Source organism: Cupressus sempervirens, chromosome 9 (assembly GCF_028749045.1).
Source record: "Cupressus sempervirens isolate cs-2001-9-10 chromosome 9, ASM2874904v1, whole genome shotgun sequence".
Lineage (NCBI taxonomy): Eukaryota > Viridiplantae > Streptophyta > Pinopsida > Cupressales > Cupressaceae > Cupressus > Cupressus sempervirens.
This window is the reverse complement of record NC_143126.1, coordinates 485207010-485351188: the sequence shown is the minus strand read 5'-3', so window position 1 is coordinate 485351188 and position 144179 is coordinate 485207010. Positions and strand designations below refer to the sequence as shown.

Genomic DNA, 144179 nt, shown 5'->3' with positions numbered 1-144179 from the left:
CTGGTTGCTCTATGCAGGCCGAGATTGCTGATTTTGCCTATTACGTTGAGCATTGCGATTGATCCTAGAGTTGGATCCACCGCCACCACTCTGTGCCTGAGGGTAAAATCCCTTATGCTGCTGAGGCTGCTGCTGAGAATACTGATTCCTCCTAGGGAAGGGAGGCTTCTTGATTCCACCAGAATTGTGGTTGCCCTTAGATCCTAATATAGTAGGCGCTCCCACAAATCCTCCTTGCCCAAAGTTGACACTCTGCTCTACCAGGATAGCTTGATGTACCGCATCCTTGAGGGTCTTAGGCTCAAATACCTTAACACCCCTAATAAAATGGTTGTTCAAGCCTCGAATGAAATGTTGTGCCAACTGTGCTGGGTTGTCACTGAATCTCGAAAAAGGCATGAGCTCATAGAACTTGCGCTCATACTCTACAACGGTCATAGTGAATTGTCTCAGGTTATGGAACTCATCTGCTCTATGTTGCTTCCATTCCTCTGGTAGGAATCGCTCATGAAAACTCTCCAAGAAAATCTCCCAAGTGACACTACCCATGTCAATGCCCAACTTCTTCTCCTCAATAGTCCACCAGGTGGCTCCAAATAACTCTAGATTGGTAATGGCAAACCTCGCTTTGACATTACTGTCAAAGTCCTGCATAGCAAAAATCCTGTCAAGGGCAATAAGCCACTGCTCAGCTACATACCCAGAACCTTGCCCATTAAAGGGCTTGATCTTGGACCTCTGAAGATCCTTCATCTGAGAAGATACTATGAATCTATGTCGATCCCTCTGAGGACTCCTAGATCTGCGTCTATGCTCATGTCCAACCTGGTGTGCTCTATCCTGCTCAAGAATAGGAGGTAAGCAATCAATAAGGGTTCGCATCATTTGCCTCAGATCAACCTCCTCAGAGTCAGCATGTCCCTCTTCGTGGTTCTCTTCCTGATGCTCACTGACATGCTCTTCCCTATTCTCTTCCTGAATGGGGCTCTCATGGATAGACTCATGAACACTAACATCTCTGCCTCATCCACGGCCTCTGCCACGGCCAAGGCTATGGCCCCTAACGGAAGATCTCGTCCCAGATACCATCCTACAATAATATCCAAGACACAAGATACTAAAATAACCATGAAACATACTACTGAAATACATAGATAAAAGACACATGTTTTGCAAACAAGATATTTTCAGTTTAAGTATAATTTCAGTTTTGAAGTTTTGAGTGTTGAAGTATGAATAAAATAGGTAGCTAATAGTTTATATACTGTTTCAATTCAACTAGCTTCAAGTTTTAGTTTAAGGTTTGCATTTTTATTCAACTAGTTAACACTAGTGGCGTTCCAATATACCCAGAGCTCCCAATGTAGAAACTTGGGCTCTGATACCAGATGTAACGCCCCACCAAGGGATCTAAAAGAATTAACCTAAAGTTTCACTAAGTTTGCAAAACATTTTTTTTTTTTTAAAGTAAGAAAGTATAACATACACATCAAACACATAGTAGCGGAAGCAATAACATGTAATCATCGACAAACATACATTGCAAGTTACATTTCTTAAAGATCCCAAGACGTTGAGTCACGTTTAAATTTAATTAATTCTAAGTCTAACAAATACCACATAAATATGAAAGAATAATCTGAAGTCTCATGTCCATATTATACATTTGTTCCGAATGCCTCTTGGCAAATTAATTCGGAATGCTCAATCATCCACTGTACATGTCACAAGGTATGAAAGGCTTAAAAGAATATACATATGTAAAGATCAAGATACAACATCCTCAAATCCATGATACAAAGTACAGTAAAAATATATGAAATTATTCACCATACATGATACATCCATACATCCATAATGATAAAACATCTATCATAAAATCTAACCATCCATCATACTAATCCAAGAACATAGTGTAGGTAAATGCCAATCACGAAATCTCCAACCAGGGTGACCACGAAACGGATCTCAATGGTAAGAGTAAAAGCACTACCACCCGACCGCGTGGAACCTAAATGGTCCACTCCCACCGCGCTGAGGAGATAGTCTCAAGTCCCAAATAGGATAACAAAAAAAACCTATAATCAAAATACTCTCTAAGTCCAGGAAATCCTATAAGTATGCTAACTCAAGGGTTCCTAAAAAGATCGACATCTAAATCCCAGAGGTACCACAAGACACGTAGGAAACCTAATATGCAAGCGGGAAAGTGTCATCGCAATAGTCATGTAGAAGTTACCCGAGCAATCCCTTAGGAATCCTGGGTCCCTACTGATCCTGCGGCCACTAGTATCCTCTCGTACTGACGAGGCATACTATGGAATGCAAGGTCATAACCAAGCGTCCTCTCTACCCCATCCTAGTCTGTACTAGCACTCATGGCATGGGAGAGAACATACAATTATCTTGTTAGGTTCATTTTCTCTCATTTAGTGTAAAATGTTTTCACTTATTAAAAATGACTTACAATGGGTTTCTCAAGGCAGCCTCTTAGGGCTCCGACCCCCATTGCAAGCCACTTCCCGACTCTACACATAGATAACCTACCCTAGCTCATGAACTCGTAAATCAAAGAATCATAATAAAACCACCTCAGTCCTATACGAGCAACTGAAAAACATCATAAAAAGATAATCCACAAAATTACATCAGTTCTTCATGAGCAACAGATAACATCAAATAGTAATCATGTAATCGCGATAGTTCTCTATCAGCAACTGAAGGCATCAATGATAAGTCACAAAATCCAATGGTTCTCTGATGAGCAACCAGAAAGTAATACAAGTATAACTGATCGAGACTCAGAAATGGTTATCAAATATAACTGATCGAGACTCAAAAATGGTTAAGTTAGGTATTCTCAAATACATACACCTTAGCTTCACACAAGGAAACTGGAAAGCAATAACAAACAGTAACCACAATCATGTCATAGAGCACTTCATCACATTACCATGGTCAGGTTAAGAAAGATCGAGACCAATTCATCATGACATCACATTCACAACCCCGAGCCTCTGGTAACAACCTGAACTGGTCAACGCTAAACCAATCCCAAAACATTCAAAGTATAAAGACAACATCAAAGTCTCAGAGATTGGATCTGAAAGTATATTATTTGAGTTAAGGTAAGGTTTATGTTTTTGTTTAATGTCGAATTCAAGTAACAAAGTTTTCACAACCACCCTTTTACAAATAACCCATTTCTATAATAACTTTCATTAAATCAATATCCAAATTTATAATTTAGTCAAATAAAATTCATTATTAATTAACTTAATTAAACTAATTTTAATTAAATTAATCAATATTCATTTGATCTAATTACTAATTTTAATCTAACTAATAATTATTAATTTATTAATATTTAAGCAAAATTATTAATAAATTAAAATTTACAACTATATCTATGCATTTAATATTTATTTATTAAATATTAAAAAAAAAAGTTTAATCTATTATAAAACTGAATATATTATAATTTTATTATTTAAAAATTTTAAATAAATAAAATTTGTTTTTAATAATTTTTTTTAAAAAATTATAAAAAAAAAATTAAAAAAAACGAAAAACCAAGTTTTATCTTTTATTTTCTTATCACACACGTTTATAGCCCGTCGGCTTTGGCCACAGGCCTGCGGTCGCAGGGCCTGCGGCGGCAAGTACTCTGTACCTGCGATGCAGGTACTGTCGGCCTCCGACAGTGGGGGGCGGGTACGGGGTGATTCCCTCCCCCCCCACTATAATATAAATATATTTTTATATATATATATATATTTTTTTTAGTTTTATTTTATTTAATTTTAATATAAATAAAAATAAATCAAGTTTTATTTTTAAAAATTAATTTTGTTTAATTTTCAATAAAATAATTTCTCCCAAAGGATATATATAATATATATATTTATTTATTTATTTATTTTTATCTAAAACTTTTTAATTTCAAAAAAAATCAAAACCCCTACTAAATTAAATGTTAATTTCTAAATCGAGAAAACAAGGGTTCTAAAAATTCATCCAGTCTCCATGGATACAGAAATTGTTGAAGAGCAATTAATAAAATTAACAATATTGAACAGTTAAAACTTTCATCACAGCGAATTTAGATCTACAAACCCTAGACACGAAGAAGACAGGAAGGGATAATTGCATATTTAATGGATAGTCAAAACACAAGACCCTACCTGATCCTGATGCTATTATGAAATCTCCAGGAACTGTATTCAAATTTGCTCCTCTCAATAACCTTTCCCTCGAAGACTTTCTTCGTATCAGCCTTCTGAAATTTGCTTCCAAAATTTGTCCCCCAAAAATTCCCGTCCAAATTCCTCTATCCCCAAAAATGAACCCCCAAAGTTGTGATAAGCAATTTCTCCTCAAGTCGGGGCACTAATTGTGCGTTTACCCGAGAAGACTCTTTGCACAACTCAGTTAACTCCAAATTAACTTTTATTATTTTTTCTAATTCTTTTGCATTCAACTTTCATGCACATTAAGTTGAATGATTAAATAACTTTATTTAAAATTTCACTTGACTTCTATTCTTAATTAATTTATTACTTTAAATCTTATGTGCACTTTTAAGAAATTAAAATAACATTATTAATTTTTATAATTTAATCTTTTAATTTAATTCTTATATTTAACTCATGTTTAGATCATGCGATCTAGAATTCTTAATAAATTAATATCTTTCAACTTTTTAATTTATTTTAGAACTTAATTGATAACATATTTAATTAATTTAAATAACAATAATATTTAGCATTTATTTAAAAATGAACTCCAAATATATTATTATTAAATTAAATAAATATTATCCTGTTCTAAATATATCTTGAACTTTAATTTCCAACTTTAATTCTTTTATTTAATTAATTAATTAATTAATTAAATATAAAGATATCATAATAATTCCTTATTAAATTAAATCATTAATTAGTCTTTTTAATTAGACTTAATTAATAGAAAATACACCAAGGACTCATAAAGCAATATACGAAAACCCATCATAGAAAAATACATACCAAATCAAACAAAAGGGTTATAATCACGAAATTACATCATTTGATGCATTCGGAGGGCACTTAACTCAGATACTTGTCCTAATTATCAATTAGGACAATTGGCTAAAGGGTTTAGGATTTGGACTTGAGAGTTTATCTCCCCTCTCTTACCATTGAGACAGTGCGATAGGGTAGGCTCATCCTGACAATTCAGGGAAGTCGATACCCGGTACCTGCAACCTGCATAAAATCCACGCATGTACAAACACAATATTCTAAGCTAAACAGGCAATGGCAGGAAGTGGTGCATCGTGTAGATACCGACTAGCAGGTGACTACGACTCCCTTCCTTAACCATATCAGAAACACCATACATAAATAAAACAACAAGCACACCATACACATGCAGTATGGGGTAAGTATCCATAAGAGGCACATGAAATAATAAGCCATCTAACTAATCATCATCGATAACTAAAACCATTGAATAATCATCATACATGCACGAAATATAGAGTACCAAGTAATCTCATCATATAATAAACTGAGTGTAAACATCCTCTGATAATCTCTAAAACAATAATACTACTCATCAAACATAAATTGGCCTAAAAGAGTTTGGCAATCATATCATAAATGTAGCTCGAAAAATGTAAACTAGGGGCAGGCACTACATGTAGCTTATGTCCATTTAGGATTTCAATTTCATGTTATTTGCTTTAAGTTTTGTTATTTGCTTTGCTAACCCCTTGTTAGAATAGGAACTCATTTTAGTTGCACTATTAGATTGCATTCGTTGAAAAACCAGAAAATACAAAAATATTGTTCTTTTGTGTGTTATTTTGAGACAACAAACTGGTTTACTTCATTCTAAGATCATAGTAGAACCAAGAAAGGCCTCCTCATGAACAATCACATTTATCTTCAACTGAGCAGATTTTGGTACATCGCAAGACAAATACTGAACCTTGGAGTTGATCTCAAAAGGATTAGCTTTTCAAGAGAGGAATTGCACAATGGATTCTTGCCATTGACCTCGTGTAAAATGACCACCCAACACGCACCACCATTTTCTATTCCAGAATAGCTATTCCTATTCCCCTATTCCTATTCCCATAGCCAAACAGGTCCTTTGGCATATTATTGAGCCTTTAGATCCACAAAAGTGTTGAAATATATATCTAATAGAAGAATAGTTTTAGATCATCAATTTTAAAACTTCATCACCCAATAAACTTTTAATTTTGAATGGCACCATTTGACAATTTTCATTTGCATAAAAAACTTCTAAAATAATAAGCATTTTAAGGAAGACATCCCTTGTCATTGTCATAAGATGAAGGCCTGACCCTATTTCTAGTTGTTCTTTATACAATGATTCTAAAGGGTATAATACTCTTACCAACAAATTTAGTTTCCAAGAACATATTTTCGTTTTGATTATGTGGATCAGACTTCAGCATCAAAATCCTCTTGATGTCTTTTTTCCAATGTACATAGGAATGTACAACCTCTATAATATGCTTTGTCTTATCACCTCTATCTATCATTGTCAGAGTTTACATAACTGCAAAGGTTTTATCAGCTTCACAAGCTATAGACTCCAAAAGACCACTAACAATTTGATTCCTTCTATCTATCAATAATCTAAATGATGGATAGGCATGATATCCAAGGATAATCATAAGCATACCTTTTTTGAACATACCTTCTCCTACTGAAACTGTATGCAAATAGATGACAATTGAAACATACACCTCCTTTTTTTTATACTACTTGTGATAGTTTTCGAGCTCCATGAGTCTCATACATTGAAAGGATATGATGTTATGTTAGATTGTTCAGATTGGGAAGACCTAGTTAACATTTACCTTCATTACAAATAATATGTGATATTCATGTGAGCCTAGATGTTAGATGATGATGTTGAATACTTTCCATCTACTAGTAGCTCAAGTAGTGATAAAAAGGCCTTTGTAATGTCCCCACTATTAGGGTTAGTTTGGGACAAGTAATACCTATAAAATAATGGTTAGAATCACAACAGTAATATACTAACTATATTATTATACCCTCTTATTTGACCCCAATCTTAAGGACATTTCCAAATTGGCTTCCTACCCCATAGCTACCTCATCATCTTCCCGGGAGTGCACCCCTTAAGATTCTTCTTGGACAAGCATCCTTGATCCAAGGCCAATCACATATGCATATGTTGACAACATCAAATTATTCTAGCACATTGATTCTTAGCCATGATGGACAATGAAGATCTTCATATCTTACATGCTCCATGCTTCGATTCCACATTGAATCTCGGCCAATGTGTTGTGTAAATGACTACAATGTATGTATTTTTCCAACCTATCTACATTTCTCCCATCTTGGGGGTGGCCTTCAGAAGTCCTATGGCTTAGAGGTGAGATTTTCATAGGTAATATGCATTTTCATTGCAGGTTATTTGTGAAGTTCTAAAGCTGGAGTAAAGATTGTTTCTATTATTTCTATTTTGTGCAAGGAAGTCCAACCATTATTTTGTGAAATGTAAATGGGAGAGTCTCCCATTAAGTGTACCCACATTTAGTGTTTTAATGATAAGGATTGAAAGTATCTAATTGCAAATTAATGTGAAAGAAATGTAGAAATGGATTTTTTATTCATTTTTATTGAAATGTATAGTTCTAGGTTTACGGTTGAAATGTTATCAATAAAGGCATTAGATAGTTATTTGTGTATGCTTGGAATTTATTGTAAACACAATTCTAGCTTGTTGTTTATAGTAATGGGAAGAAAAGAAAGTAAGAGATTTCTATTTATAAATAGAAAATATAAAGTACAATTTTGAAACAATTAACTTAAATTACAAAATAGATATTTCTCCTTTGCAAAATGGAAAAAGTGTAAAGTACAAATTTATAATTACATTTAATATTTATATGCTATCAAAATCTCTTATTATGAATTCAAGTAAATGATTATGTAGTAAAAAAAAAGATATATAGTTAATTAAATTGCATTTTTATCACACATTGTCCTCATTCTAAAACTGTGTCAAACATAAATGAAATGCATAAGTGCAATATTCAAATTTAAAACAAATAGAGTTAATAAATTTTTGTACGAAAGAAGTGAAATTTGATTTCAATTATTATTAATAAGAGATAAGCTAAGAAAAGAAATGAGATTATGGATTACATTTAAGTTCTTAAACCTACAATATTGAAATATTAAAAAAGAAAAAAAAATGTTTGGATGTTTTGGCTCTATTAATCCATGGGCATTACATCAAACATATTGTAGTCCTATTTTTACCTTTCTTTTTCTATATGTTTTTATATGTTGTATTGTACATGCACCATTTTTCATGAATGTGTTGTTGTGTAGTCTTTTTGGAATGATGCAACATGGAGTACCAATTCTTTTTGGTTCTCATGATGCTGACCAAAAAAGACTCTTCTTCATAACTCTTACATGTCTTTCTTCCTATATGTTATAGTTCTACTGCCTTTGGGGAATGATGAAATTTCACATTTGACATAATATTTCATATATTAACATATAAGCATATTGACTCCAAAGTTGGTAGATCCATTTTGTGTTTTTCTTCATCACTACATTTTCCTTAATGCATCCATGTTCAAAGGAATTTTATAGTTGAAATATCTCTAGTGGATGTATGTATACTTTTGTTAAGTTCATTACTCTCATCAAGGCATTCACAATCACTTTAATGTGGGGGTATGTGCTTTGATCACACACACACACAATGTTTATGATAATTTTTACTCTTTGGATCTCTTATTAGGTTATTAACAATTCTTAAGGCTTGATTCCTAGATTTGTTTATCCATTTTTAGATTATTAACAATCCTTGAGGTCTAATCCTTGTATTTTCATTTTCTAATCCGCCAAAGATACACACATCCTTATCTCTAGATCATTTCTTGTCAAATTCCTCTTTTGAAGATATAAATATTTGAGGGTGAATCCTTGATGGGTTGATAAGAATGCCACACAAACCTAGTAGACTATTAATTTTATCTTCTTTACAACATTCCTTTTGTGTAATTCACAATGAGACACAAATATTACTGGGTGAGTTAATCCCACACCTTTTTTTCTTTTTTTTTGTTCAACAATTTTTATTTTTCTTTGGACTCAACAAGGACTCAAGTGTGTTAGGGGCTTGATTGTTTCTTTTTCTCCCTAATATTTATGAGATCATCTTATGTATTTGATCTACTTTACTATGAGTATTATTTTGTCTCATACTCTTGCTAAAGTGTGGGCTAAATGTACCATCACAAAAAGTGTAAACTTTCTTTGGCAAACCTTTTATCCCTTCCTTTAATGATCTCCTAGGTCTATGAATGCACTTACACTTGAAATATTTCCTTTCCTTGAGTTTATTCCCCTTTACAATCATGTTTTAAATATCCTTGAGAGCTTAGCATGAAATAAAAATTTAAAAGAGATTAAAAAAATTATAATCCAAGAGAGTTGGATGATGAATAAATGTTACCAAGAAAAATGAAAAAGGTTGGAGATTCAACCAAAGAGGCAACAAGGAGACACAAGATTTTGAAAGGGGAAAATAAAAGAAAAGAAACCTTGTGAATTATTAGGGATGTGTGTGTGTGTGTGTGAGAGAGAGAGAGAGAGAGTCCCATTTACATCAAAATCAAAATGTTTTAGAAGAATGAAAGAGGAGCATCTCTTACATAGAGATAAGAGAGTAGTTACAAAGGTAACATAGAAATCTATGAATGCCACCATTCATAATAAGTGTTTGGAAAGAGTCAACATCCTCTTAAGGAGGATAAGCTAATTTACTTATTAAATAAATTACAAAAATTATATGTCCTCACACTTGTACAAGAGGAAAAAATAGTTGTACATATCCTTAGAATATCCCTTTATTTATTACACAATACTATTCATATCTTTGACTCTATTATGATTATTATATATTGAGAAGGTGCCCTTGATGATACTAATTATGATATACATGCTAGTGATTATGATAATTTATATGAGACAAATGATTTTGATCATGATTTACCATATATGTTTTCTCAATAATTATTAATCACTCCTCGTACCAAACATACTAACCTAGCTTTACAAGATGTGTTTTGTTTTGAAATGGCTATTATTCCTTCTATAGTGATTGATATCACTCTTGTGTGTTTTTCACATTTTCTAAATGTTATAAATTAATGGGGGGGTGATACAATTGATCATATCCTCTTGCATGTCTATCTTAATGTGATTTCCTATTATAATGTGCTTCCCCAATGATGTTCTTTTTTTAGTTTGTATTGCTTTATATGATCCTTGTTGGTCTATTGGTGCAAGAAGATAAAGGAATAAAGCATATTGTATTCCTTCTAATTGTATCTCTATTTTTCTATATGTTATTTTATGTTGTATTTTATAGACACCAATTTTTATGAATGCATTGTTGTGTAGTCTTCTTGGGATGATATAACATAGTAGTACTGATTCTTTTTGGTCCTTATGATGTTGACCAAAAAAGACACTTCTTCATAACTCTTACATGTCTTTTTTCCTATATTTTATAGTTATGCTACCTTTGGGGAATGATGCATTTTACCTTTGACATAATATTTCATATACTATCATATAAGCATACTGACCCCAAAGTTGGTAAATCCCTTTTTTATTTTTTTTCATTAGTTCATTTCCATTAATGCATCCTTGTTCAAAGGAATTTCATAGTGGAAATGTCTCTAGTGGATATGTGAATAATTGTGTTAAGTTCATTACTGTCATTGAGGCATTCACAATTACTTTAATGTGGGGGTTTTGACTTTGATCACACTTGAAACACACACACACACACACACACACACACACAATGTTTATGATAATTTTCACTCTTTGGATCTCTTATTGATTATTAATAGTCCTTAAGGCTTTATTCCCACATTTTTTGATCCCTGTTTGTATTATTCACAATCCTTGAGCCGCAATCCTTGTACTTTCATTTTTGAATCCCCTAAAGACACAAACATCCTGATTTCTAGATTGTCTCTTGTTAAATTCCTCTTTTGGAGATACAAATCCTTAAGGATGAATCCTTGATGGGTTGATAAGAATGCCACACAAGCCTACTAGACTATTAATTTTAGCTCCTTTGCAACATGCCTTTTGTGTAATTCACAGTGAGACACAAATATTATTGGGTGAGCTAATCCCATGCCTTTTTTGTTTTTTTGTTTTTGTTAAATAATTTCTCTTTTTTTTTGGGCTCAACAAGGACTTAAGTGCGTTAGGGGTGTTGGATTTATTTCTTGTAAAGAACATATCAGGTCAATTTAAACTTGATACCAAGAAAAAAAGACCAGGGACAATCCTAAGGATGAGCTAAATCCTCTGTTCAGTAGAGCTAAATCTTAGTTCTAGACCAATTAATAGAGTCATCATGACTCACTTCACTTTAGGCTCTACTAAGAGAAGGCGAGCAAACCTAAGGAATATATATGATTAATCTTGATACTTCTTTTCTGCAAGACTACCCCCCATAGCAGAAATGGTCAATATCTTCTATGATTTGTTGATAAACTTCCTAATTGCAATAGTTGATTACAACCAAAGAAAGAAATAGAAAATAAGCCATGAACCACACTTTATCTCTTCAATACATAAAAAGGGAAATTGATGTCCATTTTAAGTTTTGATCTCTCAACATAACTCGGGTATGCAACAACAAAGAACTTGTATCCTTTAAGCTGACCAGTCCCTTATCCATTAGACATCAACTAAACCTTAACATGTAGATGGATACCTAAAGTATACTCATATATTTAGGCATATGATCTATATATTTGACTTGCAAATGGACATCAATCTTCATAACAACTCTCATACTTATGATGAAATCCTTCTGGTGTAACTTGTAACCCTATCAGTATAAACAAGCATTTACATGGATCTTTGTTCCAATAGCAAATTCATCCTAACACACAACCTTAATGGATTGCAACTGAGTCCAATCTCTTCGTTCTCAAACACAAAACATTATAGATAATAGAAGAAGGAGATGAGAATCAAAATGAAACTAAGAAAGGTGAAACTCTTGTATTAATTTCCTTGAAAACAATACATCATTTGCATATCAAAACTTAGAAAATACACAAAGAATGACTGTGTAATATAACAAATGCCTCAAAAGGAATACAATATGCTATTCATAACTGAAGAACACTGAGAAAATGGTATCACAACTATGAGAAAAATTTCAAAAAATTGGAACCAGACTAGTCTCACAATCCTCCTAAAATCTCCAAAAAATTGGAACACCTACAATAAGCAAAAAAGGAAGATATATAGGAGAGAAGATATTTCAGAATCTGGAAGGTGAATTTGACATGCATCCCTTTTGAAATAATCTTCAATCTAAAGTTTGATGAAACTGAACTTCCCTCAACAACCTACAACTAGAAACCATAAATGATGCCAAAATATCTGATACATTCCCTTTTGAATAATCAATAAAATATCTCATGGAGAACATATCAAGAATTTATCACAAAATGTACTGGGCTAGAAAAATCTGATCGCAACATGTCACTTCTACTTTGCCGGGCAATTCAACTTGTGTTGTTGCCAAGAACATAATTGCTTCAACCACCTTTGAAAAACATTCAATTCATCCTTCAAATTGCTGGAGAAGTCAAATTAGATAAAATTATGTCTATATCTGATTTCAATTTCATCTACAACATTAAAATTGTAATTTTCACTGAGAAGCCCCCAAAATCAAAAAACCTCGTGTAGCTACTACCGGCTGATACATGCTCAAAATCTGACTTTAAAAATGGAAAATTCACTCTTTTCTAGTTCTGACGATATATTACATTGCCTATTTTGGACAAAAATTGCCCCCCTAAGACCATTTCAAAAATTTGCCTCCCAGACTAAACAAAGCAATAAAAATTGAAAAAAAATTAAAAAATCATATAGTATAAACTATATAAACTTTCAAAATAATTCAAATCTTTATTTTGGAAATTTGAACAATCAAATCATTTAGGATTTTGATTTTTAAATCATTTTCACCCTCCAATTAAACAATGCCAAGTGTTGACTTATGATTCAACAATCATTATTTGAAAAACACTAATTAATATTTATAGCCTACAATATTAATCATAATATTGTAGCTTTGCATCTTCAAATCTTTGATCATACAATGAGAAATTTAATCAAATCCTCAGTTTATAACATCCCTTTCTCCTTCACGATCCTACAGTTTGAAATCAATTAATCTTTTAATCTACTCCTCATGTTACCATATTAGGATTCCATTCATAATATCTCAAGGCTCCAACATTTATCCTATGATGCTACAAAGGCATCGTAACATTGCACCACTCCATGCACGAGCCTTTCGACCACATGACTGGGAAAATTTCACGGCATCAGAGCCCTTCAAAATTTATGCCCTGATCCTATGACTATCTTAGGATCGGGGTCAAAATTCATCCCTTTCTCCTTCACGATCCTACAGCTTGAAATCAATTAATCTTTTAATCTACTCCTCATGTTACCATATTAGGATTCCATTCATAATATCTCAAGGCTCCAACATTTATCCTACGATGCTACAAAGGCATCATAACATCACATCACTCCATGCATGAGCTTTTCGACCACATGACTGGGAAAATTTCACGGCATCGAAGCCCTTCAAAATTTATGCCCTAATCCTATGACTATCTTAGAATCGGGGTCAAAATTTATGCCCTGATCCTATGACTTAGGATCGGGGTCAAAATTTTGTTGACCACAAAGCAGCCCACCGGTAGGCCCCTCCACATAAGCTCCATGCCTGTCCAATGGCACAAATTTTCTCATTTACTAATGTACTATGCATAGGAGTTAATAAACTTTATTCTTTACCACCACACACCCAGTGTGGGAAAAAGACAATAGACTCATCTTATTTCTCCCCTACTATGAACATGGAGATTGTTTGAAAGGATTTCCTGGACTTCCTACATTACCCCCCACTATGTGAGGCTATTGTGCCTGTGAAATGCACTGTTGTTTCTCTTTACTCAATGTTAGAACTCTCTTGCTGTGGAATTTTCCTCTATGCTTGTGTACACCCTAGCATGCGTGGACTCCTTAACTGCCAATGTGGATGGCCCTACCTCCTCACGTGGATGGCGTCCTGTAGGTCGTGCTCAATATTAGAGATCACCGTGGATTTGAGTGGCTTCATTTTAACATGGATTTCCTTGCAAGATCATGGGCGAACCCTATTTAATGCATGAGCTTCCATCCAAAATGTGAGGTTCCCTACACATGTCATCCCTTCCCTGGCTTTAACGTGGATTTCCCATACATGTTATGGCTTCATTTCTACTTACGGCTAGAGCTTCTCTCCATGGAAAGTCGCCTCATTGAAACTCTCAGCCGCCTCTCCCTTTGCATGGTATTTTTAGAAACTTTAGCTACCTGCATGGAACTTCCTCTCACATGCACTAATTATTTTCCCAATTTAAAATATTGTTTATGATCATCACTCAATAGTAAATATATAAATTTATCCTTATCACCAAGGGGTGTTGTCGACAATGGGAAGTCATTGCGACAAGGTTTGGCATTATCTCTTGACCTTTGAGGTATAATCATGAAAGTTCAATACAAGACTTCGAGAGATTTTTTTTTTTTTGAACTCCATGATGTGCTCAATGTACAAAAAGCACATTCGTCCACTTAATTACATTAAAGCTTTTATAGTCATTGTTAATTTGATGAAATCAGTCGGGCCCCCAAGTGGGTCCGGTTAAAAAAAAATTATTTTCAAACAACTGGCCTGTAGAATAATCCATTAAACATCTCAAACTAATTGGAACCTAATTTGATCACAATTTGACCATTAAAAACCCATTTCATCACTGTTCTTTGAATTGTGATTCGCTAACAGGAAGGTCTAATAACCAGCTTTAAAAACTGACATAAACATCTGGTCAAGCTTTGAAACTTTGGATATCCCATCTCTCTAACACATTCAATAGGCTTGCCACTCATCACATGACGACATCAGGGTCAAAAGATATCGACCTCCAGACATGCCTACTTAAAATTACCTACAATTAAACATGTCAGAAAGCTGGAAATTGCATATGGTTTTGGCTTTGAAAATTGGGTAAATGGGCACATGAGGATCTAGAATCTAGGGCATTGGTACTTTATTATGAAGAGAATATAATCTTGTGATTTGGGCTCATGAAAAATCATGGGACACATTTGGCAAAGATCTGAAGTTGGCTACTTGGATGTGCAAGATAGTGATCATCAGCAGAAAAGCATTTTTTGCAAATGGAATGACCCAAGTAAAGTGTGTAGACGGATTCATCAAGACTTGAAAAATGAAACACTTGTAGTATTTTTGGAGTAGAATGTAGGATAACAAACCATCTAGTCCCACCAATCATGGAATCAAAGATATGATATCCCGAACAGGGCTCCCAATCAATTTGCATTTCTAATTACTAGTGAAACTTTAAAATTTGCAAATGGAATCGCATTTGAAAACTAATCAAACGGATCCTTCATAAGCTCAAATCTAGAACGTATAAAGTCTCTAACCTCTACAATATGATGCAAGAGGCTTTCTTATTTGGGTCAACTAGTCAAAACTTATAGTCTATCAAACAGGGCTACCCAGAAATATGAACAATATGCAGATTTGCAATAGAGGCAACTGACCAACTTTGAGGAGTTTGAAACCTAGTCAAATAGACTCAAAATGACTTGAAACTTAGAACATAGGTTATTTGGTATACATATTAAAAATATTCAAAGTGGTGAGCCATGAGACATAACTAGGTGAAAGATATTCAAAGGAAAATTGGGCCTTTTGTTGATGTTTGACACTTGGGCAAAAAATGCAAAACTAAAGACTGCTCAAAATGGAACTTCACCAAATGGTCTAGAATGTTAGTTTATCAACATGAAACACATGCATAGGCTGAATGAAGGGTTTTAGAAACATAAAACACCATATAGTCCTTAATTCTACAGCCGGGTATATAAGCATGAACATCATTCATAAGGGCTCAAAACTTGGTATAGGTACTCAAAATGGAAATGCAATTTTGAGCACCAATAATGGGCTTGATTGTTTCCTTGTCTCTTTAGTCTTGATGAGATCATATTATGCATTTGATCTACTTTACCATGAGTATGAGGTCATATCATACTGCTAGTAAAGTGGGGGCTAAATGTACCATCATAAAAACTATAAATTTTCTTTGGTAGACCTTTAATCCCTTTCTTTAATAATCTCCTAGGGCCATGAATGCACTTACACTCAAAACTTTCCTTTCCTTGAGTTTTATCCTCTTTGCAGTCATTCTTTTCCTATCCTTGAGATCTTAGTGTGAAAGAAAAATAGAAAGAGCAAGAAAGAAAAATACAATACAAGAGAGTTAGATGATGAAGAAATGTTACAAAGAGGAATGAAAAAGCTTGGAGATTCAGCCAAAGATCCAAAAAGGAAACATGATATTTTGAAAGGAGAAATATAAGAAAAGGCCCTTGTGAATTAATACAAATAAGGCAAGATCCCAAGTAGAGAGAAGAGAGAGGGAGGGAGGGGGGGGGTTTGGGTGCAGGAGCTTTAGCCAAGCCACTAGTGAAATAGAGGGGGTTATGGAGTCCTAGAGTTGGACTTATCCATTCGGAGGTCAAAATGGGTCCTCGTTACTACTTGGTTGTCCAAAGTTGCCAGACGATGTACCAAATCTTGTCATCATTGCTAAGAATGGAAATTGTTCATTTAGAGGGCTAGATTAGTCAACTAAGGGCTGGAATGATGTTTTCATGTCATAAGTGACATATCCAAGCACTTGGTAGAGTTCCATGGGGTTTTGACTAAGCTTGGTTTAACTAGGACAAAAGTTGTCAAGTTGCATGATAATTTTGCAAAATTGCAAAAGTTGTCATGACAAATTTTATTGCAAAAAGTACAATTTTAGTCAGAAGGATGGATAACCACCTCAAATTAGTTAGATCAGGTGTTGTGGATCTATATAAGGTTTCCCTTGACTTGTAACAAGGGTTGGATGGCATTGTGAAGGAATTTTGGTTAATGAGTAAGCATTTTTTTGTGTTGTTTTATCACAGTATGAGACTTTTTGCTTCTTGTGGGTACTTCATGGATTGAATCCCATATTGTACCTTGTTCATAAGTTGGTAGATTTTTTTTCTAGTTCTATGAGTGATTATATAAGTTTTTGATTCCATTTCATTCCCTTTTTGTAAATATTTCTGTTTGTGCACTTTTGTTGGTCTGAACTAGATAGTTTGGGAAAATGGAGTCTTAACTCACCTTTCCATAGTAGAAATCGTACAGTCTCTTGGAATGTATGAGAAGAATCCTTTTACTATATTCATGCAATTGCATGGGCCCTGGAAAAAAATTGGCCTCTTTACAATGATGCCCTAGGAAAGCCAAGTGAGCATGGTTAGGGATCACAGTGACAAAAACAACATTTAATGGGGTTGAATGCATTGGTAGCTTCACCCCAAGTGGATGGAGAGAAGGGCATAAAAGTGGAGAAACCTTGTTCCAAAGGAGAACTCTTGGTGAAATGCTTGGACATGGATTTGATCAAACCCTTGTGAATCCTATCAACAAATTTGAAAACCCTTAATTTTAGGCTTAAAATCAGCATCCCTCTATATAGATAGGTTGGGAAAGTGAGACTACATGAATCTCAAAGGTCTTCCAAAAGGGTATCCGATGTGAAGTTATTTTTCCAACTAATTAAGCCTTTTTTTGAGTAAAGTGCAAAAAGATGAGTTTGGAGGCCTAATTCCTTGTAGCCCTATTACGCTTAATCTAAGGCAATTTCTTGGGATCAACAAGGTTTACTTTGAATTATTGGTTGAAGAGTCTTGGCATGGATCCAATACCTTAGAGACAAACATCTCTCTCCATTATTAAGTAGATTTGATCATCTTTGATCATTTGGCATAGGTGAACCAAGAAGGTAACCATGAGTCAAGTTAGTGGTTGAGTTGATTGCATCATTGGTGTGGGCAAATTGAAGAGAATAAGGAGGGGATTAGGATCCTTCAGAGGTAGAGTTGGTAAAGAAACCCTAATAGGATAGAGAAGAGGCCTAGTCAAGACCTTAGAAAAAGATAGGGGGAAGAGCAAGATTTTCCTTTACATTAGAGAGAGAGAGAGAGAGAGAGAGAGAGAGAGAGAGAGAGATAGAGAGAGAGAGAGAGAGTATCCCATTTACATTAAAATCAGTATATTTTGTAAGAATGAAAAAGGAGCATCTCTTAGATAGAGATGAGAGAGGAGTTAAAAATATAACTTAGAAATATATGAATGCCACCATTTATAATAAGTGTGTGAAAAGTAATGACGCCCTCTTAGGGAGGATAAGCTAGTTACTTTATTAAATAAATTACAATATATAATACATTCTCACACTTGTACTAGAGCACAATAAAGTTGTACATTTCCTTAGAATATCTCGTTATTTATTACACAATACTATTAATATCTTGGACTCTATTACAATTATTATAGATTAAGAAGATACCCTTGATGACACCAACAATTATATGCATGCTTGTGATTCTAACTATTTATACAAGACTAATGATCATGATCTTGATTTACCATATAAACTTTCTTGATAATTATCAATCACTTCTAGCACCAAACATACTGACCTAGCTTTACAACATGGGTTTTATTTTGAAATGGCTATTGTTCCTTCTATCATGCTTGATATTACTCGTCTTTGTTAGAATTTTTGAAAACAAATATAAATTTAGAATCTATTGAATGATTTAGATTAAATAACAAATTGATATAATAATAATATGGACCAATTTTTGATGTAAATCCTCAAAGGCATAATAGAATCAATATTTCCTTATGTGTTGTATGATATATTTGATATATATTTGAGATATGAAATACAAAGAGCTAGCCTATTTATATAGGCATGAGTTGGGAGGAAACTTGGACAAGATTGAGATGAGTGTCTCAATTTGAAGGAAGTAGAGTACTAATGGAATCAACCTGCACCTACTATCCACCTACAATCTAGAAGGGTGGTGTCCAAATTGGAATCAACCACATGTGACATTTTAGGAGTAGCTGGAGTTAAAGGGATGACTCAACAATTTGCTCCTAATAACAATATCTAGAATATATAATTCCTCCTAATTTATGAGTTTACCTAAGTAAACTTAATAGAAGAGTGAAATGGAAAAGAACCATTTACTCTAACACTTCCCCTTAAGTGTAACTTAGGGAGCACTTTAATGCAATATATAGCTAATGGGTCCTAGCAACAAAGCCATGTTAGGTACCCATGTATAATTAAAAACATGCAATCTCTCAGAAAAAAGGAGAAAGAGGGAAAACCACATGGGAAAAACCCTCCCCACAAAAGAGAGAACTGAAAAAATCAAGATGTGTGAATGGAAGGTATAATCAATACCCCCCCATTATGACACACATCATGCATATACTATGAACAAGCATGATGAGAAGAAATACATAACATCCCTTCTTCAATGTAGAATGTTGACTAGTGGTAGATGCTCTAGGTTTGATGTAGAAGCTCTACCATGATTGAATAACAACATTCTTCCCTTTAGAAAGAAAGAAAACCAAAGGTGCATCAATGAACCCTCCCCGATTTGAAGAAAGAAACCTCAAAAAGTATGGAATCAGTGGAATGTGCTCAAGTGTCTCCATGTCTAGGCTGAAAGAAGATGTCATGAAAAATCAAGATGAAGCCAAATAGAAGAAGGTGACAAAGAAGGAGCCAATGGTAACTAGCCCATATGAGAATGTGTACTTAGGTGCTCTGTTGAAAAAGAAAAGTCAAGATCAACTAAGAATGATATTGGAGCATGTTAAAAATACTCAAGAGTCTTCTTTGAAGATAAAGTGATCTTCTCCAATTGTTGTACTGATTCATGTAAAGATAAAGTGATCTCCTCCAATTGTTTTGTTAAAGTTGTAGCTTCAATCAGATAGATTCAATCTAATATATTATTGTTATTGGTAAATCATCATTTCTTATATATACTTATCCATGTTAAATAATATATATAATTGAATAGAATACATACATACATACATATATATATATATATATAGTTATAGTTATAGTTATAGTTATACATATAATATAATAATATATTAAATATTGTTAGAATTGTTTAGAATAATTGAGAGGGGGGGAATATGTTACTCAAATTCCATAACTACCATTTGACAAATTAAACTTAAAATATTTGTTGTTCCACTTATCCTATTATTGCTCAGTTTCTACTGTACTGATAAAATTATTGTCCCAAACATATCATACTTTGTTGAATATAAATGTTATCAAATATAAAACATATAAAGCATTGAACACAAATATGATGTAGGATTTTACATGGAAACACAATTTGGGAAAAACCACCAGCAACATGTCACCACTTTTTCACTCTTTCGAAGTGAGCTCTGTTAGGAGCCAACCCTGTTAAAGATTCACGATACACTCTGTTAAATGTGACCTAGTTAGAGGATTTAATCACCCTATTAGGAGTGGCCTTGTCAGAGGATTTTGATCATTCCATTTAGAATATCACCTTGTTAAAGGATTTACATAGACTGTTAAGTCCTTCAAATGATTTTTAGGTCAACCTCTATTAACAAGATTTCAATACAAACTATTTACAATGATTATAAAGAAAATAATAGGGTTTTGATCTATATGATTACAACTCACTTTTCAAGTTTATATTGCCACTCAATTCATGTGCTAATTTACTAATAAGCTCACTATTGTCATCTCTATTCTTGATTCGCTTGGCAAGCCTTCAAGAAATCAATCTTCTCCTTTTGACAAAACTTGAGCCATCTGTGCAGATTTATTTATCAATATCAACAACATCTATGCAAGCAATCTCCTTATGCTTCACTCATCACTCTTAGACACTAGTACATCTCTAATCCACCTTTCTCGGTGTGCCTCTGTGCATCTTTCAAGTTTGGCTTTTTACCTCTTTAAGTAGGTAATTTTTTCTTTGTCATTTTCCATGATCATTATAGATCTTATGGTTTACGATCAGGTTCATCAAGTTCATTGTATCTAATCATCTTCCTTTTCTTCTAGAATCTTTGCATCCATAGAATTATATTATAGGTATCATACCTAATCCTTAACTTGAATTTAATGATCCAACTCAAAAATCTTATGTTTAGCACTATTTACATCTCCGAAGGAATCAACTGAGTCGACTAGAATTCACAATTTCCTCAAATTCATTCATAACATTGTTACTCAAGAATCACTAAGTTTTGACACTTGATGAGCACTTAATCACTCAGTCACTATAATTTTTTTAGCTTGACATCTACTATCTTTCTCTGTCAACATTGATGCTCAGTCAACGCTAGATTTTCTCAACACTTAATTTGGCTTAGTTGACACTAGCATCACTCAACATTCCTTAACTTTTTACTTTATTGCTTGACTTAGCTTTACTTTCTTGATATAAACATTCACTTTGTCTTATCAAAGTCTAACTAATCAAATTTCCATTATAACTTCCTTTCCATAACTCAATATTTTCTCTAGGTGCTATTGTCATGAGAAATTTCTCAAATCCTCTTCATCAATTAAATAGATATAATGTTTAGATTAGGTAGCAATATCTCTTATCAATAGATTTGACATCAATGACAAAAAAACACTTGTTCCAATTGCAATTTTCCAATCATCTTCCTCTTTGGCATCGATGGTATTATCTCAATATCTCATCCTCCATGTATTCAACTTTGTTACCATACAATCCAAAAGATTTCACTATCATGAGTGATCAATATCCTAAGTTTCATTATGATTCTCTTTACTAATTTTCTCCCTCTAAGGTAATGGATCTCTCTCTCTCTCTCTCTCTCTCTCTCTCTCTCTCTCTCTCTCTCTCTCTCTCTCTCTCTCTCTCTCTCTCTATCTCTCTATCTATCTATCTATCTATCTATCTATCTATATATCTTTGTGTACATCTCTCCTTCTTTGACAACATGTTGTGATATGAATCCTAATCAGACTCAGAGGTTTATTTGGCATGATTTTCCTCCAAATTATTTCTACAAAGATTTTGGGGAAGTGCCCCCAAGACGGGGTCAAGGTGCAGTGCCCCAAGTGCACTCCCTATCATAGTACAGGGTGGGGTTGAGGGACAATGCCTCAGCAGGGGTTTTTGGGGCAGTGCCCCCAAAGCCAAAAATTCTCTTATATTGTAAAAGGCATCAACTACTATTTTTCTATTATTCTAGCCCTAATTTTGTAAGTGAAAAAAGCTTGTATAAAAAGGCTTAGGATTAGGGATTTCATTATGAATGGTCATATTGTAGCTTCTTGTGGTGGTATTGAGCTGTAAGGGGTTACAGATTGTAATCAGGTTGTAATCACTAGATAATAATAATATTGGACTTGTTGTTGGTGGACGTAGCTCAGGGATTGGGTGAACCATGTTAAATCTTGGTGTCTTGTGTTCTCTTTTATGTGATCTACTATTTTTTGGTATTGGTTATATTTGCATGTGACTGTTATTTATGTCTGAGGTTAATCCTAACAAGTGGTATTAGAGCCAGATGATCATCATTTTTCTTCTTCTTCTTCTTTTAGCCAAACCATTATCATTTTTTTCTATAGTGATCCTCTACAAGAAGGTCTCATGGTTGAGTGGGAGTGATGGTAGATGAGGGTAAGCTAAAGCTTGACAAGTTTAATGGGCAAAACTTTCAGTTATGAAAAATATTAATGGAGGACTATCTTTATCTGAAGGATTTATGGAAGTCATTGGAATAAAAAAACAAGAATCAAGGATCTATGACAAATGATGACTTGGATCTTTTGGACAGAAAGGCATCTGGAAGCATTCGATTATGCCTAGCACCATTGGTGGCATTTAATATTACAAAAGTGAAGACAACAGAAGAGTTGATGCAAACCCTAGCGAAACTATATGAAAAGCCCACTGCTTCAAAAAAGGAATTTCTCATGAAGCGTTTATTTAATATAAAAATGATAGAAGGTGGATTTGTTGTGAATCATTTAAATAAGTTTAATACTATTACTAGTAAACTTTATCTTCTGTGGGTATCAATTTTGATGAAAAAATTAGGGCTCTCTTGATTTTGTGTTCTTTTCCCGAAAGCTACTATGGCTTGGTAATGGTTGTGAGTAATTATGTTTCTAGATCTAGTACCCTAAAATATGATGATGTGATTGGTGTTATTTTGAGTGAGGAAACTCACAAGAAAACCTTTGTGGATCTACATCAAGAAGTGCTTTGAATGCACAAAGTAGAGGCAAAATGACTGAGAGAGGAAATAATTCCAAAAATTGTGGCAAATCAAGAGGAAAGTCAAAGGGGAAGAGGTCTCAATATAGAGGACTAAGAGATTGTTGGTATCGTGGGAAAGTAGGGCATAAGAAGAAAGATTGCTGGAATTGAAAGAATAATAAAGGAGATAAACTAGAAGGGAGCATGGAGGTAGATGTGGTAAGTAAAAAATTCGAAGAGGATGCCTTGCTTCTATCTTTAGAAATTGTTGATGATTCATGGGTTTTAGATTATGGTGCTTCATTTCATGCTACACCTCATAGAGGTTATTTCATTGATTATGTCCAAGGGGATTTTGGGCTTGTTTATTTGGGGGATAATGAACCCTATCAGATTGTTGGAAAGGGAAAATTTAAAATTAAGTTGTAGAATGGGAATCATTGGCTACTACATGAGGTAAGACATGTTCCAAGGTTGAGTAGGAATTTAATTTCAATAGGGCAACTCGGTGATGAGGGTTGTGTAGTTATTTTAATGATAAAAATTGGAAGGTTTCAAAAGGTTCCCTTGTAGTAGCAAAAGGAGTGAAAGTAGGCACCTTATATCTTTGTATAGGTCATATTGTTCCTTCTACTTTGATTGTTTCAAAGAAAAATGAATATTTAAGAATAGTAGCTACATTTGAGCAGGGAGAACAAATAGCTAATGTAGATTTTGAAACAATGATGTGACACAACAAACTTGGGCACATGAGTGAGAAAGGTATGAAATTACTTCATTCAAAGAATGTTTTATTAGGTTTGAAATTTGTTAATATTGATTTCTATAAAAGTTATGTATATGGAAAATAAAATAGAGTGATTTTTGTGAAGACTGGGAAGGAAAATAAAAGTGAAAAATTAGAGCTTGTGCATATAGATTTATGGGGAGTAGCTTAGGTATCTTCCCTTGGTGGCTATCATTATTATGTTACAATTATTGATGATGCAACTAGAAAAGTATGGGTTTATTTCCTTAGATAGAAATCTGATGTATTTCAAACTTTTAAGAAATGGAAATGCTTAGTTGAAAATATGACCGAAAAGAAATTAAAATGTCTTAGATTTGATAATGGTGGTGAGTATTGCAGTCATGAATTTGAAGACTATTGCTCCACTAATGGTATTCATAGACAGAAAACTATTCCAAGGACTCCACAAGAAAATGGAGTGGTTGAATGCATGAACAAAACTATAATGGAGCATGCAAGAAGCATGAGGTTGCATACAGTGTTGCTCTTAAACATGTGGCAAAGACTATTAATACTATTATATGTTTGATTAATAGAGGTCCCTCTACTCCTTTGGGTTTCGGTAATCCAGAGGAAGCATGGACTGGTAAGAAGGTGAGTTATTCTTTTCTCAGAACCTTTGGTTGTGAAGAATTTGCTCATATAGATTCTAAAAAAAGAATCCAACTAGAAGCTAAGTCAAAGAAATGTGTATTTTTTGGATATGGCACTAAAAATTTTGGTTATAGGCTTTGGGATTTTGAAAATCATAAAATTGTAAGAAGCAGGGATGTCATATTCAATGAGAAAGTGTTGTATAGAGATCTATTGTAACAACTTCAGAAGAAAGAAAATGATTATGTAGTGTTGGATGATACTCCAAAAGCTGATGTTCTAGTAATTCCTCATGATGTGCAACAATCGCAACAAAAAATACCACACACCCCAATGAATGTTAAACTATCAACAAGGATGAGTAGACCTCCAGAAATATTTTTTCCTTCCTTGTATTCTATTTTACTTATTGATGCTGGTGAACCTGAATGTTATGATGAAGCTATGCAGGTAGATATAAAAATTTAGTGGGAGTCTATAATGGAAAAAGAAATGGACTCTTAGCTTAAAAATAAGACATGGGATTTATGTAAGTTTCCTGTAGGTAAAAGGCTTTATAGAATAAGTGGGTTTATAGGTTGAAAGAAGAGGATGGAGGTAAGAAAAGATTTAAAACCAGGTTTAGTTGTAAAAGGATTTGTGTAGAAAAAAGGCATCAATTTTGATGAGATATTCTCTCATGTTGTTCAAATGATTTCTATTTGCATTGTTTTAAGTATTATGGCTACTGAAGATTTGCATTTGGAGTATCTTGATGTTAAAATATCCTTCCTTCATGGTGATTTGGATGAAGAGATATATATGGCTCAACCATAGGGATTTAAGGTCAAGTGTGTAGATTGAAGAAAAAAATTATATGGCTTGAAGCAAACATCTCGACAATGGTATCTAAAATTTGACATGTTTATGCATGAGCATGCATATAGGAGGTGTCTCTCAAGTCATTGTGTTTACTTTAAGAGGTTGGATGATAACAACTACATTATTTTATGTTTATATGTTGATGATATGCTTGTAGCTAGGTCTAACATGGATCACATTAAGGGGCTGAAACACCAGTTAGCACATGCATTTTCTATGAAGGATTTGAGGGTAGCAAAACAAATCCTTGGCATGAAGATTTGTAGAGATAGGAAGAACAAGAAATTGACATTATCTCAGGCTGATTATATTGAGAAGGTGTTGCAACATTTCTCTATGGAGAATGCTAAAGCTACCAACACACCTTTACCTAGTCATTTGAAGTTTTTTAGTGTAGATAATTATTATTTACACTTTACTTAAGTTTACTTAGGATAAATGCATTATTGTATTATTTATTAGGTTAGACACCTAGGAGTTTGTGTACTCATATGAGTTGTCATGATGACAACACAGGAGTAAGCAACTATAATTTAGCACATGGTGTCTACATTACTAGAGTTTGCATAATCAACTGAGTTGTCATGTTGACACAGTTGTTCACAATCTTGATTAAGCACATGGTGTCTACAACATAATTTTATGTGACACATCTTTGTAGGCTTATTCTCTTATCATCGCACTAACTCCTGTGCTTAATGGAGGATAACCCATTCCTGGTGGACATGTGCTTAGTTGTGAGGCTTATCATATGGCTAAATCTTAGACATTCTAGATGCATCTTAGAGGCCTTTATATACAGGTACCTCTAGTGTACTATACAATGAATTGAATATCATATTATTATTCTAATCATACTCTGTTGGTATATTTTGTGCTAGTTATTGTGCTTCTTGGTCTTGGGTGATTTTGCCCTAAGGAAAATTCTTACATGGTATCAAAGACATAGGAGCATCATTTCATAGCCACTGGATACTAATCTTGCTTCACCTCTTTGAGGGCACCTCAATTTAGGTTTAAAGTATCTGCAGCTATTGGGAGCGTCTAGAACCAAAGTAGACCTCACCGTTGCATCCAGAGCATCGATTTGATGAAAATTGACTATAAATTTGCCTATATTGTGCCATAGTTAAATTCGAGGCAAAAAAAATTTTGCAAACCGGCACCCAAAAGCCCAATTTCCAAGTACGGTATGATCATTTTTAGATCTTCTTAATTTATTTTCAAATTTGTTAATTTTATTTTTTTTGCAATTTTTGAAGCATTTTTTAGAATTTTTTTAGGCTAGTAGTCTTGTAGAGAAATTTTTTTTGTAGGAACCAGGTGGTGAAATCCTAGCACCCATAGCCATGGAATCTTCTCAATGAATCTAGAATATTCTATTTGGCAAACAAAATATTCATTATTTAGCTACAACCCAATATATTCTGGCAACCATTTTACAGTGGTCACTAACCCCGAACTAAAAATTGGCCATCAAACATTTGACAAGAAATTTCACACTGTTACAAATAAGTGGGTTGTGGTGTTTTTAACCACAAGCAATTTTATACACATCACGTGTGGGACTAAAGTCCCACACCAGATTTTAATCTCGTCAACGACTTAAGCTCTTATCACTCGGGCATTATTCAAAATTGCCAATGCCAAATTGAAACCCTCCAGTGCATTTTTTTAAAAAAAACTCTGGCCACCACTAGAAAAATCCCACCAATAGTTTACGACAACCGCTAGCCCAGTCTTCCAACACCTGTGATAGCAAAGTCCAGCAACATGGCATGATACCCCTCCATGCCAGAGATGACATTCACATGCAACCCGCAACCTGGTGCTTTTTGCAAATAGCTCAGGCCCAATCACCTGCCAAGTTAGCATTTTGTACATTGCCACACAGATCATTCATACATTTCCATGCAGCCTAACCATACTATTCGTCCAGCTAACATTAGCAGTGATGTCACTACCACATCACCTAGGGGGGGCAATTTTTGCTGATGTCATCAAAACACTATCTTAAATTTGACCGTCATTCATAGGCCAAATTAAACTATTATAATGATCATTTGGACATCAAATTTAACCTTGCAATTTGCTGATCAGACCCTTCTCTAGATTTAGTTTTGATTTGACAATCTAATTTTGAGAGGCCATATCTTAGTCATCCGGGCTCCAAATCAGGTGCAATTTTTTTTTTTTTTGGCTAGAATTTCATGAACCTTTTAGTGGTGCTATTATTTTTTAGTTTTGATGAATGGATTTGTCAAAAATTGTAGTTTTTGGTGACTATACTTATTTAATCCTGCATTTTACAACTTCAATTACTCTGTATGGGTTCATCTAGACTCCAAAATAAGTTCTTTTTTTTTAAGTGAATAATTTTTCATCTACTTTCTAGATCTACAATCAAATTATAGGCTTTTGTGGATAAAAATACCACTTTCAAAACTAGGTCCTTTCTTTGCATTATATTGCTTCAAAATTGCTTTTCATTGCTTAGTTCAAGATTTGGACTCCAAAAGGAGGTTGTAAATAGAAAAATCAAAAGACCACTAAGGCCAAAATTGGCAAGTGGCTATTGTAATCACAATAAATATAAAGTTCCAAAATCTTTCATTTGGGGGGGTTTTTTGATTGAGTGAATAGGGGGGGGTGTCTCTTGGTGTTGTGTTCCTCTTTTCTTATTGTTATCTTTCATTTCTTGCATCATGGGAAATCTTAACATTCTAAAATTAACACCACATAACTATGCCACATGGTCCATTAAAATATGGTGTAAATTGATGCATGATGAAGTTTCTCAACATGTAGATGGTTCCCTTCCTAAACCAATAGGTAATCAAGTATCCAAAAGTGATATTGATGTTTGGGTAAAGGCAGATAGGATAGTCCTAAGTGATATTAGGATGGGGATTGAAGACAAGATCCTCTATCAGATCCAGAAGTATGATACATCTACGGAAGCTTGGGATGCCCTCAAAAACCTATATGGAAAAGTAACTAAGAAGGATGTTTAAAAAATTAAAGATCAGCTTGTCTCCCTAGATCCTAAGACCTTTGATTTAATATAGGATTTTATTATTGAGGTGAATGAATTAAGAACAAAGCTTGATGATTATGGTGGTCCTATTAAAGATGACTGGTTGATCTATCTCATTCATAATAAGCTGCCATATGAGTACTCCACATTTGTTTCTTCTTTCAACACTACATTAGGGGCTACCTATAAGAAAATCACTTTTGATGATTATGCTCAACTATTAGAGGATGAACAAACTAAGTTGCAAATAATTGGGATTCTCAAGTCTTCAAATTTGAAGGCATTGGTGTCTAATAATGAGGGTTCTCAAAATTCAACTGGTCAAAGTTTAAACAAAGGAAAGGGCAAGAAGAAGAACTGGAAGAACAACAAACAATAGGATACAGAAAAATCAACACCAACATCAAATCAACAACAAGGCAGGTCTTCCTCGAATACCAACAAAAAGGGAGACACTAATCAGGAGAAGAAAAAGTGTGCCTATAATAAGAAGTTGGGTCATGATGAACATCAGTGTTATCATAAATAGATTGATGAGTTGAAGAAAATTATGAAGAAACACAATGTTCCATTGTCTAATGCTTATTAGGAGAAAGGATCTTCATCTTCAAATTCTAAGGGCAAAGGGTTTGCTTTACTTACAAACACTATTAGTTAGGGAGAATGGATCATTGATTCAAGTGCCACAGATCATAAGGGTGCATCAAAGCAAGATTTTTCTTCCATGACACATTTAGAGGTACCACACATCTTTGTAGGTGATGATACTAAGGTGGAAGTTAAAGGTAAAGGTAGAGCTGAGATAAACAATGGAACATTCAAGGATGTTTTATATGTTCCTAATCTTACCTCCAACCTTATTTCAATCTACCAAATGGCTCACTATGGAGGTGGAAATAACATAAAATTTCTTTGAGATTTAGTGGTAGTGAAAAGCATTAAGGATGACTCTATTACATTCACATGGCTTGTTATTACATTCAAATGCAGAAAGCAAACTATGACATAAGAGATTTGGACATCTCAACTATAGATATCTTTAGCAACTTAGCAGTAAGAAAATGGTCAATGGTCTACCTCAAGTATAGTTTTTAGAAGATATTTGTTCAAGTTGCTCAGTTGGAAAAAATCCTAAAAAAATGTTCGAAAAGGTGAAGTCTTGGAGAGCACAATGTGTTCTTGAATTGGTTCATAGTGATGTGGCGGGACTATTTCCAGTGCCATCATTTGGTAAGTATCACTATGCACTCACCTTCATAGATGACTACTCTTGCTTTACTTGGGTCTTTTTCATAGCTCACAAGAGTGAAGTATTTGAAAAATTTCTTAGCTTCAAGGCTCAAGTGGAAAAACAATCAGGGTAAGCCATCAAAGTTCTTTGAACAGATAATGGGGGGGAGTATGTGAACACAAGACTAATAGACTTTTTCACTCAAGAGGGAATTGATCTTTAGCATTCAATACCATACATGCCACTTAGAATGGTGTTGTTGAAAGGAAAAATATAACTCTCAAAGAGAAGACCACTTGCATGCTACTAAACAAGTCTCTTGTCTTTTGGGTTGAAGCAATGAATTGTGCTAACTATATATAGAGTAGGAGTCCTCACAAAGCTTTAGATGGTGTAACTCTTTTTGAAGCATGGACTGGCAGGAAACCTATAGTTAAGCACTTCAAAGTCTTTGGTTGTCCTACATGGGCCAAAATACCTCCATAGAAACGCAAGGCATTGGAAGCTCAAAGCAAACCTTGCATCTTTGTTGGATATGCCAACTCACATAAATCCTACAAGTTAATGGATCCAAAGACATATGAAATATTCTATGAGAGGAGTGTACATTTTGAAGAAAGTTGTCCAAGCTTTACTTCTTCAACTCCTTCTTCTTCCTCCTCCATTAAAGAGAGTGATAGTGATAACAATGACTTGGAAAATGTTCGTCACCAACCAACATAGAGGCATCAGCTAGTTGAGATTGAGGATACTTCTACTACATCCTCTTCCAATATACCTAGATGGGCTAAGGAGACATTGGATGCAGTAGGACCATTGGCAGGGAATCCTTTAGATTCTAGAAGGACAAGATCACAACACAACTCACTCCCACATGCTTATATTGTAGTTGCTTTAGATTCACAATCATTTAAAGAAGCATCAAGTATTCCAAAATGGGATATAGCAATGGAGGAAGAATATAACTCTCTTATGAGAAATGATACATGGGACTTAGTCTCTCTTCCTAACGAAAGAAAATTGGTTTGATGTAAGTGGATCTATCGAACCAAATTTGCAGTAGATGGAAGTGTTGATAAACATAAGGGTCAACTTTTTGCAAAAGGTCTCTCTCAAGTACTTGGCATTGATTACACTAAGACCTTTGTACCGGTGGCAAAGATGAATTCCATTTGTTTGACACTAACTATAGTAGCAGCTCAGAAATGGGTTGTTCATCAGATGGTTGTGAAAAGTGCATTTGTAAATGGGGATCTACATGAGGAGATATATATGGAGTAGCCACAGGGATTCACACAGGATGCTACCTTGGTTTACAAATTAAAGAAGTCTATCTATGGACTTAAACAAGCTCCAAGAGCTTGGTATGCCAAGATGGATTCTTTCCTTCTCTCCAAAGGGTTCAGTAGATGTCATTCTGATCTGAATGTCTATATTCTTCAAAGGGATGATTCACAATTTCTTCTTGTGCTTTATGTTGATGACTTGATCATTATAGGGAGCACAACATCCATTATTGAAAGTGTCAAGACTACTTTGCAGGACAGGTTTTCAATGACAAACTTGGGTCTACTACATTATTTCCTTGGTATTGAGATACATCAGTCTTCATCAAGGATTACATAATCACAACCCAAGTATGCTCTTGATCTTCTTACTCGATTTTGTATGAGTGACTACAAAGCTGCACCTACTCCCTTTCTTTTAGGTATTAAGTTAGAAATAATGTGGTCAACTCCACTTGTTGATGCGACTTTGTATAGATAGTTGGTTGGAAGCCTTATCTACTTGACACATACATGCCCTAACATCTCATTTGTATTTGGCATGGTTTCTTGCTTCATGCAAGAGCCACATGAACTTCATTGGAAAGAAGCTAAATAAATATTGCACTATATCTAGGGTACACATACACAAGGGGTACACTATACAGCTAGTACATAACTTTAGTTAGTGGGTTATACATACTCCAACTATGCAAGGGACGTTGATTCTCGCAAGTCTACTTTAGGATAAATGTTTCATCTTGGTTCTCACCCCATTTGTTGGCACAGTAAAAAGCAAAACACCATTGCTCTTTCATTGACTGAGGCTGAGTATCGAGGAGCTATGACTACAGCGACATAAGCAATTTGGTTGTAGTATATTTTGAAGGAGTTTGGTTTTCATCTACCTAGACCCACAGTCATCCATTGTGATAACTAGAGTGCTATTGAGATCTCAAAACATCCAATGCAACTTTAGTACACCAAACATATTGAGGTTCATATGCACTACATCAAAGAGTTGATTCATGAGTAGGTCATCGCATTGCAATATTGTCTTGCTAAGCAGTAGGTAGCCAACATCTTCACCAAGCCCTTAACAGAGGTCAAGTATCTTCATTTGTGAGATCTCTTGGGGGTGAGGGGTTTTTCACTAGGGGGGTCACATGATCCTTCTCTTCTATATTGTACATATCTCTCTTTTTGGAGGAGATTTTTTCCCATGAGGTTTTCCCTCTTTCTTCTTTTGTAGAGAGATTTCATTGCATTTCAGCATTCCATTTGTACTTGGGTGCCTAACATGGCCTAGTCCTTGGGACCCATTATGAATTTCATCATAGCTTTTGTGAGCTTAAGTGCATTCCCCTAAGTTGCACTTAAGGGGGGGTGTTAGTGTAAATTATTATTATTTATACTTTACTTAAGTTTACTTAGGATAAATGCATTATTTTATTATTTATTAGGTTAGACACCTAGAAGTTTGCATACTCATACGAGTTGTCATGATGAAAGCATAGGAGTAAGCAACTCTAATTTAGCACATGGTGTCTACAACACTGGAGTTTCCATAATCAACTAAGTTGTCATATTGACAATATACTTGTTTACACTCTTAATTAAGCACATGGTGTCTACAACATAATTTTACATGACACACCTTTGTAGGTTTATCCTCTCATCATTGCACTAACTCTTGTGCTTAATGGAGATAACCCATTTTTGGTGGACATGTGCTTAGTTGTGAGGCTTACAATATGGCTAACTCCTAGACATTCTATATGCATCTTAGAGGCCTTTATATACATGCACCTCTAGTGTGCTATACAATGAATTAAATATCATATTGTTATTTTGATCATACTCTATTAGTCTATTTTGTGCTTATTATGCTTATTGTGCTTCTTGGTCTTGGATGATTTTTCTCTAAGGAAAATTCTTACAAAGTTGACCAAGGAGATGTGTCCCAAGACACAAGAAGAGGAGGACAAGATGTCTAAGGTACCTTATGCTTCAGTTATAGGAAGCTTGATGTATGCTATGGTATGTACTAGGCCAGATATTGCACATGTAGTGGGAGTTGTTAGTGGGTATATGAATCATCTAGGGCTTGAGCATTGGAATGCAGTTAAATGGATTTTCAGATATTTGAGAGGAACATCCAATAAGTGTTTACACTTTGGGAGCTTTACTACTAATTTATAGGGCTATGTTGACTTAGGTTTGGTAGGGGATATTGATACTAGGCAGAGTACTACAAGTTATGTATTTATTGTTGGTGGGGCAGCCGTAAGCTGGGTTTCTAGGTTACATAAGGTTAATGCTTTATCCACTACAGAGGTAGTGTATGTTGCTGCTACAGAGGTAGCTAAGGAGATGATATGGCTTCAATTCTTCTTGGAAGAATTGAGACACCTTCAAAAGGATAATTATTTTTTTACAAATAGTCAAAGTGTCATTCATCTTGCAAAGAATTTAGCTCTGCATTCAAAGACAAAACACATATAGTTGTGGTACAATTTCATTCGGTCAATTTTGGATGATGGACAATTAAAGTTGGAGAAGATACATACAAATGATAATCTAGCAGATATGTTTACAAAGGTTGTGATAAGGGAGAAGCTAAATTCCTCTTCGACTTTTGTTAGTCTTCTTGATTGAATAGAATAAAAGAAAAATAAAGTCTAGGGTGGTTTGATATATTCTAGTGGGAGCTATAGGTTTAGTAGTGCTATGATCAATCTCCAAGTGGGAGGTTATTTTTGTGGAGTCTAATTAGTCTCCAAGTGGGAGATTGTTGTGATATGGAGCCTAATCAGACTCAAAGGTTTATTTAGTGTGATTTCCCTCTAGATTATTTCTATGGGGGTTTGGGGGCAGCACCTCTAAGATGGGGTCAAGAGGTAGTGCCCCAACAAGGTCCTGGTGCAGTGCCCCAGGTGCACTCCCTATCACAATATAGGGTGGGGTCAAGGGGAAATGCCCCTGTGGGGGTTTTTTCTACAAAGCCAAAAATGCTCTTATATTGTAAAAGGCGTTGACTACTATTTTTCTATTATTCTAGCCCTAATTTTGTAAGCAACAAAAGCTTGTATAAAAAGGCTTAGGGTTAGGGATTTCGTTATGAATGGTCATATTGTAGCTTCTTGTAGTTGTATTGAGTTGTAAGGGATTATGAATTGTAATCAGGCTGCAATCACTGGATAATAATAATATTAGACTTGTTGTTGGTGGATGTAGCCCAGGAATTGGGTTAAACACGTTAAATCTTGGTGTCTTGTGTTCTCTTTTATGTGATCTACTATTTTCTAGTATTGGTTATATTTCATGTAACTGTTATTTCTATCTAAGGTTAATCCTAACACAACAATACCAAAGACATGTAGCTTTCTGAGCTTTAAACACTTCATACATATGCTTTATTGATGTAAGTTGGAGTGCTTACTAGTCCTTTCCTTCTCTAAGGACTCACCTAGGCTCTCTTCCAACCTATTAGGGCTCCCCTTTTTCACTCTAACCTCAAGAAGATATCTATCCTACCCTCCACACTTCACCATCCAACTACACCATTGATTTTATAACTTGCACTCATCCTAAGGACATTCCCACCTATTCCTCAAGCTCAAAAATATACCACAAATGGACATTTTTTCTTCAACATGGAGTGAGGAATGCAACTTTATGGTTTTTAGTCCCCCCCAACCTCTTGGACTCAAAATCCATAGATCTTCTTATCGATTCCCTCAAACTTGACAAAACTGTCCTATTTAGACCTAGTAGAATAAGTCCTCCAAAGTAGGTTTTTGAGTTAGAATTCCAAATTTATCTTAACAAGGTAACAAACTAACCTCACACCCTTTTAGAAAATATTCAAGATTTTGTGGGTATCAGTTCCTCAACCTATCTGTACACCCCTTTACTATTTTCATGCTTAAATCCAAGGGTTTCAAGAATTTCCAATCAGCATTCACTAGGGTATGGTGAAATTCATAACAAAACTAGTCTTGGAACCTTCTCCTATGGCACATGACTTCCTCACACATCTCTCCTCCTTAAGAAACTCTCAGATTGAAGTATCTAGCACATTCAACCCACCAAATTCCACTTGCTAGCACTATGATTGCCTAGCCATGCAATGAAAGCTTGCCCAGGGCATCACTTGAAAAAGAGAAAAATAATTTTTCCAGGCCTCTCCTTTTCTACATAAACTGTAAATAGACTCCACTTCCATATTCCTCAAAGCCATAATGATTCCACAATGAGGATTCATGGAGGAGTCATTTTACACAAAAACTACCAAAATAAAACAACAAAGAGATTGTAACGCTCCGCAAGGGAACCCAAAAAGAAATTAACCTAAAGCTTCACTAAGTTTTCCAAAAAAAAAAAATTGAAAGATAATAACTTAACAACAGAAATAATATAGTGGAATCAATAACATACAAGAGATAAAATATAGCGGAAGCATTTACTCACATGCGTACAACCGTCATAAACATATTACATCTCCTAAGGGTCTCATGATGTTGAATCACATTTAAGTTTAATTAAAATTAAATCCAATACATAACAAATCCACATCAAAGAATAATTACAAGTACAACTCCAATTCAATAATATACATTTATATAAGATGCTACCTAGCAATAATAAAAAATGCTTAATCATTTGTTGGACAAGTCATAGGGTATGATAAGCTAAAAGAATATACAACATATATAAAATACATCATCTCATAAGATCTTTGACAAATCAAGTACAATATAATAGGATATAACCATCCAATAGAAATGAAAGATTAGAAAGAAAGGATCAACAACATAGATAATCCAACAATGACATCCAATGGTCAGATCTCAATGGTATAACAAAATGCACTACTACCCAACCTCCTAAAACCCAAAAAGGTCCACTCCCACCGCACTGAGGAGATAGTCTCAACTCCCAAATAGGATGACAATCCCAAAAGTCAAAATCAACATCTAGGTCAAGGAAAACTTGAAAGCAAACTATCTCAAAGGGTACCAAGACACAAGTATCAACTAATCCTAGAGGCAATAAAGACATGTAGGAAATATACTATGCAAGTGGGCAAGTGTCATTGCATGAGCCAACTCTAAGGTTACCCTGACAACCACTATGAACTCTAGACCCTCTAGTGTCTCTATGCGGCATCGGTATCCTTTCGTACAAACAAGGCATACTAACAAGTCAGCTCTAAGGTTACCCTGGTAGTCTCTTAATACTCTGGACCCCCTAGGTAGTGACTTTCTATGGTACCAATATCTTATTAATTCATTTTAAATCCATTTAATGAAATATTATGACTTATTAAAATAACCTACAATGGGTTACCTGCCAACCTCTTTAGGGCCTTGGCCTCCACTACAAGCCACTTCCCAACATGACATACATATAACCTACCCTAAGCTCAGCAAAAGCAAAAGATCTCAATGACCATTAACCATGCACCAATTCTTAAACAAGCAACTAGAAAGTAATGAAATATTACTGATCATAAGCACATATTTCACCAATACAATCATCCTAATAGGACTGATCCAAAGTCAAGTAAACATAAACCAAATCCATGTCATAACATGACATCACCAAGAATAAATCACATAATCACTGATGAGTCTAAAAAATGCCTTTATTTTGTTATGTTTAAGATACTTTGTGATACTCCATTTATCCTTGTTTTAACTCTTATAAGCCTATGTTTGATAAACCTTTGATGATTTATGCGGTAGAAAAACTATGTCATCTTTTGCCTAAATTATATCTAATATGCAGTATTTCATATAAATATCCAAATGTGCATTCTTATGCTTGAATTTAGTTTGATGGATGTTTATTTGCAAATATGTTTTATATCATAACTAACCTAATCATAAGGATTAAAGGATGAGCGGAGGAATCCAGAAGTTGGTTGCCGACAGCATTCAAGGAGAAATGAGCATCAAGGAACAACCACGAAAAGGAAGTTATAACCACTCCAGGAAACATGGCAGCGAATAAGGAGGAGCTTTTACGATCCATTGCCTTCTCTGCATTTACGTTGTAACAAGCGGATGCTGAGATTTCATTGCTCCCTCCTCAATTCTATTATCCTTCCTTTCTGCTTTCATTTGTTCTCCTATATTCTCTCCTGCAGACTTAACTTAGGACAGTTACTTTTCTATTATGTAATAAAGATTAGATTCCCTATATATGTCGGGATCAACTCCTGTGTGTGAAGTTTTTGGTTTTTGATAAGTTTTATCGAGTAAGAAAGAACACTGATTCACAGTTTGTTGTAGTTGTGTTTTACAATTCTGAATCATGTAATGACTGATTAATGAAATGAATTAGTTCTCTTTAGCTTCTATCCTACGTTGGTAGATTAGAGAAGCCAACCAAGGGGGCCCACTTGGAAGGTGGATTAGATTAGGATAGAATAGATTCATTTTACTAGCATTAGCAGTATTTTAAGTAAGACGTAGCTAGTTAATTCCTTCCTGTAGCATCACACTTCATAAACGTTCTTGTAGCATCTGCGAGAACAGACTAGTGGATGAGTCAAGATGGAATCTTTGTTATCTTGTCATTGTGTTTTCAACATTCATAGATTCAGCATTTTCCTTTCCACAACAGTAGTGTAGTTTCCTTCCTTTGCATTTTTACTTTCCTGCAGCACAAGCATAATGACTCATCAAGGTACCTAGTGCACATATTGTGCCAACCATTTCAAGTATACATCCTTGGGTTGACAATCTAAATGCACCTCATGGTAGGGGAAAAGTAGTCCTTAGCTTGAATAGATTATTCCTAAGCCAGGCCTAGCACATGACTATGGAACACTTATTGTGAGGCGGTTCATTTTTGGCGTCGTTGCCAAGGTGGTGTCAAGCTAGGAGCATTTTTGAGTCATAATTTTTAGATTAAGTTCTTTTTACCAGTGTGAAAATTTTAGTTGCATGCATCGAAGAGGAAGATGACGAGATGAATATGGCAAATTTCTTCCACAAGGATCTATTAATTTGAATGAAGAAATTGAAGAAGAAGTTGAGTTGTCCTTTGAAGATGCAAGTCCTATTTTCCCCACAGTATCATCATCAAGAGCTGAATCCCTACATATATCTGGTCTCCAACCTTTCATTGAAATAGTGACCAGTCTTCTTGATAACACTACCTTGAATCCACCAGTTGTTAATCATCCAGTGCCTAACATTCCTTTTCAGCAGCAACCTCATAATCCAGTCCCACCAGTCATGGCACAACCCACTTTTTCATTTCCACTTCCAAGTCTCATAACCAATGCCAATCTCAAGAATATACCTCCCACTGCTCTTCCAAAGTTGTATGGCCTTGCAACTGAAGACCCTGATACCTTCTTGTTTGAGTTTGACATCCTTTGTCATAGTTTCAACTACAACACTGATGCCCATAAGCTTAAATTATTTCTAGCCACATAGAAAGAATCAGCTTTACGATGGTTCATGGGCTTAGGAGCCAATGCAGCTGCGAATTGGGATGAAATGCAAGCCTTGTTTTTGGAAAAATATAAAGAATATTGCAAAGCATCTGGCACAAGAGGAGATTATATCTTTAGGATATCACAGAAGGAGAAAGAGACATTAGAAGACTATGTTTCTTGATTTTTATATACACTACAAAAGAATCCTCAGCACACATTGTCTGAAGATTCCCAAAAACTAGTATTTCTAAGAGGAGTGAATGAAGACTGTTTGGAAGCATTGGACCTGATGGCCGGTGGAGATGTATATCAAGCTCAATGGGATGACCTCAAAAAGATATATCAGAACTACTCAAGGTCAACTATGAAGAAAGGTCGAGGACCCTGTTCTATGGTTACAAAAGGAATTAGTCAAGGCATTTCAAAACTTGAAATATCCAATTTGTTGTTAGATTTCAAACAAGACATCATTAATGATGTCACTAAATAGTTGGATACAATGATTGCAAAGAAGAAGCAAGAAGAGGCTGAGTTACAACTAGCTGAGTATTGTCCTCATTGTCGAAAGCAAAAGAAGGATTGCCACTGTAAATTGGTTGCAAGCATGGAGAACCAGCATCTTCCAACTGAATATGTAAAGATAGATGGGGATGATGAGCAAGTATTCTTTGTTGCTCAATGTCAACCATGGGCTCAACGTCAAGGTATGCCTCAAGACCCCTTGCAAAATTCAAATTCATATGGTAATCAATGGCAAAATTGCAATACCCAAGGTCCTCCACAAAACCAACCCAATTGGAATAATGCTAGGCAAAATTACCCACAACAGTCTCAATGGTCTCAAAATTTCCAACAACCTTGGCCTAACTAGCAAAATAACCAATGGCCCCAGAACCAGCAGAACCAATGGCAACCACCCCAAGGGAATTGGCAATCTCCAAACCAATGGAAGGGATCTCGACAATGGCCTAACCAAAATACTGGTGCTCCACAATTACCCCCTCTAGCTCAACAACCTGCTTTAATGCCACCACCTGCAAATAGTGGACCTCAAAAGCAAACACAGCTACCTGCACAGCCTCAGCCAAATCCAAATAGCCAACCACAGCAGCCCATGTATAGTGTTGATATCTAGCAGTACCCTGCTTATGCCCTAGTTGTCACAAATATACATTTGAGATCTGGAACGACCTTACCAGCACCAAAGCCACCTCTTATAACTGAAGTATCAGACTCTCCTGCAGCATCAGAACCTTTGGTTGATGAACCTATTGACCCAACTAATGTTACCATACCAATACTAGTTCAACCAGCAGTAGAGCCTCCTTTTCCAGACCAACTAATACAAAAGAAACCTGAACAAAGCAAGGAACAACCCTTTAACATTGTTAATCAGTTGAAGAATATGCATGTCCAAATACCTTTGTTTCAAGCTATTAAGGACATTCCTGCTTATGGAAAAGCTATAAGGGAAGCTTGTCTAAAGAAACCTGGAAGGAAGAAGAAGGATCCTACCACAGTTCATGTTGTTGGACACTTAGCTGATATTATGTTAGGAAGAGTGATTTCACCAAAATATTCTGACCCAGGGAGTCCAGTAGTAAGTGTCTGCATAAATGGTCAATTTGCTAAAAATGCCTTAATAGATTTGGGAGCTGCTATAAATGTGATGACCAAAGAAACCATGAAGAAGTTACAAATAGAAGGATTAAGGCCCACACCAACTATTATGTAGCTTGCAGATAGTTCCACTGTCATTTCTGATGGAATGATAGAAAATATTATTGTGACCTTAGATTCCCTAGAATATCCTGTGGACTTCATGATTTTGTCCCCTAAAGTAAACCTATCTGGCTATCCCGTCATTCTAGGAATACCATGGTTGGCCACAGCTGATGCAAACATAAATTGTAGATCAGGGAATATGACCATATCAAATGGCCAAGCAACCAAGCAATTTGATCTATATCCTCCTGCACAACCATTACCAGATTTGAGTACATCTTTTTGGCTAGATTTAGGAGATGAAGAAGAAGAGATAAATTCCATAGTACAACTTATGATGTTACATAGGCAATCTTTTCTAAAGTTGCAAGAAGAAGATTTAGTAATCCAGAGCATCCTTACCAACACTTGTGTGGTAGGAAAAGATGTGTCTGAAAGCTCTGTATTAGAATTGATTACATATGAGGAGTGTGATACAAGTTTTACTTTACTTAAGGAACCTGAAAATCTTTGTTCACTACTTCCCTATGAATTAGAAGGAAGCTCAATCTCTGAAATTGCTATGGTAGAATACACTATTCCTGTTGAACTGAGTATAGGCCATAAACTACATGTTAACCCCAAAATGACATCTGTACAGATGGAACAATTAAAAGAATTGCTTCAGAAGCATGAGAAGACTTTTGCTTGGGATTATGGTGATATGAAAGGATTAAGCCCTACACTGTGTACCCATAGGATATACATTAATGAAGATTGTCTACCACTTCGTCAACCTCAGAGGAGGATAAATCCAAGCCTCAGAGAAATAGTCAAAATAGAATTGCAAAAACTGCTTGATGCTGGCTTTATCTATCCTATATCTGATAGTAAATGGTTATCACCACTGGTTATAGTACCTAAGAAAGGAGGAAAATGGAGAATTTGTGTAGATTATAGGGAGTTGAATAAGGCTACTAAAAAGGATCATTTTCCTTTACCCTTCATAGATCAAATTTTGGATACACTAGCTGGAAAGAAGTACTTCTCCTTTTTAGATGGATACAGTGGCTATAATCAAATCAGTATTGCTCCTGAAGACCAAGACAAAACTACATTTACCTATCCATAGGGTACTTTTACATGCTCTATTTTACCATTTGGTCTTTGTAACGCTCCTGCAACGTTTCAACGGGCTGTAATTAGTATTTTTGCTGATATATCACATGATTGTATGGAAATCTATATGGACGACTTTACAACATTTGGAGTTACTTTTGAAGAAGCAATGATAAATCTTGAAAAAGTTTTGGTAAGATGTCAAGAACATAATTTGGCACTAAATAGTGAAAAGTGTTTCATGCTCATGCAAGAGGGTGTGGTACTCAGTCATTTCATATCTACTGCGGGTATACAAGTAGACCCAACAAAAATTGAGGTAATTCAAACATTACCCATACCCACTAAATTAAAAGATATAAGATCTTTTCTGGGACATGCTAGATATTACAGGCGTTTTATAAAAGACTTCAGTAAAATAGCCAGTCCCTTGTACAAATTGCTCACCAAAGAAGCTGAATTCAATTGGACACCTGAGCGTGATAAAGCTTTCCTGCAGCTTAAGCAACTTTTGACTATAGCCCCAATTTTACAAGGCCCTGATTGGAACCTACCTTTTCACATATATACAGATGCTTATGATTATGCCATAGGTGCAATTTTAGCATAGAAACACTCAAATCTTGAAAATGCCATTTATTATATCAGTAAGAGTCTTCATGGCCCAGAACTAAATTACACAGTGACTGAAAAAGAATTGTTAGCAGTAGTCTATGCTCTAAATAAATTTTTGCATTACATCATAGGTTATCCTATCTATGTTCATACTGATCATGCAGCAATCAAATATCTCATGAAAAAACCTACTATAACTGGTAGGTTAGCAAGATGGTTACTATTGCTACAAGAATTTGACATAACCAGAGTGGATAAGCCTGGAAAAACAAATCTCGTAGCTAATTATTTGTCAAGAATCAATCATCATGATACTGATACTACTCTGGTAGATGATGCATTTCTAGATGAACATTTGTTTCATATTGCTATTAAAGTTCCATGATATGCAGATATTGCTAACTACATTGTAGCTAATAAGACACCAACGCATTTTTCTTATAAGGAGAGAAAGCTGCTCATATAGAAAAGCTTCCATTTCTCATGGATAGATAATTTTCTGTTCTAAACTGGACCTAATCAAGTTATGCGCAGATGTGTAAGAGAAGATGAGACATATGTGTTGTTTAGTGTGGAGCCTGATCAATCCCCAAGTGGGAAATTGTTAGATTGTGGTGACTGATCAGGAAAGTACTGTACATACTTCATAAATAGTGGGGTTCAGGGCATCGCCCCGAAAAAAAAAAATTTTGGAAGTAGCCGACATGGTAGCCGACATATTATGGCCGACATATGGCCGACATGTTATAACCCTAAAGCGGTTTAATACTTGTATAAAAAGGGCTTAGGGTTGGGTATTTTTTATGTGTGGTGATACGAAATTGGTTCTTGCGGTTGTATTGAGCTGTAAGGGATTACGGTTTGTAATCAGGTTGTAATCACTGGATTGTAATAAGATTGGACTTGCTGTTTGGTGGACGTAGCCCAGGGATTGGGTGAACCACGTTAAATCTTGGTGCCTTGTGTTCATTTCTGTGTGTTCTATTATTTTTGTTATTGGTTATATTTGCATGTAGTTTTTTATTTCTGTCTGTGGTTTATCCTAACAAGTGGTATCAGAGCCTAGTCGTTTCTCAGTTATCCTCTGCAGGAAAGTCTCACGGTTAAGTGGGAGTCTCACGGTTGAGTGGGAGCAATGGCAGATGATGGTAAGCTGAGGGTTGATAGGTTTAATGGGCAGAACTTCCAGTTATGGAAGATGCAAATGGAAGACTATTTATATCAGAAGGATTTATGGAAGCCGTTGGAAGGAAAAGCCAAGAATCAGGGAACTATGTCAGAGGCTGAATGGGATCTTTTGGACAGAAAGGCACTCGGAAGCATTCGGTTATGCTTGGCACCATCGGTGGCATTTAATATTACAAAAGCAAAGACGACAGAAGATTTGATGAAAACCCTAGCGACACTATATGAAAAGCCCTCCGCTTCAAATAAGGTATTTCTCATGAAGCGTTTATTTAATATGAAAATGGCAGAAGGTGGATCTGTTGCAGATCATTTAAATTAGTTTAATACTATTACTAGTCAATTATCTTCTGTGGGTATCAATTTTGATGAAGAAATTAGGGCTCTCTTGATTTTGTGTTCTTTGCCTAAAAGCTGGAATGGCTTGGTAATGGCGGTGAGTAATTCTGTTCCTGGATCAAGTACCCTAAAATATGATGATGTGATCAGTGTTATTTTAAGTGAGGAAACTCGTAGAAAATCCTCAGGTGGATCTACATCAGGAAGTGCTTTAAATGCACAAAGAAGGGGCAGAACGACTGAAAGAGGAAGTAACTCTGGAAATCGTGGGAAATCAAGAGGAAAGTCAAAGGGGAGGAGGTCTCAATCGAGAGGACCAAATGATTGCTGGTACTGTGGGAAACTAGGGCACAAAAAGAAAGATTGCTGGACTCGAAAGAAAAATGAAGGAGATAAATCAGATGGAGACAAAGAGGCAAATGTGGTAAGTAATAAATCCAAAGAGGATGCTTTACTTCTGTCTTTAGAGAGTGTTGATGATTCATGGGTTTTAGATTCTGGTGCTTCTTTTCATGCTACACCTCATAGAGGTTATTTCATTGATTATGTCCAAGGGGATTTTGGGCTTGTTTATTTGGGGGATAATGAACCCTGTCAGATTGTTGGAAAGGGAAAAATTAAGATTAAGTTGCAGAATGGGAATCATTGGCTACTACATGAGGTAAAACATGTTCCAAAGCTGAGTAAGAATTTAATTTCAGCAGGGCAACTCGGTGATGAGGGTTGTGTAATTACTTTTAATGATAAAAATTGGAAGGTTTCAAAAGGTTCCCTTGTAGTAGCAAAAGGTGTGAAAGTAGGCACCTTATATCTTTGTACAGGTCATATTGTTCCTTCTACTTTGATTGTTTCAGAGAAAAATGAATATTCAGGAACAATTACTGCAGTTGAGCAGGGAGAACAAATAACTGCTATAGATTCTGATACAGCGCTGTGGCACAATAGACTTGGGCACATGAGTGAGAAAGGTATGAAAGTACTTCATTCAAGGAAAGTTTTACCAGGTCTAAAATGTGTGAATATGGATTTCTGTGAAAGTTGTGTGTATGGAAAACAAAAGAGAGTGAGTTTTGTAAAGACAGGGAAGGAAAACAAAAAGGAGAAATTAGAGCTTGTGCATACAGATGTATGGGGACCGGCTCAGGTATCTTCCCTTGGTGGCTCTCATTATTATGTTACATTTATTGATGACGCAACTAGAAAAGTATGGGTTTTTTTCCTTAGACAGAAATCTGATGTATTTCAAACTTTTAAGAAATGGAAATGCTTGGTTGAAAATGAGACTGGTAAGAAATTAAAATGTCTCAGATCTGATAATGGTGGTGAGTATTGCAGTCATGAATTTGAAGATTATTGCTCCACTAATGGTATTCATAGACAAAAAACTATTCCAAGGACTCCACAGGAAAATGGAGTGGCTAAACGCATGAATAGGACTATAATGGAGCGCGCAAGGAGCATGAGGTTGCATGCTGGGTTGCCCTTACACATGTGGGCGGAGGCTGTCAATACTGCAGTATATTTGATTAATAGAGGTCCCTCTACTCCTTTGGGTTGTGGTATTCCAGAAGAAGCATGGACTGGTAAGAAGGTGAGTTATTCTTTTCTCAAGACCTTCGGTTGTGAAGCTTTTGCTCATATAGACTCTGAAAATAGAACCAAGCTAGAAGCGAAATCAAAGAAATGTTTCTTTGTTGGATATGGCATTAATGAATTTGGCTATAGGCTTTGGGATTTTGAAAATCATAAAATTATAAGAAGTCAGGATGTCATATTCAATGAAAAAGTGTTGTACAAAGATCTGTTGCAGCAACATGAGAAGAAAGAAGATGATTATGTAGTGCTGGATGATACTCCAAAAGTTGATATTCCAACCATTCCTCATGATGTGCAACAACTGCAACAACAAATACCACACACACCAGTGAATGTTAGACGGTCAACAAGGCCAATTAGACCTCCACAAAGGTTTTCTCCCTCTTTGTATTTTATTTTACTTACTGATGCTAGTGAACTTGAAAGTTATGATGAAGCTGTGCAGGTGGATACTAAGATTCAGTGGGAGTCTGCAAATGAAAGATGAAATGGACTCTTTGCTGAAAAATAAGACATGGGATTTGTGCAAGTTGCCTGCAGGTAAAAAGGCTTTACAGAATAAATGGGTGTACAGGTTGAAAGAAGAGGAAGGAGGTAAGAAAAGATTTAAGGCCAGGTTAGTTGTAAAAGGATTTGCACAGAAAAAGGGAATTGATTTTGATGAGATATTTTCTCCTGTTGTTAAAATGACTTCTATTCGTACTGTTTTAAGTCTTGTGGCTACTGAAGATTTGCATTTAGAGCATATGGATGTTAAAACAGCCTTTCTTCATGGTGATTTGGATGAAGAAATATATATGGCTCAGCCACAGGGTTTTGAGGTCAAAGGTAAGGAGAACTTGGTGTGCAAATTGAAGAAAAGTTTATATGGCCTGAAGCAAGCACCTCGGCAATGGTATCTAAAATTTGACAGTTTTATGCATGAGCATGGATATAACAGGTGTCATTCAGATTACTGTGTTTATTTTAAGAGGTTGGATGATGATAGCTACATTATTTTATGTCTATATGTTGATGATATGCTTATAGCTGGGTCTAACATGCATCATATTAAGGGGCTAAAATGCCAGTTAGCACATGCATTTGCTATGAAGGATTTGGGGGCAGCAAAACAAATCCTTGGTATGAAGATTTGCAGAGATAGGAAGAATAGAACATTGACGCTATCTCAAGCTGCTTATGTTGAGAAGGTGTTGCAACGTTTCTCTATGGAGAATGCTAAAGCTGTCAGCACACCTTTACCTGGTCATTTGAAATTGACTAAGGAGATGTGTCCCAAGACACAAGAAGAGGAGGATAAGATGTCCAAGGTACCCTATGCTTCAGCTGTAGGAAGTTTGATGTATGCTATGGTATGCACTAGGCCAGATATTGCACATGCAGTGGGAGTCGTTAGCAGGTATATGAGTCATCCAGGTTTTGAGCATTGGAATGCTGTCAAGTGGATTCTCAAATATTTGAGAGGAACATCCAATAAGTGTTTACACTTTGGGGGCTCTACTACTGAATTACAGGGCTATGTTGACTCAGATTTGGCTGGGGATATTGATACTAGGCAGAGTACTACAGGTTATGTCTTTACTGTTGGTGGGGCAGCCGTGAGCTGGGTTTCTAGGCTACAGAAGATTAATGCTCTCTCCACTACAGAGGCAGAGTATGTTGCTGCTACAGAGGCAGCCAAAGAGATGATATGGCTTCAGTTCTTCTTGGAAGAATTGGGACATCCTCAGAAGGATAATTATTTGTTCACAGATAGTCAGAGTGCCATTCATCTTGCTAAGAATTCAGCTCTGCATTCTAAGACCAAACACATACAGTTGCGGTACCATTTCATTCGGTCAGTTTTGGAGGATGGACAGTTAAAGCTGGAGAAGATACATACCAATGAAAATCCAGCAGATATGTTGACAAAGGTTGTCACAAGGGAGAAATTGAACTCCTCTTCAGCTTCAGTTGGTCTTTTAGACTAAATGTGAATAAAAGAACAGCAGAGTCCAGGGTGGTTTGATCCAGTGGGAGCCCCATGCGGTAGTTGTATTGCTACAGGATCAGTCTCCAAGTGGGAGATTGTTGTTTAGTGTGGAGCCTGATCAATCCCCAAGTGGGAGATTGTTAGATTGTGGTGACTGATCAGGAAAGTACTGTACATACTTCATAAATAGTGGGGTTCGGGGCATCGCCTCGAAAAAAAAAAAAATTTGGAAGTAGCCGACATGGTAGCCGACATATTATGGCCGACATATGGCCGACATGTTATAACCCTAAAGCGGTTTAATACTTGTATAAAAAGGGCTTAGGGTTGGGTATTTTTTATGTGTGGTGATACGAAATTGGTTCTTGCGGCGGTATTGAGCTGTAAGGGATTACGGTTTGTAATCAGGTTGTAATCACTGGATTGTAATAAGATCGGACTTGCTGTTTGGTGGATGTAGCCCAGGGATTGGGTGAACCACGTTAAATCTTGGTGCCTTGTGTTCATTTCTGTGTGTTCTATTATTTTTGTTATTGGTTATATTTGCATGTAGTTTTTTATTTCTGTTCGTGGTTTATCCTAACAATATGACATTTTGCATGCATGTCATAATGAGCCCTGCGGAGGACATTTTGCAGCCAAAAGAACAGCTTTCAAAATCTTAGCCACTGGTTACTATTTGCCTACCCTTCATAAAGATGCAATCAATTATACAAGGAAGTGTGACCAATGCCAAAGAATGGGTCGCCCAACCAAAACAGATGAAATGACTTTGAATCCTCAAGTGGTGTTAACACCATTTGACAAATGGGGAATGGACTTCATCGGTCCTATTGATCTTCTATCTAATCGGGAGTCTTATATTCTATTTTGTACTAACTATCTAACCAAATGGGTTGAGGTTAAGGCTATGAAGCATGCCCATGATGAAAAAGTTGCCAAATTCCTGTATGAAGAGATTTTTACATGCTATGGAGTTCCTAAAGAATTGGTTACTGATCAAGGCACACAGTTTACTTCCAACTTGATTTCAGAGTTGATGAAATAGTATAACATCAGGCATCGCAGATCTACTCATTATCATCCACAAGCCAATGGACAAGCAGAAGTTACCAACTGTGAGCTGGAAAATATTCTAACTAAAATAGTCCATTTGCATCATCGGGATTGGACCAGTCGGTTACAAGAAGTTGTTTGGGCTTATAGAACAACTTGGAAAACCACTATCGGATTCACACCATTTGAGCTTTTGTATGGGAAAGTAGCAATGCTTCCAATTGAATTTGAACACAAGACTTTAAGAACAGCCTTGACCTTAGATATTGATCTTCCTGCAGCACAAAGAGAATGCCTCTTGCATCTTAATTCTTTGGATGAAATGTGCAAGACCGCTTTAGAACACACTGAACTGGTGCAAAAACAGAGAAAACATTGGCATGATTCTCATATCCTCAACAAACAGTTCAAAGCTGGTGACTGGGCATTATTGTATGATTCTTGCTTTAAGGATATGCCAACAAAGCTGCAGACGCGATGGTTAGGACCATATCAAATCATCCATGTCTTTGACAATGGAATAGTTCAACTAACCACAATTGATGATGTGCCTTTCAAAATGCTGATCAACGGTCATTGACTTAAGCTTTACAAACAGCCTCAAATAAAAGCCAAATTCATGCAACAGTTCGAACAATCAGATCCAACAACAATTGAAGTATCTCTTTCCATAGCAGAAGGTGAAAACCTTCCACCTACTCTTCTTCAACATTAATTCTAATTTGCATGTCCATAATAATAACTTTATGATTCGCATAAAATCCATTTTCTTTTCATGATATTTCTTTCCATTCATATCTTAATCTTCCATCCACCCAACCCACTCCATTTCTTAATCTTCCATCCACTCACTTTCTACATAATTAAGTTTTTGTGTTTTCAATCAAATCTGCACATGCTGATGGATGCTGCCATTTACATTATTTTTGTCACCTTTTTTTTTGGAGCATGTGACAATCCACTTGGTAGGTATAAACGTTTTCAAACTATTATTCATTTATAAGTTTGTAGATTTTATTAATTATATATAATACTGCATAGTCTCTATAATTACAGCGTATTCCAGTCCCTCACTCATACTAGTCTGACAAGTGAGGACACTTGTCATAAAATTAGCAGGGGGCAGGGGAGTGTCGTACTATCCAATGACATGCATGATTAACTGTGATGATTTTCTAAAATCTTGGCATTACCCCTTATTAATGAGAACTTTTTGCCATAAGTATGCCATGTCAAGTGTTGTACTCCCACTTTCTGAATGAATTTTGTTTTTTTTTCCTTGTTCGTGCCAAATTTTTCATGCTAAGCCATGGTGTGACCTATTTTTAAAATTTTGGCATTTGAACCATGTTTTTGGATGATTTCCACACAAATTCATGACTTACTTTTACCTAAAGTTTAATTATGGCACATAACAATTGGTTATGGCAATTAATGTTCCCAAAAAGAAGTGGTGAAGCGTCTAAGAAATAACGCAAAGTCTTGAAGTTTGCATTCAGAAAGGGAGTAGAGAAACAGAGTAGCAGAAGAAGTATTAAGAAATGGGAGGAGGTTTACAGAGAAGAGAGCCGGTTGAACACATTTTGTTGCTCTCTGACATAGAAGCAGTAAGAAGATTCAATGCATGTGGGTGGTTAGGTTATTGTTTGAATTTAATAGCATATGATGAAGAAGCAGCTGTAGAATTCACCAGGACATTTGATGAAGGTGAAGCTTCTGTGTGGGGTTTGACAATAATTGCAATAGAAGAACGAATTGCAAAAGTAACAGGGTTACCCTCTGTTGGAGAGCATTATCAGAGCTTGCATGATGCTAGGTCAACAAGGGCCCAGTTCACTACCCCACATGACCCTCAATTGGATGTTACAAAGCAAGGGTGTAAGAGATTGTCTTTGCCACCTCCATACCCTGAGCTAGCATGCATGTCATCAGGTATTTTACTTGTGAAGGCAGATTTTCTCACTTACATGCACACCATTTTAAGTTGCTTAGTTGTATAAGGCACAATATTGTCATGAATCTTCCAAATTTTCTATATAATATGCTTTGTATTAGTGCAGAAGAGACTCAAAAAGGGAAAGATAATTCTGTCACTCACCATGCCTTGATTAAGTTGTTAATAGAAAGGTCTCTTAGGCATGTATCCCCTTTGACATGGGATGACTTTGTGAAATTTAAAACCCTACAACCCCAAGTTGACCCTAGTGAACAACAGGGTGAGGAAAACGTAGTTCCCAGTAGTAAACCTGCAGAACAAAATATTGAGGGAGCTGAAACAAAAAACGCACAAGCGATTGAACTAAAATTTGCTTCCATTCAAGAGAATGTGCCTCCACCTGAGTAGGACATCCCTAAACCCACTACTAGTAAAGCTAAAAGGAAACGAAAGTCACCAGAAGAAACCGTTGCTCAACAAAAACCTAGTCCTACAATTAAGAAATAGAAGAAAACAAAGAAGGTTCCTGCAACAACTAATCCTGTAGCAGTGACACCGAAACAGAAAAGTAGGCAAAAGATAGTAGTACAAGAAGAGACTCCTTTACGGAGAAGCCCTAGAATGAGATGGCAGATTTTTAAAGATCCTATATTATCTAAAGCACCTGCTCCAAAGTCTCCTATGTAGATAATTTCTGACCATTCTCCCCTTCACACTGAGATGACAGAAGCTTCTGGTAATCCTCCTGCAACATGCGAGAAAAAAATTAACGAAACCTTAATGGATTTACTAGGTGTTTCAAGCCATGAGAATGAAGTAGTTCCTGAATGTCATGATTCAAATACTACCTTAGTCCCATATAAGTCAACATGGATCAATAGTTTGGCGAAACATCTATGGCGGGAATAGAAAAAGAAAAAGGATTATGAAGAGGATAACAGTGCCGTCACCTTGCAAAAACTCCTTTTCCAATTATATGGATAGCATTTATTTGCTGAAGCACTATGGAAAGAGGAGAAGAAAAGAATGAGCAAGATTATAACATCACAAAATGAGGAGATTAAAGAATTGAAAGAATAGCTAGAAAGACAGAAACAAGGCATGGAACATGCACTTAAATTAGTTGATCAAGCTCTTGCTTGCAGACCACCTCCTCGAGTATATGCTTTTTGTTTGGAAGAATAATATCTTTTGCTTCAGTTGATGTTAACCCTTAGAAATGTAAATGCAGAATTCAAAATCGCACAAGAGTTTTATGGGCTGTATCAAACCTTACCACCATGGCAGCAAAATCTATTGTGTGAGTTGTATATTCATAATTTTGTCATTCCTGCAAAAACTAAGTGGAATCCTTTGCTCTATATAGGAGATGTGCATTTGAAAGCTTTAATGTCATGGATTTCTAATGAGGTGAATTATGACAAACAACTGGTTAATTACAGAGATGAGGAGAGAACAAAACCTTTACCCTTGAGGGCAGAAAGTAAACAACTAGAAGAAATGCTTCGAGACTGGTTTACATTAACCTATGGGAAGAGTAATCCAGAATTTACAAAGAAGGTATTTGTTGCTAGAGCCAAAGTGTATGCCAAATATGAAAACTTGCCCTACTTTGCATTCTAGAGAGCTATGATCGGAGTAAGAAGTAGATGGGCACGGTTACCTAATTCTCTCAAGAAATCAGAGCTGCATAGTCCTATTAATTTGGAAGCAACACTATATAGAGTTCCAAAATATTTAGAACTAGGAAAGAAACTAAGGCCAGAGCTATGGTGTCCTTTGACCATGCAACCTGCAATGCTTTTATGGCCCCTATATGATATTGATGCTGACAAATCTGATAAGTTGCAGGAAGACCATAGGCAAGAAGTATGGGAAAGGAATAGAGGATTCTATTACACCTTCAAGAGTAGCAAAAAGGGAAAGACAGAAGGTGGGGAGCTCAGATCTTTGACAAAGAAGTGTAATGCTTGAGGACAAGCATTAGTTTAGCAGGGGACAGATGATGAATCTAAAAAATGCCTTTATTTTGTTATGTTTAAGATACTTTGTGATACTTCGTTTATCCTTGTTTTAACTCTTATAAGCCTATGTTTGATAAACCTTTGATGATTTATGGGGTAGAAAAACTATGTCATCTTTTGCCTAAATTATATCTAATATGCAGTATTTCATATAAATATCCAAATGTGCGTTCTCATGCTTGAATTTAGTTTGATGGATGTTTATTTGCAAATATATTTTATATCATAACTAACCTGATCATAAGGATTAAAGGATGAGTGGAGGAATCCAGAAGTTGGTTGCCGACAACATTCAAGGAGAAACGAGCATCAAGGAACAACCATGAAAAGGAAGTTATAACCACTCCAGGAAACATGGCAGTGAATAAGGAGGAGCTTTTACGAGCCATTGCCTTCTCTGCATTTACGTTGTAACAAGCGGATGTTGAGACTTCATTGCTCCCTCCTCAATTCTGTTATCCTTCATTTCTGCTTTCAGTTGTTCTCCTATATTCTCTCCTGCAGACTTAACTTAGGATAGTTACTTTTCTATTATGTAATAAAGAGTAGATTCCCTATATATGTTGGGATCAACTCCTGTGTGTGAAGTTTTTGGTTTTTGATAAGTTTTATCGAGTAAGAGAGAACACTGATTCACAGTTTGTTGTAGTTGTGTTTTACAATTCTGAATCATGTAATGACTGATTAATGAAATGAATTAGTTCTCTTTAGCTTCTATCCTGCGTTGGTAGATTAGAGAAGCCAACCAAGGGGGCCCACTTGGAAGGTGGATTAGATTAGGATAGAATAGATTCATTTTACTAGCATTAGCAGTATTTTAAGTAAGACGTAGCTAGTTAATTCCTTCCTGTAGCATCACACTTCATAAACATTCCTGTAGCATCTGCGAGAACAGACTAGCGGATGAGTCAAGATGGAATCTTTGTTATCTTGTCATTGTGTTTTCAACATTCATAGATTCAGTATTTTCCTTTCCACAACAGTAGTGTAGTTTCCTTTGCATTTTTACTTTTCTGTAGCACAAGCATAATGACTCATCAAGGTATCTAGTGCACATACTGTGCCAACCATTTCAAGTATACGTCCTTGGGTTGACAATCTAAATGCACCTCATGGTAGGGGAAAAGTAGTCCTTAGCTTGAATAGATTATTCCTAAGCCAGGCCTAGCGCATGACTATGGAACACTTATTGTGAGGCGGTTCAATCACCTTAGTCCTATACAAGCAACTGGGAAGCAATCCAAAGATAATTGATCAAAGACTCAAAAGGTTATATCAAAAAAGACATATCATCCACCTCAGTTCTACACAAGAACTAGAAAGTACTAACAACCATTTGAACAACTTCATCATAGAACACACATGACACGTCACCATGGTCGGTATAAAAGATCATAACCAAAGCATCATCATGACATCATAGAACAATCCTCCCAACCATCTAGTAAACATCCTAACTGGTCAAAGTACTAAGTCAACCCGCACCCAACATCAGTAAATCATACATCACATAAAGTACATACAAAAGTAACTTTCATAATTCATTAGGTTTTGGAAACTACACAAGTTTAATTTTTACTTATAGGTTTTCAAGTTTTTATTCTCATTTCCAAGTGTCATAAATTCTAAGTTAAACTTGAAACCCAACATGAGATACATCGTACATTTCATCAAAATTTTAATAACTATTTTCCTAGATCATTTGGTTTTCAAAACACAAAAGTTTGATATACAATCAAGGTTTCATTTTTCATTTTCATTTTCAAAGTATTATAAATTTGTTAAAGTTCTCAAATCTGCACGAGTCTCAACACTCAACAAAACATAACAAGTTGTTTAAACATAGTTTTCATAGTTCAAATAATTTTCAAAAGAAAACACAAGATTCGATATACAATGAGGTTTTTAGTTTCCATTTCCAAGTAACACAATTTGATAAGTTTTTTATTACATTAAAAGGTTTTAGTTTTCATTTTCATGTTTAAGACACGAGAATTTGATATACAAGAAGAGTTTTGGTTTTCATTTTCATTTCTTAGGTATCACAAATTCACTATAGTTTTTGAGTTCACTAGAATCCCAGAAGATTCAACAATTCATATAAAGTTGTTTAAACATATTTTTCATAGTTAAATTCATTATCAAAACACAAATTAATACACAACTAGTTAACATTTTTTGTCTTTTCAAAGTATTATATTTTGACAAGGTTTTCAAAACACAAGAATGTTTGATGTACAAACAAGGTTCTAGTTTTCATTACCAAAGTATCAAAATTACAATGGTTCTTGAATGATCAAAACGATGTAATAACACTCCCCTCATAATAGAAATCATTTCCATAATTACATCATCAAGTAATATCTAAGTTTACTTTAAGATAATCATTTTTCCCCAAATTTACAAACAATAATTATTTAATTAAATCCACATTAGATTTAAAATAAATAATTTCAAAAAATAATCTTATAGGTTTAACACATAAAACCATTCTCAAAACTCATCATTTAAAACTAAGATATAACTTAAGTTCATCTTATCCCGATTAAATAACTAATATTAACCATTAAAATAATAATTAACTATTAATAAATAATTTATATTTATTAATAATTATCGTTACTATAATAATGAAATAATATTATTTAATTAATACCATAATACCTCTTAATTTAAATTAATTAAATTTGAATTAGTTTAATACTAATTAAAATCAACTATAATAAAAAATTTATTAAATTACAAGGCAAAAGCCTACAACGCAACGGTAACTTGCGAGCCTCTCATGTGGGAGGTCTTGGGTTCGAATCTACCTTCGCTTAACATATAATAATAATTAATTCAAACAAATAATAATGAATCTAGGCTTTGGCCATTTATTGATCCAAAAAAAATAAATTATTAAATTATAAAATATAATAGATTTAGTTTATTAAAAAAAAGACTAAAAATTATTTTTAAAGCCCAAAGGGCTCTCACGATATGCCTAAGGTTGTTGTGGCAACACTCAACACTGCTATGGCAGCGTGAGCTACTGTCAAGCAATGCTCACAGCTACCATGGCAGTGTGAGTTGCTGCCAAGCAACAAGCCAAGTGTGAGGTAGGGGGGAGGTCATTGCCCCTTACCTTATGTTATATTTTATTTTTATTTTAAATATAAAACAATAAAAATAAACAGCACCCACCCCCAACCCCCCCATCCATTTAACTTTGTACAATCTAGATTTTCATGGTAATGATCAGCAACACATTTTATGATTATTTTATTTTAATGTATGTATATAAAATTATCATGGTAATTTACTGTGGTGATTATATATATATAATTGATTTATACAATAGATCTGTTAGAACAAATATGAATAACAAATCAATTTGGTATTTCAAATTTTGATTTATTTTCCAAAACCCCCATCCCAATTAAAATCAAATCCAAAATGAATCACCCAATTTAAATCAAACGAGGGTTTCTAATTTCCAACTCAAATACAAATTTCTCTCAATTGAAGAGTAGTAGATCGCATACAAGGGTTACAACCCAAATAATATTCTGAAAATAGAATATGCAACATACACAGAGAAGACATAAGTTCAAAGAATAAAAACTACTATACAAATAAACCATGAGATTCTACCTAGATCGGATGCTAAAACAACAATCGCACGGAGCACGCAAATAATCTCTTTTTTCTGAAACCCTTCTTCTTAGAAAGTTGCTCCTCAAAAACCAGGTTCTTGCAAAATGAGCTCTAGATCTCCAATAAAGAGTTCTCCTTGAAATTTAGGGCTTTGATTGTGCAATCACACGAGAAGACTCGTTGATCTTTATCTTTTATTATATTTTAATTTTATGCACAACCTTCATGCAATTTTAATTAAAATAAACTTTATTAAATTTATGTTTTCTCTTTCTTACTAAATCATTTGACGTTTCTAAATGATATATTTATTAATTCAATTGATAACATTATTTAGAGTTTATTATTAAAATAAAACTCTTAAATAATTATCATTAAGTTAAATAAATATAATTACGCCAAAATTAGAACTTTAATAAAATCTTAAAATTTAATTCCTTTATTTAATTAATTTCTCAATCAGTGAAATATAATTAAATATTGAATTTTCTTTATAAAATTTTCATTAAATTAAATCACTAAAAACTCTTTTAATTTGATTTAATTAAAATACAAAATCATCACAAACCCACAAGACCAAATATGAAAACCCATCATAAAGTACATAATACTAAATCAAACTCCAGGGTCAAAATCATGAATTCATGTCAGTTGATGAATTCGGACACATAGACAACTCAGATACTTGTCCTATTTTCTAGGACAATTGGCTTAGGGTTTCGGATTTGGACTCAAGAGTCATCTCCCCACTTATACCATTGAAATATTACAATAGGGTACACTCATATTGGCAATTTAGGGAAGTTGATACCTAATTTGCATAAAATCTGAGAATGTACATACACATATATTCTAAACTAAATAGGCAATGGCAGTGAGTGGTACATCTTGTAGATCTCGACTAGCAAGTGACTATGACTCCCTCCCTCAACCACATCAGGAACGTCAACCATAAAGTAAAACAAACAAGTACACCATACACATGCAAGTATAGGGCAAGTAACCATAGAACTACATATAAATAATCCATCTAACTAATCATCATGAGATAACTAAAATCACTAACTAAACATACATATATCATCATTCAAAGGATAAACACAAACACATGGAATAACTGAACAACTCATCACATAAATTAATAGACTATGAAATAAAACCTAATCAAATCTAGTAACCAAGTATCGCTAATCATAAAACATACCTAACAGAATTTGACAATACAATCAGAAAAGTCAACTAGGGGTAGGCATTACAGAGACTAATTACAAATGATTTTCAAACTACAACCAACCTACTTCCTATCAAATTGCATTTTGAATCAAAAATCACTATATGGGAATTAAATACAAGGATCAAATGGAAATAAAAGTGACTCAATCCATTTAGACACTCTTGTAATGACAAACCTCAAACTGTCAAAAATTGGAACAACAACTCATGCCTTTCACTTTTCAAAACTCACTTCTTACAACTTCCAACCCTTGGAATGGTTTTCCCTCATGGTCTTATAGGTTCCTTAAGAGGTTTCAGACAATTATCTTAACTATCAACCTCTTTCTTGCGCTATGCAACTTTCTTGTCAAAAGGTTTCAAGCAATTTTTGAAAGTTGCTAACAACTTTTGCATTTCTTAGCAACTTTGACTTCCATCATTTTGGGAACTTCCAAATTGGTCCACTATGATCCATTTATGATTTCTAGGCATGATTTATCCCTTAGAGCATCAATTTACATGATCTTGACCATTTTGACCTATTTGACAACTTTTGCAATAATTTAGATCTTTTAGACATCTTTCTCACCTTTTTTCCAAATGACAATGTATAACCTCAAAACTATGAAAAATAATGTAAAAACATCATATAGGAAAAAAATAAGTACAAAACCATACCTTCCTCAGGCTTCTAGGGTAAAAAACCCATAACCCCTCACAACGTAAACACAAAGTAAACCAAAATAACTAAAATGGATTGAGCTTAGTCAAATCCACCGAAGAGAAAACACACATGACCTTCTAAGGTCCAAACACAACCAACTAACTTGGATAAGGTTAGTACAAGCTAAAAACCCAAAATGTAGAGCTAGGATTAGGAGTTAGCCTAGGTGCTCCTGCACCATTTATGTAGATATTTGCATGTCTGATTGATTTTTGTCACCTGTCTATGACTGATTTGTTATGTTGTACGTGACTGTCTACCTTAGGCATTTTCCAAAGTAGATTTATTTTGCATCAATGTGTAAGATAACTTGATTAGCACATTTGATGTAATGCACCTTTTCCTTAAGTTTCTTTGTTTAGGGGAATCACCCCTAATTTACCTCTAAGATATTCATGAGAATCTTTAGGTAAGGCTTTAGTAAGCATGTTAGCAATTTGTTCTTTGGTGTGCACATATTCTAACTTCACTTCTTTGTCTTGAACTAGTTCCCTCAAGTAGTGATACTTGATATCAATGTGCTTTGTCTTAGTGTGCATCACCAGATTCTTTGAAATTTTAATAACACTTGTGTTATCACAATAGATAACTACTAGATCTATAATTTTTTCTTTTATTCCTTTTAGTAATTGTTTTATCCACATAACGTTTGAACAGTTCACTGCAACTGCCACATACTCGACTTCAACTATTGATTGGGAGATTCAATTCTATTTCTTGCTTGTCCATGACACCAATCTCTTTCCTAGAAAGAATGCACCTCCACTAATTCTTTTTTTTTCATCAATATTTCCTACCCAAACATAGTCAATGAATACCTTTAGTTTAAATCTATCACTTCTCTTGTAATATAATCCATAGTCTTTTGTAACTTTTAGATATCTCATTATCCTTTTCACTCCCATCATGTGAATGTCCTTAGGATTTTTGAAAAATCTAGCCACTATCCCAACTGCTAATGCAATATCAGGTCTCCTATGAACAACATATTACAATTTTCCAATCATGGATATGTATATTGTGTGGTTCACATCAACAAATTCATCATTCATAGATAGCTTATGTCATGTATACATAGGTGTGCTCATTGGTCTTGAATCTTTCATTCCAAAAGACTTTAGTATCTCGTTGATGTGTTTGGATTGAGCAATGAAAATACCAAAATTCATTTGACATACTTGCAATATAGCAAAGAATTTGATTTCACCAAACATAGACATTTCAAATTCCTTCTTCATTTCATCAACAAATGATTTGCACAATGCTTCTCTTCCTCCAAATATAATGTCATCAACAAATATTTCAGATAGTAGTACTTCATTTTTCTTCCCATTCTTCAAATGTGGATTATTGTTATCATTTGTCCTTTTAAAACTAATATTCACCAAACAATTATGTAGTCTTTCATACCATGCTCTTGGGGCTTGTTTAAATCCATAAAGGGATTTGTTCAATTTACATACCATATTCTTCTTGTCTAGATCTACAAATCCTCCAGGTTGTTCAATGCACACATCTTCCTCAAGTGTACCATTCAAAAATGCATATTTGACATCCATTTGATATACCTTGAAATTCTTGTAGGTTGAATATACAAGCAAAGTTATGACTCCTTCAAGTCTTTGCATAGGAGCAAAAGTTTCTCTGTAATCAACTCCTTCTTCTTGAGAATATACTTTGCATACTAGTCTTGTTTCTTGTTTTGTTTATTATGAGCTCACCATTTTCATTGAGTTAGTTTCTAAAAACCCACTTTGTTCCAATGACATTTTTGTCTTTAGGCTTTGGTACTAGAGTCCAAGTATTGTTGTTCTCAATTTGTTCATTTTCCTTGTTTATTGCCTAAATCCAATCTTCATTGTCTAAAGCATCTTTTACTAATTTGGGCTCAAATTCACAAAGTAAGCATGTATCATCTTTGAGTCTTTTCCTTGTCATAGCACTTGATTCAACATAACCAATAATTTGTTCAGGTTTGTGATTTCTTCTTATAAACTTTGCTAGCACAGGTGGTTTCCTTCTTTTTTCTTCTACAAATTCATCTTCGAAAGTAATCTCAAGCTCATTTTCTCTTTCTTGTTTAGGTTTTGGTCTAGTTTATGCATGCTCAACATTCTTCATCTGATGATTAGCATTGCCTATCTGTGACTTGGCATCTTCAATTTGTTACTCGACACCCACTATCTGTTGCTTGGAAATTTGTTGTTGCACTACATCATTTCCTATCTACTGGGAAACTACAGCTTGATTTTCTTGTTCATTTGGAGTGCTAGGAGCACCATCATCCATATAGATGAATGTACTATAATCTTCAAGTTCTTCATTACATGTAATGTCACTTCTTTATGCAAACTCATCAACTTTCACATTTGCACTTTCCACAACTTTTTTAGTGTTAGAGCTCAAAAACTTGTAAGCTTTACTTTTGGTGGAATATCCTAGGAATATACCTTCATCACTCTATGCATCCAGTTTTCCATTCCTATTATCTTTAAGTATATAGAATTTACTTCCAAATATTTTGAAATATTTCACATTAGGAGCATATCCATACCATAGTTCAAAAGGTGTAGCATTTGTACCTTTCTTGACTTGTACTCTATTCAAGGTATAGACATCAGTACTAACAACTTCTCTCTATTACTTCTTTGATACACTTTTTTCCATCATCAATGTTCTTGTACAATCCATTATTGATATGTTTCTCCTTTCAGCTATCCCATTTCGAGGAGGAGTCCTTAGTGCTGACATTTGTCTTTTAATTCCTCTCTCACTGCACAATGTATTGAACTTATTTAAAATAAACTCACCACCTCTATCAAATCTCAAGCACATCATATTTTTCCATATTTCTTTTTCAACTCTAGCTAAATACCACTTGAATAATTGAAAAGCATAAGATTTATCTTTAAGGAACATTACAGTCATCATCCTAGAGTAGTCATCAAAAAATAGAATGAAATACTTATCTCCACAATAGCTTTGAACGTCAATAGGTCCACGTAGATCTGTAACCAATTATAAAATATCATTAGAAGTATATTTTTTCTCTTAAAACTAGACTGGGTCATTTTTCCCAATTGAAATTGTTTACACATAGCATTGTTAGGATTCTTCAATTTAGGCAATCCTCTTACTTTCCTTATTTTACTGATATTCACCAAATTGTCAAAATTTACATGACATAACCTCTTGTTTCATTTAAACATCCTCGTGTGCCATTTAAACATCTTCTTGCTGTGCAAACAAAAATGTGTCATTAGATAAATCTAGATATAATAAGTCACCTCTTGTCTGATCACCACTTCCAATTATCTTACCATTAACATCAGATATCTTGGCCTTCCTATTAAGGAATTCAACTTTGTAACCTAATTTGTTCAGCTATGAAACATTCAACAAATTATAGTTAAGTCCGTCAACCCAGTAAACATTGTCACATTTTATCTTGTCAGTCAGTTGAAGTACCTTTACTTTTAACAATGCATGGGATATCATTACCAAATTTAACACATCCACCTTTGTATAGACTAATATCCTCAAAATTTATATTTATCACTAGTCATATGATTGGAGCATCCACTATTAATTATCCATCTATCACTTTTTGTACATATGAGTCGATTAATGTAGTTTTCTCGTCTTCATCAGAATCTTCTTTCATAGCAACACAAACAGCTTCATTATCATTACTTTCAAATTCATTGTCAATTTCTTTTCCAAGAATATAACAAGTTTCTAACCTTTGTGATCTTTGTTTCTCTTGTAGTCTCTATCATATCTTCTTCATTTGTAATTTATTTCCTTGCTTTCATCCTTATCCTCTCTGTCATGACACCTAACAACAATATGACCAACTTTGTTACATGAGAAACAAATAATAGCTAGTTTACCTTTGTATTTACCTCTTCCTCTTCCAAAGAATTTTGCAATAAGAGCTTCAAGTTCATCAATATCATCATCAAAATTGTTGCTGTCACTCTTCACATGTTTTCCTTTCCTTTTGCTAAGAACCAATTGCGACTTAAAGACAAACTTCAATAGTAGCAAGTGTGTAGTTACCAAAGTTAGACATTTCAAAAGTATTTAGTCTACCAATTACACCTTTCAAGGAGAAAGTGTTACCTATTGTGCATCTTAATTCTTGAATTGCAAACATTTTAATGGCATATATAGGAATTAGAGTCCTCAATACCTTGCTTATTATTGTTTCATCTTTGATTTCTCTATTTGCACCACAAATAGCATTAAAAAATTCTTCAATTCTTGTGCAATATTGCACTATATTCTCACCTTCCATCATTCTCGTGTCATCAAAATTACCTCTTTGGTGCTTTGATTTCGCTCTCAAGACATTGTCATCACCTCCATCTATGGTTTTCAATTTGTCCCACATTTTCTTTGCACTATCACATTCTTTTAAATCATAAAACTCAATATAGCTTAGGGTTGAGGAAATCTCCAAAATTGCTTGATTGTGTTCTTGCTTTTGCTTCAATTTTTTAGCTATCAGAGGAGTAGTTTACATACTCATTATCCACAAAGTTGATAGCAACATCACTAATACTAGATATATGTAGCCACATCAAGGTTTTACATGTAAAAAAGTTCTCCTTGTTTAGCTTTGGTACCTCTCTTTTGTGAGGTACCTTCAAACTTTTCTCTGTAAACACTTAGCTCTAATACCAATTATTAGAAATGTTTATAATAAATCAAAGGGGGTGGAGGTTGAATCAATTACTCAAGGTCCATAGGTACCATTTGAACAATTAAACATAAAACATGCACTGCTTTACTTGTCCTATTGTTGCTCAGTATCTACTATACTAATAAAATTATTGTCCATAATATAACATACTTTGTTGAGTATAAACTTTATCAAATGAAAAAAATATAAAGCATTCAACACAAGTTTGACGCTAGGATTTTTTTACGTGGAAACCCAATTTGGGAAAAACACCCAGCAACATGTCACCACTTTTCCACTCTTTCAAAGTGAGCTCTGTTAGGAGCCAATCTTGTCAAAGATTTACAATACACATTGTTAAATGTGACCTTGTTAGAGGACTTTGATCATTCTATTGAGAATGTCACCTCGTTAAAGGATTTACATAGATTGTTAAGTCCTTCAAATGACTAATAGGTCAACCTCTATTAAAAGGATTTCAATACAAACTATTTACAATGATTAGAAATAAAATGGTAGGGTTTTGATCTATATGATTACAATTCACTTTGTAGGTTCAAATCACTATTTTGTTCATGTGTTGATTCATTGATAAGATTCCCCATTGTCATCTATGTTCTTGATTCGCTTGGAAACTCTTCAATCAATCAACCTTCTCCTTTCAACAAAACTTAAGTCATTTTCTCATATTCACTTATCAATATTCGTAGCATCTGCGCAAACAATATCCTTGCTTTGCTTTCACTCTTACATGCTTGTGTTCACCCTTGTGTGTCTTTGATCTACTTTTCTCTGTGTGCCTTCTTTTTAAGTTAATCTCTATACCTCTTTAAATAGGTAATTCTTGCTTTTCCATTTTCCATGGCCACCATAGATCTTAGGGTTTAAGATTTGATTCACCAGGTTTATTGTATTTGTTCATCTTTTTTCTTATCTAGAATATTCTCATCCATCAAATTAGATCATAGGTATTATACCTAATCCTCACCTTGAATTTAATGATCCAACTCATCAATCTTATCTTCAATACAGTTTACATCTCCCAAGAAATCAGCTGAGTCAACTAGAAATCATGATTTCCTCATATTCATTCTCAACATTATTACTCAACAATCACTAAGTTTTGACATTTGGTCATCACTTAATCACTCAATCATTGTAAAACTTATGGCTCGACATTAACTATCTTTCTCAGTTGATACTAATGCTCGGTCAAGACTAGATTTTCTCAACACTTAATGTGGCTCAGTTGACACTAGCATCACTCAAAATTCCTTAACCTTTTACTCTATTGCTCAACTTAGCTTTACTTTCTTGATAGAAATAATCACTTTGTTGTATCAAAGTCTAACTAATCAAATGTCCATTGTAACTTACTTTTCATAACTCAACCTTTCCTCTAGGTGCTATTGGTATGAGCAATTTCTCAAATCCTCTTCATCAATCAAATAGATATGACATTTAGATCAGATAGCAATATGTCTTATCAGTAGATTTGACATCAATGACAAAACAACAATTGTTCCAATTATAAGTTTCCAACAAGATTTTTGGCCTACCTTGATAGACAATGTTATTCAATAACTCTCATTGAGTAATATTTTATTGCTCCTTCGACATTTGCACAAGCCAAAACTGCTAAATGTTTTCAACATTTCACATGACCGCATGTGTATTTGAGGGGATGAAATATTTGGTGCAATGGTGCAAAAGCCAAAACTATTGTATGCTTTCAAAAAAAATCATGATAATAGGTCAATCTAAAGGAGGGAATTTTTGGGATGATGGTTCTCATGCCAAAAATGTTGTGTGTCTATGTGCTTGTATTAATTTTATGTGTTGAATACACATGACTTGAGAGTAGAATTTTTATTGTTGAACTGCATTATTGACTTTTACATATGACACCAATTATTTTCCTTCCTATGTTGCCACTTGCAGAGGGTATGGGCATGATTTTCTTGACTAAAGAGGCATTTATTGGATCAATTCCTATCATTTTGTGGATTGGATGTGCATGGAAATAAGATTTGATCTTAATTATTCTCCTTGGGATATCTCTTCTTTCTATAAGTGCCTTTATTTCTAGTTGTTCTTTTTTACTTCTATTAATGTAGAAGAATCATGGGGTAGTTGGAAATCCTTTATGTTGGAGTGGTTTTAACCTTGGAGTTGGAGGACTCGGTTGAAAGGAGGTGATGCTCGATCACTACTAGGTAGTTCTTGGTTGTAATTTCATCAAAGGAGATTGGTGACTAAAGGAGCTCAATGATGCCTATGGTGCTTGGTTGATATTCTACTTAGTGGAACTAGTGCTTGGTGCTTGTGGGAGCTTAGTGGACGTGGTTGCTAGGTATGCTCGATGATACTTGTCATTCTCAATGGTTGTTGGTGATGCTCAATGGTTTGTCTCACAAATTGGATGTTCCTGGAAGATTTGATGAACCAACTTGGTGCATTTAATATATGTTGTGTGTGAATGTGAAGTGGATCAATCGTGGGATGTATAAGAACCAAATCTTGGTTCTTTCTCCTATGTACATTTAATGATTGTTGTAATATGAATTTAAACATATTGTTTATTTTGGGTTCTAGATGATTTTATTTGCAACAGGCCGACTTATGGTCGTGCAAGTATAAAAGAGGGGTTTGAATAGTGTTTTAGGTAGTGGAAATGAAGGAGTTGGTAGTTAGAGAGGAGTAGCTAAGAGGAGAAAAGTTTAGCAGATCTAGTAGATGTATGTGGGCTTGGGAAACAAGAAGATTGCTTGGTGGCTTGCAAGCACAAGTCTAGATATTTCTTGGGGTTTCTATTATATTATTGTCTTGTTACAGATCTGGGCTAGCTAGGAGTTATATAGATTTTGTGAGATCTTGTAGAATTGTTATAGTAATTTCTTTTTGTATTTGGTTGTAATTGGGAAGGCCTTATAGATAGTCACATTGCATGTAAATGGTTGTTTATGAATAAAAGAGTTAGTATTTTCTATCAATTCTTGTATCATGTGTTGTATTTTTAATGTATGGGTATTTTTTGGGGGCTTGGTCACCTCCTTTGGGGGTTCACTTGGCCTTGCATTGCGTCAAGTGTTATTATAGCGAAGGTTTGATCTGGTGGATGGTTTGTTGCTTTGGGTTTTTCAAAGATCTTGGAAGATTCCTCCAAGAAGATTGGATCCTAGGGCGATTGTAGATCTATGTGATGTTGTCAAGATTACATTTTTAGAGAAGGTTATATCATATTTCAAATCTGAGATGGAGTTGATGAAGAATGATATGGTTGTTGAGGTCACAAGAGTTATATATGGTGTACTTAGGAATGTGGATACAAAAGATGGTTATAAGGAAGTTGTTAGAGACTTTGAGCTTGCTAGATCTAGTGGTGAAGATAGAACTGATTAAATGAAGATATTTATGGAAGACATAACTAGTCAGCTAGATAGATTTGAAGCTCAATTAGAACTAAATAATACAATGGAGGTTTCTAATTTATTAGGTACTTTGAACCTTGAAGACCTAATTGATTGGATTGGTGATTTGGAAGACTACTTTGAATTAAAGGATATCAGTGATCCACTCAAAGTGAGGTTGGCATAAACTTATTTGAAAGGATATGCTTCTTTATGGTGTAAAGAATTGTACAGAGATAGAGAAGAAGAAGGTGAAAAAAAAAAATCACTAGGTGGAGACTGATGGCAACTAAGTTGAAGGCAAAGTTCATTCCTGTTGATTATGAACTTGAGTTATTTAAGAGATTGTAGAATTTGAAGCAGAAGGATATGACTATGAAGGATTATACTAAGGAGTTCTACAAGTTAACTATTTGCTCTAGACATAAGGAACTTTCTAAAGAAAAGGTGGTTAGATATATTAATGGTTTGAGATTCAATATTCAGAATGAGATTGGTATGTTGAAGATTGATTCAATTGAGGATGCTTATTAGTATGCTCTGAAGGAAGAAGAAAAGTTGAAGAGAATACACCAAGGTGATTCTCAAGGGAAGGACATGCAAGAACACTTGATAAAGGATAAAATTATTGTTGATGATGAACCAAAATTTGTTTAACATAGGAGAAAAACATGTAGAGGTGGATTTAAAGGAACTTGATACAGATGTAGTGAAGAAGGACATAGGTCACTTGAATGTCCCAATATTGATAGGAAGGCTAGTGATATAAGAGATGTTGTGGTGAATGAAAATGAGGACTTGGTGAATGAGCCCAAGGTGGAAGATAACTTGTTGGCTTGATGAGTATTATTTGGTCAAAAGGTGTTGGAACCTTGTTAGAGAAGGAATTTTTTTAGGACTCAATGTAAGTATATAGGTAAATGTTGGAATGTAATTATGGATAGTGGTAGTACTGGTAACCTAGTTGGTAAGAATATGGTTAAAGAACTTGGTTTGAAGAGAGTGAGGCATCCTTATCCTTATAGGACCAGTTAATTGTAAGATAAACATGATTTCGAAGTGAGGGAACAATGTTGTGTCAATTTTCAGATTGGGTAGTATAAGGATCAATTACTATGTGATGTTGTGGACATGAGTAGTTGTCACATATTACTTGGTAGACCTTGGCAATATGATTACAGGGAAGTACATGATTGTGTCGAGAATTTATTTTTAGTTGAAAAGGATTGTAAGAGCTTTTCATTGATTCCTTTGTAGAATGTAGAACTTGGTAGGAGGAACCTACGTTTTGGTAGGTAAGAGGAGTTGAAGAAATCTCAAGAAGTTAGAGATCAGTGTGGAAAAAAAACCTTTGGTGCACTGAGGAAGGATACAAAAAGGTAGAGTAATAAGTTATTTGTTACAAGAAAGGATCTATAAAAGTTTAACAAAGGAAAGAGTGTACAAGTTGAAGACTTGGAAGACATGTATGTGAAGAACCAGTTCAAGATTTATGTGTTGAATCTTGAAAGATGTTCTTCCAGCTATTAAGAACATCTTTTTGCGCTTGGGGTGTTTGATGCAAGAGAATTTTGGGATAGTTGGAAATCTTGTATGTTGAAGTGGCTTTGACCTTAGAGTTGGAGGACTCGGTTGAAAGGAGGTGATGTTTAGTTACTAATTGGTAGTTCTTGGTTGTAATTTTACCCAAGAAGGTTGATAATTGAAGGAGCTTAGTGGTGCTTGTGGTGCTCGGTTGATATTCTACTTGGTGGAACTAGTGCTCATTGATGCTTCGAGGAACTTGGTGGACATGCTTACTATGTATCCTCAGTGGTTGTTGTTGTAACTCGATGGTTAGGCTCATTGACTGGATGTTCTTAAGAGATTTGATCAACTGACTTGGTGCATTTAATATGTGTTGCATGTTATTGTGACATGGATCGATCATGGGATGTGTGAGGACCTATTTGGGGTCTTGGTTCTTTCTCCTATGTGAATTTAGTGATTGTTGTAAGCTGAATTTAGGCATATTATTTGTTTTAGGTTATAGATGATTCTATTTGTAATAGGATGACTTGTGGCCATGCAAGTATAAAAGAGGCATTTGAGTAGTGTTTTAGGAAGTAGAAGTGAAGGAGTTGGTGGTCAACTAGAGAAGAGTAATTGAGAGGAGTGAAGTTTAGGAGAGCTAGTAGTTGTGTGTGAGCTTGGGAAACAAGAAGATTGCTTGGTGGCTTGCAAGCACAAGTTTAGATTTTGCTTGGGGTTTCACCCAAATTACTGTGTTGTTATAGATATGGGCTAGCTAGGAGTTATTTGGATATTGTGAGATCTTGCAAAACTATTGTTGTAATTTCTTTTTTGTATTTGGTCATAATCGAGAAGGCCTTATAGCTTGACATATTGCATGTTAACCATTATTTATGAATAAAAGAGTTGGTTTTTCTACCAGTTCTTGTATCTTGTATTGTGTCTATGTTGCATGGGCATTTGTTGGGGGTTTGGTCACCTCCTCTGGGAGCTTACTCAACCTTGCACTACATTATTTATGATCAAGTGTAAATTTAGAATTGAATATTATCTAATATTTTTTTTCTGCAATTGTATAACTTAACTCTATTATGGTTGGAGTTCAAACTTAACTAATGTGATTTGATTTATGCTTGATCTCTTTAAAAGGAAACTTTATACATATTCTGTGAGCTCTTCTTTGGTTCTTTGCAGTAGCATTTATGCTTTGTATATGTAATTTCCTTATACCTTTTAGTAATAAAATTCTCTATTTTTAACCTATTCTCACCATTTTGTATCTTGCGCATATTATTTGTCTTATGCCAAAAGTTTCTTTATAAAGTTAGTATGTTGTATCTATCTTGCTTATGATACTATATAAGTGAATTAATCTTCATTGTAACATCTCATTAGTTATGATATGCATATGAGATTTTGGAAACCAAGAATAGAGTTGAGAGTTGTGTATGTTTTGAGGGTTTTATTGATGTAGAGTGTAGTCCTAGGAAAAGAAAGCAATTGTTTTTCAATCTAGTGCATCACCTCCTATCCCTTTCAAAATTTCAATTTCATGCACTCCTCCCTTTTCTTTGTAAGTTGTAGTTTAGGTGCATCCTAATTGTAAGGAAGCCAAGCTTCTTCATAGATTCAACCTCAAAGCACAAGTCCCACACTTGGAGGTTGTTTCCATGTTACACAAGGTTTCTTGAGGGTCATACCTCAAGCATGGGTGGAAAGATTTGTGTCAACATTTCATATAGGACGATGAATTGCAATGTATTGTATTTGATTTATTATTACATGCTCTTCAACATGTGCGGTGAATATGGTGTATTGGATGTACTTCATTGTATTGGTTGCACTTTTGTATTCATTATGAGATTATGTATTTGTTATTCCTTTATGGCTATGGACATTGTCCTTATGTTTAAATCTAATTAATAATACTTATATAAATGTGATTCAACATTAAGGAATCCTTGAGAAATGCAATCTGCTATTGTATTGCTTAGTGTGTATTTGATGTGTATGTGTTATACTGCTTCTACATGATGTTATGATGATGTTGAATAAACTTTTAAATAAATAAAAAATGTTATGTAAACTTAGTGTTATGTTTAGGTTATTTTATCTTGTGTTTCATAGCAAGCTATTACATTAGGCTTACATTATTAATATGGTCAAAATTCTATTACAATAATTTAATGCTTTGAAATATAGTTTAGATTTCAACTTCAAATCAATGTTTGAATAAGACTTGCATTATCGATAAAATTTATAATTTATCATGATAGTTTAATGCATTGAACATGTTATAAACTTTAAATAATAATAAATCATTTTAAAAGTTATAAAAATAAAATATTATAAATTTAATGATTGTTGTGATATTGCTATAGGATTCAAGTATGCAATTTTCAATTCAAACCCTTTGACTCATGTTTTATGAATAGATTGAACATGAAATTTAGCTTGTATTGCATCTAGGTGATGTCCATAAAGGTGAAGCATTGAATCTAGGTTATTTTCTCTTGTGTTCCCTAGCAAGGTATTACATTATACTTACATTATTGATATGATCATAATTCTATCACAAGAATTTAGTGCTTTGAAATGTGGTTTAGATTTAAACTTCAAATCAATGTTTGAATAAGACTTGCATTATTGATGAAGTTTAGATTTTATCATGATAGTTTAATGCATTGAACATGTTCTAAACTTTAAATAATAATAATCTAATAAAAATAAATACATTCTATTTTAAAATTTATTTAAATTAAATATTATAAATTTTAAGATTTTTATGATATTGCTATAGGATTCAAGTATGTAGTTTCCAATTCAAACTCATTTACTCATGTTTTATGAATAGAATGAACAAGAAAATAAAGGTTCATTGCATCTAGGTGATGCCCATAAAGGTGAAGCAACAATTTTTTTCAAGATGATGTCCATAAAGGCGAAGTATCATAATTTTGCGGAGATCCCTCATCTTAATACATGATCCCATTCAATTGCTAGGCTTATTTTGCCTAGCAACCATTGCATAGTTTTTATACAAAAATTGGAGAGAAATTTTATTGATTAAAAAAATATAAATATAAATATAAACAAAAAGAGAGAGATAAATTTATGATGACACATGAATTTTTTTAATTAAGCAACCACTACTTATTTTAAACCCACCTTTTTTTCTTTATAACTTATTTTCATTGCCTAAATAATAGTCCTATAAAATAAGAAAAGATCCAATAGTATTCCTTTTACACTTCAACTAGTTAAATTTAAGCAAAAATAGAATTAAAAAGACACATGAAAACATGTAACCATAAAATTTCTTCTAAAACTAATCCCTTTAACATACTACTTTTAAGAAAACTTTCACAATTGTCACACCTTATAAAATTAACATACAACAAGTGCCACTATCTACCTTGTCAAATTTCAACTAATCTTATATAAATGAATCTATAATAAATATTACTTAAATATTATATAATCTCAATCTATAATAAATATTACTTAAATATTATATAATCTCCACCTAAATAAGTATTACTTAAATATCATATAATTGTTATCTAAATGAATTAAAATTAATAAAATTTATAACTAATCTCCATCTAAATTAATTTGAATTATTTTGTGAAAATAGTAGAAATTAATCTATATTCTAACCTTTTCCCACCTAATGTATTTACAATTAGTATAATAGAATATTATATAATCTCCATCCAAAGTGAATGTAGAACTATATACTAGATTTTCTAATATGTATTTTTATATATCATAAAAAAATCTCTATACTATTAATAATAATAATAATATAATGCATGTATCTTAAAAATTTGATTTAAAAAAATTTACAAAAATTAATATTTTTTAATCTTTAAATTCAAAATGTACTTTAATAAATTATAGAACTAATATATTAATTATAAATAAATAGATAAAATTTGGACATAATTGTTTGTTTATCATTCCTACATTGACGGATAACTAATTAAAATACAATCTAACAATAAACATAAATAAAATAATAATAATAACAAAAATGGACGCATAAAGCAAGATTCTAAGCCATGCCGAACCAAGAGAAATTGCCAAAAGTAGAGACATCTGAAAAGTTGGGTTCGATTCCGTATCCGGATAGCCCGAAGAAAACTCTTGTCAGAACCGAATATATCCGCAGAAAAAGATATATATAATAATAATAAAAAGACTTCCAAAATTCCAAAAATTCATTAACAACAAAAACAGCCATATAATCCTTCGGACGATACGACGATTCACGCGATCCACAATCAGTGGGTCCCACGGAAATTAAAATAATATTCATACACTAAATCCGTGGGTACAAAAAGTTTCGCTTTTATCAGAACGTCATTTGGGAAACAGCCGTCCGATCAGATTCTTACCAGCAGATTTCTCAATTAATGTTGCCATGTCACACCTCGAAAGCGAAGTACACGGAGAGCCTCTGACGAATTGGCAGACGCTGTTTTGCCATGTCATCCGTTCAAACGGAAAGTTTGTTTAATATGTTATTGTTTTTGCAGTAAATTCCCCTGTTCAAGTTGAAGATAGAGGGAAACTTTCGCATTTGTGTGGCTGCGATTCGAATCCTTGACTTGTTGTTGACAGAAACACGAGAATAGCATTAAAAAACCCTACTCTCTGTTGATATGGATGAACCAATTGATTGCTGTAGAAGAAGATTCCATGCTGGGATGACTATGTCCAGTGAATCTTGTGAATTTTTCCGTTTGTTGTGAAGTTTTCAAGGGTTTTTTAATTCGTTTTGTTTATCATTTGTTTCTTGAGGTGGTGTGATTCGGGTCGAGATCTGGCATGGCTTTGCCGAACCTGGCGTCTTTGGCGAGGCGGGCCATTGAACGCGGTCTGGCCGAGGAGATTAAGAAATGCAGCCAGATGAAGCAGACGGGGGTCAGTTTGAAGTACATGATGGAGTTCGCTTCGCATCCGAGTGACAATTATTTGCTATTTTCCGCGCAGTTTTTGCTCAAGGAATTGCCGGTCAGGCTTGCGCACCGTGTCATGGAGTTGGAGAATTTGCCGCACGGGCTTTCCTCTCAGGACGAAGTTTTAAAGGTATTTCTGAGTGTTTGTTGAAATTATAATACTCGTGTATTTTTTCACCTCTAGTGTCGAACAGTGGTGCTGGATCAAGCTTCCACTGCTCATTTTATTTAGGAAGAGAATTCTGAATCAAGCTGTTTTTTAATCTGTGCTTGCTCTTGTGGCATGCTTTGGCTGTTTCGAAGGTAGAGAGAGTAGCTGTTGTGTTGCTATTTATATATTTCCGTTTCTCTTGTGTAACAGCTAACTTTGTTATTATCAGTTACAGAAAATCTTAATTTAGGATTTCACTTAGGATTTATGCTTCGTTGAAGCTATTTTGGAACGGAACAGCAAGTTGCTGATCTTTTTTAGACTAACAGCGCTGTTATTAACAGTTTTAATGTAAAAGTTTTATGCATTCACTCTGAATTTGTGCTTCTTATTGTCATTCTTGTAGGATATAACCTGTTAATCTTTTATTCGAATCCGCTGTTTTTCTCGTAAATTTCTAAATTAGATGTTTACAGTTTGAAAAAGCTTAATTCATTATTTCACTGTGCTTCTTTGTTGTGTTCCTGTATCATAGAGAGAATTGCTGTTTTTTAACCTTATAAATGCTGCTGCCCCTTCTGATGTCTCACAAAAGCTTAATTTATATTCTCGCTTTGAATTTTGCTGCCTTGTGTTTGAATTTATCCTCTATTGTTGCAGGGAATGGTAATTTTGCCATTATTGGCAGTCTCGCAAAAGCTAAATTCACGATTTCACTTCAATTCATGCTTTATGTTGTTCTGGATAGATTGACTTGTTTCTTTACCATTTAATATCTCTTTCTTTTTTCTCATGCAAAGTACCTAATTTGTATTTGTTAATTACAGTTGTACAACCGCTTAATTCATGATTTCACAAAGGATCTTTGTCTCTGTTTGTTATTTTGGTATGTATTTGATGTTTGAAGGGTATAATCTAAGTTACCGATTCACTCCCCCAACCCGGATGTGGAAGCGGATGCATCCAGAGGCGGAGGCGGGGCCCGATGCTCTCAGGAAGTACCCAGAAAGCTCAAAGCCGATCCGGGTCAATTATGCCTTGGCAGCAGTAAGACTTGTCAGGTGAAAACATTGCTGAAACAACCGTGAGTTCGCATCCAATACGTCTGTTATTTTCCTCGAGCATACAATTCCCACAGCCTTTATTTCTAGCAGGAAGGAAATCTTAAGTATTGCTACCATTCTTACTCCTGCTTAGACCTTGTGCTCTATTTTGTTATCCCTACTAAAATGTTTTGTGGGAGTTTATTAAGAGGGCACAGATGCATTGATCGAATAATCAGTGGAAAGAGAATCACACACACAAGATACGATCAGCTCACCAACCCAGAATTTATTTAATGGCTTGGATTAGAAAAATGTTGAATAGAATCGTGTACACAAATAATGTATCCCAGAGCAGCTGCCATAAAGCTGCCATAAGCAGTTAGGAAAAGATAGGATTACATAAACTATATGTTGTTACTTATGCTGCGAGTGTATTGTCAAGAAAAAGTCTAAGTTGCAAGTTCAGATTCTGGTTTGGATGCGGGTTTGACCTTCGGGTATGAAATTCAATCAAATTTTTTTTGGGCTGGGTTCTGGTTCGTTTTTTTTTTAATTCGTCCCTTAAAGAATTTTTTTTAAAACTTTTTAATTTGTTTCTATATACAGGTAAAAATATGTTGCAGCAAATAAGTTCATACACAACTATGCTAATATAGAGCAATTTAGCAAAATACACCACCACATATATTAACGATTTTGTTCAAATGGCATGACAATATGTCAAAATGCACCACCATATGAATGTTTCAGTTCAAAAAATTTAAAACAGCAATGTCAAAATCAGTAATTAGTAATCAGTTTGAGACTCATATGTGATCAAATATCAATGTATCATATAAAATCATCAAAGAATTTATTATCAGTAGGCAATTGCTGACTAGAAGCACAATTAGTGCCACTAGTATCAAAAGTCTCAACCATAGTCTCAGTTGTAGCCTCAACATCAGCTCCATCGTCACTATGTATCTCAAGATCACTGCCTTCAGTTGCACGTGTATCAAAGTAGACTTCCAACTCCACAGTCTCATGGGACATCCCATTGTTTTCCTTCCCACTTTTTTGTAGGTATTCTCTTTGTGAGTTATGAGCCTCAAGTTTGAATGCACAAAAATCAAGTTATATGCATTCTTGAAGTTTAGTCAGTTGTGTTTTATTGAGTGGATGAAGGAGAATGTGCTCCAATTCCTTTTAGATGATGATGAACTAGCAAACTATCAAGATTTGCAAATTTACCAACAAGAAATTAGAAATTAGAATCTTAAGATGTAATAACCCCAACAAGTTATAACTTCTTCAAACACCAAAATCTTCTCTAGTTCAGTTGTTCGACATTTTGTCAAACACTTTGCAAGCAAGTTCTGATACCAATGTAATATCCTCTTACAAGGAACTAATATGCGAGTGCAATTCTTTTGGTATTTTCAATGCAAATACATGTAAACTAGATATGAAATGCAAAACAATTGACATACAATAATGACTACAGTAATGCTAAAATTTGATTTTGAATTATCACAGCAAAATCATATGCTTATGAAGTACAATGATAACTACTAATAGTTACAAGAGGAACCTGATAATAGTGATGCCCAAGAATGAAAATGAATCAAACATAGATACTGCAGCGTGACATTGTGCATGCGTACTGTAGTAGCCAAAATCTATTCTCCAATTTAAGCACAAATAGAACTCCTAAATTGAAGCTCTCCTGAATACGAAATTCAATGGATATTTCACCATTTCAAATGGTTGCAACACTAAAGAGTTGACATTCTCTAATAGCTGACTGAAATCAGAAACCTTAGTTTCTTCTCCCAACTTAATATCAAATGCAATTTACTATAATCGGATGATAAACAATGAAGCTCTCAGCTCTACTTATACTTTTCCTTAACCCTTCTAGAAGGAAATAAAATATTTAATAATTGCATTCTCTAGAAGTTTCTCCCTTTCCAATAATTAATGTGCTTTTAGGAAATTAAATTACTAGAAGCTTCCCCCTTCCAATAATTAGTGCACTTGCTAGAAGCTTCTCTCTTGCAATACAATAATCAATTGTGCTTCTTGAAAATTAAATTACTAGAAGTTTCCCCCTTCAATTAAATGAACTCTCAATAAAATATAGTCACCTTTTTATTTTAATTTATTTAATGATTTTATAAGAAATTAATTTAATCAATTTCTCCTTATTTTTTCCACTTAGCCTTTGGAGTATGTCAAGGCTAAGAACTCCATTGAGATGCTAAAAAGATGGGGACATTACAGTCCGCTCTCCCTGAAATTGCTTGTCCTCAAGCAACTTCAAGTCCGGATGTTGCAAAATCTCCTCATTCTCCCATGTCACATTCTTTACTGGCAGGTCCTTCCATTTTACCAAATACTCCCTTATAGTGCACCGCCTCAAGTTCCTTTCCTCGAAATTAATGATAGCCTCTGGCACCAATATCAATTTTCCCTCATCATCCAAGGGTGAGAGCACTGTAGAAGGGAAAATATGATGTCGTAGCGCCTTCTTGAGGTGTGACACATGAAAAACGTTGTGCACTTTGCTCTCTGCTGGCAAATCTAACTCATAAGCCACCTCTCCCACTTTCCTAATTCTTGAATGGACCATATCGTGGCTTAAGTTTCTTGGCACCACTTTTCTTGAGAGTGGATTGGTGGTAAGGCTGCAACATAAGATACACCATATCTCCAACCTCAAAAGTCCGCTCTGTCCTCTTTTGGTCGGCATACTGCTTCTGCTGATTCTGTGTCTTGGTTATATTATCCTTGAGAGTCTTGACAATGTCTTGACTCTCTTGTAACAAATCACCTGCGTTGGGCACTCTACTGTCACTCAAAAGAAAATCCATAAAATTGGGTGTCTCATACCCATATAGGGCCATAAAGGGTGACATCTGAATAGACATGTGATAAGTGGTATTGTAGCAATACTCAGAGATAAATCCACTTTATCCATGCCTTTTGTTGTCCTGCGATATAATTTCTGAGATATCTCTCTACCCATTTATTCACTATCTTTGTTTGACCATTTGTCTGTAGTAGCTAATACTCGAAGTGAGCTCTGTCGCACACAACCTGAATAGCTCCTACCAAAAATGACTCATAAACCTGTTGTCTCTGTCACTCACAATGCTCCGAGGTAAGCCATATAGTCTGAATATCTCCTTGAAGAACAACTCTGCCACCTGTGTAGCAGTGATCAGAAAGAAGTGTGCAAACTTTGTAAGGTGATCCACAACCACATATATGCAGTCTTTGCCTTGCGCTCTAGGCAGTCCTATGATGAAGTCCATAGATAAACACTCCCACTTCCTATTAGGAATCAGAAGTGGCTGAAGTAAACCGCCTGAATAGGAGTGTTCCTACTTATTCTGTTGGCAGGTGGGACACTCCCTAATATACTAAAGTAAGTCTAGTTTGAGCCCTTTCCATGTGAAGTGGTCTCTAATCTGCCAATATGTCTTGTAGAAACTAGGATGTCCTGCCATAGGTGAAACATGAAAAGATTTGAGAACCATCCTCCTCACTATTGAGCTTGGAACAAAAAATATTCGTCCTTTGTAAATGACGAGCTCATTCACAAGGGTGTATCTACTGTCCTGAATAGTTCAATCTATGAATCCGGTGGTCCACACATCCTTTGCATACTCTGCAAGGATCAAGTGTCTCCGATCCTCCAATATATCAGTCAATTAGCTCAAATGGGGCCTACATGATAAAGCATCAGCAACTACATTCTGTGTCCCTTTAAAATATGTAATATCAAAGTCATAGGACTGTAACTTGCTCACCCACTTCTGTTGCCTATCATTGAGATCTCACTGCCCCAAAAAGTGTTTTAGGCTATTATGATCGGTTTTGATACAAAATTTGCTACCTACCAAATATTGCCTGAATTTAGCCAAAGCATGCATAATGGCTAACATCTCCTTATCATATATGCTGAAGCTCCACTCTGGCCCTCTTAATTTTATGCTCTCATAAGCAATAGGGTGCTTCTCTTGCATAAGCACCGCTCCAATGCCCTCTCTGAAAGCATCATAGTGTAGCTCAAAAGGTTTGTTGAAATCTGGTAACGCCAACACTGAACAAGAAGTCATCAACTCCTTAAATTTCTCAAAACACTCCTGTGCCTCAGGAGTCCACAAGAAAGCTCCCTTTCTCATCAAATCTGTCAAGGGTGCTACATGCCTAGAATATCCATCCACAAACCTCCTATAGAAACCACATAATCCAAGGAAGCCCCTCAACTGTGTAATGTTCACCGGTGAAGGCCACTTCACAATGGTACAAATCTTTTTAGGATCCATGCGTACACCTTCTGCACTGATGATGTGACCCAAATACAACAACTTTGTTATACCCTAATCACATTTTGACTCCTTTACATACAAGGACTCTCTGCCCAATATATCCAACAATATGTCAAGGTGAACCAAGTGCTCCTCCCAAGATCTACTGTACACCAAGATATCATTGAAGAAGACAAGTACAAATTTCCTCAACTGAGGATGGAAAACCCTATTCATTGTTGACTGAAAAGTAGCAGGTGCGTTAGTTACCCCAAATGGCATAACTACAAACTTAAAATGGCCACAATGACATCTAAAGGTTGTCTTCCCAATGTCTTGCTCTCTAACTTTGATTTGGTGATAATCTGATCTCAAATCTATTTTTGAGAAGAAGCAAGCTCCATGAAGCTCATCTATCAACTCATCGATCCTGGGAATGGGGTACCTGTTTTTAATTGTCTTCCTATTAAACACCCTTTAATCAATGCACATCCTTAATGTCTCATCCTTCTTCACCAACACCAGTGAAGAAGCGAAAGGAGACTTACTTGGTTTAATATGGCCCATAGTAAGTAACTCCTTTATGGTTTTTTCAATTTTATCCTTCAACCTCTTCGGATGCTTGTAAGGTGTAATCATGATGGGCTTAGCCCCCTCCTCTAACTCAATGATGTGCTCAATACCCTTGTTTGGTGGTCTACCTGGTGGAATGTCACTGAACACCTTAGAATGTTTAACTTTGAGCTTTTGAATATTAGGAGGATATTCAATCTTCTATTGTCCCTCCTCTGATGGCATTAACATGCACTCTGTTGCCCACTCTATCCGATCATGTCAAATCAATCTATCCATCCTTTGGAAAGAGACCATTTTGAAATCACTGTCTCTGATTGCTTTAAGAATCTGTGTCTTCCCATTTACTTTAAACCTCATCTCCATCTCCTTGAGATTAAGAGTGAACTCACCAATATCGTGCAACCAACTCATTCCAACGACTATATCTGTATCTCCCATAGGCACAACATAGAAATCTGCCTTAAAAGCATATTATTAACTTCCAATGGGAGTCCAGTGATCTTACGGTCACAATTGAGGACATAGCCATCAGCTACCCTCACTCTAATTCCCCCAAACTCTTTTGTTTGTGTGCCACGCCTTTGCACCAACCTAGCGTCAATGAAATTATGAATAGCACCGGTATCAACCAAAGTTATAACTTTCTGTCCAGCAAGTACTCCTCTCATTCGAAATGATCCTTCTTGCTTAATACTAGTGAGACGAGCTTCCCTAAGTTTCCCATCTCCTTCCCCATCCTTGAACTCCATTTCAGCCTTATCTTCCATTTTTTCACCATCTATTTCCTCTATAGTAGATTGTTGGTCTGAATTATCTGATTCTGATTCCTCATAGTATGCCCACATAACTCTGTTAGCTTTGCTCGTTGGTCTAAGAGGATAGTCATAATTTGCATCATAGGGTTCCTTATAGTAGAAACATAATTTTTTCTTCCTCAAATCATTTAATATTTCCCTATCAAAAAGTGTTGGAGTTTTATCTTTAGAATCATTTTTAAAATTAGTTTTCTCAAGTTTTTTATAAAATGGTTTGTTATTCTTACTAGAAGATGCTCCTTTGGACTGAAATTTGTTTGTTGAGATTGCATGTTTCATACTTCTTGCCTTTTTCATAGCTTCCTGTAAAGAAATGGGATTAAATGCCTTTATCCAACCTCTCAGTGGTTCAGATAGGCCTTCAATGAAAAGAACTGTCAATCTACACTCTAAAATGTTTGGCACCATGATTGCCAACCTTTGAAATTCACCAATGAAATACTCCAAGTTGCCTATTTTTTTCAGCTATGCTAATTCTCGGAAGTAAACTTCTGGATCTTTCTTGTCAAATCTTTCAACCAACCTATCCACAAAGTCCTAGTACTAGTCACCTGATTATGTTGGAGTGTTACCATACCATGGTACCACCAATCATGTGCTACTCCCTCCAAATGCAAAGTGGCGTATTTGATAGCTTCAATCTCTATCATTGGCCTTAGTGCCAAAAATGTGTCAAGCTTATGGATCCAAGTGTGAGCTGTCATCTTTCCACTCCCATCAAATGTATGCATAGTAAGCTTGCCTGTAGCCCTCTTCAGCTCACTATTTTGACCCCCAGACTTCCTATCCTGTCTAAGTGACCTGTAAGTTCTCTTCTTTAATTTACAAAGCGTTCAAAGGTCATCCTCTCCTAAACTTGCGGTGCCAATAATTCCCATTCATCATTTGCAGCCATAAGGATATCTGCAAATGTCTCATCCTCAACTTCCTCTGCTAGTTCTTGTACTGGTTCTTTTCTAACAAAGGTAGGACGTGTGGGCCTGTCTGCTATTTTGGAAAGAGTTCTATGAGCTCTAGGTGATCACGTTGCACTCCTATTATCCTCTTGATCTGATTTCATCTATCCTGTGGATTCATGCGCTCAACCATAGTGGTGAGTGTCTGCAAAGCCTGAGCCATCCGCTCTTGTCCTATAACCATTGCTCTGTAAAATTCCCTTATTTCCTAATCCTCATTCCTATTGTCTCTTGGTGGGCTACACTCTTGCCTGTCACCCATGGTGACTAGCTGCTTGTAAAAATCTTGTTCCCTGTCAAATAAAGCTTGCCTACGAGTGGAAAATTTGTGAGAGCCAACCCTAGGTGGCTGCATGTGATTGTTAAACCCTCATGATGGCAGAACTTAGCTCTGATACCATTGTAGTAACCCCAATAGGTTATAACTTCTTCAAACACCAAAATATTCTCTAGTTCAGTTGTTCGACATTTTGTCAAACACTTTGCAAGCAAGTTCTGATACCAATGTAATATCCTCTTACAAGGAGCTAATATGCAAGTGCAATTCTTTTGGTATTTTCAATGCAAATACATGGAAACTAGATATGAAATGCAATACAATTGACATACAATAATGATTACAATAATGCCAAAATTTGATTATGAATTATCACAACAAAATCATATGCTTATGAAGTACAATGATAACTACTAATAGTTACAAGAGGAACCTAATAATAGTGATGCTCAAGAATGAAAATGAATCAAACATAGATACTGCAGCGGGGCATCGTACATGCGTACTGTAGTAGCCAAAATCTATTCTCCAATTTAAGCACAAATAGAACTCCTGAATTGAAGCTCTCCTGAATACCAAATTCAATGGATATTTCACCACCTCAAATGGTTGCAACACTGAAGAGTTGACGTTCTCCAATGGCTGACTGAAATTGGAAACTTTAGTTTCTTCTCCCAACTTAATATCAAATGCAATTCACAATAATTGGATACAATAATTGGATGATAAACAATGAAGCTCTCACCTCTGTTTATACTTTTCCTTCACCTTTCTAGAAGGAAATAAAATATTTAATAATTGCATTTTGTAGAAGTTTCTCCCTTTCCAATAATTAATGTGCTTTTAGGAAATTAAATTACTAGAAGTTCCCCCTTCCAATAATTAATGCACTCGCTAGAAGCTTCTCTCTTGCAATACAATAATTAATTGTGCTTCTAGAAAATTAAATTACTAGAAGTTCCCCCTTCCAATAATTAATGCACTCTCAATTAATTAAATTAATTAAATATAAAGTCACCTTTTTATTTTAATTTATTTAATGACATTATAAGAAATTAATTTAATCAATTTCTCCTTATTTCTCCACTTAGCCTTCAGAGAATGTCAAGGCTAAGAACTCCACTGAGATAATAAAAAGATGGGGACACTACATAAGATTAAAGAACTTGACTATGATAAAATTTTGATGGCAATGGGCTGCAAGTGTTGGTATCTATGTTCAGGGAAGAGTGTCAAGACCACAATCATTGGTGCTCGTGAATCTCATAAATTCAGAACTCATTGCAGGTTGTAGGTGGTTGGAAAGAGCCTTCGAAGGGCTGCCTTGTACGTTTGAGCAACTTTAGGATCTCTGTATGGGGCAACTCTAGCGGTACTCCCTTTGAGGACTGATTGGCTATAGAACCTGGGGCTCAATGCAAAGGTAAGTAGATGCAAATGGGTAGTCTTTTTGTTCCATCTCTCTACCATTATTACCTGTAACTCTTTGAAGAACATTTCATTAGGATCTTGCTCTTTCTCATTTATTATATTTCTAATGTCCTCAATCATGGAGTCAATGCCATCCTATATCTCACCTAAGCAAGGCCTATCCATGTCAGTGTATCAAATCATGGTCAATATAAGCCTGGTGACCTTCAGAAGGTACTCAACATCATCCCACCAAGATTCATATAGTACCAATCCCCTTATGGCAGCTGCCTTGGCACTATTAGATTGCCTCCAAACGCTCTAATTAGCACTGGTACCATTCTAGACAATGCATCTTTAACTGTGACAAGGCATCTCAAAACAATAGTGTTGGAGGCAAAGCGGGTCTCAACAAACTATTTTAAAATCAAAACAATAATAGATTAAAAATTTAAAAATATAAAAAGTTTACTAAAGTGACTAGATTTCTAAAACGTGTTTAAATTTTAAACAATTCAACTTACCTTCAAGAGCTTTAATTTTGAGAATTGTGTGAAAATGACAAGTATCATATGGTGGTTCGTGATAAACGTTTGGATCTCTTGTGCCTCTTCATGCATTTTTTTATTCACTCAACCTTAGTGCCAATTTTTTGCAGCATTAGGTTGAGTGTGCATGACATAAGATGTCCAAACAATGCGTTCATATTGCTTCCCAACCAATAAGCCAACAACTCTACAATTCTTTGCATTGTCGGTTATTACTTGAGGGTCAACTTGTTTGATAGCTTGGATGAGAATGTTTGAGGATAAAAGGACCATTATTTACCTCTCCTTCACAATCCACAACTTTCAAAAACATTGTACCTCTTGTAGACATTGCAATAACATTCACCAAAGGATGGTTCCTTGCATCTTTCCATCAATTTGATACTATTGTCACACTTGTTTTGACCAATGAATCCTTGATGGGCAACATGGCATTCTCTACACAAGCAACCTCATCATCTAATGAAGTGGTACATATCTTCTCAAAACCAAGACCCTTGAATCTGTTTAGGGCCTTATTAACTTCACTCACCATGTATTGCCAATACAGTGACTGAAAAACACTAAATGACAATCCATTTGCATAGACGCATCTAGCTATGGCTTGATCAGCCATGTTTTTAGCTTCATTTTTGAATGATGATTCCAAGGGTCCTACTGCTCTCTTACTTACAGTTTGCTATTGAGGAGAATGCAAGAGTGGATGGCCCTCTACATGTGGTTCACTAGAAATGGTAGTTGAAGACATAGATGATGTTTTTCCTTTCTTTGAAGGCCTACCACTTTCCAGCAGATGTGAAGAATTTGCCCTCCCAGCAACTTCCTGTGCTTGCTTTTATTCTTGAAAGTATTTGTTTACAATGTGATTTGGAATTAAGGTTTTAGGTAACACTTTGTTTACTCTTGACTTCCCAATACAAAATTTGATGCCTTTTTGGGGAATAAAGCACAAATTGCTTTCACTCTACTATAAGAGCTACTAAATTCCTCTTTGTAGTGGCTACAAATCCACACATAACCTCCTCCACCTAGCATTGGTCAAATCATTTGCAATATTTTCAAAATGGGGAATATCAGTTGATTTTGAAGTTAAGGTTATTGGCAATAGAAGCACTTGCAACCACAGTAGAATCTATAGAGAAAAAAACAATAAATAAGTTACAATAGTGAGAAGAGATGATTCAAGAAAATAAATGTAGGTCCTTAAAAAATCAATGAAATGATTATTATAAATTAAACAAATTTTAAAACAATTAAAAACTAACAAAAATACATTAAAAAGCTTCATGTACTGGTTCAAAGATGGCTGTGAGTTTCACGTTGGCAAAATCTCAAGGGGAATACTAAGGTTTGAAGGCTCAGCCTCACTCATGCTACACAAACACGAGACTCTCGTGCTACACAAACTCTCATGCAAACACTCATGTTGCTCAACAAACACTCACGCTGTGAACAAACTCCTCCACAAAGGTTGCAAATAAACCTTCAAATGCTGGAAAGTTCAAAACAAACACTGCAAACACACTCACGTTTGAACCCCAGAAACATTAAAACATTAAAATGCTGCAAAAAAACACTTTATTATAATGTAAAAGCCCAAAATGGTGGTCGTTTATGTTGAAACACTTTATAAAATGTTGAGAAGTCAACATTATTTGGCGTTTTTCCAAATTTGCTAGAAATTTGCCTTTGTTTCGTCCAAGATTATTTTTCATCTACAACATTCACACCAAAGTCTTCCAAAGTCGACCAAGGTTTGAAATGCATAATCCAAGGGTGGTTTGGTAGTAAACACACGAATTCGAAGCACATTCAAACCGAGTATGAATTTGGCAGAATCGAATGTCAAATTTGGGCTTCCAAGGGTGAATAACGAGAACTTGGAAAAAAATCTATAATGATATTTTTCTTATCTTAAGGGTCCTTCTTGGAACAATTTATCTCTCAGCTTTGAGCCATTTGCTATTGATTAAGAGGATTGTCTTTTCAAGTGATTTAAATTTTGTGGCTTGCCAATGTTTTACTTGGTAATTCAGCTTTAGTTTAGTAGAGATGCATCCTTGGTGTAAAACAATAGAATCCTTATTTTTATTTTTGCAAAATAATTAAATGATTTCTGCTTGAATATTTGTTTTGTTTGTGTTAGTGTAAGGATTTCATTTTTATAGTTAATTATGACTAGCTTGTTTTCTTTTGGTGCTGAAAAATAACACCATAGTTTTGAGGATTGCAAACTAAATGAAATTTTGTGTTTGATTTTATGATTTTATGTTGTAACTTATATCTTATTTCAATTTTATTTTGTGGTAGTACATTTTTGATTCAAAGTTATTAATCCATGCTTTGGATTGTAGGAAAGTTTTATTGTTATTGTATTTGTTTAGCAAGGCAAGAGCAGCAAAAGGGAGCAACAACATAATTTAGGGCTAGGCTATACTAATACTCCATTCATGAAGCTTGTTGGTTATGGCAAGAACAATAGAAAGGGGACAACAGTATAATGTAGTTCAAGACTTGTTGAAAGTTAAAGGTTAAAGAGTGGCAATGTCTCCTCCATTGAACATGTGGCAACATTGATCTCTTTAAGAAAGTCCAAGGGCTTTTGCCATATTTATGAGACGAGACTTTGGTAACCTTGGAAAACTTGACAGTCCAATTCAAGCCATACCAAAGGTTAAAAATAGCACTAGGCTCCTAGGTGATGTTGAGAAAATAAGACAAAGAAAGTGGCTGGCCCACAATTACCTTGGGCATAGACAAGGAATTAGCATAAATGAAAGGTCAATTTCAAATCCCATTTTGGCTTGCCAACCTGGAGGTCCCTCTTTTGTCTTTTGCTTGCGTTGCTTTGTGTTTGCACTCTTCCTTGTTTTTGTTTGGTTGTTTTTTCTTTTCTTTTTGGTGCTATTAGGCTTGCAAGGTTTTCCATATTAGCATGATGATGTTATCAATCGTAAATGTTCTTGTTGTGCCTTGCATCCATGGCCCATTTGGGCTTGCCAACTTGGTGGCCCCAATTTCATGGTTTCTCGCCTTGCTTTGTGCTTGTACCCTCTTGTTTGTATTTGTTCAGGAGAATATAAAAAGTCTTAAATGTGATCTGATTCCTATATCTTATTAATACAAAGAATCTAAAATGATTATTGTGAGAGATTAGTAATCTGCCAGAACAGATTTAATAATATACTTGGGATTTTAATAGAATGCAAATGATTCAGATTATCATTCAAATATCTAACCATAGCTATTATTCTTTAACAAGGTGCTTGAAATAAATATATGCATGATATGGTAGGAAAACAAATGCATGAAAAGTGTTATAATTTATACAGATCAACAGTAAAAACTAAAAATTTAAAGGAAAACAAGTGCATGAAAAAGTGTTCTAATATAGCAACATTATTTCAAGTCAATCATAATTGTCTATATTCTAGATAAACAAATTCAGTAGTTTGAACAGTAGAGGCCCAACCAAAACACTTTTATCAACCTAGATTGACTTCTACTAAATTGTTGACAGTGGATCAGGTGCAAAAAAATAATACAAATCACAAAGAAGCAATATGATTTGTATCCGAGTTACAGAAATACCAAATAAAATTGTCATAAATCTGATACTGAGAATCAAGAGAAAGTGTGAAGTATTCAGTGGAAAATATATTTTTATCAGCAATTATACAGTCTCAGTAAGAACAAAAACACATTACAACTGGTAACCTAAGTTGCTGATTCAGGTTCAGGGACGGATTTGGGTTCGGGGTTCAGGTTCGTGGATTTGGGCAAATTTATTTTTTCCCATTTGGGTTCGTGGGTGGGTTTGTGAGTGCATATATTACAACTATGGTAGTTTCTTTTTTTTACACACACACACACATATATATACTAAGTCATTTCATAGTATGAATATATCAATGTTACTTGATTATTATTATTTTTTGATTGGTAAACGGGCAAAGCCTTTGATTATATTAATTTAATAATAGTACATTAGAGTATCTCCATTCAAATGGGCACTGGTAGGAAAGAATAGAGAAGAAAACCTCCAGTTGCTTGAGACCGTGGTCCTCTATTATTACATTATTAAAAGGGGCATACCTCAATTACCAACTTTCAATTTTGTTTTTTAAATAGAAAATAAATGACTAGAATCGTTCTCTGAATTTTGTAAGCTCCAATGATCTCTATACCGATCATTTATACGATTTTGTATCCGAGATGAGAGTGACGAATTCGACCAGATCTTTATATACTTTGTAAATACCTCTTCTTTAGCTATTCTGCATCAAATGGTTACACCTTGCTAACCTGCTGATCAATGATGCAACTCAAAATGAACATTATGGAAAAGATTACTGAAATCAATCATAAATTTGTGGATGATCTCTCTCAAGCTTTAACATAATATTCATTTGTAAACTTGAACCTAACAATCATTAGATTAGATTAAAATCTTTGTCAATTATTCTGAATCCTTCTTAAAATGGTTTTTATTTAGAAGCCTTATACTTATCTAAGACTTATTGAAACTTTGGCTTTGACCTGTTGATCAATAGTTCCCAAACAGAAAATAGGCATCCTGCCCTTACATGTCAATGTAATGCCATCTCTATTAACATATTATAAATTTGTTCATTTTAGAATTGAATCTATACTTTCCTATACTTAACAAAGTATGCTTAAATTAGGTTTTGTTTCCCAACTTAACCCTTCTCAAGTGGTTTAAATCATCAAAAACTGCTCAATGTTGATCCCAAGATTAGTATAAATCATAATAGTCTCTCACATTCTGGAATTAATTCCTCTATCGTATCTAAACAATTAACCCAAAGAAGACAGGACCCGATTTTATTCAGCGAATTCATAATGTATATAATTTGTCCTTAATAGTTTCAACCATGATAAATCATTCACCATTTGTAGGAGGCAAAAAAAAAAAAAAGTTAAGCCCAACAAACTGATAGAGATAATAACATTTATATGTATTTATATAGTCAAGAATTTACAAACAGAGCTCTCTAGATAAGGAAGAGTCTGAGCTTCTATACACTGCTACCAAGCTTGTAGACCAATTTCTGAAATTGATACCAAAATTCTGATATTTATTCATACATTCATAAAATGACCTATATGCAAAGGCTAAAATTATCCTAAAATCAGATAATTATGCACTATAATTCTATTCCAAAATTAGATAAACATAGGTTATATTCATATTAATTGCCCAAGGCAAACAATACCTAACATCATTAGAGAACCGAAATAAGGGTAAGGCAGGATTTAGCACATAACTAAAACCCACAAAGCTAAAAAGGAGGAGATAAAATGCCTAAATTAGTGCTAACCAAATTACATATAAGTCGTAGGCAGGACAGGAGTAACAAAAAGGGAAAACTTTCAAATATCATCAAAATTTGACATCCAAACAGAACCAACATGTAGGAGACATCCATATAACAACATTCTCCTATTTCCAGTACACCATGATGATTTCCGCGATGTACTTGGGGTTCTCGGTTTGGAAATTTGGCGGGAATTCAAAGGCGCTTTTCTCCCTACTAGACTTTTCCATATTTGGGATACAAATATCCGATGCTTCTAGATTATCAAACTCCACACCAGGATGAAAATAGGACTTAAAGATACAGAGATAGTTCCTGAGCCAAGCCTTGCTACGGTCTTCTAAGATCCCTCTCCACCTGAGAAGAAAATGGATACTGGCTTCCATTTTCGACCATCCTTGAAAAAATATAGCATTCTCTCAGATAACCGGAGAGGGGCGTCTAGGGACAATGGCCTATTCAAAACTTCTAGGTAGATGTGCCATGTAAATTTTTGGGAGAGGGATCCTAAGTTTCTCATCTATACTCAGAATAGCTTCTTCTAGACCTACACACCAAATTGGATTGAAAACATTGAAGCAAAGTTTGATCATTGCCCACTTCTCTATTTTGGCTCTGCCAGACAACCTATAAAGGAACCTACAATGTCACTATTGGTTCTCTAAGAGAAATCATAGTTGAAAATACCTTCCCCTAAGACACGAGCACAATAATCCTAGTCATCCATAGGGTTTAAAAGTCGATTCCATCTTTTTGGTTTCACATTACCTCTGAATGCCATGGTCCGCACCTTTGAGGCGTGGAATAAATTGATATTGGTTTCCATACTAAGATTGTCACTACATCAAGCTGAAAGAGAAGGGGATATAAATTTGAATATAAATGGCATACTAGCGATCATCAAGCGAAGGATCTAGAAGAACCTCAAATATTTGACGTAATCTATTGATGCCACCTAGATGGAACCAAATCATAATGATATATGATGATGCCTAGTGTCACGAAATGATGGAAAAATAGGGAAGTAATAAAGAGGATACAAATGTTTGAGATGAAAATTATCAAAACGCAGCCTAGAGAACGATTAGATCTAGTGATAAATAATTTAATAGTATTGAAAAATCTGCTCCCATATTGATTTGCTGAATTCCACTCATATTTGAAAGAATTGTTATCTTAACTTTTGTTATTTTAAATTAAAAACACCTTTTATATTCTTATTTTAAAATTATATTTTTAAGTCTATCAACGTTTTGAAAAGTCCTTACCAATTTTTCTTCATCTTCCCCTATGTTTGCTATGTGGAGTCAATGTTTTCAAGTTTATACAGGGCGATATATATATATTCTAAGATATGAATGTATGCATATATATTTAAAAGTTATGGAGATAGTATATTTGTTTGTATCCTTATTATTTGAATTGTCCATCAGGGCTAATTTAGCTAATTAGGACTTAAAGTTACATTATCTAGTTTTGTTTAAAACTGCTATTTATTTTCCAATTAGTTTACTTAAAATTAAATATTAAGAAATTTTAATTATTTAAAAAATTCCTATTTTAATTTTTTTTTGGTGAAACATTATATTTATATTAATAATAATAATTGGTTCAAAAAAGCTCCTGAAGAAAAGCTCCTATTTTAATTATTAATTATTATAGATTAAAATATTTTCGCCATCAACACCCTTATTTGCTAGCTAATTTGCCTTTTTGTTACCTTCCTGAAAGATATGAAGAATCTGAATATCTACAAATTGGTCCTGAATATTTAGTACTTCTTCCAATTTTGTGTTTAAGACCCAATTAGGCATCTTCCTTTTCCTAATGGCATTTAGGATAATCTATGAATCTCCTTCAATAATAAGTTTTGATAAACCTAGATTTAGGCAAATTTGGAGACCTTCTTGCAAGGCTTCTAGTTCAGCAAGGTTGTTAGTGGTTGGTCCTATGGATTTAGCCCTTTTGGCAATCCACTTGCTAGAATCATTATTAATGATACATTTGAATTCCAGCAGTCCCAATATATGTTTGCATCAATCTCAGGGGGGCAGTCCAACCCAATATATGTTTGAGTCACTCCCAATAGTATTGTGTATATGGGCATCTATATAAAATATGATCAGTATTTTTACTGTCTTGCTTACATAGCACACATCTTGATGGTCCCTCAATACCCATCTTACTAAGTCTTTCAGCTATTAAAATCCTATTCTGAGATGTCATCCACATAAAGAAACCTGCCTTTGGCAAACAGGACGAATCCCAACAAAGTTTAAGTGGGGTATTCACTTCTTTCTATCTTTGGGAATGAGTGATAACTCTATATCCATTTTTAGCACTATACTTGTCATCTTTTAATGCTGCCCAAATGAGTTTGTCATTTCTCTCTAACTGTTTTATTTTTCTTTCTTGAATTATTTTTTCGTATGCTTTTTTTATTGTTGGTTCCACATCTATATTCTCCACAGATTTCCATTCCCATCTTGTAATTCTACTAATAACTTTTTTAGTTTTATAATTACTGACCTTACACCCCTAGAGTTTAACTAATTGCTCTTTGATGCTAGTTGGGATCCCCATGCTATGTACTGAGGGCTAACCATCCCAAGAATCCTCCCAGAAGAGAGCTTCATCACCATTTCCAACATCCCATGTGAGATATTTACTATTAAGGGTTTTGCTTTTCACTATGAAGTTCCAACTTTCGGATCCTTTAGGGAGGGTCCTCATTCTAAAGACGGAATAGGAATCATCTACATTAAGGTATGTGTTATACATAATTTTAGCCCATTTATGTTCCCTTTCTACAAAAAGACACCAAGTAAGTTTAGCCCCTAATGCTTCATTTTGCCAACTTAAGTTTTTGATACCTAAGCCTTCTAATTCCTTTGACTTACATACATTATCCCATTTTATTAAAGCCAATTTTTTCTTATCCTCAAAGTCATTCCAAAGAAAGCTTATAAATTTTGCCTCAAGCTTCTTATTGATGTGTTTAGATAAAGGAAGGCAGGAAATAAGGTATGTTGGAAGAGCGGACAACACTGCTTTGATTTTGGTAACTTTACTTGCTTTTGTAAGCCATTTATCTTTCCAACCTCCTATCCTAGCATCCATTCTATCAAGAATACTATGCCAACCCTTGTTAGTTTTGCTGCCTTTTTCTAACTTTATTCTTAAGTATTTACACGGGAATGTACCTCTTTTATATCCCATAATATTACAGATCTGTTTTTCAATTTCAGGTTTGGTGTTAATGAAAAAGATTTTAGATTTTACAACATTCACTCTTTGACCAGAAGCTTCCATATACTGTTGAATGATAAACTTGATAGGAAAAGATAGGGGATCTCTTTGTCTTATACCTCTTGATGAATCAAAGAAGCCTTCGGGAGACCTATTAATAAGAACTGAAATTTTAGTTGTTGAAATGCATTGATATATAAAATTAATCCATTGGTGAGAGAAATCGAATGCTTCTAAGGTTTTGCATAAAAACCTCCAGTCAACCATATTGTATGCTTTCTAAATGTCCAATTTCATGAACATGCTTGCCATTTTATTCTTATTGGTTGAGTGTAATGTTTCTTGTATAATGACTATCCCATCTAGAATCTATCTCCTTGGAACAAACCGATTTGTTCTTCTGATATAAGTTTAGGAAGAAGCGGTTTCATTCGATTAGCTAAAATTTTGGATATGATTTTATATATGGTGTTACAAAGAGCTATAGGTCTGAAATCCCCTGGGATTTCAGGATTATCTTTTTTGGGGATTAAAGTAAGAAATGTATAATTAATTTCTGATAGTAAGGACCCTCCATTTCTTGATGTTCAAATGGCTTTCCAAAGATCAATTTTGATAATATCCCAACATTTTTGGTAGAAGAAAGTTTGGAATCCGTCTGGACCTAGAGAGCTATCAGGGGTCATGTTGAATAACACAGATTTGACTTCTTCCAAGTATATAGGTGAGTTTAACGCTTTATTATCTTCTCTGGAGACCACATTTGTTATGGCTTTAAGCATTTTTACTTACACAATTAAATTCGAGCTATCAAAATTATTTAATAAGTTATTAAAATGATCTAAAAAAGTCTTTGCTATACTGTTAGGATTTCCAGTGATAGAGCCTAAGGCGTCTTTAATTTTAATAATTTTGTTTTTAGCTCTCGTATAAAGAATGCTGTTATGAAAAAAAATTGTATTACGATCGCCCTCTTTAAGTCATTTTTCTCTTGATTTTTGCCTCCAAAAACTTCTTCTTTTGCTAGGATGAGTTCTTGCTTGGTGAGTAGTTCTTTTTCTAAAAGGAAGTTCTCATTATTCATATCTCCTTTAATTACTATTGTGTTTAATTTTTTTAAAGCTTTTTTCATTGTCTAATTTTTCTTTAAATATATTGTTGAAATGTTCTTTGTTCCACTTAAGTATATTTTCGTTAATCTTTTTCATCTTAGAGACAAATATAAACATTTTGGAACCTTTAAATTGTCTTTGATTCCACCATTCTCTAATGAGCTCCATGAAATTTTTATCTAAAAACCACATTTTTTCACACTTAAAAGGGTTTCTAATAGGTTTAATAGGTTCAAAAAATTCAATTCTAACTGAATAGTGGTCTGATCCTACTATAGGTAGAATTGAAGCTTGAATATCTAAATCTAATCTACTTAGTTATCCTTTGAGAAAGAACCTATCCAATTTCTCAGCGATAAATGCAAAGTCCTTTCTTGTATTATTCCATGTGAACTTACCATTATCAATAGGAATATCAAATAGTTTCTTAAGGTCTATCCATTTTTTAAATTCTAATGATCCTTGGGAAATTTGTTGGATACCTCCAAATTTTTCATCTATACTCGTAATAGTATTAAAATCGCCACCTCTTAGATTGAGTTCATTGATGTGATTTTTAATAAAAAGACTTATTTCTTCTCGTAGCAGTTTTTTATCTATGTTATGGGTCGGTCCATAGATGTTTATTAGAATTAGCTGTAAATTAGTCTTTATGCTTTTAATTCTACTGCTCATCCATGAATTGTTTGAATTAAATATATTTAAATTTACTTTCTTGGGATTCCAAATCATTCCTAATCCCCCTAAGGCTCCTCTAGATTCATGTAAGTTAATGTTCCAACTACCTAGTTTCTTTTCTAGCTTAATTCCTTCTTCCTTATTTAATTTTGTTTCTTTTAATATAATAACTTTAGATTCAAATTGCTTTAAATTATGCTTTAGTAAAGGTTTCTTGCTAGGTGCATTTACGCCCTTAGCATTCCAGGTAGTGATCTTTACACTGCTTTGGGAAGGATCCTCCCTTTGCCAGGATTAAGTAACTGGCTTATCTTTTGTTGTTCTTTTGCCTACCCATTTGCTTCTCTGAGTTCTTTAAGAGACTTCCTTCCTCTCTTAGCTTTCCGTATGCCATATTTGGGAGTAGTTAATTTGTCTTGATTCATTAGAATACCCAGTTGTTCTATGTTCTCCTATGCATTTACAACACTTTCCAACTGCTGACCTTAATTCACATTTTTTCTTCGATTTCTAATTCTTTCATTATCTAATCTGTGAAGGTTATCTGAACATTTGTGTAAATATTATCTGCTACATTTGGAGTACTCGTCCCAATTATTAGCCTCACCTTGTCCGATACCTGTTCTATCTTCGGCTATCTATAAAACTTTACTTCTTTTATCTTCATCTTCAATGATTAACAGATCTTTTCTTAAATCTTCAAAGGTGTAGTTATCTCCTCGTAGTTTTAGAACTTGCAACATGAGTTCCTCTTTCTGTAAGTCACTGTTTTTGTCAATATTGTCGAGGTTAAAAACTTGGATTAGTTCATCTGTTAGTAGTTCCAAATTCTCTTTCTCAGCCTCATTCGAAGATAACCTTTCCAGATCATCAATCTTTAACATATCATTATTCAAGAAGTCCTGAAAATCTTGTGATGTTCCTTTATTCTTACTTTGTTCCTTCTCCCATAAATTGTGCCCACCGAGGTTATGCATAGGGGATTCTTGTGAGGTAGTTGGTGTCTGCCAAAATTTGGTGAACATCTTGACTGCCTCTTTATTGAAGTGTATTGTCTCCTTCATAGACTTCCTTTCTGTTGCAACAGAGTTTCCATTAATTCATTTGTGTATTTAGTCTTGCTTTGTTCAGGAGATGCAACAGAGGAGACATTTGTTTTCAATTTCTTCAAGAGTGCTATTAGTATCGATCGTGATATTTTTGTCTTGAGATCTAGAATCCTTTTCTAACTCATTTTCTTTCCCACTCATTTCTATTGAAGCCCTAGCTTGTGCTTTTTTTGGTTTCCTTTTTAGCCTCCTACAGTTATTTGTTGTCTTTTGTATCTTAGTGTTGGCGAAATAGAGATTTGTTTTTGTTCCTTCTCTTCTGTTGATATCATCAGAATTTTAAGCTTCTCATGTAGGTTCAAATTTCAATTGTGAGCCAGTGCCTTTATTTTCTTCTCTATCTAACAACTCAGTAATTTCTTTAGTGTTCTCAAGTTTTGAAGATTTTCCTTTTTCTATGCTATGAGATTCTTTTTCTTTTATTGCTTGTAATAGCTCTAACACTTTCTTCTGATCTTTGAGGATAGAAGGAGAGCTATATCTGGATTCTGAAATTGGAGATATGGCTGCTGGTTTTACATTTCTTATTTGACTCTCTTCTAAATCTGAAATTTCTTTTCCTGCTGTAACATGAATGCACTTCCCTTAGAGTTCTTTTTTGTTTCTTATATTTATCATAGGGAAGGTGTCTTTAAGGTCCGAAGTTGGTTGAAAAGTTTTGAAAGTCGTCTTTCTTTCATCATCTAATCTAATTATTTTCAAAATTTTGCCTTTAAATCTATCATAATTAAAGTTATAGATAGATTTGTTTGTTATTACCTTAATAGCTTGGATTTCTAGATAATTAGTCTATAGGTTGATAAGAAATTTAATATTATTACAATATTTATATGAAGCGTCTATTCCTATTAGATTGTCAATTGATGCACCTATATTCTTGAGAATCTCTACATGCATAAGTTTCGGCAGGATGGATTGAATTGATATCCAGGTTGGGGTGGAGAAATTTAATCATTCTTCCTTACAATCTGGGGCCCATTCTAAGAATTTAACAGCATAACCTTTAAAATAGCATACAAAAACAAAAAGGAAATCTTTTTTGACATATTCATCAATGCAGTGAATGTAAACTAGTCTATCTGAATGGTGATAGATACTTACTCGATTTTGCTAGAAATCCTTTAGCCATTTAATGAAATTGATCAATTCGTGTTTTGGCCCATTCCAAAATGCAAATACACCAATATTCTAACAATCTTGCCAACGATCTTCGCTGTCCTGGTTGCTGATAATCGGGACCTTTCCCTTCATTATATTAATATTGGAGTGAGGAGCCGTTTGGGGATGAGAGGGGGGCAGCCGAGGAGATTTGGGAAAAAAATCCCTTCGGTGAGGGGGGATATATGTGTTAGGGGGGTTATTTGATGGGTTGGAAATTGAGGTATCAGACTTACGAAAATGTGCTCCATGGGTATTGTGGGAAATTGCATTGGGATCAATTAGAAAACCTATTTGTTGATGATACATTGGAAATCTATAATGGTAGCATATTTTGTAAGACAAGAAATACATAATTGTTTGTCAAGACTTTTAGTAGAGAATATTATATTAGGTCGAAATACTTTCCTAGTAGAAAAATTTACTAAATGGGGGAAATCCTCACTTTCAAAGATTTGAGGGTTTGTCAGACGCTTACTGCCTTGTACCGAACTGGTGAGAATTGGGCCGGAATGTCATGGTTTGAATCTAGAGTCGCCCTAGCACATTTATTTATAATGGATTTTACCACTGGCTGCAACTCTAGCCTTTCTAAGGATTTCTCTGGATTATTTGTAATAGTCGCGCCTGGATTTTTAATGCTGCTCTTATGATTGAAATTTATCCGTTGGATATTAGCATGTTCCAAACCAATGAGCTCATTAAGAGCTGAAAATGCATTTGATGTCTTCATTGCATACCTTAACTTTGCATGAGGGTTGTTGATGCAAATTTTCCCAGACTTGTTCGTTTCTCCACTAGTTCTTCACAACGAAGGCAAAGGATGTTTCAATGGCTGCTTGCAATGTGAACCACATTTAGGGTTTTGAGATTTCCCCAAAAACCTTGGATTCTTGTCATGAACTTTAATAAAATCATGATGTATGTCATTATTTGCCAAGTTTGAAGGTTTCGCAAAACTTAAAACTACTCTATATTCCATATTTTTTCGGTTTCAAGTAAAATATAACCCAATGTTACTTGATTATTGATCAATGCCAAATGTCAAAGACAAACTTTACACACTCACTCATTAATCTATGTTAATGTTGTAAATAAAATCATACATTGAATTACTAAAATGCAAAATGAAATTTCAAAACATAGACTACTTCATCAGATTGATAGATAATAAAGAATGAAACATGGTGATAAATGAGTCAATGAAAAATGTTTAATAGTTTATCAATGATCATAGACTCATAGTATCAAAGATGCAAATGCCCTTCAAGGGTCAAATGGGTCGTCAAAATATGAGGGATCAATGGCTTCATCCTCATATATTTCATTTTCCTCAACATTGAAACCCAAACCGCTTCCACTAGCCCTAGATGCAGCCACATCCTCCTTGTCCTCAACATCTAGCAAGGCAATTCTAGATATATCCTGAACGTTCATATCCAAGTCAGAAGTCTTGGGTAATACATCCCACAACTTCTCTGGCCCCTTCCTATATCTTGGATCCTTGCTTGACAGGAGGCGCCAGTTGTTGTGAATAAATACCAAGTCCTCTTCTTTCTTTGAACCCAACTGGTTATGCTTCACAGAGTGGATAAAGGAGTTATACATTTCCAATTTCACTCAATAGCAAAAGAGCTTGCAACTTAGAGAGACAACCAACAAAATTTTAAAAATATAGAAATTTTAATTTACAATATAATAGGAATTTAAGAGTGCTAATTCTACAAGCTAAGTGGCCATAAGAAAAGAAAAGAAAATCTTAAATACTTACTTGTGAGAAGATCTAAATGGCAAGAGGTTGGAGGTACATGTAACTTTGCCCATGTAAGTACCACCATCTAATGGCATCCATTCTACTTTGGTCATTGATTGCATTAGGGTCTGCGTTTTTTCTTGAGACAAAATCTACAAACTCTCTCCTAACATTCGATGCCACATCAAGATCACTAAAGAGCATATTAAATGCCCTCTTATACCCACTAGCAACCTCGGGATCTCTACATGGTGCCACTTTACCAGGAATACAAATTATCTCACCGTTATAATACTTGGGGGTGTAAAGATGTAGTCATCTTGTTCTAGCGATGTAGAACAATTTTTTTCACCTGATTGTACAAGGTTTCCTCAGGATCCTGCTCTCTCCTCTGAATGCCCTGGGATGTCAGATGATGTACATGTAAGTTATCTTGATGTAGTGTTAATAACTTAATTAAAATTAAAAATCAAAATCTCTCAATAAACAAGGATAAAGTATTGTATAAAAATTTAGATTTATCAATTTCATTCTTTCTAGCATGGAGTCCATGGCATCATTTATATCCCTCCAACAAGGCTTATCAGAGTTGGCAAACTGAAGCATAAACATGATGGGCTCGGTTAGTTCTAATACATATTCCACCCTATTCCAAAAATCATCACTCAAGATCATATCCTTTACAGTTTTAGCTCTTTCTGTATTGATTTGCTTCCATCCATCTCATTTGTTGCTAATAACCATTTGGGACAATGCTTCTTTCACCCTCACAAGTTGTCTAAGGATGATTGTGTGTGAAGCAAACCTTGTTTCAGCAACCTATTACCATTTTAATTCAAATTGTAAGTTAATATAATAACACATTTTAAATATCAAATATGTAAACAACACAAAAAAGTAAAAAGTTAAAAATAGTTTATTCAATTATGTAAAGTATGGACTAAATAAAGTTTAAAATTTACCTTCAATAATTCCAAGTGGGAGAAAGTTTTGAAAATTGCTTGTGACATATGGTGGTTTGTCACAAACATTTGGATCTTTTTACACCCATTCAATATGGGTACCAATTGCTTTCATCACCAAGTTCAAGGAGTGGACGGTGCATGATGTCCAAAAGATATGATCATATCGTGCTTCTACCAAAGCACTTGTAGCCTTACAAACTTTAGCATTGTTCATTTTACTTGGACAACATTGTCAACTCCCATGGACTCTATGGATTCAATGAGAATCTGGTCCATAAAATTTGCATCCTCTACCTGCCCTTCACAATACTCCCCTCCAAAACATTTCCCCCTTGGGGCAAATAGCAATCACATTTATTAATGGATGGTTTTTACAATCTTTCCATCCATCAGAGACAATGCTCAACCCTGTTTGAATCCAAGAATCTCTTGTTGGTTTGAGGAGGTTTTCTACATTCTTTCTCTCATTATGCAATATGATGGTTCTCAACTTTTCATATCCAGGGGCTTGGTAACCACGAGGTGCTTCATTTATTGCTTGCATCATCTCTCTCCAATAAGGTGATCTCACTAGATTGAATGAAACACCATTCAAAATGAGGCAACGCCCAACCTTTATGTTAGCAATTTCTCTCAATTCATTTTAAAATGCCTTATCTAATGGGCCTCACTTGTGAGATGGGGTGTTTCTATTTCATCTTCATTCGTAGATGGGGTAGGTAGGAAGGGATGTTGTCTAGTAGTTGTTTGAGAGGGTGGCGTTGCTGGTTTTTACTTTCATCTATCCTTTTTCTCCTTTTACACTAACCTATCAGCCTTTTGTTGTTCTTTTAACATGCCTGCTATTTGAGAAGTCAACAACCCCTTTTTGCCTTCATCTAGGGCCCCTCACACATGCTAATCCCTTGACCTAGTGGGCCTATGAAATGATGTTTAACCTGGTGATATGAGCTTCTATATTGGATTTGGCGAAAATTGCATTTCCATATATACCCTCCCCCTTCAACACATTGCTCAATTCTTGTTGTATACTTCCACAAAAAAGAACTTTTATCAATTTTAAATCTTTGGGATCCCTCCCCACCCAGTGAACTTTGACTACTCATTCTATGACTCTGGCAATCTATAACAAAAATAATTAAAAATTTTAGAACTTATACAAAACTTGATAAAATTTTAGAACAATAAAAAAACTAAAAACAAACTATGAAAGAGGCAAAAAGAAGGATCAAATGCATACTTAGAATACTCAACACTGATTATTGGAAGGATTTGAGTCTCCACAAACAATCTCTACAACCTTCTCTTCAAAGTTGCAAAATGACCACACCAAAATGAGAGCAAAATGAGGAAGTAAATGAGAGATTAGATGAATGAAAAGTGTCTTATTTGCCTTCCTTTAGGGTTAAAAACAACGAAATTATAAAAAGTGCATATTTTATTGTTTTTTGGATCACTTTATGGCCCCACGTGTCACGGGTCCGCCCAGATTTGCTCGGGTCTGCGGTGGGTCCGGGCAAGGTCCCTGATTGGACTGTGGGTCCGCTTGCACGAAACCGTGTGGACCTCCAATCCCAATTAGGGACCTTGTCCAGACCTGAGCTCAAATCCAGACCCGGACGAAACCGGTTTGGGACCCAAGCTCTAGGTCCGAACCCAATAACGTAGTTGGTAACCAATGTGCTGAAAAGTAAATTCCTGTTATCAAGCTTTGCAGAGGTTTTCTTCCATTCTTACCTCTATATTGTTATGTTTGCATTGTCCATATATACGGAAATGGAAAGAGAATTAAAATGATCCTTCCTTAAGATAACTAGTTATTCCTTAACACTTGTATAATTGTATTCACAATAACAAAATAAGTTGAATATTAACTTGATTGGGTGTCTTTGAAATACATGTCCGAGGAAAGAGAATCCCTCTTATCTCCATGTTAAGATTTAGAAATAAATTCATTCAAACTTCTCATGAGCTTGCATGCACCAGGCATCATCTACAATGTGATTAAGTAATAACAAATAAGGCCCTTCAAGAAATAAGGGACATCTGCAGATGAGAGGCAGAAATAATCAAACGCGCAAAACCCAGCTATCCCTGCTTATCACAAGTTGGGTGTCATCTTGTAATGGTCCTCAACCTTCTTCAAAGCTGTTTTTTTTTTTAGCTGCTGTCCAATTTTCTGAATTAAAATCTTTTTAATTGTTATAAGATTGATCAGACCTCATCAGCACGTCCCCCAAAGGAAGGGGCTTGTCAACTGTAGTACCAATCCCAATCAAGGAAAGGGAAATGCTCCAACACCCTTAGATGGGTATGAGCAACTAGTAATAAAAAATTCAAAAAGAGGATTTGAAAGTAATTTTATTCTTCAGCAAAAAAGGAATTAACAGTTTCTGGAAAAGATACTTCAGAAGATATAAGATGATGTCTGAATGCTGAAATGTGCTTGGCCTTTTCCAAGAAAGTGGCGGTATTGCAGGAGTGCCAGGCAAAATATATTTGAGAGTATTAGAATATTTTTAGCATCTCATCATATTTAGCTCATTCTTCTAGAACCTTAGTTAATGGTCATTTAGGCTTTCTTTTTTAGTTTTTCATAGTTAAATAAATTTTTAGTCTATGCAATTAGTGTCTACAAACTCTATTTAAGAATTCATTGTTAGTGCAGTAATCATTTCGATTGCTCCGTTTATCCAGATTTTACAAGTTCTAACTTTGATACATTAATGACTAACAGTAAACTACAAAAGTTTTCCTGATTTTCACTGTTCAAGTTAGAACTAAAAGATTTTCATTGGCAATTGTCGCAATATGATTTATGATCTTGTTCATATTTGAAGTTTTTTTTATATTCAGCATATATATTATGACTCATGACCCATATATTCAGAGTTCTTGTTTTGAAAGCTCAATGTCATGACTTTTGACTCAGTTTCAGATTTTCTATAAAATATGAAAAAATTGTATTACAAAAAAATTAGGCTTGCTCACGTAACCCCGTCCCTTGTTGTGAAAAATAGTTGTACCCATACCTGTACCCAAAGTACCCAAGTATCCCCATTACTGTGCAACTTTGATTATTCTATTTAAATGCCTGTCCACGGTCTAAACCTTCTATGTGCAGTAGAAGATGATGTTAAAAAATAAATAAACATGCCAATAGCTTCATGCATACAGATAATAAAGACAGCATTATGTCTGCTCACTAGAGTGCTTTCTCACTCATTTTGTAACAAAATCATCTTTGCACACTAGCAAAAGCTAAGTTGCCGGTTTGGATTCTGGTACGGGTGCAGGTTTGAGATTTAGTTTTGAAATTCGTCCAAATAGTTTTTGGGTTGGATTTGGATTTATTTTGGGTCTGTCCATACCAAAACATATGTTTTTCTAATTATATATGTGTGTATGTACAACAACAAATAAGTCCATACAGCACTCTACTAATAGTAAAGCAACATAGAAAAATAAACCACCATAGCTATGTTTCAATATAATAGGATATTAATGGCATCATTTAGCCATACATACAATGTCATCCACTTGCTTGGTCGCATGCATGGGACATATTTCCATATTAAGGGACCGTTTAAGAATGAAAGGAAAAGATAAGTGCAGTTATCTGGATTTTTTAAATTTTGGTTAGAGGATTTCTAACAAGATACATCAAAATTTGAGATTTAGATTTTAAGCCCTGGACTCAAAGAATATATTATAGTTTTTTACAAGAAATTTCTCTATAATCGTCAGTTTGGACTTAACCAATTGTCAATTTGGATTTCCTCCATAAGCAAGTCTTCTAGTTCACTCATAAATGCATAAATGACATATAAACCATCTTTTTTGGCTTTTTTAGTGGTCACTTTTAGGGTTGGGAGGAACAAATAAACTAAATTAGGCAAAAAACACTTTAAAAAAGTAAAAACAATGAGACCAAATTCAGCTCGGGTTTGGCTGCTGGGCAGCAAACTCTTCAAAATTTGCTCCAAATTCTGCCCAGATTCCTCTGACAGAATTTGCAGTGAATCTATGGCCTTGCAGGCAAATTTGGGGAGAATTTGACAACAACCAGACTTTGGACAGAATTGAACCGGACTTTGAAGGTCAGACATCCAATCTAATCTAATTAATCAGGATTGAAGACATCCAATCTAATGAATTTAATCAGAGCTACAGCTGTTTGCCTTATTGAGAAACCCTGTCCATTACTGAACATTAGGTACCATTAAGGTTCATCTTCTGGAAGACACAAGGATCAAAAGAGATAATAAGTAAATGCAAGTTTAAATTAATGATCACAAAGATGTAGCCCAGCAAATCTGAGCCTGAGTATACGTTTGAAACTTCAAATCAAACTTCTGGTGACAAGTGATGTTCTTTTGGTCTCTTGGAGGATTAAGTTTGAAGAGCGGTGAAGGAAATGAAAAATCCAACATTGTGCTTCATCATGATGTCTCGATAATGCCGGGAAAAGAAACAACACTACAAAAAGTTCTGAGCCCCAAGTCAAAACATGTTGTAAATTCATACTTACTGAGATAAATAGTCTGAAAGACCTGGGAAATGTAAGGAAAGAGAAGTCTGAAGAAATGTGACAAAATCCCACAATAATAGGTTAATGTTTTAAAATAAAGAAAAACAAAGTGAACCTGGGGAGAAGAGTTCTGTGAGGGATGATCTTATATATTTAATTTTTTGATATTTCACCTTTTTATGCGAGATGGCAAAAGGTGGCTCATATATTCCAATACTTGTAAACTAATACTTCTCCATCTCAAATTTGATCTATATTCTTTATATAGATCAAATTTGAGATGGAGAAGTATTACGTGGATTACTCCTTCGGAATAGTTAAGATTTTTTAACTTTGTTTCCTCTTCCATTATGGGAGAAACATTAGCCATCTCAACCTTAATGTTCTTGTCTACCAAACATGCAAAATAGAAGATGACTTTAAATGTCATGAGCTCTAGCATTAGATGATCTATACTTAATTACCTTAAGGACAAAGACATTAATATTCCCATTGAATATCAATATCCTTGGTCTCTATTCAGAAGGAAATGAAGTTTTATAATAGTTAGTTATTTCCAATGTGAGCTTAGGGCGAGACTAGTCCCCCATGGGTGAAAGCAACAGCACGCAAGCCACTCTCAGTGGTAAAACCTGGAGGCAGAATCAAACCTGAGACCATGGGGTTGACCCATGACTTCAAGCCTATCCGTCTACCGTGCACGCTAGGGGTTTCCCCCAGATTTGTGTTTTTGTTATTTTGGCATGACTGTGATTTGTAGTAAAGCTATTATTTTAATTGTTGACATTGAAAACTAAAAGATCTCACTAACAGTGGTGAATTTGGAACAATAACAAAAATGCTGTGTCTTACACAAGCCCTTGGCTGTGGCTAATCATTATACATATTAGTTACTGACTGCACATAATCTTCTCGGTCGCCAATTCTTATAACTCTGGCTGATTATTGTCATTTGTGAAGACCCCCAGGAACTGTTTATTTTAATCAACATATGACTCTGGATAATTGTTTCATTGGAATTTGATTTTCAATTGTATAGAAAATGCTTTAACCCTTAAATTATCAGTCGAGTTTATCTTTTCATTATTTCAGATTTGACAACAGAAAGTTGCTCAGTTTCTAACATGCTTCTTTAGTTGAACTCTAATGGCTTCACATTTGGTAATTGTTTTGATTTTGTTGCAAGTAGACACCTGTGTTGAAGTATGATTTTCAAACTAGATTTTGAGAGTAAGAATTGTGTATATTAATTCAGGCCTCACATGTCTTTTTTCTAATGGTAGGTCCGTGATTGGTACGTTGATTCGTTTAGGGATTTGCGTACTTTCCCAGATGTACGAGATTCAAAGGATGAGTTGAAGTTTACAAAGTTGATTGATCAAATTAAGATGCGCCACAACAATGTGATGCCAACAATGGCTGTTGGTATTCACAAGTTGAAGCAAGCCCTGGGGCGTAAACAAGGATTGAATGAGCTTCCAGAAATACATCAATTTCTGGATCGATTTTACATGTCTCGTATTGGCATTCGTATGCTCATAGGTCTGTACTCTTTCATTAAAGGAACAAAATTGTCAGAGAACAATTGAAAGTTTTTAATTTTCCTTTTTGATATTGGATGGTTATTCTGTGTGAGATAAATATGAATCAGGATACAAAATAGCATATTATTTTTCTTCATATATGAAACATTAAGTGGATTATTTTATTCTGAATTTGCAGGTCAGCATGTTGCTTTGCATGACCCAAAACCTCCACCAGGGTATGTAGGCCTTATATGCACAAAAGTATCACCTGTTAAAGTAGCACAGAATGCCATTGATGATGCAAGATGTGCATGCATGCGGACATATGGCACTTCTCCAGAAGTTCATGTTTATGGGGATCCAAGCTTCACATTTGCGTAAGTTTGCATCACATTTTTATGTATAGTAAACGAATCACCAGGGATGGTAATGATATATTTGAAAACTATTTATATAGATATAGAATGCATTAATACAATTGAATGTTATTGATAAGCTCCACTATAAGATTAAAGATACAGGGTTTACAGAATCTGTTAAAAAAGGTTAAAGCTGTGATGCTCTTCAAATCCTCCCCAAAACTTCAATTTGGTATTGTTTGTTTTGATGATTTTAGAAAATTAGTTTCAACCGTCAACCACAGTGCCTTCCTTGATTAGGCAAGAATTGCAAAAAACTTCTGATTAGACTAGGAAAGGACGGAAGTAGTGGTGGCTAACATGTACGCTTAGAGAAACTCTTCTTCCTTTTTCCTTAATTATGGTACCTGCCTTTATGTTGATGGTTATGATTAACAGATATGTGCCAACACATTTGCATCACATGGTGTTTGAATTGGTAAAGAATTCTTTGCGAGCAGTTCAAGAACGATATATTGATTCTGATCAAGATTGCCAACCGGTTAGGGTTGTGGTTGCTGATGGACTTGAGGATGTCACAATCAAGGTGAGTGACTTCATCAGTGGATATTCTAGCATATTACTGCCTTTCTGCTTTTGAATATTCTTACAAGATTTCTATGCATTGTTTGTTCTGTTTACTGCAGTTAGATATTAACTAAGAAAATAAAATCACCCTTTTCATTTGGATTTTCGGAAAACTGGGGAAACTCACTTGTGGTTTGTCTGATGACCAAAGAATGTATTTGAATTTCTATTGTTGAATTAGACCGATTTTTCAACTTTGACATTGATATTTACTTATATTTTGTCCTGTGCTGTTCAGTGTAATACTGAACTAATAACATACTTGATCAGTAGAAACCATATCTGAAATGAGCCAAATAAGATGCTTAAATGATGCCTGAGGAACTTATTTGCTTCAGAAGTAGTCAAGGGCCAAGACTGAAAGAGCAAGAACTTGTACTTGTAGCCATTTTGTTTGGATGATATACGAAGGGTTTGGTTGTATTGGGACCCTCACATTAGAGAAAATATACAAAATACTTTTACAACAGCATATGCCTACAACTAAATTAGCAGAGCCAAAGGCTGATGCAATTCAAAACCACAAGAACCAAAATGAGGAACAAACAAAAAGTAAAACAATTAGGGTAGGGAACACGCAACTATCGGGCCACATGTCTACAGTCCACTACACCCATGAGATGAAACTGACCAAGGAACTTAAGACACCGAGGTTCTAGATATTCTCACTCTTTGCTGCTGGAGAGCCAAATTTTGTGGACCGAGGGAAATGTGAGACGGAAACCCTCCTTATGTTGGACAAGTGCAGGACACATTTACCAAGTGCAGAAGAATACCTGTAGATACTAGATATATTATTTAAGATTCAAATCTGGATTTTCATTACTAATCTCGAGTTCAAAATCTGCCAATTCATGTTTAATTCTACTGTTTCTTGACAATCAAGAGCTATTTTACAAGAACAAAAGATGACCCTCAATAATGACACAACATTTAGTCAATTAATTTTGTGGCTTGTCTGTCAAGCATCATCTCTGCTGCAATTTATAAACTCATGAAAAAATGCGTCAGAGAAAGATCTAACCACATTCAATCAATGGACTTGACAACCTTTTAGAACATGTATTAAGAAAGTTCTGTAGTTGGTTAGACAATACTGATATAGCCAAGATATTTGTCTGTATTTGGCCAAAATATAATTAAATAATATCGAGAATATATTTAAAAGGTCTGAAAGGGGAAAGATCATATATGATGATTCATTTCTTTCACGAAGGGAGTTGTAAAGTTTATATGATATATTTTTTCCCATTAATGAAATGAGTCAGGGATGCTTGGTTTGCCTCTTATTCTTTTGGCTCGTCCTTTGTGTACATTTCTTCATTTGTAAAACCAACATGCAATGTTGTAGCTTTTGAAGCTAAATCAGAGTAACTTTTGGTGAATTCGTGGAAGAAAAGGGAAGAAAAAAGGTCCTTTTATAGGCCATGATAATAGCCATTTGTTTTGGGTCTACATATGGGGACACTAATACGGGACTACCCTATACTCCTTGAGGGAGCATCTAACTGTGTTACAAACAAGGTGTATATACCCTACCCCTTGTGGGATTTGAACTTGCGACCTCTCTTTCAAGAGCACAATTTCTCCTCAACTAGGCCAACTCAGACTGTACATCTGTTTATGAAAATGCTTTCATGAGTGTGTATCAAGCTGCAATATATAAAGAACTGTAAGCCTTTTGTAATTATTAATTAAGAAGTAAATAGCTTATTTTTTAGAGATTATTTTTTAATACCCTCCTTGAAGACTCTTGAGGTGTGGCTTCCTTGTTGTGACTGACCTTAAAGTGCAATCTCAAGATTATAAATGAATTCATGGAGAAATGCATGATAAAAAGCTTAATTAAGCTAAAGTAAATTATCATAATATGTCATTCAACAGCTGAAGCTCCACTCTAGCATCAACTGTATCATCATTTTCAATGTCATTGGCTACGATGCTTTTTAGTTACTTATCACTGTAGATCAAGTTTCTTTGTATGCTTTATGTTACGAAAACAGAACATTGAAAGATAACCTAGATTACATAAATAATCAGCTACGACATAAGGAGCAAAACAACCTTATCCAAAGATGACAAAACTGGCAACTAATTTAGCAAAAGACAGTAACCTAAAGTCCACATGACTTTAACAAAGAAGATTCCTGAAGTCTACCCTAAAGCTAATTCACTATTGTAGGTAAAAATTACTTTAGTATCCTCCCTTAATGGTCAATCTGTTAAATACCCCAAGCTTATCCTCAAATTATTTAAATTTTCAGGGCTCATAGGCTTAGTAAGGATTTTGCATTTTGAATTTTTGAAGGACAACACTGCAGCACAACCAATCCATCTTCTACAGTAGTTCCTCATGTTTATTATGCCCGTGGATGATTGGATTCTTGGCAAGTTTGAGCACCTATTGAGTTTCAGAGAAAAAAGGTGAAGTCTTTGCTTGAGGCATCATTGTATCTGAAAGCATCCTTCTAAGCCATGATACCTCACACAATGCTTTCATTGCTTCTCAATATTCCATTTTTGATGAGGAAAGAGCTATTGGCTATTGCTTCTTACTAGTCTATGTGAATGCACATATGATAAGGCTGAAAAACATCCAGAAGTGGATTATTTTTAAATTTTATCAACAAAACTTGCCAAATCTGAATCATTGAACCCAACCAGCCAAAGATTACACATTCTTTTTACTCTCAGCCCATGTGATTTTCATAACATAAAACCTTGATATTTGTGGAGACAAAGGTAGCAACTCTTTTTTAAAAATTGATTTTAGCAGCAAACCCTTATAAACAAATGTGGATGCCAATCCTGTTGTTTGTAGGACTAATCTGATGATTTTAATGCAAAAATATCATCAAATAAATAAACCTTTATCTACGCCTTTGAATATAAACAAATCCATACAATGTCCTTTTGGCTTCATTTTGTGCACACTAGTGATCCTATGTTCTGTTACTGCCGGTAGTAGTGCCTAGGACAATTCACTATCACGTATCCTAAAGCTGTAATACCATTTTATGAAAAACTAAAAAAACAGATGAATTTTGAAGATTGCATAATTAGTTATGTAATGAGGGGGAAATGCATCCTTATAAAATTACAACCACCTTATGGAAAGAGGATAATATTGACGTCCAATTATGAAAAAAAGAAATAGTCTAAAATCAACATAACTTCAGTAAAAATAGAATCCTAAATCCTATACCAAAAGCTAATAAACCATTATAATAAAGCATTGCTTACCACATGTCCCCATGCGGCTACTTAACTCCAATTTCTGCTTAGTTTTAAGCAGCTTTAGTGTTCCCATGCACATTTTAAATGATAGGAAAAGGATAAAACAGAATCTTCTCCAATTTTAGTGGAGCAGTCGCTGCTTATAAAATGAAAATAAGCATTGAAATAAAGGGGTGGCTAGAAATAAGCAGTCACTGCTAATTGAAAAAACAAGATGTGGCTGCACAATTTGTTTTCCCTCCATTTATGTGTCCACTTTTTTCTCTAAATCACTTTTTATTAATGATTTCATATTAAAATAATTTTTAAGCTAATTGATCAGAAAAAAAAACAGCCAAAATCCTTAAGCATGGAGCCACCAGCTCCACAAATAGCTGCTAAAAAATTTGAGCAGCGGCTGCTGGCCAAAATAAGCTTAGCAGATACATGGGAACCTACCCTTGTATAGAAAATAATTGGGGTTAAAATTTTGATCCGTAACACTTCACCCTCCAAGGGTGCAGCTTCTCCATCTTGGGATATTTGCTTCCATTTTTTGAAGGACCTTGTAACTAAATGTACTTGAGAGAGTAGATAGAGTGAGCTATGGGTGTAGACTAAGATGTCTACTGCATTCATCCCTAATCAGTTCCTTCTTAGTGAGTGAATGAAACCAAAAGTACTCTGATTTTTCACACAAAATGAAGAGCTGCCCACTTGTGAGAGAAATCTTATTGCTAATGATAGCAAATTCAAGTGTTCACTTTCATGGTTCCACTACCACTATATGGGATCTTTCTTTGCATGCGTGTCATATAAGGATTTGATAGACGAACAATCACCTTACGTGGAGAGGTGTAAGCAATTTTTTTTTAAAATCCTATGCTTGTTAGTTATTTATGTGTTTGGAAGTATATGACTCTTTCATTCTAATCTGCTTGCTATCATATGTGGTTGGAGCAATCATAGTGTCTCAATTTCATTTTGTCTTTTCAGATTTCTGATGAAGGTGGTGGAATTCCTAGGAGCGGTTTGCCAAAAATCTGGACATATTTCTACAGCACTGCACAGACTCCTGTAGATGAAGCGCAAATGCAAGAACTACCTTCTGTTATGGCCGGTTATGGTTATGGCCTTCCCATTAGTAGACTTTATGCAAGATACTTTGGAGGTGATTTGCAGATCATTTCCATGGAAGGCTATGGTAAGTGCTCATGAACAATTTTTTTATATCACCTCTCTGAATAATCTTATATATCTTTTGCATTCAAACTTAAAATCTACAACGCTATCCGAAATTATATGTCAGTATAAGCTATGTTTTTAATTATTTGCACAAGTTAACACATCTTTTGCTGTTATTTTCTAAATTATATTGGAATTAATTGTTAATTATTTCCCAGAATTCAAACTTACTTGTATGCATGTGTTTTTGCAATCTTTGAAAGACTATACAGTTTGGAAAATCTTGAAGATTATTTTTATTAATTTTGCTTGGAGATTTGTTTTGTTTGGTGAGGAGAGTGCAAGGGTAGTTAGTTGTGAAGTCAATGGATGTCATTTTGACACTCTGATATAACTCTGAATAAGAAACAAAAATTTAAGCACACCTTAGTAGAGTTCTTTATATAACTAATAAGCAACCGTTTGCTGAAGGCCATTCTTATCTTGGGTTTTCCCATTAGAGAGGCATTAACAGTCAATTCTTATTGATAACTGGACAAGAAGTAGGTGATTTCATTTGATAATGCAACAATGTATTGAACCATATATTGATGAGGCAGAATTTCTTATTGTATGTAGAATTTCCCTAATGGAGGCCTTGGCTGGTTTTGCTGCTCTGTATTTCTGTCAAAGAAGAGTATTTGGCATTTTTAAAATGCTCTTAATATTTTTGTGAGGACTCTTTTAAGATGTTTCTTATGGATATGATTTGGCTTTTGTAATATTACAGTCATCTCATATTTGAAGTCTATACAAAACAGGTCTAGATCTTTGACATTTATTGGCTCTAGATTGCTGCACCATAACTTTTGAGCCCAAACAAGCTATATGAAAAACTTGCATGGTTATGGTCTTACCACGGAGAGGTAAATAAACGTGGATTCCTCCTTGTATTTTTCCTCAAAATTTGACCTTGTTCTCTTAAAAACATACTTCCACTTAATATCCAGCATTAAAAAGGTCAGATTGAATTCACCCAGATTTGTATTTGGTTGCCCTTTCCTGAAACATGCGAGAAATTTAAGGGCTACTCATTTGGGGGATATTACTGCTATTCACATAACACATTACTAATCCATAATTTAATTGAGAGCAGTTGAGAAATGCCTTGAAATGGTGGTTGTTTTTCTGCTAACACACTAGAAAATGGTTGGAATTAGGTCAAGGAATGATAGGCAATTGTTTTTTGGGGAATCCTAAATGTTGGAAACACAATGTGTTTGATTGCAGGGACAGATGCGTACTTGCATCTTAATAGACTTGGAAATGTGCAGGAGCCATTGCCCTGAAATTGTCAACATATCGTATGGTTTACTGACTGAGTTTTACTGTTCCACTGTTACTTTTGGAATAATGTCAATAGTTAGTTGACAGTTTTGGAAGCCTCATGCTGTGATACTGCAATTCCGATTTGCTTCAGGACAGAAACAAGAGTTTCATCTGGTATATTCAGGCATGGGATGTGATGAAAAATGCCCCATCCTTGGTATATTTTGCTATTTTATACAGCAAATATGCAATTGTCAAGAACAACAGAAAAGATCTCATGATTTGTAGATGTGACATGGTATCAATGTTTACAGGAATTTGTTTTGGCATGCTTCCCTTTATCAAGTAGCCTGTTAAAATAAAAATGGAATGAGCTTAGAAGTACTAATTGTGGCCATACACATCATTGAGGGTAAGGGATGGTCTTTTTTTCCCACAATTTGCTGCAAATTTGCACCATAAGAAATCAAGAGAAAATGCACATGGCCTTGCCAATATCACCAAAGTACTCGGGTTCTATTGTGACCCATGTGTTTTCGTTTCATCGCATATTGTAAAATTGCATGTCAACTGTCGCACACCCTAAAAAATATAATTGCCAGACAGTTTAATTAATTTATTCTCTATATATCTTAAAAGAAGCCTGGCTAGTATCATTCCATTGTTAAATGCATTCAACATGTAATCCAAGGCTATCCAAAGGCTCCAAGGCCATATTCACTCATCCAGGTATCACTTATTTGTAGTGTTATGAGAATTTTGAAATTTTCTAGGCAAGGATTTTCACTAGAAAAACATATGGTTTAATTTTTTAAACAAAGTTCTCTAATCATTTTTATTCATTATTATTTTTGTAGTCTTTGTAGTTATTATGTACATTGATTGTTTTCAGAGAGATCTTTCAAAACCAACTCTTATTTCTTTTGAAGGATTCAACTATAATTACTAAAAGATAATTAAACTAGAGCATATCTGAATCATAATTTTTTTTGCCACACTCTTTCAAATACCTCAAAAGAAATTTTAGTCTCTGGTCTTTTGCAGATTTATTTTAGACTCCACATTGCTTTACTTTATCAAGAAGCCCGATAAAAAGAACTGGAAACTAGAATAAGCTTAGAAGTAATTGTTGTGGCTTTACACATCTTTGAGGATTAAGGACACATCTTTGTGGGTCACTATAAGATATCAAGTGCAAATCCCCATGGTCTTGCCAATATTGCCATAGTACTGAAGTTCCATTGTGACCAATGTTTTTTCGTTTCATCATGATGTACAGTAAAATTGCAAGTGTCACTTACTCTTAAATAAATAATTGCTGACATTTTAATTCATTTATTCTGTATATATCTTAAAGGAAGCCTGTCTAGTATGATTCCATTAGTTGATGGCAAAATGCATTCAATATCTAATCAAAGTCTGTTTCAAAGGGTCCAACATCGTATTTATTTGTCCAGGTATCAATTATTTGTAATTATCTTGGATTTTTGGAATTCGCTAAGCAAGTATATTCACTTGGAAAATAGACAACTTAAAAAAAGTTCTCTATGATAATTTTATTTATTATGTTTTGTAATCTTTATAGTTATTAACTCATTATGTATGTTGATTGTTTCTCTGAGAGACCTTTTAGAACCAACTCTTATTTCCTTTTGGAATCAAGTATGAATACTAAAAGATAATCAAACAGAGCAGATCTGAATTAGAAAATTGTTTGCCACATTGCTTCAAATATCTTAAAAGATATTTTGTACTTCAGTCTTTTGGAGATTTATTTTACTCCCTTATCATTATCTTCCTTGTCATTGTTATCTTCCAGCAGGAATACTTCTCGGCTCTGTTCAGATAGAAACTTGTAATTAATTACATTGAACTATTTACAATAGAGCCTGACCCCCATTTCCATTGGAACTATTTCAGAGGTATTTTCACTTTGCTTCGACTCCTTAAAAGATATTTAGCTGTCACTATGTTAGAGATCCATTTTGAGCCTTTCTTATCTCTAATCACCAGTCTTTCAGAATTATAATTCTGTGATCTGTTCAAAGAGAGATTCATTTTGTGTGCATTGATCTTTTCAGAATAGAGGTTAGTTGCCATTTTCATTTCAGCTCATGCATTTGCAATTTTTTTAAATATGTTTAGGCATCAATAATTTTTAAAGTATGGAATGGCTGGTCTAGTATGTTGTTAAGTGACTTTCTTGTGAATCTGTCGTACATTTAAATATATAAAATTGCACGTTGGAGCTCCATGAAGGTCTTGTTTTTATGGAAGCTTCAACATTGACAACAAGCTAGTAAAATAAATAAAACATTAACTCGAAATGGGTATAAATGCTATTTAGACTAATGAATACGCAGGATGGAATGGCTCTTGCTTCTTGTATTAAATATGGTTGATTGTGATTTGTTATAACCATACATAAAATTAGAACAGCTAGGTTACGACACCCTGGTGTAGTTCATGTTATTCAAGGTTTGGATGAGAGCAAAGGAGCTATGATCTACACGCTTGGGAGGTTTGATAATGTCTTAAGGTGCCCTAGGAGCTCAAGAGATTACTAAATATTGATGTTTTACCGCCAGATTAGTTTATCGAGAGTTCGTAGATTTGATATTTTAGTACAATGTTGAGGTGCTCGTGTTTTGGAACGATCTGAACTGGTTGGGCCAGATGAAACTAAGCTTTATGAGGTGTTGAAGACTGTACCTGAACAATTTAGCTGTATTCCATTTTTTTGAGTGATTGTTCGCTGACTTTTATTTATTTTGAGTGATTGTTCGCCCAGCTTTTGATAAATTGTTTTTTTAGTGATTACATGCTTTGTGGTGTACATCGTTTTCGTGTATATATATTGGAGAAGGAAAGACAAATAGATAGGGAGACAGAGAACAGGAGGTCCTGGCACCGTGGGAGGTAGAATGGGAGATCTCGACTCTCAACAAAGAATATGATGATCTCAATTCCAGTTTTTCATTCAATCGTTATTTTATATTTTGATGGAAACAACATTGACAATAAAATAGTTCATTGCGCGCAAGTTTCAATAACAAAATTTAGAGAGGCATTTCTCGTCATTTCCTATTTCTGTTACATTTTAACGTCTTATACCTAGAATTGATAGACTTTCCAAAAGATTGTGGCGTTAGAATTTATAAGCCTTCTGCACTATTTATTCAAATCCATCTTAATGCTTTCGTATTGTTTATCTTGTTCGACAAATTAATTACTATGCAGGGCACTGAAATATTAAATCTTAAACTCTTGTATAGGCTATTTGTTAATCTTTTCATTTAATTAAGAATTCAGTGTTTTGGACAATGGGATTTTTTTCGTCGATATGCATTTCCGATAATCTAATAAGATATGTAGATGGTTTGATCAGCTTCTCGACAATTTTAGTTCTTTGTTGTTGAGAAACACTATTACGAAAATTTAATATCAAATATATTCTAGAACCTTTTCATTAAACAACATTCTGTCCTTGTCTAAAAGGGAGAATGTCCCATTTGACCCCCAGCCCACTGTTATTAAATTTTTCATAGCACAAATACATTATTCAAACTAAACTTTTGAATTAATTCATTTACAACATATTATTTTCTAATTCATTTACAACATATTATTTTCTTAATTTTAATTGGCCCCAAACCAATTTCGTGGGAAAAAATGGAAGTTTTGATAAAGAAAAAACCAGAAAAAAAGCTGCCGATAAGTATGTAACAAATGTTTATTGGGCAACGTGTCGGCTGCCTGGACTGAGTTAATTGCAATTCTGACAGCTTGATTATTTTAGGGCTTTCTTAATTGAGGGTAGCATATGAGGATATGGATATTTAGTGAAAGTATTTTATTTTAATAAGCGTCAATCAGCCTATCATTTTTGTCTTTATGTTCCAATGAAGTACAACTATATTTCTTGTTCTTTAAACAAGAGACTCAAGTGTCACGCGTCACGTCATAATTCATGTCATTTGCATTTTTAGTTTAGATGAAAATTGAAGATGGCAGGGATAACAAAAGGGTGAGGAATAAGTAGAACGAGTTGGGAATTACAGTTTGGTGGGAAATAAGTAGAAAGAGTTTGAAAAGTAATGTCAGTCACTTTTGCAAATGATCCATGAATGAAGTATTTGTAATCAATGAGCATTTATTCAAAGTGATAATAAAGAAACTTAACAATAATTTTAGTCTAATACAAATAGAAGCTTCACAAACTAATTCTTAAAGATAATGTTTTTTCTTCATTATGATTTGTAATAAGTAGATAAATGCTTATGCCCTAATTTAATTTTTTATAGTAGTTATATATAATTACACCACAACTAATGCTAGCCATGCTCTCATTTAAGACATTAAATGACATCTAGATGCTCAAAAACTACTAGCTATCAACATACATTACAACACTACATGTCTACAATGTATGTAATCATAATCTCAATTCAATTATTTCATCAATGACATTGATAATTGGATGATAGTATGTAAAACTAGTTTACTTGCATCAAAGAAGATGATGCCGTAGTATATAAGCACCAAAATCACCTTATATTAGAAGAAATATTAAAAATAAATAAGCTAAAAGAAAACAATGCAAGAATAGAGAAAAATGGATAATTCACATAATTCATGAATAGTGAGCTAACAATTAGCTTCAACATTCTTGTCTACAAAAATATATTTTGTACGAGTACAATGTCAAATTAATTAAATTAAGTATTGTCTATTTCTATATAAAAATGGAAAGACTTTAGAAAATAATTATATTATGAAATTATTTATTAATTTAAAAAAATAAAGAGATTATTGATTAACAAGTTGGATAATTTAAAGAGTAGAAAATTAGGGATGAAGATAGAGGTAGGGAAGAAAGAGTTAATTTTTTTAATATTAAATTCAATATTTAAGTAGAGTTATTTCAAATTAATAAATATAAAAGAGAAAAACAATTGGAAGAACTCTTTATATAATCATTCTATATGTTAATCTTTTCATTGTTTAAAATTTACAAATACAATTTCAAATATAGAAATTGCTAAATTTTAATTTTAATTTCTTTAATTTTTTTAAATGTAAAAATTTAAATCTTAATCTTTTTATTGTTTGAATTTGCAAATAAAATAAATCTAGTATATTTATATTAAATTATTGCTATTTAATATTTATATAAATATTCTAGATAATACATGTAAAATACAAAATTGAACATATTATTATAAAATACTGAAAATAAAATAAAACTATATTGAAGAATATTAAGATTTAAATTTTATATTTTGCATTTACTTTTTTATAATAACATTAATTTTACTCACTATTATTGCTATAAACTAGTAGTCGCATGCTTTTGTACTTGCAACGAGCATGTCGATAAGAGATGAGATTTAAGAGAAAAATATAGAATGAACATTAAATAATGTAAATATAAGTTTTTTTTAAAATGAAAATATAAAAAAAAAGTTGAAGATTAAAAGACAGATATAAAATTTACAATATTTAGGAAATTTGAATATTACAATTAAATTCAATTTATCAATTAGCAGTTGCATGCATTTGTGATTTCAACAATAAGCTGATAGGTGCTCGATAATATAATTATTTTTTAAGATATAATATTATGTGAATTAGATTATTAATAATTTTAAATTTAAATAAATAGCTATAAACTAGTAGTCGCATGCTTTTGTACATGCAACGAGCGTGTCGATAGGAGATGAGATTTAAGAGAAAAATATAGAATGAACATTAAATAATGTAAATATAAGTTTTTTTTTTAAAAATGAAAATACAAAAAAAAAAAGTTGAAGATTAAAACATAGATATAAAATTTACAATATTTAGGAAATTTGAATATTACTTAAGAAATGTGTTTAATAATTTCAAGATTTTACAATTAAATTCAATTTATCAATTAGCAGTTGCATGCATTTGTGATTTCAACGATAAGCCGATAGGTGCTCGATAATATAATTATTTTTTAAGATATAATCTTATGTGAATTAGATTATTAATAATTTTAAATTTAAATAAAATAATATTTACTAAAATATTTTAAATAGATTAATGAATTTTATTTATTTAAATTCAATTTATCAAATATGAAAATAATAATTAGGCAAGAGCCTACAACACAATGTAAATTGTGAGCCTCTTAAATGGGAGGTCTTGGGTTCGAATCTACTCAAGATTAACTAATAATTGAAATAATGAATCAAAATAAATAATAATTAACCTTGGCTTCTGCCTCTTACAGATCAAAAAAAAGAAAAGAAAAATCATTTAAAAAATAATTTAAAAACTAAAATCTAAATCAATTTTAAAAACCAAAAGTTAAATGAATAGATCACAACACGAACTAATGTGGAGATCACAACTAATAAATATAAAAAGAAAAACAATAGTTAAAAGTGGAGATAACAATTGTTAAAATTTAGAATATTATAATAAAAAATTCAAGTTGCTCTGCTCTATGAACATGACGAAAACAACAAAATACCTATTGAAAGACAAACGCCCCAAATCGAGATTCATTGCTTTCCAACAGAAGACAAGTTCACAGCTTCCTCTAACGACCTATAATAAATTTGATGCCCTCTCACAACGAAGTCATGAACAAGGTGATGTCAGGGATGCAAGCAAAAAAAAATTTGAAACTTTTGTCTGGCAACACATCAAACAAAACATGGAGATTTGTGACAATTAGATCCATAAAAAAGAAGACGGATGGCAAACTATGCACGAAAGGAGAAAGCAAACACAATTCTAGCATAGTCAAAATGGAATTGAGGAAAATTTTCAAAAACAAAAAGCATTTTACAGTAAAACTAAATATGCGTCGAAACCTGAGCTTAACCATAGCCCTAAATTGAATGAAATTTCTCAAATGAAGATGCTCGAAAAGCCACGAATGATTTCTGAGGCCAATTCTATCCCTTTAGGGAGGGCGCAAGAAAACATATCTAAACCCAAAAGCCCTTTGGCTCCTCTAAAGCAGAATTATGATTGCACTCTACGGATTAGAACCCCATTCAAGGAGAAAGTAGTCTACATCCTACTGCATTGGAAGATCGATCAAACTACCTATAAGTAAAAAGTGGAAAGACACTCAAAGCAAAGTTTCATTGGCAAGAACACAAAAGGTGAAGAAATTATCATCAGCAATTATCATAGTGAAAGGAAATGGAAGGATTGTGAAGATAAGGGTATCTATATGTATTGGAACGGTCCGTCAAGGAAGAGATCCAGGCTGGTGCGCATTATCTCAAAGATTTGGGGTGACAAGGTAAGTAGCCTCAACTCATTTGCTGAAATTATTTGGTTTATTCTATGTCAAAATGCTCAAGATAAAGAGGAAATTATGCAATCAGATTATGTTTTCTACAAGGGCCATCATATTAAATTTCTAGCTTGGCAACCAAACTTAAATAAAAATCATATTAAAAATACAGAAACTATAAAATGGATGGAGAGCATAGAGATTCGATCAGAACTAATGGAAGAAACGACTATTAAAAATATTGGTAATTCATTAGGAACAGTAATAGGTTTTGAAGATAATTTTAGTAGAACTAATAAAATTAGGGTTTTGGTTGAAACAAATCAAAACCATCCTGTCAACAAAAAGATCATTACAAACAAATCTATTTATAATCTAACCTTCAAAGAATATGTAGGAGACATTAACAAAATTATAGACCCAAACCTATCAAAATCACATATTAAAAATAACATCAAAGATCACATAATCTTAAAAAAGAGGACAGGCAAAAAATTAGTAAGGAAGAGGCAATCATAGAGACAAAAAGCCCCAGAGAAAGTCTAATTGAAGAAAAAGCAGCAAATATTACTGAGAAAAGCATACCAGAAAGTAAGGAAGAATCAATGGACAATGGAAAGGTTACAGAAAGAATGACGGAACTTGACTTGAAGTATAACATCAACTATCAGCACTCATTAAATAAATTCAAAAATTGTATGGATTGTCAACTAGAAAAGGAGGCCATTGAGGAAATGGACTTGAACATTATTAAATTAAATAAGTTTCTGCATGAAGCCCTTCTGATTCAAAATAACCTAATAGATTAGAGTCTATTAGCGGAAGAAATGCATAGGGAACATAAAGGGAAGAAAATTAAAATCTCAGAAACAGGGGAGACATCAGGAAACTGCAAAATTCAAATAAAGGATCAGAGGCATGAGAAAGAAACGGATCTCATCAGGGAAGACGAACAAAGAACAAAAAAGAGAGATGAGCAAAGTATAGAAATCTTACAAGTAGTAGTCTCTCAAAAGGAAAACCTAGAGCAAGAAGTTAACATCCCATCAGCAGACTCCACTCAGTGGAGTGACATAACAGTTAGGAAAAAATGGAAAAAGAAAAGCTACAAATTTTGGCAAACCCCTAGTAATGGATAGGATATGTTTGCATTAAACTCAGAAAATACTGATTCTACTCTAAGAGAGCCACCTTACTCCTCTAATATAGATGAAATCTGGTGGAATATGACAATGAGCAGTCCTATCAAAGAAGATAGAAACAAAGAGGTCGAAGACCCAAGGCTTATCCAAACCATTAATGACAAGGACCAACAGATCAGCAAGTTATTGATAAAAGAAATAATCTCAGAAGAAAATCAGGAAGGTGAGGATTCAACTATTGCGGAAAAGGTAATAAAAGAGCAAAATCTTGAAAGAATAGGTATAGTAGTGAATTAGGAGGGAACGAAGATTCCAATATATGGAAAATCAAAGCAGAAAAGGGGAAGAAAATCACTAAAAGAACTTAGAGAGGCTGCAAGACAGGTCAAGGATCAAACTAAGATTCTTGATATACTACACAATGGGAAGGGGAAGTTCCTTCCCAAGGAGCAATGACAATTACAACTTGGAATGCTAGGGGTCTTAACAACCCTAGCAAAAAATGTTTGTTAAAGCGTAACCTCACCTTATTTGACTCTGATATTACATTATTACAAGAAACTAAACTTAATAAAGAAGGAATAAAGTTAAGTCAAAAATTGGGAAAATGGAAATTTGAACTCTAGCATTCACAAGGAGCATCAAGAGGACTGGGAATCATATGAAAGGCTCAGAAAATTAGTACAGAATTACTCTCCTCCCAAACAAACTGGATGGGAGTAAGAATCATCAGCACAAAATCAAACCTCCAAATAGTCATTGTAAATGTTTATGGGCCTTCGCCATCAGCAGATAAGCTAGCAGTCTGGGAAGAAATCAGTGCATTCATCAATTCAATGCCCCAAGAAACAATCATTATAGGAGGAGATTTTAATGTAGTATTAAATAAGGAAGAAAAACAGGGAGGGAGTAATCAAGTATGCAAAACTATGGAAGACTTCAAAAAATATATTCAAAAAGATTCTCTTATGGATATCAAAACAAAGAATGGTATCTATACTTGGAATAATAGAAGGAAAGGATTCTGTTATATAGCAGAGCGATTGGATAGACTGTAACACCTCGCTAAGGGATCCAAAAGAATTAACCCAAAGTTTTACTAAGTTTGCCAAACATTTTTTTTTTTTTAACAAAAAAGATAGATCATACACACCAAACACATAGAAAGCAGAAGCAATGACATGTAATCAACAATAAGCATACATTACAAGTTACATTCCTTAAGGATCCCAAGATGTTAAGTAACATTTATATTTAATTAATTCTAAGTCTAACAATTACCACATCCACATGAAAGAATAATCAAAAAGTCCAATGTCCATATTATACATTTGTTTTGAATGCCTCTTGGCAAATTAATTCGGAATGCTCAATCATCCACTGTACATGTCATAGGGTATGAAAGGCTAAAAGAATATACATATGAAGAAATAAAGATACATCATCCTTCTCGAATCCATGATACAAGTACAATAAAATAAATGAAACCAATAACATACATGATACATATAAAAGGTATAAACATCCAACATGAAATACAACTATCCATCATAAAACACAACTAACTAAGTGTATTGTTCCTCCCAACTGTCAATAGCATCATTAGACCATTGTGGGCCCTAGCAATGCCTCATGCGCGTATCATCCCAAGTCACCGAACAGATTGTCGGTACTATAGTAATAGGGACGTCACTACTAAAACATGCTACAACATATGCATAAAGGAATCTAACATGATAATCATCAATATAAAGAAATGCATCAATAATATAACATCACCTAAACATGATAAATAGCATCCCAAGAAGTTGCAACCACAGTGACTACGGACGAATTGCAATGGTAAGAGTGAAAAAGCACTACCACCCGACCGCATGGAACATAAATGGCCCACTCCCACCACGTTCAGGAGATAGTCTCAAGTCTCAAACAGTATATCAAATCAAATAACACAAATACTCTATAAGTCCAAGAAATCCTAAAAGTATACTAACTCAAAAGTTCCAACATAGATTGACATCTAGACCTAGAGGCACACAAAGACACGTAGGAATCTACTATATAAGTGGGCAAGTGTCATCACATGAATCACGTTCAGAGTTACCCGAGCAATCCCTTATAAATCCCAGGTCCCTAGTGATCCCTACAGCCACTAGTATCCTCTTGTACTGACCAGGCATACTACAGAATGCAAGGTCATAACCAAGTGTTCTCTCTACTCCCATCCTAGTCTATACTAGCACTCGAGGCATGGGTGAGAACATACAATTAATCTTGTTAGATTCATTTTACTCTCATTTAGTGTAAATGTTATCACTTATTAAAACAACTTACAATGAGTTACCTTGGCAACCACTTAGGGCCCCAACCCTCATTGCAAGCCACTTCTTGGCACTACATATAGATTACCTACCCTAAGCTCATTAAATCACAAATCAAAAAATCATAGTAAAATCACCTCAGTCCTGTACAAGTGACTGGAAAGCATCATAAGTATAATCCACAATAATCACATCAGTTCTCCACGAGCAATTGAATAGCATCAAATGATAAATCACAATATCCATCGGTTCTCCAACGAGCAACCAGAAAGTATCCCACAATATCCATTGGTTCTCAACGAGCAACCAGAAAGCATCCCAAAATAATATTGATCGAAGACTCCAAAATGGTCAAGTCAAACATGTCACAACATGACATCATCAAGAATAAATCATCCAAAGCATCTTAGTCCTCTCAAAACGACTGGAAGGCAAATCAAATATAACTGATTGATGACTCAAAAATGGTTGAGTCAAGTATCTCATATACATACACCTCAGCTTCACACAAAGAAATTGGAAAGCAATAACAATCAATAATCCACACACATCATAGAGCATGCCATCACATTACCATGGTTGGGTTTAAAAAGATCGAGAACAAAATAACATAGCATCACAATCACACAACCATCGATCCTCTGGCAACAACCTAGGACTGGTCAATGCTAATCAACCCCAAAAAGAACCCAAACCTAAACATCACACAGAAGACAAGGTGTAAGTTCATATTTTGGCTTGTTTTAAAACACATGGTTGAGTTAATAATAAGGTTTCAGATTTCGTTCAAGAGTTTGTTATCAAGTGAGAAGACTCTCTTTTACCCTACAGTTATCTCATATATACACTTGATTAAATTAAGGTTTAATCCCTCGTAAAATTTGAAATCAACCTTTCTAAAAAATTACTAAGGGTAAATTATAAGTTCATTCTAAACTTGCTAAGATGAATTCAAATTGTTTCCCGATAAGATAATAGTATTTCTACTAAGTTAGAATTTGAATAATCTTTAGCAATTAAAAAAAAAATCTCCCATTTACCTCATACCCATAATAAATTAAATTAAAGTTTATTTTTAAAAACACTAACCTATGTTTATATAACATTTAATTGTCTATAATAAATTTAATTTAAATTAATTAATTACCTTTTTAAATAACATTAATTATCTATCATAAATTAATAATCTTTAATAAAATTTATTTAACAAAATTAATATTAATAAATATTTTTAAAAAATTAAATAAGTTAATTTTAATTAACATTTAAAACATTTATTTTTAAAATAAAAATAAATTTAACTGTGTTTTTTTATTAAGCCTGTCGACTTATTGAGGCATGCGGCCTACCGCAGTACCCTATGGTCGCAGGGCCTACGGTGGTAGGTACACAGTACCTATCATCGCAGTACCTGCAACACAGGTATTGTCGTAGCCGCGACAGGGGGGTTGGGATGTGACAGCCCACCTCCCCATAAATATATATATATTTTTAATAAAAACCTAATTACCTAATCATCCCCCCCGCCCCCCCCCCCCGCCCCCCCACTTTTTTTTAAAGATGCTAAAATTATTTTATTATGATCTGTAATTAACAATTTTAATAAAATAAACTTATTTAAAGTACATATATGTGTGTGTGTATATATATAAAACAAAACCCAAAACTATTCTGATGGAGGAAAACAATGTACCCATTTAATTATTTTTTATTTTTTTTGTGAGCAAATTTTCCAAATAAACTCAAAACCTACCAATAAATTCCTAATTACTTTAATCTATTAAAGAGGGTTATACAAATCCCTTGATTTCCCAATATATAGATGATCAACTAACCATATTAAAAATGCATATTACTGGAAATATTCGTCACAAGAATTCTACAGAAAACACTCAACAGGCACAATGAGGATAAGAAAGAAAAGAGTGTTTTAAGATATGCAAAATTCACAAGCGTCTACCTGGACACTGATGCTAATCGCAACGCCCTAGAAACTGTAGAGAAGAATCCTTTCTTTCAGAACCTCCTCTTTTTCAAAAATCTCTTCCTTCCTCAAAAATTCGTGGTGAATTGAAAAATGAACCCCCAAGTTGTGATATGGAGTTCTCTCTCCAAATCTGGGCACTAATTGTGTGTTCACCCAAGAGGACTCCTTGCTCACAAGACTCAACTTTCAATTAACTTTTATTAATCTTTCTTTTATCTTTCCCATGCACATTTATTAATTAATTAATTTACTTTATTTTAATTTTCACTTGTCTCTTTTAAGTAAATTTATTACTTTTCAAGTGATGCGCACTTTATTAAAATATCTTAATTAAGTTCACATGTTTTATTTATTTTTTAAAATCAATTCCTTCTATTTTCAACTCATGCACGCATCATGCGATCTAGAATCTTTTTAATAATTTAATATCTTTTTTCACTTTTAAATTTATTTTCAAACATTAAATTTGATAACTATTTATTAACTTAATTAATAATATTATTTAGCATTTATTTAAAAATGAGCTCTAAATATATTATTATTAAATTAATTAAATATTATCACGTTCTAGAATTTATTCTTATAACTTTTATTTTTAAATTTAATTCTTTTATTTAATTAATTTCTCAATTAATTAAATATAGTTAAATATTAAAATATCACAATAATTTCTATTAAATTAAATCATTAATTTAATCTTTTAATTAGACTTAATTAATAGAAAATACGCCAAAGACTCATAAAACAACATACGAAAACCAATCATAGAAAAACACATACTAAATCAAACAAAAGGGTTATAATCACGAACTAATGCCATTCGATGCATTCAGAGGGTACACGACTCAGATACTTGTCCTAATTTTTAATTAGGACAAATGGCTTAAAGGTTTAGGATTTGGACTTAAGAATTTATCTCCCCTCTCTTACCATTGAGATAATGCGATAGGGTACACTCATCCTGGCAATTTAGGGAAGTCGATACCCGGTACCTGCAACCTGCATAAAAATCCACGCATGTACAAACACAATATATACTAAGCTAAACAGGCAATGGCAGGAAGTGGTGCATCGTGTAGATCTTGACTAGCAGGTGACTACAACTCCCTTTCTTAACCACATCAGAAACACCATACATAAAAAAAACAAGCACGCACACCATACACATGCAGTATAGGGTAAGTATCCATAAGAAAACACATATGATAATAAAGTATCTAACTAATCATCATCAATAACTGAAAACACTAAATAATCATCATGCATACATGAAATATAGATTACCAAGTAATCTCATCATATAATAAACTGAATGTAAAACAATATCTGATAATCTTAATACAATACTACTAATATCAAACATAAAATTGGCCTAAAAGAGTTCGGCAATGATAACACAATTGTAACTTAGGGGCAGGCACTACATAGATTTCTCCTAAAAGGAGAACTCTGTTTGGACAAGTTGGTTAATGCAAAAATTCTCCCTCTGGCTAGATCTGACCACTTCCCAGTGAGACTAAAAATCAAAGAGCAGATCAAACCTAGTAGGAATCCCTTCAAATGCAAGAAAAATGTGGTTTCAAGATAAAGCATTTATGGATCATGTCAAAAAATGGTGGTAGGAGGAACAATTCAAAGGTTCTAAAATGTTTTGCTTTGTCTCAAAATTGGAAAAGTGTTAAAGAAAAGATCTTAAAATGGAATAATCTACACTTTAAAAATATTTTTAAAGAAAAACTAGAAATTGAAGAAAAAATAAGTAAATTAAATAAAGAAGTCATCACAAAGGGAATGAATAATGAAATCTATCATCTAGTAAAAGAATACCTACTAAAACATGAAGAAATTTTAGCCAAAGAAGAAATATTTTGGAGACAAAAATTCAGAGAAAAATGGCTCCTAGAAGGGGATTGCAATACCAAATTCTTTCATAATAGTACTTTTTATAATAGAAATTATTTTAACATTTCAAAAATTAAGAATTCAGAGGAGGAGCAAACTGAAAACCTAGTAGAAATAGCTGATATTTTCATCAAATTCTTCAATAATACGCTTAATAATTATGACTCATCCAACAGATTAGCCCAAGAGCAGATGTTAAAACACATCCCTAAGTTGATTTCAGATGACGATAATAAATTCCTTACTAAACCCTTTACCCTTCAAGAGGTTAAAACAACACTCTTTAGTATGAATCCAGATAAATCACCAGGTTTGGATGGCTTCCAAGCATTCTTCTTCCAACAATGTTGGGACATTCTAGGAGAAGAGTTGTGAAAAGTCTTAGAAGCCAAATGTAATGGAGGTTCTATATTAACTAAAATCAATCACACTTTTCTGACTCTGATCCCCAAAAAGAGAAAAAGTGTAGTGCCAGGGGACTTTAGGCCTATTGCATTATGTAATACTATTTATAAGGGTTTTTCAAAAATCTTAGCTAATCGTTTCAAAAGATTCCTCTCAAAACTCATCTCAGAAGAAAAAACCAGTTTTGTCCCTAGCAGATCTATTTTAGATGGCATCTCCATCATACAGGAAACTATTCACTCAGCAATAAAAAATAAGGAAGCCTGTATGTTTCTTAAACTAGATATTCAAAAAGCATACAACAAGGTAGATTGGAGATTTCTCTGTAAAACCTTAGAGGCCTTTGGCTTCTCTAAACAATGGGTCAACATTATTTTTCAATGTATCTCTACTCTCAAAATTTTGATCCTCATCAACGACACCCCAAAAGATTTCTTTAACATATCCAGGGGTATCAGACAAGGAGACCCAATTTCCCCATTTCTGTTCATCCTAATGGTAGAGGCATTTGGTAGGGCAATTAAAGAAGCGCAAGTTGAAAGTAAAATTAAAGGGGTGAGAGTTACGAATGGAGTCGAAAGCACCATCCACCAACAATTTGTTGATGATACTATTCTTGTTGGAATCAGTATTCTTCAAGATGCAAATCACATGCAACATATCATAGATACATACACTAAAGCATTAGGGAAAATGATTAATGCCAAAAAATCAGAAATCTTCTTTCTAAATACTGCCAAGGAAGTTGAAGATCAAATTTGTAACAAACTAGGATTCAAAAAAAGCAAGTTACCTTTCAAATACCTAGGTGTATATCTTGACAAAAGTAATCACACCAATCCAGGCTGGGAACATATTCTCAAGAAAATTGACAACTAAACGGAATCATGGAAAGGAAGATGGTTAACAAAGGTGGGAAGAATGACTAAGATCAAATTTGTTTTATCGGCCATCCCTATTTACCAACTCTCCTTCTCCCATCTCCCCACAAATGTTAACTCTAAACTGGAAAGAAAACTTCACAACTTCTTCTGGAATGGATTGGAGGATAAGAAAAAAACAACCTTAATTAGTTGGAGTAACATCTGCAAACCAAAAGAATCTGGTGGATTAGGAATCAAAAATCTAGAATGGCAGAACGAAGCCCTAGGGGCTAAACAAGTATGGAGATTATATCAAGAAAGAGACAGGAAATGGGCTAAAATCTTATTCAATAAAGATCTTAATCCTTTAGACAAAACCTCATTATTCAGAATTAAAAACCCTCCCAAAGGTTCTGCAAGTTGGAATTTCCTACTTAATAGTAGAGATCTGGTTTCAAAGTACCTTACATGGGACATAGGGAAAGGAGATGAAGCCTTTTTCTGGAAATATTTGTGGAACGGATATCCCTCTCTGATTAGTTCAGACTTATCATCAGAAGCAATATCTTTCCTTAAAACCTTATGAGGGACAAAGGTGAAAGATTACATAGAGGAATCCAAGTCAGACTTGGGTAAAAAATGGAAATGGAAATTATTACCTGAATGTGGAATTAACCAATCGGATAAGGAGAAATTGGTAAACCTTCTAAAGAACCAAAATATTACAATTAAAGACAGGGAGGACAAGTTAATTTGGGCATCATCAAAAGATGGAATTTATAAAGTTAAGGATATAGAATGATTAAAAATTCACAAAAATGGGAAGCTAACACCCTCCCCATGTATTTATGTTGGGATCCAGCAGGTCTTCCTAAAACAAGAATGTTCCTTTGGGAAGCCATGCCAAAAAGAATATTAACAGCAAATAGAATTAGGAAAATGGGATTTGAAGAACCCTCAAGATGTATTCTATGCAAAAAAGCAGAAGAAAACACAGAACACCTCTTATATGCATGTAAATTTTCTCAGGACTGTTGGAGGTGGTGTCAAAGTAAACTAAACTGGACCTCCCCGTTAGCTAGCAATTGGATAGATCACTTATTAGGTTGGTGTAAAGATGCCTCTAAGAGAATCCATGGAAAATTTTGGAATATCTCCCCAGCAATTGCATTATGGGAAATTTGGAAAGAACGAAATTGTCAAATTTTTCTAAACCAAAGTCTATCTGAGCAAGCTCTTTATACAAAAATAGAAATGGCAATTTTGAAAGTTATGAATAGTGATCTCAAGAAGAGACCAAGAGAAGAAGGATCCTTCTCTGAATGGGATGCAGAAATCAAAAAATGATGGCTATTGTTAATCAAACCTCCCCTCTATTATAAGAAGAAGAACAATCTAGCCAGACAAACCTGTAAGTGGGAACCCCCACTGCTGGGATGGAAGAAGTTGAACTTCGATGGGGCATCAAGAGGGAATCTAGGTAAAGCTGGAATTGGATGCATTTTAAGGGTTGAATTAGGTAATTGGTTAGCAAAAAGATCCAAACCTCTAGACATGGTATCGAATAATATTGCAAAACTTGAAGCAATTGAAGAAGGAATTAACCTTTGCATTAAACTCAAAATTTAAAAAACTTATGGTTGAAGGGGACTCCCAAATTATTATTAATGTTCTCAAAAAGGAAGCTACCCAAACTGGATTTTTAATTCCAAATTAGAAGATATCATCAAATCACTTTCTGCATTTGAAGAAGTTAGATTCTCACATATTTATAGAGAAGGCAACAAGGAGGCTGATAAATTAGCCAATTTGGGAATTGATGGTTTTAGCACCTTATCGTTTAATCATATATTTGATTCTTTATTGCATTTGTAATAATCATAATCTATTTATACTCCTGCATGTGAATTGATTTCATACAAATTGGGCAGAGTACATAATATTGAGGAAAATCTAACTTTTGAGTTATTTATCTTTCAATGATGAATTCGAGAGGAACCTTAATAATCATTTGGACGTCATAGTCATTAATTTGCATCTAGATCTTTCTCCCTCCCCTATTTATTAGTGAAACTTGAGACTCTTTTTCATTTTAACCTTGCTAGTGATTGGTTTCATCTGAGCAATAGGTAGAGGTATGTTTAGGTTTAATGGATTCCAATATCAGTCTTTTTCATGCCTTCAAAAACCATACTATGGCATTCTGTGGGCCGATAAAACAAGAGAGGTGGAATCGGCTCCTCAGGCCTATAGACGATATGAGTCGAGATGTAGTGAGTCAGGTATTAGGAGAGGGGACATTTAGTTATGAATACTCTTGGAGGACTAATAGTGATATTGTAGGGCTTTAGGTAGGTTTATTAGCTAGGGCTGGAGTGGAAAATTGGGATATTATTAGGCTAACCCATAATATTTTCGATCCTTGTTGGTTAGTTGGGCTGGAAATTGTAGTCGCCAATATAGATGCTAGGCTTCGAATCCCCCTCCTTGAGGTTTACATGGAGTTTGAAGTAAATAGTCCAGAAACTGGTAGGAGCCTGAGGCGTCCATGCTTGGTAATTAGGGATAACGTCAAGTTCTTCAGTGAATGGCCGAGAATGGAGTCGAGCATCAACTTCCTGTTAAGGTGGAGGGGAATTGTTGAAGACCCAGGTAGGGACTGGCTCACCAACTATCTGAGGGCATATGATGCCTACATTCATCCAGATGTAGACTTTTCCAACCTAGAGGATGTTGAATTTTGTTTGCCAAACTATGACAAAACCAGTAAGGGAAGATTGACATACGAGTTCCCCTAGGCTTAAAGGCCTCCTCTCTGCATGAAGCTATGTAAATTATTATGGTTTTTAAGAAAACATGATAAATACATTTAATTTGTGTCATTTTGTATGATATTTCGACCCAAAATTTTGGTTCTTGCACTTTAGTATAAGCTTGGGTACCTACTGTAGATAGCTTTATCGCCTACATTTTGGTTTTATAGTAGCATGCAGGGCATATTTTAAATATGATGTCCCTTTCTACATTATTAGTGGTATTCTGATACTGTATATATCGATCAATATAATAAAGATAAACGTTTTATAGCTATAATTTGCCTCAACTTTTGGTTTCAGTTGCAGTCTCTAGATTTTGTTATCATTCAGTTTTACTTGTTAAGTTGAAAACATTTCAATTAGGGCTAATTTCAAGTCATCATTTCTCTCGGTTTGAGTAATTCAGGTTTCAATTTTTGAGCATTCACTTAAAATAGTGAACAAGAAATGTGTATATAGATTGGTCCTCCTCCCATCTTGGCAGTTTCATCTTTACTGCATTTTTCTGTTTGTTTTGTTTACCTTCATCTAAGGCTTTATATCCATTTGCTTCCCCTGTAATCATTTTGACCCACATAACTCTTCACTTTATTGACACTCATCATTACAATAGTAACATTATGCATTAATCATGGTAAGAAGTAACGATTCATAAACCTAATAATTTAATAATTTAATTAATCATATTTTTCACTATCTTTTAGATAACAATTTATTAAAAAATAAATAATTCTAAATTCTAAATATAATTAAATTTATCAAATTTTTAATTATTTAATTCATTAAAATATCTTTATGGAATGGGCCCTCCCGGTTTTGTATTAAGGTTTTGATGGATTTCTTTATCTTCTAACCCTTAACGCTTTTTTGGTTGTGGTGACATGTATGTAGAGATTTGATTACCATTCTTTTTATCTTCGATACAGATATTATCTTTTGACTTTTAATGATGTAATAAACTCGGGTATGACCTTTTTACTTATATATAATATAGGACTTCGGTCCCGGGCAAGAGTGGAGGTTTTTTTTCCCCATTCTTTCCTACCAGTGCCCGTTAGAATGGTGGGCAACTTGTACTTTTAATTTAATTTAATAAAATTACTCATGGCTACGGTCGTTTACCAATCAAAAAAAAAGTGGAGATAATAATTAATAAATATCAAAACAAGAGTTAAAAGTGGAGGGAGAAAAAAACTTGTCAGTATATTAATAGGAAGGATTTTCAATTTTTCGGCCATACTGACAACTTTAATTTCTGGGAACAAAGTTCCCACAAATAGCCTATCGGTTAAATTTATTTTGTTTAAATCATTTAAATGGATGAAAAATTTAAAATATAGTTTATAGACATGTTTTAAAATTTATTTACTTTGATTGGTTATTTAAAATAAAGAACTAATAATATCTATCTTCCATAGTCTTCAAGTTTTTTATACTTTTTATGTCTTGTTGAAATACAATTGTAATAATGATTTAAACTAATATTAGGTCACTTAAAATATCAAAGTGATCATTTTGATTTCTAGTTATATTTTTGTTAATTATTTTGCTTTTTATTATTTATTTATTTTTTATCGGTAAACGATCAAAATCTTAAATTATATTAAAATTAATGAGTATACAAAAGTCTTCATTCTGATGGGTACTGGTAAGAAAGAACAGAGAAAGAAAACCTCCAGTCTAGCCCGGGATCGTAGTCCTTTATTATACATGAATCAAAGGGGCATACCCCCATAAAAATACAAACAAATGGGTATCTTAAATTATACTTGCATTTCTACTTGATGGATTTTAAGGTTTACATTTCTTCTGTGCTCCGAGGATTACTACCTCATTTGATTATCTTCCACACGTACATAGTAGACCACAAACTAACCACCATAGAATGTTGATCGTTAATCCTAAAATAAAATCTAATCAAAGGTCATATTATTACAACTAGAGAGGGGTTAGTCACAAAGGAACCAAGTTGGTTTAATGTCTAATAATAATATGAAATTGGGTGCCTGAATTTATGCAGTTTCATGCTTTCCTAGGTTTCTAATAAATAGGGAATTTAAATATATTTGACTAAATTAAATGAATTTATAGTTAAATTTGAGTGTACATATTAACTTGTGTGCATTGAGAGATGTTGAAAAAAATTTGATTTAATGTTAATTTGATTAATGTACCCATTTTCTAATATTAATTCTTGGAGTCTTTATTTGTCATGAAATCTTGTTCTCCTGTGCCAAAAAAGTTAAATGTGTTTCAGCTCAAAAAATGATAAACTTAATCCCTGCTGAAGATTTTCTTGCTAGAAATCATGCCAATTCAAAATAGTTTTGAGACAATATATGTTAAATATCGTTTTCATATTAATATAATCTAAAATATTGTAATACAAGCTTACATTCCAGAAAAACCAAAAAGCTATCCTAGCTAGCAAGAGATGACCCAATTTGACATTTTTCCAACTTTATATAGTATATGAGCTGCTAGGATAAAATGCAACCATTTCATGTCTAAAATAATACATATAAGTTGACACAGAAGTAACAGAAAATTCTCAAAAACTTGAATAAACTACAGAATTATCATCTACAAGGCTATATTGCCAAAAGAGGGAAAAGTGAAAACATGGCAGAGATGTCGAGACACCCACTGGCTGTTAATCTGTCTAGCTTTATTTATTGAAGACCATGATAATCTTTGTGGCTTCTTGTAGATTTTTTGCCCTTGAACCCTGAGGAAATTCATACGTGGTCCTCGCCCTACTAGACCTATCATAGTTAGGAAGGAAAAATTTGATAGCATCCAAATTGGCAAAATTCACCTCTCGGTGGATGTAGGCATCAAATGCTTGAAAACAGTTTAGGAGCTAGTCTCTAGTTGGGTCCTCAATGATTGCTCTCCACTATAGAAGAAAATGTACACTTGCCTCCATTTTCGACCATTCTCTATAAAAGAGAATGTTGTCTTGAATCACCAAGCAGGGGTGTTTTGCACTTCTTATGAGTTCAGGGCTACCTAATTCATATTCCATATAGGCCTCCGAAAAGGGAATTTTAAGCTTGTCATCGATATTGAAGACAACTTCCTCCAATCCTACCAACCAACTAGGGTCAAAAATATTGAGGCTTAATTTGACAATGTCCCATTTAGCAACTCCTGCCATAGCTAAACATCCTATCCAAAGCCCAAATATATCAATGTTTGTTTGCCACGAATGCTCATAATTGAATACCCCTTCGCCCAAGACCCTACTAACAGCTACTCTACTCATGTTGTCAATTGGTCAAAATAGTCGGTTCCATCTTTTCGACTTGACCGAACCACAGAATACCATCGGTCTGCTTTCAAAGGCATTATATAAGCATATGTTAGTATCCATAATGTAGTGGCTATACTGGCCTAATTGCTAAAAGGGTGAGAGCAAAAATGAGGAGGCCGGCTTCGAGAATGATATAATATACCCCCAGAATGAAGGATCTAGAACTTGACATAATGACGCCATATCTAAGATCGTCTGATGATAATTTCCCCTCTAGGTAATCATTGAAGTGTCGTCTTGATGATTAAACTTCAAGAAACTGAATTTGTGTAATCATAGAGGCAAGTGCTAAAATATGTGTTGATTTGGAAAATCATGATACCTAGTATTTAATGATTGATACTTTGTGATTTAACTATGATTAAAAGTTAAGATGTGTTCTCCATCTATACCTACATTTGTTAGTTGATCTACTTCATTATTAACTTCTCTAAAAATATGAGAAAATCTTGTTTCCTTGAATTCTTCCAATAATTTTAAAGTAGCTTGCAAATGAGAGTTTATAATCCAATTTGGGGTTTTTCCTTTTCTAAGAGCATTTAGGACTATTTGTGAATCTCCTTCAATTATAATTTTTTTAATTCTTAGCTTTATGCATATCTTTAGACCTTCTTCTACTACTTCCAATTCCACCATATTGTTTGATGTCACTCCCAATGGCTTTGCTCTTTTCATGATCCATTTTCATGTTTCTTCCCTAAGTATACATACTATTCCTAGTTTACCAGGATTGCCTCTAGAGGGCCCATCGAAGTTCAGTTTCTTCCAACCTTTCAGGGGGTGGTATCCATTTACATTCTTTCCTAGCCATTTTATTCTTCTTCTTGTATATTATGTAATGTCTCCACTTTAGCAATTAAATTAATTTCTTATAAAGTCATTAAATAAATTAAAAATTATAAGGTGACTTTATATTTAATTAATTTAATTAATTATTGTTTACAAGGGAGAAGCTTCTAGAGCGGGTATTAATTATTGGAAAGGGGGAAGCCTCTAGTAATTTAATTTTCTAGAAGCACAATTAATTATTGTATTGCAAGGGAGGAGTTTCTAGAGAGTGCATTAATTATTGGAAGGGGGAAGCTTCTAGCACCTGCAATTAATTAATGTTTTAGTCCTTCTAGAAGGGTGAAGGAAAAGGATAAATAGGTGTGAGAGTCTCATTGTTTGGCATCAAATTATTGTATCGGATGATTGTGAATTGCATTTGATAAGAGCTTGGATGTGTGAGTCACATATCTTTCTTGGCATTAGAGGACGTTCATCCTCTCTCATAACATTCTAGACGTCATTCCCTTGGGGTTTGGCCTTTGGAATACATTTCTATGTACTTGATTTTATCATTGTGAGAACTAATATTATTTCAACAGTGATTTAGTCTTCAATTTGCATAAATTCCTTCTTGCTCATGTTGTGTGGATTGAAACTTATGCAAAGACATTTAAATCGCTTTTAGCAATTGGTTTAGTTCTTGCGCATTTCTAGGGTGCCCATTACAGTGGTATCAGAGCCATTTCTAGGGTATCCATTACAGTTGTATCAGAGCTTGCTTGCAAAGTGTTTCACGAAGTTATAACTAGTAGGTGTCCATTACAGTGGTATCAGAGCTATTACAGTGGTATCAAAGCTTTCTTGCAAAGTGTTTGACGAAATGTCAAACAATTGAAGTATAAAAGATTTTGGTGTTTGAAGAAGTTATAACCTATTGGGGTTATTACATATTAGGGGTGGATTTATTAAAAGGTCCCATTATTTTTTGATTCCGGCATCCCAATCGGTAAATGAGCCTTCTTCTATCATCTTTTTTCTTAAGTCACTATTCATAACTTCCACTATATTTGCTTCAATTTTGTTGCAGAGTGTCAGTGATTTAAGTTCTTTATCTTGAAAGAATCATTTCTTTCTTTCTTTCCATATTTCCCATACTAAGATTGTTGGGGTAATATTCCACAATTTTCCATATACGCTTTTTTTAGTGTGTTTTGGCCATCCAGCTATGTGGTTTTGCCAACTTTCTGGTAGGGGGCTGTCTAATTAAGCTTTGATTTGAGCCAGGTCCAGCATTTCTTCGCAAACTTGCATTGATAAAGGAGGAGCTCAGAAGTCTCTGATTCTTCTTTGCATAGAATACATCTTGATGGTCATTCTATTCTCATCTTTCTGATTAATTTTTCTTTTATTATTGATTAATTTAATTTATGTGAAAAAAAATTCAAAAATATTTATGTGAGTTTAATATTATGTTTAAATTTTAGGCAAAAGCCTATAACACAATAGTAAATTGTGAGCCTCTTATTGGAGAGGTCTTGGGTTTGACTCTACACAAGTTTAATACTTAATAATAAATCACATAATAATAATGAATCTTGACTTCAGCCTCTTACTGATATATATATATATATATATATATATATATATATATATATATATATATATATATATATATATATAATGTTTAAATTTTATAGGAGAGTACAATTCAATTCTTTTTTAAACTTTAAAAGTAGATTTTTATATAGATTTTGGTATAATGTTATTATAATTTCTCACTTCAAAGTAATTAAATTTAATTTATAACTTTAATTTAATTTCTATAATTTATAGATTTTACTCATATTGTAGATATTTTTCCATTAAACAACATTCTTCAATTGTATTATGTTTATCATATTTAATATCTATTCACTTAACTCCTTACACCTAAGCTAAGTGTTATTTTACCTTTCAAGCCTATGGTTGAAGACATCCACCTATATCTAGTTTAAAATCAATTTTAGGAAGTTCTTTTATGTGCATTTTTAAATTTTGTTTAATTATTGCCACATTTAAAATAGAACATTCTTGTATTTCAAGAACTAGTAATAATAGTTGCAATTGAATATGTTTAGTTAAATAAGTCTGATTATTTTTACTTTTTAAGTGTGGAAAAACCCCTTTTTGCATTTGACAAAATGAGAGAAAAATCCACTCTTTGCATTATATAATATGTTTTCTTTAATTTATTAGTCCCCCCTAACTATAGGCAAGGAGCTAATGTTTCTATTGTTGGGCACAATTAATTTTTACAACAAAACTAGTGAATTTCTAAAGTTTAAAAATTAGTTTATATTTTAATTAATTTTTCAATAGCAATTTTTTATATTTGATTGGCCAATGGTAGTTTTGTCAAGGGCTAAGATTAATTTTTTGACACAAAAGTTAGAGGAAAAATCAATCTCTAGAATGTTCTTTTAAAATTGTAAAAATAAATAAATATTTCTCATATCTTGTACAACCTAATAGTTGTCATGGAAACATTTAGGGGTTGTTTTTGCAATTGTTGTTATGGAGGTGGATGATAACATTAAGCAAGGCACTTTCGCTTAAGAAATCATGAGCCTGCTTTGTTGTTTGCCCAAAAATACTCCTTCCTCTCATGCAACCACCCCATGCTTAACCAGGCTTGTAAGAAGATCTATGCTCAACAATTCATGAAAAATAAAACATTCATCTTTTCTTTTGTGTAGAGTTGAGCAATTGGAACAACTTGTCTTTGCCTATCATTGTCTGCCATTTCCACAGCCTATTATTGTGTCAATGTGGTAATGCTTTCAATTAGTCAAAAATTGTTAAGTCGATGATTTCTTGGTTAAAATGTAAGGGTGAACCCCAAATTACAACAATTATTTGGATGGCTTGTGGGAAATTCTACTAGCAGCCTCAGCTACGCTAGTCAACAACGATTCTTCCTTCGTAGAGATTCATGATTTCACATTTGATACATTAGAAAAGATAGTGATGCACATTTTTGAAATTGTTGAAGCTATGGGCAGTGGAGCCAGTGTTTCAGATTGACATTGGAATTCTTTTGAAAAATCGAAAAACTATTAAGTAGGGAGGATTTGGACTTGCAAGTAGTAAAACACACAATCTACCAAGACTTACTAGCAGAATTCAAAGTTCGTGCCATGACTAATTCTCACTATTTTTCTTGAAAGTGATAAATTAAATAAAAGACCCCAAGTCAATTACTTCAATTTCACAGCCTCACAAATGCTAATAGATACATGACAACTTATATTCACCCGTATCAAGTGTTAAATAGTGGAAGAACTTATATTTTCATTGAAAGGGGGTGCATATAAGTTACACCATAAATGGTGCCCTCACAAATGGGGGCAACTCAAAATCTCTATTTTTTCCAAGGAAATTTAAGTCATCACTATGAGTTTTTCTCTATGATCCTTCAAGCTATAAAAAGGTTAAATTTGGTTTCCCCAATTTGACAACCTCAAAAATTGGGGCAGCGAAAAATTACTATTTTTTCACATCACTCTCTCATAGGATTATATCTCAAAGCAAGATCATTTATGTTGTTTTAGACATTGTTTTTGTGGGGGAAACTCTGACAGGCACCCAAACCAAATCATCACCAAATTGTGTCTTCGAATTAGGGTTTTTCAAGTTAGACCGCACAAAAAATTTATACAGAGGCCCCTTGTATGCCTAATTCCTTAACTAGACAGCAGTGAACTAATTTATATTTTTAATCAATCGAAACAAATTTATAAAGTTTATCGTTTTATATAAAAATAATTATTTTGTGTGAAGTAAATGGTATTTATTATTTTTTCCTATATTATTTTTGGTTATACACCAGTTATAATTTTTTTAATTTGATTTAAATCAAATGATATTTATTATTATTTTTCTATCTTATTTTTAGATAATTTGAAAATTATAAAATTATAAATTTGACTTAGTAATTAGTAAATCTTATGATTTCTATTCTATTTCTATATTTATATTTTAATTATGTTATATAAAAGTGTTGTTTTAAAATTTTCACATAAAATGACATTATAAATATAATGAATTCATGATAATGTTATTGATTTGGGCTCTATTAATTTGGGGAAAAAGAGTAAAAGTATAGAGTTTTACTTCTTCTTTTTTGGAAATTAGTATTTTTTTATTAATTTATTATTTTGATAGATGTATTTCTAATTAATTGTTTGCTAACATATTGATATATTAATTTATATCAATATTTGATTACAATATGTATCTTTCCTTCATATTTCTCTCGATTTATTAAATAAGTTAAATAGTGTGAATGCTAGTTGGACTCAGTTTAGTTGTTGTGCATGGTAGTGGTTAGGTGCATGTGTATGGCGAAGTAATGGTGATGGAGGTTATGGTGTTGAAACCAATCACAAATGAAGACAGAGATGATGGTGGTGAACTCTCAAGATCTTCATTGGGCTAGGACTGCTTGTAGACCTTGTATTGGACCCAAGTTGGGTGATTTGGTTATGCCCCTTAGGCTTGGAGTCCCTATTGGGCCTCTATGCTTGCAATTCTTGGGTGTTGGATCCAGGGATGAGGTCCACCATATTAATGGCTTTGTTGGTTCATAGCTCCAATCAAAAGTGAAATATTACCAATAAAACAACTTCAAATTTAATAAATATTTATAGTAAAAAAAAATTGATAGGTAAAAGGTCAAAAATGAAAAATGATTTTATTAATAAAGAAACATTAAAATATACCTCCAATCTTTTTTGGGACTCATAAGACAACTAAAATAATTTACAAATCATGCTTGAGTCATGCAAGTGATATTAAATGAGAACATGCCTCATTTATGATTGAGTCTAACTTTACAGCTTTTAGTTTTGTGGAGATCTTATTACATAATAATTTAAGATTTTTCAAAATATCAACACTTGGTAACCTTGTTCTTTGCTATTGTTGTCATCAAAATTTGAGAGACCATCTTGTTTATGGAGTTATTTAACACATGCAAAACTCCAAATCCTTCCAACTAAGATCCACTTTGCTAGCAACTCAAAAAAATTAGAAACAATGCATTATATCTATTTAAACAACAAAGAAGTCTACCTCAAAAGCGTCAAGTATGTGACACTCCTTCTGCCCCTACATTAAAAAATTGGTTAACATACAAGCACTACCCTTCCTAGCTACATAATATAACCATCCATAATTATGTGGGGCATCTTAACTTAATTCATTTTCCTAAATATTTTGTAGAGCCAAGGAGAATAACATATATTAAAATATTTGAATAAATTAAAGACATTATTCATTTGTAAATTTATGTCTATATGTCTATTATATCTATACTTTGAGGTAAAAGTACTACCAGATCCAAAATCTCAAACATACATCAACCAATCCATATATAATCCATAAGAAAGCATAAGCCATAATTTAGCCACCCAAAAGAGTCTTACAATAAAGAGCATAATTTAAGAGCACAAGCCTTAATACTCAGAGCTGTAATATTTACTCTCAAGAGAAGTGCCATGGAAAAAAGCATCTAAATGTGTGTGTGTGCGCGCGCGCGCGTGCGTGAGTGTGTGCATCCGTGCATGTGTGTGTGTGTGTGAGAGAGAGAGTGTGAGTGTGAGTGTGAGTGTGAGTGTGAGTGTGAGTGTGAGTGTGAGTGTGAGTGTGAGTGTGAGTGTGAGTGTGAGTGTGAGTGTGAGTGTGAGTGTGAGTGTGAGTGTGAGTGTGTGTGTGTATGTGTCCCAACATTTACCTCTGACCAAATTACATTTGAATAACTCATAAAATTGAATAAAAATTGATCCAAATCATGCTATAATTGAATAAAGAGCATATCTTAATATCAAAAAATCAACAACTCATAAGAAGGATTGAACCAAATATAAGCATAATTCCACCCTACTACAGAAGAAAGTAAAACATATCTAACAAAAATAATATTCCTAAATAAAGTGCTCACCAACAAAAAGGAGAACCAAAACACAAGCGTACAAAACCAAAAAAAAAAGAAAGCATAACATTGAAAGTGAGAAATAGCCATCAATAACATCAAAGTGAGAAACACCATAAAGATAAAGATAAAGATAAATTTAGTAATTTCCAAAGCCAAGTAATGAAGAAACTAAGAAGATAGAACCGTTAAATAGGAAATAAAAAACACTAATAAAGACATAGAAGAATACCACAAACATGCAATCAAAGGAGGAAAACATTTACATAGAACCAAGGACCACAAAGGTGGAGAGAGTCCACAAAAAAAACTAACTAATCATAAAAAAAATTACCAACCCTAAAGAGCCACCATAAGGACACACAAACCAGCCAGGGGGAGTTAACACACAAGGAACTAGAACAAAAGACAAGGGGAAATCAACAACCACTAAGCCAAAAAGAGAGAACAACCATCATCAAACCTTAGAAGCTATAGGGAAACCAGTCATCAAGAAAGACTACCATATGTGAAGAAAATTTTCACAACCAAGAGAGATCCTACAAAATTGAAAGAACAACATGGAAAAGAACATAACACATAAAAAGTAGACAATTAACATTATACCATACAAGATTCCATTAGATAAAGTACCAGTTTAACGTTTGCACCTATACCATCTGATGCTCAAATATATACAACCCACTATACCACATAAGAACCATCTTCACCAAAACTATCCATAACCAAAGTATATGAACCCCAGTATTTCGGAAAACCCAAAGCCTACAATCTAAACCTGATATATGCTAATAACTAAGAGCCTATAACAATATATAATAAACTAGTTGTTTCCTTGCCATGACCTTGAAACTTGGTTGTATTGTGATTTCCTTCATCAGAGTTGTCATCAATATGTCCTACTTTGCCTGCATTCACAATCCATTCTAAACCCTTCCATTCCTTGTGTGAACAAACAAGCATAAAGCTGAATAGGAAATATCAATTCCTAAGAATAGTGGGAATTTTTTTGGCAAATGCAGGATAGTCATTAATGGTTAAAATGGGATAAACAAAGATCGAATGATTCCTAACACTAAAGCTACTCCTTTTCAAAATACATAGATTGTCATCTATATTCTCTAAGACAATATCCAATAGCTCCAAAATTGACTCTTACAAAGTTCAATAAAGGCAGCCTTATCAGTATCAACATGCAAGATAGTAGCAACAAACATTGCAATTTCTTATGTATTTTTCTCTGGTTAATCTTCCAACACCACAATTTTAAGCACTACTATAATAGAAAGGCTATGTCTAGCCTTCAAAATCTTTCTCAACTTCAATTTAGCAATCTCACCTTAAAAAGACATTTGTCACTTCTTGGCCTTCATACAATTGAGATCTTTCTTACAATAATCTTAATGAAGATGCCAAAATGACTATGAATAGAAATCTTTAGAATTTGTCACTAAATACCCATAATCTATGGGAGCTTACATTGAAATGATCATCAATAAATTCTTGTTTATTCGAGGTAATAATAGCAACACAAGCTCCATAAAAGGAAATTTCCACTTGAAAATGGATTTGTGGAGGTTGTTTTTCATATACAACCAAAGAACCCAATATATATACCTATAGGGATTTATATTAATACATTTCATTGAAGGAGATACAAATTTATATAAGTATATATATATATTTATGTAACCGTAAAATTATGCATAAAAAGTGAAAATACCTAAATTGTTAATTAACTTGTTATTATTGGAAATTGGTGCCAATATGTGATGGATTTAGTTTAATTTAATTGTATCTTTTGTGATATATGTACCTTTACGTAATATGCATCATACTAGTGATTCATGAATCATTTTTAATTAAATATAGAGGGAACCAAGGGGAAAGATAAAGAGAACAAAAATAGGGAGATCAAAATATCCATTAGATTATGCATGTACATACATTTTTTCTATAGGGATTTATATTAATGCATTTCATTGAAGGAGATACAAATTTCTATATATATATATATATATATATAATTATGCATAAAAAGTGAAAATACCCAAATTGTTAATTGACTTGTTATTATTGGAAATTGAGGCCAATATGTGATGGATTTAGTTTAATTTAATATTATCTTTTGTGATGTATGCACCTTCAAGTAATATGCATCATACTAGTGATTCGTGAATCTTTTTTAATTAAATATAGAGGGAACCAAGGGGAAAGATAAAGAGAACAAAAATAGGGAGATCAAAATATCCATTAGATTATGCATGTACATACATATGTATGAATGAATACAAACATATTTTCTAGAGAGAGTTATCCAAGAAAGACTCTGACAAACCCCCCCCCCCCCCCCCCCCCCCCAACACATTTATCTACTCTTGAATTCTTCTCCCTATAAATGTGGTTAAAGGTCATCTTAAAAGATTGAACCAAATGCATGGTTCTAGATTAAATTGCATTAAATTTACAATTAGGAGAGTAATATTTTCTTAGAGTGTCAATTATGATTATTGTGTCCCCTTACAATATCAAATATTTCAATACCTAAGTCCTTATAAATCAAGAGAATTTTCACAAGGGTCATTAGTTTTGTTGTGTTATTAGTTTCATATCAATAGGTTTCCCAACTTGGCAACTTCCATCCCCTTAGCATTATTCAAACTGCACCCTATGCCTGTTATACTCTGGTTGCCTCTAGAAGCTGCATCAAAGTTCAATTTGAGTCATCCCTTCTTAGGGTGCTTCCATATGCATTCAACCCTTCTTTTCCTATTCTACTCCTTGTCCATTCCTATATAAGGAGAGATTTTGAGACCAATCCATCTACCTCTTATCTTCTCATCCCATTAGGTCATTAAAACATCATTCTTTTGTTGCTTCATAATGCAATTACTTAAGCTCTCAATAATGGTTGCCTTGATTTTATTGGTGACTTGTTCTCATCCCATAATTTTCCTTAAATAGTATTCTATTTTTTTCCTTCCACAATTCCCATATGACAATATCAAGAGCTACTTTCCATAGACCTCCATATAGCCAATTTTGTTTAGTAATAGGCAAAGCTCAAAACATATCTAGAATAATATTAGGTAGGGAAGATTTCCATCAAAGTTTATTACAAAGCCACATCCAACATTAGTGAGATTTTTTATAATTTAAAAGGATGTGATTAATATAATTTTCTTCTCCATCACATAAATAACATCTTCTAGAGCCTTCATAGCCCATTTTCCTAAATCTATTTTCTATCAAATATGCATTTTGGAGGGCTATTGAGTGAAAACTCTAGCCTTTAGTAGGTAGATCTTATGTCTATGCAATTCTAAGGGAATATTATTCTTGAGTCTCAAATTCTTTCTAACCAAGTATTCATATTCCTCTTTAGTGTTGTAATAACCTAATTTTGATCCATTCAACTCTGGATTATCGTCACCTAGGTCAAAGTTAATACCTCTATTACTAAGGTTTTCTTCCACTATACTCCTTTCTATTGGAAAGTTGGATGAGGTAATTTAGTAGATGTTGTCATTAATTGCAACATTATATTAGGGTAAGGCCACCAAAGACAATAGTTAAGTTTGATAGTTGATCATGAAGAAAATTGTCCAAGTATCAAATAATAAAATATTGTACATGAAGACACTTTGTTTCAGTGAGCTTAACTAGAAGTAGGTACAAGGCTAAAATTTTGAGGGATGATATTATGGATATTTTAGATGATTTTATTAAGGCCTCTTAGCTTAGTTTAATGATTGGCATCAATTTTGGAAAGAAATCCCAAGGATAATTTTCTATCATAGGAACAAAGCATATGACAAAGTATGATGGAATTGGTCAGGGAATTGATTTGACTTGTCAAATAAAGAATTTGAAAAGGTAGGTATGACATCCTAGATGTTAACCCTCAGTTAGAAGAATGTAATATTTAATTTTGATAACACGTTGTAAAGTGCAAGGCCAACTAGACAAAGAAAACAATATAAAAGGAGATCTTTTTGTTTAGCAAAGTTTCCATTTGTAATGTTGTTCTATGCTTGTTATATGTAGAATTTATTTATGTTAGTTAGATTCAATTTTGATGGTTAGAGTAGAGCATAGGTTTATATGCATGTTTGGGTGCAAGGAACAACATAGGATTGATCAAATATTTGGGATATCAACAACAGTCAATTTTGGTATTTCTTTATACTACTTTTAAATTTGTATATTATCATAAGAGTAGAGAGCTCGTCTTTTTAAATACATTCTAATAGGGTTGAGGCCTCTAATAATTTCTAGTCCTCTAACAAGGATAGATAAACTATATGTATTAAATAGACTCCTAATAGAGCCAACACCTTTCAAAAGGTACATTTGATTAGTGGATCATTTTGTGGGTACCATCCCCACCAGGGTTTTACCTTGGTCAAGGTTCTCCTAGTTAACAAAATATGGTGTTATGAGTTTCTTTGTGGTTTTATTATTATTTATTTTTAATTTAATCATTTATCCAACTTTAAGGTTAATATCTAATATCCATATTTGGGAAAATGTTGTGGAATACTTATTCATGCCCCCCTTCACAAGGGATAACATTATGGATATAGTATACTTGCAAAAGAAGCTTTAGGAAACTCTTGAGGAATTAGATCAAATAAATGATGAAATAAACAAGTTGAAGACCAAACTTAAAGATGCACAAGATTTCATTCAGGAGCTAAAAGATTAGATTGACAATTCAAGATTAAAGAGGAAGGAACTGAATGAAAAGATCAAGGATTGTGAATCAACTACCAAACTTAACAACAAAAATGAGATATTTGGGGATGAACTTGAGATCACAACACTAAAGATGATATGATGTCAGATAGACAAAATGTAGACATTGATCTAAAGACCAAGAATGCAAATTTGAAATCACAATTTACC

General features: G+C 34.0%; 1 protein-coding gene across 2 annotated transcripts; it reads left to right on the top strand.

Moving 5' to 3' along the window:
• The first annotated feature begins 71889 nt into the window (after positions 1–71889).
• On the top strand, positions 71890–110883 carry PDK (pyruvate dehydrogenase kinase). 2 transcript variants are annotated; one of them, XM_089800698.1, is made up of 6 exons: positions 71890–72433; positions 103558–103816; positions 103997–104177; positions 104598–104745; positions 108999–109206; positions 110457–110883. In XM_089800698.1, exons 1-6 carry the CDS (start codon positions 72173–72175, stop codon positions 110513–110515), a joined length of 1116 nt encoding a protein of 371 aa, XP_089656824.1. In that variant the 5' UTR covers positions 71890–72172; the 3' UTR covers positions 110516–110883. The 2 variants fall into 2 exon arrangements, with proteins under 2 accessions (XP_089656824.1, XP_089656825.1); XM_089800699.1 differs by lacking the exon at positions 110457–110883 and adding an exon at positions 109988–110093.
• Positions 110884–144179: the final 33296 nt, after the last annotated feature.

Excerpts from the sequence above, each read along its gene's own strand:
- PDK (XM_089800698.1), top strand. The coding sequence starts at position 72,173 with ATGGCTTTGCCGAACCTGGCGTCTTTGGCGAGGCGGGCCATTGAACGC. Across the intron at positions 103,817-103,996 it reads TGGCATTCGTATGCTCATAG|GTCAGCATGTTGCTTTGCAT; the intron begins GTCTGTACTCTT and ends CTGAATTTGCAG. Across the intron at positions 109,207-110,456 it reads CATTTCCATGGAAGGCTATG|GGACAGATGCGTACTTGCAT; the intron begins GTAAGTGCTCAT and ends GTTTGATTGCAG.